Raw genomic sequence first — 144,179 nt, 5'->3', positions numbered from 1 at the left:
ATATGAAGATTCAGTAGGCAGAATAACTTTGTGCTGAGCTAGGTTTAACATTAGATGATTCTGTGCTGAATAAGTGGCAGTTCACTGAAATTTTCAAATGACTGTGTGGAGTTTGCTTCCAGTTAATGCTGCCCTCTCTATATTACATCAAATTACTTTAGGTGTTTTTTAGTTTTCCTTTCTGCTTGAGCACAGTCCAATTATATTCAGCACTTAGTAGAAGATGTTTTCTACACACACCACATTAGGAATTCCATCTTGGATTACTGACAGTGGATTTCCTGATCCTTTTTGAAAGCTCTCACCTATTCTGTGTTAGTTTGCTACTAGCAACGTAAGAAATACTACTGCAGTTGTTAGCATATGCATTTTCAGGTACCTTCTTTATAATTGGCAATGATATAATGATTAGGCATCTGCCCAGATGGTGACTGTAATTTCTTTACTCATATCAATGGGCTGTTATTCACACGAGTAATCTCACTGACTTGAGGTGTATTGCTTTTGTAGCTAACTGTTCCCTCATGGAAAGCCTGACAATATGTTCTGTAGCAGAGGACACTTAAAAGGCAGCATCATAATGCACACCTGCAAATTGCCATTCTCCCACATGAGCATCTAGGTAGGAGGCCTAAGAGTGCTGAATACCAAATGGTAAAACCTACTTAGCTAAATCACATTGTCCTGAAGTTATGCGGGATCTGCCTCACAGTAGACTAACATCACTAGTAATTTATTTGCATTGAGGTGATACAAGGTACAAAAAATTATGTATTTTTACATTCTGATTAACAGCAATATCATTTCTTCAGATGTTAATTAATGCCTTTCTTGTTCTAAGCAGGGCTGTAAAATGGATTTAGGATTCAAAGACCGTAACAACAGGACGCATACCAAAAACACCTCTGCTGCAACAAAGAATTTTTCTGCCTGGGAAGACTATAAGAGTAGTGTTGATGACATGCAATACTTTCTTATTGGGCTGTACACGCTTATAAGTCTGGCTGGCTTTGTGGGAAATCTGCTTATACTAACGGCCCTACTAAAGTGCAAGCAGAAGACAGTAATAAACATTCTCATTGGAAACTTGGCCTTTTCTGACATCTTGGTTGTGCTGTTTTGTTCACCTTTCACGCTGACATCCGTCCTGCTTGACCAATGGATGTTTGGCACTGTCATGTGCCACGTAATGCCCTTCCTCCAGTGTGCATCAGTCCTAGTCTCAACTTTGATGTTAATATCTATTGCTGCAGTCAGGTACCGTATGATAAAGTATCCCCTCTCTAGCAATCTCACAGCAAAACAAGGCTATTTCTTAATAGTGATGATTTGGGCCTTTGGCTTCACCATTTGCTCCCCTCTGCCAGTTTTCCATAAAACTGTGGACCTCAGCAAAACTTTGAATTTAGAAGGACTGGAGAACAGGCTGCTGTGCATTGAGTCATGGCCTTCTGACTCCTACAGGATCGCCTTCACGATAGCCTTGCTGTTCATGCAGTACATCCTGCCGCTGGCGTGCCTGACTGCCAGCCACACCAGTGTCTGCAGGAGCATAGGGGCTAGGCTCTCAATCAAGGAAAACAAGTTTGAAGAAAAGGAGATGATAAACCTAACTCTTCATCCCTCTAAGAGCACTGGCACGCAGGTTCAACCCTCTAGATATTCCAGGTGGAGGTGTGCCTTTGGCAGAAGGCACCACAGAAGATACAGTAGAAAGACTTCAAGTGTGGTGCCAGCTGTTTCAAGGCATCATCAGGACACTCATTCCAGAGATCTCCCAGACACCTCTGACACAGAAAAAAGCCAGCTCTTTTCCTCCAGTAAATTCATCCCTGGTATCCCTATCTGTTTTGAAGTGAAACCAGAAGAAAATACAGAGATCCAGAACATGATTACAATATCCCAGTCCATCATCAGAATTAAGACAAGATCGAGAAGGGTTTTTTGCAGACTGACAGTGCTAATACTAGTTTTCGGCTTCAGTTGGATGCCTCTTCACCTTTTCCACATTGTGACAGATTTTAATGCTACTCTCATTTCCAACAGGCACTTTAAATTAGTATATTGCATATGCCATTTGTTGGGTATGATGTCCTGCTGCTTGAATCCCATCCTCTATGGGTTTCTTAACAACAGCATAAAAGCTGATTTAATGTCCCTCATTCCGTGCTGCCAAATACCATGATTTTATGTGCCCCAAGATAAAGTAAAACAAACAAGTATGGCTTTCAAGCCTAGTGGTGTTTATAGCTGTAAAAGCTAAATTAGTTTCGTTTAGTTCAGTTAGTCTGACTTGGTTGTGATTAGTAGCATTTTTTTGTGGATGGATAGTTCTATGACTGCATGTATTTCTTGCATTGGGCAGACATATATGCATATGTTATAATATTCTTTTACCTGTTATATGTAGGAAATCATGCCCAGTGTACAAAACCAGAAGACCATTTTCATTACCCAAATTGTTGGCAACCTGTACTTTGGAATTATACAGAATATATAATGAGTAATATATGTGAGACAGACTACTTAGACATATCAGTATTAACTGTCATAAAACTATAATAAAATACATATCATTTACTAAATAACCATTGTTGAGACTATTTCAGTGCCAACTTTGACTGTTTTCTAATATAATTAAATCTCTCTTTCTGGATGTGATTAGGAAAATATTTTTCCTTAGGTCTGTGACTCATAGTTTGCAATATCTTTACAAGATGCTTTGCTGCTGATTCCTAGGTTGCCTCATTCCCTGTAACAGGTTTGAGAGTCATTGTTCTTGTCTTGATTGTTTCCATCTCACTGATTTATCCAGTAAAGCCTTTCTCTGATGTCCTCAGCCAATTTTTACTTTGGCTTGTCATTTAATGTAATTTTCATCCAGCCTGAATTTATCTCTAGTTATGTCTTTATTCTCACAGTGATGACACCCCTGAACATACAACACATTTCTGATCAGAGTAAGCCTTCATTATCTAAGCAAATAATAGTGGAAAGAAAATGGAAAGACATCAGGAATTTTTCTCTTCCTTTACCAAAATGCAAAAGCTTATTGCACTTCATTATAGCTGACCCACTTGCTTTGGAAAGGTATAACAGCTTTCAAATAAACATGTGCATGTGTGCCTTGACAGATGGGAAGAAGGGGCAGAGTGGGTTATTTTTAAATTCAACAAAGGCAAGTGTAGGGTCCTGCCTCTGGGGACGAATAACCCCCTGCACCAGGACAGGCTGGGGGCTGAGCTGCTGGAAAGCAGCTCTGCAGAGAAGGACCTGGGAATCCTGGTGGACACCAAGCTGTCCATGAGCCAGCAGCGTCCTTGTGGCCAAGAGGCCAGTGGTGCCTGGGGTGCATTAGGAAGAGCATTCCAGCAGGGCAAGGGAGGTGATCCTGCCCCTCTGCTCAGCTCTGGTGAGGCCTCACCTGGAGTGCAGTGTCCAGTTCTGGGCTCCTCAGGACAAAACAGACATGGAGCTTGTGGAATTGATCCAGTGGAGGGCAACAAAAATGATGAATGGACTGGAGTATTTCTCTTACGAGAATGGGCTGAGGGAGCTGGGCCTGTTCAGCCTCAAGAAGAGACAACTGAGAGAGGAACTAACCAATGTCTGTCAGTGTCTGAAGGGAGGGTGCCACAAGGATGTTTCCAAGCTCTGGTTGGTGCAGGACAAGGCAGTAACTGATACACAGAAAGCTGTACCTGAATATGAAGAAGAACTTCTTTACTCTGCTGGTGAACACTGGAACAGTTTGCCCAGAGAGGGTGTGGAGCCTCCCTCACTGGATATATTTCAAGAACTGTCTGGATGCAATTCTGTGCCATGTGCTCTGGGATGACCCTGCTCAAGCAGGGAGGTTGAATCAGATGTGACCCACTGTGATCCCTTCCAACCTGACCCATTCTGTCATTCTATGTGTGTGAACACGTGTGCAAACACACAAATACACACACACACACACACATTTTCTGCATCTCCCCTCTCTCCTTTTCTCCTTTTTAACCAGATCAGTACTTTGCCTTCCAAATTTAAATCACAGGTATCTTCCACAAGTCATGTTATATTTCATAGCACAAATGTAAAGTGTATATTATATACATTTATACTTACCTGCCCCAGATTACTCTAATAATCCATCTCTGCCCTCAGGATTCAGTAGATATACAAAGCCTTTGCTTTGAGTTTTAAGCTGTAACACCTCTCCCCAGTTATAGCTGGTGATTACTTATTTTTTTCCACTAAGATTTTTTATCCAATAGGCTTTTTATATAGCTTCTACAGACTGAGAAATAAAGTTATTTTTTTTTTATAAAAGGGTGGTTGGAAACAGTCATTGTGCATTTTTTCCCCTCAAGATACATCCTTTCCAGATAGTATTTAAAGTGAAAGCAGTTCTTTTATTTTGAAGAATCATCAACTTATTTTTTTATCCCACTGTTATAAGTCTGAGACCCTTCCTCAGCAAGCCATTATCTGCTAAGGAGTTTATTACATGCCAGTGGGTAATAGCTTCTCTCCTTAAAGAATTTTTCTAACATCTAGCTCCCAGTAACCCGTTGTTCTTTGTTTTCAGTAGTGATATAATTTTATAGTTTCTTCCTGGACATTGACTATTGTGTTTTGCAGATTATTATCTTCTAAAACCCTATAATACGTCACTTGATAGAGTACAAATGGTACAGAATAGATACTGCTGGAACAATAGATATTAAAATAGCTTTTAAAATGTTTTAAATACTTAAAAAATACTTATGACTAATCTTAGTATATAAACTTAGGAAAAAGTTAACTAAATCTACAGTCAGAACATAATTATGTAGTCCTACAGAAGTTACTGTAGCTTTTGCCTTCTTTCTGTCCACAAATTTTTGCATTATTGTAATATGTAATCTTATTTATACCATGTGATATAGCCAAATAGTATAAAAAGGTAAGAAAGCAGTCACATTGTTGCAGCTTGAAATATTCCTTCTGACTTAATTTTTTTTTCAATTTACTGTCACTTTTCTTCCTACTTGCTGTTTACTTTCTATTCCTTCCATTCTTTCAGAATTTTACCTATTTGTAACTCCTACATTGTCAATTATTATTTATATATAAATTAAATGTTTATTTAGTAATTGCTCTTTCTAGATCAAATTCTACTCACTCTGTATGGCAAAGAGAAGCATACTAGGACTTTAATATGGCCTTCCTCTAGTTTCTGAGTAGATTACAAAGATTAGTCTACACAATGGAGATTTTATATTTATATCTGTTTGCCTGGATGAAGTCAATAGCTGTGCTCCCTGCTCTTTACACTGATCAAAGCACAACAAATTGTAATTTGGCAATAGAGAATTAAATCAAGACAGCTATTGAACTTCTTTAGTCCTGTGCCATATAAATATGTCATCTTTTTTTAAGTCAATCAATAGTGGGAGAATGCGTATTTTCTTTTTATTTATAAACCAATCGCTAGCATTCTATTTGGAAATTTTCAAAATACCCCCATCTTTCCTTTGAAATGCGAAATAAAAATAAAATAACTTTTCTACCTGCCACTTTACTTCAACAGCCAGTGTAGCGTGGTCCCAGTATCAGCAGGGAATACATATGAAGCAGACAGGAGCAGTAGCAAGTGAAATCAGGCATTACACAATTCCCAAAGGAGTGATTTCTATGAAAAGGATAAGAAACAACTGAACCATCCATTTAACAATTTCCCCATCTTGAACATTAAAAAAAAAAGTTCTAAACACAAGGATATTTCCTCCCTGCTTCCTTAGTAGGTTTCATCTGGTCTGAGCTGCAGTAGATGCTCCTGTGGCTTCATGTCCAACAGTGACTGGCAGTGTTTTTTTCCAATATGTGTTGGGAAAATGTTATCTCACCACAATATCCAGTGACATTTTATCATTCTTATATGTAGACAGGTATATGTGCAGGTACAGATATAGTTAATGCACACTTCCTAGAAAACAAAGCACATTAAAATGGATTTTAGAGTAGCACATATAACTAGGTCCTTCAGCCACCTAGTGTCCACCCATTCTGTAACTAAAAATCTAAATAAATGGGAAGATAGGAGTTTTGTTTTGATAGCATCCACTAAATGCAATCAGGAAACAGCAGATCTAGAGCCATGTATCCACTGGAATTAGAAGAATGGATTGTAATGGTAAAGTAATTCCTCTCTATTAATTAAAAAAAAAAAAAAAACACAACTCTCAAACAGCTGGTCTTTGTGTATGATTAATGTTAAAATTCTGAGGAAGACTCACAGAACATAAATTGGTTTTTCTAGTTCTACAAAATATTATTGACAAAGCTGACTTTTTGCAAATGTCAAAGATTAAAATTGACCTTTGCCCTTTCTCCTTCAGTGGAGAAGCAACAGATGCCCTGGCATGCCCAGGTCACTCCTGAGCCAGCCAGGCCAGTGGCCATGGCTGACAGGAGGTCTGCACAGGCTGACAATGGAGTGTATTCACATAGGATGTGGTGAAGGGGTTGGAGCCTCTGTGGTTCCCCACAGTGCCATGGCAGCAGAGTCAGGGAGAGCTGGGCATAACTGCCATGGGTCCAGAGCAGCTGCAGCCTCAGCAGGCAGCACAGAATCCTTGTGGGAAAACTGCATCCCAGGCAGGTGCCTGGTGGGGTACAGCCAGCTCTGGCAGGGCTGTGGGGACTGGGGAGCTGGAAGGGATGCAGTGGGACAAGAAAAGCACTTTGCTGCTGTACTGGCAGTTGGTTGCCTAGTTCCTGGAGCCTGAAGCTCTCATGACCAAATGTTTCCTTCTCAGAAGTATGAGCACCCGAGAAAAGGGAAAAAAAAAATCCATTGATCTGCAGATGTGTAAGAACCAAGAAGAGGAGCAGAGTCAGGAAGAAAAGAGTTCACTTCCAATCATGTCGACATAGGACCCAGTTCTGTTGTGCAGAAGCATTAGCAAATTAAAAAAACCTTCTCTCATCCATAGGGGTCTTTCAGCTATTATTTCACTTTTGAAAAAAAAAGAAAAAAAAGACATTGATAGATTTTCACAGTAGTCCCAATATCTCTCTTCAGCATACATATTAAACATCACAGTCTCCAGAAAGATTGCTTTCATAAAATACTGTTGGGTCCAGGAATTTAGCCTTTTATTTTGTTGAAAGCTAAATTATGCCTATACTATTTGCATTTAAAAGTCTTTGCCAGAAAATACATTAGTACAACCTGGCACTGTCTTAGGGCAGTGTCCTAGACATGTCACTTCCTTTTTTCCCCACATGACTGAAATAATGGTATAAAATCATGATCCTCATGATTTTAAAAACAATTAAGTAAATTTTTGAACTGTTTTTGACCATAGGTAGGCTCTGAGGTCAGGGTTCTTGTTTTTTTATTTTGTGAGGGGTTTTTTCATATACAGTTAAATACAAACCCCTCTCATATTCTTTTTTTTCCTAGAGCCTTTTACATGCAATACATAATGAAGACTCCTGCAGTTGCTTGGTTCTGATCCAAAAATATATACACCTTTCTTAAAGATATATTGCTTGAAAGCTGCCCTTACACTGAGCGTAGGTAGAAGAACTGTTGTTAATGTTCATATTCAGTTGAAGTAACTTTTCACAGGAAGAGAAACAAAAGAGACAAAGAACTAAAGCGGATCCACACTAATGCTACTTACCCACATCCTGCCAGTGACAAAGGAATGCATCAAAGCCAGGCCCTTCTCAAGCACCTGCCATGAACAGTGAGTGTGTGACAGTACCTCTGAAGATTACTAATCCTACAGATGACCCAGAAGCCTATTGTAAATTTTTGAGTTTCAGGAAGTAATAGCTAATAAGTGAGTATGGGCTCCAGTGTCTTCAAAATTACCCCTCTCAAAATTTTCCTTTAACGCAAAAGCATTTTCTTCCCAACCATTTGATGGAGATAGGTTTGCTGAGATCACTCAGAGTACTGAGTCATTATGCTCTGCCATTAAGACAATCTGTGTCATCATACTAGAGCATACACTTGGGCCAGTGAATCTTACCACAGCATCTATTTTTAAATCTCTCAAGCCCAGAGATACTAGAAATATGTGCTCTACCAAGTTACAATGATCTCCTGGCCCCCTTATTAAACTTCATCTCAGTTGGGGGAAAAAGGAAAAAAACAGCCTGACACAGGTTGTCCTTGGTAAAAAGTCTTAAATCCTGATTTCTTCAGAAAGACTATAACTCCAGGCAGGAATATGTGGTCACAGTGTGTTTCTAAAAGCATTAAGATCACAACTGGCACCATTGTTATGAATCTGATATAACTATACAAGTGATACTTTTATTTTTCTTTTTTAAGAGAAAATATTGTAAGCATTTTAAAAGTTATTAAATTCCTTCATTACATGCTAATCTTAGGAAATATCATAAAATATTGCTACAATCCAAATTAAGTTCATTTGAACGAGCATGAATGCTTCATTTTGCCCTTGTAGTCACATTAAGATGATCCTTTTAATAATAATGCTTAAAAATAATCCTCTGGGAAGTTATTAGAATAGTGATTTGACATTTGAGACTGAAGTAGGTTGGCCCTGCTCTTACATCCACTTCATCAAATACTTGCTCTGTCTCTGCAGGAGAAAGCTCATATATGTATCACTTGGAGATTAATTGGACATTTTTTGAACAGGAAACATTTATTACTGTCCCTGTGACAAGATTATTTTAAAGACACTTCTGGTGCAAAATTTCTCTGGAGGAGTAACTTTGTGATGCTCAAGCAATTGTTCCTCTCTTCAGAATAAGTTGGAACCAAAGACACAAAACCCATTTGATGATAGACCACAAGACTGCTAATTATAATTTTAACTATAAATCTACTAGGATTTTTTTGTTGCTGTTGAAAGAAAAATAGATAAACAAGGAGATAAATACATCCCTACTACAAGTAATTTTAGTGCCTCTTTCTACCAGATTTTCATCCAGATTTTCTTATGTTGAACAAGGTGGTAATATTACTCTGTTTTAATTCCTAGTAATTCTCTTGGATGTGTGAGGCCTTCCACCAAGTTAGGGGTTCGCTTACCATTCATGAAGATTTTGACCTCATGGCCAAAGGATTAAGAAGCTGCACAAGAGGTCAGAATATAAGCTAAATTTTTACTTTCTGCTGGCTTTGTGTTGGTTTTCGTTTCTTTTTTCTTTTCTTCTTGTGATGTTAGCACAACTGGGAAAAGTGCAAGCTGTTTACTGCAGGAAAATTAACTTATTTTTATGTAACTATTGGGACCAAAACCAGGCAAAACAATTACGTATTCCTTAAGTCTCCATCCGTTCCAAGCCACATCTCATAAAGGTAATTGTCTGAAGCCTCGATGATACATTCTCTTAATTAATATCCTGGAGTATGAGAACACATTTCAGATAGCATAGCCTCATCTGATCCTCACTGCAAACCATAATGGGTGAAATTCAGAATCTCATTCCTTCTGCAGAACTAAATTGCAATATGCTCTGCTTGAGATTGCTCCTTAAGACCATTCAGGGACTGAAGCTTATTCAGGGCACAGTTTGTATCATACTGGTTTTGTGGGATTCTGTTCCTCAGAAAAGCTGCTGCAAAGCCCTTTATGTCAGAAAAATTAGTTAATTCCCAGGAGCTCTCAGGAGCTCATAACACCAATCCCCCCCTTGCACATCATCACACCTGTAGTCAGCAGGGGCCCTCAAGTGTTGTTCCTTTCACAGAAGAGATGGATGAAAAAAGCAGTGAATGAGACTGAAAACTCTGTGGTACTTGTTTTTCCTCTTGATCTGAAATAGTCTAAAATTGGAGACCTTCCAGAAAGTTGTGGAAGACACCTGTGTGAGACTGCTAGAGAGGGAACAAGGAATCACTTCACAGAGATGAAGTGCAATGAAGAAATCTGTCCATGCAGGACTAGATAATTATTTCAACACATCCAGGATCCTAGAATCTTACTAATTGTATAGGAAAATAATAATAATAAGTAGATATTTGGATATGTAGTTCTGATTATTTTAAGATAAATTTATTGTAAGTCCTTGGAGTCTAATGTGTCATATATACATATCCAATCTGTGCTCTGACCAAAGCAACTTCACCTTGTAACACAGCTTCAGCACCAAACTACCCTTTGCTTTTAAGCTATTTGCTCCATTTTTATTATTCCACATAGAGGTTTAACACCAGCCAGCAGCCCAGTACCACACAGCTGCCGCTCACTCCCACACCAGCGGAACTGGGGAGAGAATCAGAAGGGTAAAAGGTAGAAAACTCATGGGCAGAGATGAAGACCTTTTAATAGGGAAAGCAAAAGCCACACACACAAGCAAAGCAAAAAAAGGAATGAATTCACTGCTTCCCATGGGCAGGCAGGTGTCATCTCCAGGAGAGCAAGGCCCCATCACATGTGAAGATGATTTGGAAAGACAAGCCCCATCACTCCATGTATCCTCCCCTTTCCCCTCCTTCTCCCCACTTTACATATTAAGACACCTCCGCCCCCAAAAAAACCAAACAAACAAACCCCAAACAACTAAAAAACCCCACCCAAACAGGCTGGAAAAAGCTTTCATGTCAAGAACATGAAATAAATTGATAATGGTTTGTTTTCTTTGGTTATAGTACTTACTGCAAGCACTGTAGCAAACTGATTTCTACTTTCCATGTATGGATTTCATGAGATAATGCTTACAGTAAACCCATAATTTACAATGGTAAACAAGAACTAAAAAGCAGAGTTCATTCAGCTATTGCTAGAAATGCAAATAACCTTGCTGTTGATTGTTTACAGCAAAAATGAAGACAGCATCTGTTACTCTGTTTATGCAATAGCATTCGTATAAAGATTTTATACATTCATTTTTAACAAATAAGAGGTATAGTAAGAGGAGACACAGACAGACCGATTCAATATTTGCATCACTTCATAAATTCATTCTTCATGATACATAATGTTATTTGAAGGATAGCAAAAAAGTAATAAACAATATTAAAAAAAATCCTGTTTCCTCTCTGAAACATTAACTTCTATTTTCTTAATAGTGTTCAAACCACACCAAGCACCCCAAAAAAAAGGGTCTTCATATGTCTCTGGGATTTCCTTGGCAAAGTCAATGGTAGTGTAAATCTGCATGTTCATGGTTCTGTTCAGAAAGTTGATTTCTATAATATTTTAGTGCTGTTTAACAACAGCCTTTCTAAGGAAGAAATAGAGCCAAGCTGCAACAGCATCCTTATTTTCACTTTTTTTTTTTTTTTAAAGCATTTAAGTATAAGTGGTCTTATTTATTTAAGATTAACATTTATATCTATATATAAATGTATAGCACACTGGTGGACATAACCTGATTTGAGCAGGTCTTGCATGACTTTTTCTGTAGCTTCACCTTCTGGTCCTTCTGCTCCCAAGTTCAGTAATAACAGAAGACTGTGAGAGCCCTCTCCTGGTGAACAAAATTTATCTTCCTCCAGCTGCTGCTTGCCAACCAGAGATTCTGAGACAGATACTCCAGCTGTAAAAGAAGATAGTGCTTGTAATGTACCCTTAACGTTTTTTATTTATTAATACTTTCCTTAAGTTAAAAAAAGTCACTAAACAAAGGTTTTCTTTTCCAAAGACCACCTGATAAAGTGAAGCAGAAAGTCAAGGAAAATGCTTGTCAAAAAACTGGTATCTGCAAAGAAATACTACCTTCAATATACTTTCACACCAGTACAAATTCTGCATGGCTAAGGCTAACACCCATCTGGAATGTTTTATTTAAAACTTCTTTAAAGATTTGTTCATTAGCGATAGGTATTGAGAAGGCTGTGTGCACAGTCACTCCCCAGACACGGAATGAATGAGTCAGCAAAGTCTGAAAACCCCGAGGCATCTAAAGGGAGCCCTGGGCTCCTCTGGGATGGGCAATGGAAAGGAAGGCTCTTAGCAGGAGCACTTTTTTTTCTTCCTGCAAAACCAACCAGAAAGTCTGTGCTGGGTGCACAAGTTATTCTTTCATGCTACCAAAACTGAATTTTTTTCTAGGCATTCCCCTTCACTCCTAGTGCATGTATGAGACAGCCTGCCCACATTATTCAGAAAGGGAAGGAGCATATATTAAACAAAATATCCTTTCCCTGTCTATAGTTGCTGTTCTTAAATTTTGCACTTTCCTTAATATCTATACTTGTAACATGAATTTGGCTGCTGTGTCCTCCTCTTTCCCTGTATCAAGCACTCAATTTAGGTTGAAACACTGTCTCTTCACTTGCACTTCTTCTGCTTATCTTCTTAGTCTGATCTACTGTATTAATTTTAAGGATACTCTGTTTCTCTATTCAATCCCTTTTGAGGCCTGAAAGGAATTTTAAGTTCAAACAATTTTAAATTCAAATTGGACTAAGTCAGGGAACTACCAGACATGCTTGGGTCCAGCTTATTGTCTAGATAGCATCTCAGTTCAGAGGCAAAGGCAGTAATGTTGACACAGTAAGAATGCATACATGCTTAAAGCAAAGTTCCTAGTTGGAGAGCTTCAGAATATACAGAGGCAGTAAACTCCCTTCCATTGCTGTGGGAGTGAAGCATTAGAGCAGTGATCACACCCCCATGTCTTAGGGAGCAGAGGACTCCACAGAGAAGTTTCACAAGGGCTTTTCTGGGGAGCAGTGATGGCCCAGACAGCCTAAAATGAACTCTCTGATCATTTGCATCAGTCATCTCAGCTGAAAGCTGAGCTTTATCCAGAATGAAAGCAATCCAGAGAGGTTTATGGGCCTGTTTTTCTGTGCACTAGCATAAATTATGTTGCCTTATCGGAAGAGTTTGCATGGAGATGGCAGAGGTTGGCTGTGTAGCAACTGCTAGTGGAAGAAATGTTCAGAAAACAAGTAGTTTAATATATGTACTTTGCTCTTAATGTTGACACATTAAGGTTAAGGTGTGGTGTGTAGTCAGTGTAGCAAGACAGAAAAGCTGTATATACCGAAACTACTACACTGGATAACCTTTATGATAGGCCATTTTCAATCAGTTATAAAAACAAGTGTTTCACAATGTACATTTTTCTGCTTGCAAAGGGAAGTCCTAATTTTAAGCTAGCACGCAGTTGTTTTCCTCAGCAAGAAAGAAGTTATTATGTGGAAGAGCCTTCCATGATTTCAGAGACAAGCAGTCCCAGTTCAGCTTTCACTAACACTGCTATCTCTTATAGAGCTCAAAGAAGCTGAAATACAGTAAAGCCTCCTTATTAAAAAGGAAATGCTTTTATATAAACGAGTAGCTTAGATTCCCATTTCAGATGATCCAATACAAGATTTCATCTCCTCTGTTTCCTTTAGAGCAGCAAAGGACATTAACACTGCTATTTCTAGGTTCAGCTAGAATCCTGTTCTCTAACAAAAAGACATGTATCAGCTGCGAGAAGTAATGTTTGGAGGCAGAATAGTACTGGCCAATTTGATCCCTATGCTGCTATGGCTGAAATGTGCTGTAAAGATTCAAACTGACAGCTAGGAAAACACTTTTGTATGAAGCAGACTTCAAGAAGACTTTTTTTTGTTTAATTTTTCACTGCCCTTTTTCTTTCTTCTACCTTAGTCTTTTCCTTAAATAAACAAATATAATTTTGTCTTTGAAATTTTGTGTTATTAAGGGTAAGCTCAAATGACACCAGTAGGAAGAGGGCTCATTGCTTGACTGGAACTGAATAATTGCAGTGAAATGCTGTACAAAGCAAACCACCACAGAGCATTTTTACTCTAAGATGGAAATTGGAACATGTATTGTGCAAAGCTAAAAAGATCAGTCAGAGGACTTATATCACTAAGTGAGAAAACACAACAACCTGCTCTCAGCCATTGACCAGCTTTGCTATATCAAAAAAGTAACAGACAGATCACTGATAATACTGAATAATTCCCAAATTATTATAGGAGCCCTGAAGACCCTAAATTAATAGACCTAAGCTGGGGCAAGTTTTCAGGAGTGGCAAATGCTCTGCAGACACCCTGTGACTTAATAATCAGTGGCAAAAGAAACCATAGAAAAACCTCAAAGAGTGTACATGTTTCTTGTTGACCTCCATTCAGGAGTTGAGAAGAAAGAAGAGGGCTCTGCTGGCTGCCACTTGCATTTTTGGAGCTGTGCTTACAGTCTCGACTCATGCTTCACAGGCAGCTAAAGCAGAGTGCACATGTCAACTTCCATTTTTCCACTTTTTTGAGGCCCTGGAGAAATGAAATACAGAAGTTTGGTCCCTCTTTGTCTCTGTTGCTGTACTACATGTAAGTGGAAATACCTGGGAGCACTTCCCAGGTCTGAGCTCGCCTTCTTGTCATGTCCCCACAGCAGACTGCAAGAGCAAGGCATGGAAATCTGATCCAGAATAAGAGGAGTACAAGGTGCAAAATATGAATCCTCAGATACCTAATGTACCATTTCTAGTACAGCCAAGAAACCTAGTTCCAATCCAGTTTATATAATCTAGTAAAATTATTTTGGGTGAATCAGTGGGAGCAGCAGCTCACCTAGGTAGCAGGTAAAAAAAAAAAAAAAAAAAAAAAAAAGAAAGAAAGAAAGGACTTAGTTCCTTCTCTAATTCAGTAAACTCATCAGTCTCATTCAGTAAACTAATGAGTTGTGTTATTTTAGAAGGTGTTATATGAGATGATTATTTTTAATCAATTAAGGTGTGGCAAATATCGTGCCATGCAGTCCTTTAAATTAATGGTATGCTTTCATCTACAGTCACATGGATCACGCTGATCATCTGTATTTATACAGAGCAGAAGAGAAGACAATCTCTAGTTAATTAATACATTACTAGCAAAAAAGGTAAGTTGGTGAACTGCATAAAAGGCAGTTATGAAAAGTTAGTAGAAACCCTTAATTATCACTTTGATACCTACAGAAATGGGCTCTCACATAAACAGAAACTGCAGACTATAAAGGGACACTATTAATACAACACATAATTAATCTGTAAATTTATTGTCAAAAGTATTGTAAAGGTGAAAATCTTTGTGAACTACATCACTTAATGACAACACAAAACCACTTTTACACAAACCCCTTTTTACACCTGCTAAGTGGTAAAAGTACTTAATCATGAGATCACAGGCTCAGTTGTAAATTGGTTTTAAAAAAATGTATGAATAAAATATTTTCTGACTGCCACTTGGAGGTTCTAAGCCACACCAGTCCCTGATCTGATCCATTTATAAGTTACTACAAAATTCCATCTGAAAGAGTTGCAGTTTTAAGAAAACATGTTTAACCCCCCTGCCCCCATCTAATACTTTCTGACACAATGTTTACAGAAAGCTAATGACAAATGATCAAAATAAACCATAATGGTGATAATTAATTCTTTTTGTGTGCATTTACCAGTTCAGTTCCTCTGAACCAATTAACTTAAGATAACAATTAGGCAGATACTGTCATAAACAAACAGCTATGCTGCTCATGACCTGCCTAACAAGGTCTGTCCAAGGAATTAAAATTTAACTCACTAAAATAATTCTTGTTCTAGAGTAAAATAAGACACAAAAGTATATAATTAAAAGCATTTTTCTTTTAGAAACTAGTATAACTGGATGCCACTTCAAGAGCTGGTTAAAGGAAATTATAAAACATTCTCATTTCTATCCATCTATTTCTGAATTAGATTGAGATATTGCCCTTCTAATATAAAACATTTGAAGTTTAATGTCCAGTAATTCTATTTTAAGAAGCATTAGGCACTGTAACCAAGACTTTCAAACAGGAATAACATGAATAGATCCCTTGGATATTTTTGAAGTAGTTTTAGATCTGTCACTAACCATTAAAATCTTAAATAACTTAAAGCTACATGGAAGTGGAGAGGAAAAAAAATCCTTACCAAAGATCCTTTTAAAACAAAGTTTTGAAAGTTCACACAACAACAATCAAGTGTGTATGAGACAAGACAGCTCAATGTTTCTACAAAATTGCTTCATTACGGAAGAAAAACAGCACAAACAAAAAGAAAACAGTTTTTAAAAGAGTGAGCCTCTTGCAGTAAATGTTTTTTTTTTAATACCAAGACCTTCACTTCTTAGTGGACAGGCATTTCAAACTGGTTCTTCTAATAACAGTACCTCAGTGAGAAGGATCAAGTAACATTAGTGAGAGGTTCAGTTTGTCTTCCTATTTCCCTCAGCAAAATGTACCCACCTGGTTAGCAATGCCTCTGTCTAACTGACTTGCCCAACAGAGCATCAAGAACCAAGCTGAGGCAAGTCATAGTGGGCATGGAAATGCCTTGTCATTTAAAATTTATTGTGACAGGTATTCCTTGGTGATTCATGGAGGTATAAAGTTCTCCTGCCTCCTTGCACTCACCAGTATGCTGCAACACCAACCTTGGCCCAGCCACCCAGCTTGATCTCTCCTTCTCACACTTCTGTGACCATTCAGGTTACATATGGCAATGCTATCTCCCTCTCATGGTCCTAGTTAGGCTAGTAGTCATTCTAAAAATCCACTTTATTATGGACTTGCAGACTACCCCTCTACCACTTCTGAAAAGGATTTTTGCCATATTCCAATTGTTCAAAATCTGTTTGTTATTAAGTTCACAAAAATTGCAACCCTAAAATGTGGCTCATAGCATTCATTAGAGCTTTTCTTTTAAAGTGTTTACTTTTGCCCTGTCCTTAGGTAACCCTTCTTAAATTTTTCTGTTGCAATAGTGGATGGCAATAGCTGTGGATAAATGAGTTATTATTTGAAGTGTCAGATGAATGGAAAGAAAAATTTTGTAATGAAAGCAGCAAATACCCGCAAAGTAGAAAACTGCTTTTCAATACATCAGACTTTCACAAACTAAACCAATTCTTCTTGATAGAAATTGTCACATTCAGGAATAGACTTTCTTTGTAAAGTCTGAAAATGAAAACACTGTGATCTATCAAAGATAATAGAACCAACACTTTCCCAAATATCCATTTTTTTCACGATAAATTTTTGAAAGAAGGCAAAATATGAAAAACCAAAAAATGATTTGGCAATTACTGAACTTGCATAACATTGTGTGAAACATTAGGGAAATTCTTTTCTAAGATGATAAAGTTTGTTTTCTCTCTATTTAGAGTAAAACACCTGAAATACTTTTATGGTCATTATTATCATCAGAAAGTCCTGAAATTATGCTGGTAAGTTGTTTCAACAGGATTTTATTTAACAGATGCTACAAAATATGACCAACTTCCCCTGCCAAATAGAGCAAAACTTCTCTTTCAAGTTAGCTAGCCTGGGTTTTTTAAAGGGTATTCCTCTGTTATATAAAAAAGCTTTTGTCTATCTCCTTCTAAGAGCTCTGCCTGCAGAGATGTCATCTCCCTGTTTTCTAAGAAACATGGCTCTCATGACCTAAGAAAATGCTTCTCCTGACCATCTTCTATAGAAATGTAAGCACAAATACCTTTTTCAGTAATATAAATGCAAAATCACCATGGCCACAGGAGCTAAACACAGAGAAAAGCCTCTCTGCACACCTCCTCTGAGCTGTTGTGCCTCTTCAAAAGCCAGGAGTTGCACAAAGTCCACGACATTCTGCTTACATTGTACAACAAACAGCAATATCCATGCACTTCACCATGAGTCCTCTGTATTGATTATTTTTTTTTCAGCAAGTGTTAAGTTAGGAGCTTCTGAAGGTGAAAGCAGAATCAAGTTGAAAGCCTGACGAGGAGTACTATACCCTTGGTGAAGCCACGCTGGCTGCCTTCCTATCTTCCATGGGCCTAAGCAGAGCTTATAGAAGGATCTGTTCCATTACATTCTCAAGTGCAGAGAAGTGAAATGCGTGCAATAGGATATAACTCTGAAGCATCAGAAAGCAAAGAAACACTCCTTTTGAAGTCACTCAAATTCTCTTGTGTAATTTTTTTAAAAAAATCATTAGAAACAAGAGTAGCAAGTTAACTTAGCTCCTAGATTCCACATGATGCCATGCAATAAAACTGTATCTTCCTGCTTGGGCATTGTTTCACTATAAACTAATTGAGACTGCAGTATGGCACATATTATTTTGAAACACTTCCAATTATCTCTAGGAAATTTAAACAAAAAAAAAAAAATCAGATGATCTGCTTTTTCTTCTCATTTTTTGTGATACCAAATGTACAGTCTGTCTAGTTTGCTTCTTTGACTATACAAATAAAATTATTTCCAGAAGCTCATTAGGAGCAATAGCTGTTTGTAAACCAAAGGAGGGAAGGGTTAGCCAAGGTAATTGGCCTTACTAATCAGGGGGAGGGAAAAAGTGAAACTCAAATTCATCAATGTATGTCTACACTAGCCCACACAATTCATTATTTAACAATTAGTGTGACTTGAGTAGAATATGCACTTCATATACCTAAGTAGACATGGAATACTGAGTCAAACTATCAGATGTGGTTGTTTTCATGAAAAATTACCAAGAGTTATACAATGTTTCACAACAAACTCATGCTTGGAAGACATTGAGACACACAAGGCAGATTTCACAATAAATGTTTCTCTTTCCCAGGAGCTCTGAATTTTTTTCTGAATATGGTATAAACTGGTGGTGAGAATATTGAACACTACTGTCTCTGTTCATTTGTCAGTAATGCAAAGAAAATGATGCTGCCCAGCATGATGAAGTATTTCAGGATTTCTTGGGGACAAGAGTACAGCAAAGTGACTATACAACTCAGTCATTGAATGGTGGGCACTCCAAGATGGGTACGTTGTTCACAAACTTGTGATGAATTTCAAAGCTGAAAAAGTTTCAAGCCAGACTTATGCTACAGCTTTAACTTAAGTAATTGTGATGCTTAACAGTCCAGCTAGATTTATGGGAGTCAAGGTTATATTTCTTCCCTATACATGAAAAATAGAAAGCAAATACAGTTTGAAGATATGTGGTTTTCTGTTTGCTTGACACACCAGGAATCAAATAGACATTGTGGTTTCGAATAAGTGTTTGCTGTAAACAAATAAGAAATTTCAGCTACAAGTTTCTAGGCATGAATTTAATTGCAAGACTCAAACATTATTTGCAGGGAGTTACTAGATTATTTGCAGATCTCCTGGCAAATTTACTGTAGGGCCTTTCTGTGGATTGTTTTTACCTGACAGCAGCAGACCCTTGAAACCTCAGGTAAACTGCCAGCACCTCTAGATACAGTAAAGTCTCCCAGAGTTGCCTGTTGTTAGGAGACTTAGGGACAACAAAGGATGGTACCTATAGACCCTTTCCTATGGGTTACATTTCAACCTCATGGAGAACACATGGTCATATTTAAAATAGCTTACAGGTTATCACTGTGTGGGGCATTAAAATTTCTGAATGGGATGAACTTGACCCTTTCAGCTCCCCATAGCTCTCTATTTCCATATACGTTGTTACTGGACAGCGTTCTGTCAGCCACACACACCAACTCTCTGTGATACAAACACTGGGAAACACCTATGTGTCGTAGTCGAGATGGCCACTGCACTCAAAGTGCTTCATTAAAAACTTCAGAGGGCTTCAACTATCAGCACCATGTTATCTAGAAGTCTTTCATACCTTTTCTATGAAACAATCCTATGGGCAGCTCCCCACAGCTCTGGTACTTTCCTTCTTCTCTCTTCCTTCTGCAGTTCCAGCTCACCCTCCTTCTCTCTCTTCCTGTCCCTAGCACAGCCACCTGACCCTGTCTGTTTCTCATACAGTGTCTTACCTTATCTGTCCCTCACACAACCTCCTGTCCCTTCCTCCTCAGAGCAGAACCAGCAGACTCCAACTGATTCTCTACCAGCTAACTCACTCTTTATCACACCCATAGCTGAGGGCAAGGCTGTTCCCACTCTTCATAATTAGCACATCTGCAATATATTTGAGGCAGGATTCCCTTTAGCACTATCTCTACCTGTCTTCCTGCACCTATTCATGAATGGGTTTTAAATGTGGTTAGGGGCAGGATTTTTTGTATGGGAAGGATGAAGAGATCTGCTCTAGGCGGCTCCAGATTCAGCACTACACAATTGCTTGTAACCCCCACTTGTATGACACCATGACATAATGCAGCACTTGTCAGTAACATTTGCTCCAAAAGATGTCATTCAGTTTTACAAATTCACATCACAGTGACCCAGAAGAATGAATTTTTGTGCAACTGGACAAGCACAGGAGGGTTGGAACCATAACTGGCTTCAGCTTGCAACAATCCAGCATCACACACCAGCTTTTCTGCCCTGAAATACTGTTGTGGAAGACGGAATTCAAAGTCATGGGCTAAATGAAGTCAATGGACTTTTCTAGGAATGGTCCATAGACTGCATATAGATAGATATATAGATAGATATAGATGATATAGATAGAGATTAGATATCTCTCAAATGACCAGAAAGATGATGGTGGTTAACTGGGATGCATAGGGAAGTGTGGGACATGGGCATGATGTAAATGGTATGGAATAACAAGTGGATACTATCCTGGATTCATCTAGGATAGAGTTCATTTTCTTCCTAGCAGGTGCTAGTCTGTGTTTTATATTTCATATGAGAAAATATTGAGGACACACTGATGTTCTAGTTGTTGCTAAGTAGTGCTTATATTAATTCAAGGACTTTTCAGTTTCCTGTGCTCTGTCAGTGACAAAAACATGCAAAAGTGGTTCTTTACTCTTGACATATAAGCACCTATCATACTATTTCAGTTAATGTCACTTCAGTTAATGTTTAGTTGTGTCTTATCCCCAGTTTTAATTATTTTTCCCTCTCCTGTCATTCAAAAGCAAAAGACAAGGTAGAGAAACTAGCATCTTGAAGCCATAATTATATTCTCTCAGGAAATACTGTCACCAGTAGCTGCCTTTAGTTTGTTTAAAACTCAAGATATTTTAAATTACTAGAAAGTGTAGAAATTATTTGGTTATTTCTGTACAGTTTTATGCAGTGGTACTTAATTTTAAAAATAATGGGGCTTTTCATTTTGCTTTAGCCCAAGTAGCAGAATTACGTTTCTCATGCATATCACATTACAAGACAAATAATAAAGACTTGAATCCTCAGGAGTTGTAACTTGAAATACTGACTTGAATGAATGCTGTCCCTAAGGAAAAGTAATGTTAAATTTTATTCCACACACAGAAGTGCCAGCTTATAAAAGCTGAAAATCTGGCTGGAGAGCTTTTTGGAACAGACTTTCTGTTGCAATATTTTGCCTTTCTCCCACCTATGTCAAACCAAGAACTCCTGGGTTCCTGGCCTGGCCATGCAGATTACAGTTGGTACAATGTGGAATTCAATACTGATGTGAATGCTTCTGAGCTTGCAGCCTGGAAGGCCATTTAGCCAGAAAAACAACAACAACAACAACAACAAAACCACCAAAAAACAACAACAACAGCCCAACAAATCACCAAATAACTAACCTTTTACTTACCATGGCAGGAAAATATATGCTGCAGATAGGATTGCTCATGAGCAATCCTTAACAGGGACTCTGGGGCAGGGAACACAGTTTTTCCAGAGTCCCTCCAAAATAGCTTCCAAATCTCTGCAGCAGTGAGCAAGAGGACTCAGAGGCCTGACTTGTGTGACAAGCATTAGAGTCTGATTTTCCAGAATGTAATGTTATTTAATGTAAAGACTTTCTGTGGAAATGAGTTAAAATTGTTTCAAAACTGTTTTTTATAAGTAACTTACTTTATTTTGTAAAGAAATACTTTTTCCTACTGTTTATTCCAGAGACATTTTGTTTTGGTTTGATATTCATAATTTCACAGGGAAGGGCAATAATGATTAATAACACCACCAAAGGGCAGAGCCATAGCTTATTAGGCATATCCTTTAGTACAGATGTCTTGTAATACTGTGAGAGTGTTTATACTCAAATATAATTTCTTTTTATCCCGTTTTAAGTACCAGAAGCTACACAACAATTTTAAGTCCACTGATGTTTTTTTTCTAAAGTAATTCTTAATATCCAAAAGATGTCATCACATTTGCTGTGTCAGGTCATAGTTAATGGGAAAATTGCCTTTGGTGGATGGGTGCAGTTATACCACTCCAGAGCTATTCAGGAACAGCTGTGAACACAGAGGCAGAGTTTTACAGGATTTCACCACCATGATTCAGTGCCATTAAACTACACAGAGGTCACTGAAGGTCTTTGCCTAGAAACAATTTTAGTTTTGCACAACAGAACTTCATTACGCAGCAGTCACACCGTGATGGTTTTTACACTAATAACATTTAGTAATGATTGAGATAACCCTAATTGTTAAGTCTGTGCTCCTAGTGTTTCTTACAACATAATCAATAATAATATGATAATTTTTGTTTTCTAAATATTATTAATAAGGAGCTACTAGTCCCCCATTTTTGTGATCGAAGCTCTTCTGCCAAAACAAATATTACTGTTTAGTAGGGTATGATTTTTTTAAAGGAATAAACACACTATTGAGTATGGGTTGAGGTACTTCTCAGTCTAAGTGATTTTAGAGATTTTTTTACAGTTTGCAGAAGATTAAATGATCCAAACCCTTCCAATTACACACACCAAAAGCTGAAAACAATACAAGCTCTTCCTTAGTCTCCTCTTTTTCTGAAAGGTTAATTCCTTTAAATAGGCACTAATGAAATAATAGAAGAAAAACATAAAACATTAAAGGGACTAAGGAGATAACCAGAATTAGGATTGCAGAAGTTTACAAGGAGAAGTTATATTTATTTAATGAGGAAAGCTAGGCAATCAGCCAAATAAGTCAAACTGAATTTTAAAGAATGTAGTTTCTGATACAGATATGAGAAACTCTGGTTCACTGAACCTGAACACGTTTATCTAGAGTATGCCCTATGTAGACTATCTAGCTCACTCTCACAGTCTCAGTTTGAAACTCAGAAGTATGCAGAACATCTACTTAAAAAAACCCAAAAAAACAACAAAAACATTGCAGGAGAGGTGAAACGTGCCATCCTGCTACAGAATTTATGGGAATTGCATGCTTTTAAACTGAAAATATTAGATAGTTGTACACATGTGCATTTAAACTTTGCATAACTCTGTGACATGTTTTGACAGCAGTAATGAGAAAGTCTATTCCAATTTTGAAATAAAAAGGAATTGAAATTAGTATGAACAACAAAATCAGAAATTATTTGTAGCCTCACAGGCACCTGACAACACAATATACCTGCTAGAGGAGCTTAGGAAAACCTCCTGAGATCTGGTTAAATCCCACACAAGATTGAATTTCTGGAGTCAGCTCATCTAAAATATTATACAATATGTTCATATAATAGCCTCAACTGCTGCAGCTACAGGGCCTGAAGATTGAAAAGGACAAGAAGCAAAGAGACCACTCAAATGAGACAGATAGATTAAAAAATTATATGTTGTCCCTCAAATTTTAATGAAAGCATTGAGATTTCAATCTTTTCATGTTTTTCTGTTTCACACACAACAATGATTTTATTTGGGGGGGGGGGCACTAATTCAGTAACCATCTTTGTATTGGCAGAGAATTTTATCCTTATTTTTCCATTCTTAGCGTATAGTGAAAATATCCTGATATATCAAGGTCTGATAAACTTACCAAAGATTCAATTCTCTATTGAAGAAAAAAGTCATAATAAAGTCTTACTTTAAGAGACTCAAGACTAAAATCATGAATTTTGGTTGCAACTCCACAAATGGGTATATCTGAATGGTTATAAGGAGGAATTCTTCAAATGAATGCCCAGACAGGCTAAACAGAAATCTAAGCAGAGGCAGATTTTATTCTCTAAGCTTCAGGCATGTTGCCCAGATATATCTACCCCTACAATTATCATTTTATTCTGAGCATTAAGCCACTGGGCGCACCATGGGCTCCAAGGAAACTGAGATTCTGTTGAAAATCTTTGTGTATTGACACATTTGCATGCAACCCGACTGGAATAATTTGATCCAGAAAGGCATCTGCAAAACAGAGCATCAAAAAGATCTAGTACAAAAAGTTTTATTTTCTTTGCTGAAGCTGCCATGCTATACAGTGACAGCATGTTATACTGCTACTCTATAACCCTATTTCTGCTTCTTTTCCCTAGAAAGTTTTAAATGTAAATACTTCTGCAATCGGTATCTTGAAACTGGAAACTTGCAGAGGATGCTACATAGTTCCCGTGTTACCATAAACTTGCAAAAGGCCAAGCATTGTAAGGTACAGTGCACCAGAGAGTCTCTTTGAAATCTAAACAAATGAAGCAGCCAGAGCTCTCATTTTAAAAGGTTAAAGAGATGGATAAAAGGAGGCGCTGTCAAAAGGAATAAGTGGTCTTCTGATGTTCTGATTAGCAGCAGGAATCCATTAGGCAGAGCTTGAGTGTAATTAGAATGGAGAGATTAAAAGAAATAGAAGAATAGAAGCATTTAGAAAAAATAGGAAGTGGAGAAACAGGTAGTTTGCAACATAATCAAAGGAGCATGCAGTAGGTGTTTTTAGTTATTTCTTGTGCAATATAGATTAGAAATTACTATAAACCATGTAAGGCAGGACCGAGTTATATAAATACATACTTCTATCACACCTTTTCTTAGTTTGTCAGCATAAAAATTAAGATATCAGTGCAAAATGCATCAGTATCAATGGTATAAGTAAAACCAAACTTACTGAATATAAGAAATAAGATAAATGCTAGAAAAACTGGAACACATATTTTAAAACTTGGCTTTTTTAAAGTTCTTGAATCCTTTAAGTTAAATTTGTAGAAATATTACCTCAGTCATACACGTTCACAGTGTGTAAACTGTGGACATAAACAATAGCATTGAATTGACAGGAATTTAATGTCAAAGCATAAGCCTGACTAAATTAAAAGCAAACGGCATTCTATTTATGAACTCAGGATACAGCAAATATTAAGGTCTGTCTTTAAACCAATGAATGCATCCTCAGATTCACTGAAGCTCAGTCAGTCACCTAACTGTGACAACAATGAGCTCAACTGTCAGCTGATTTATTCTCCTAAAGGTTGATTTAACAATAACACAAGTTATGTTTCAGTTCCAGTACTTTATAATTCTTACTCCATTTATTTATATTTAAACAATATAGTTTCCTTCATACCACCACTTGAGATGATCTGACCTCTGCATATGTAGAAAGAGACTGGAATTCCTAGGAACCTATAATTAATGAGGAAGTTTGCAATAAATATACATTAAGTGAACCAGGGGGGCTAGATGCTTTATTCATTGAGATAACAGCACATGCAAAAATCACCAATTTAAGAGAGATCAACTTTAAAAATCCACTAAACAACTGCAAGCATAACTGCAGTTTTCTATTTCTTCTATACTGCTTGGTCGTATTGATAAGATGGAATATAGTCAAGACACTGTACATGTGTGTCACCACTAAAGCCCTGCTATATATGCCTTCAGACTATGGCAGATCGTGAGACTGACTGCCCACTGTCCCCTCACTGATATGGTTTGCTCATTACCTTTTTTTTTTCCTCGTTTCTAAATGCAGCTGTTAATTGCATTAACCTTTAGCTGATTCCCTTGAACTCAGGAAATTTGTATTTTATTACAACTAAGCTAAACACAATTTCGAATTCTATTCTTATTAATGCAGTTATAACACTGCAAAAGAGATTTTTAAGAATATTCAGAAATCAGTCAATTTTTTGCCAATTGGTCTAATTCATGACATGTAAATGTCAGAATTTCTGAAAAGCTGATACATGCTATTGTCATTATAATGGGACCTCCTTCTTAGAATTTTATGGCTACTTAATCCTAAATTCCATTCTGTAGCCACTGCTTTATAATATTTAACATAATATTTCATAGTAAAAATAATTTAATAGCAAATCAGTTCAAGGATGAAAGAATTAAACTGTACTTGGTAAACCTACTTTATGTTGCATCACTGAAACACTGTAAGAAAGATTATCATAGCCAGATATCCCTTTATTTTAATTTATGCATTTGTAATAGGATCAGTAAAATTAATGCAACAAATGCAAACTATGATCCAGTTATTTACATGTCAAATTTGGATTCTTGTGTCTGTACCTGCTGCCTCCCCCCCAGGATAAATATGACTTAGGAGAACTTACACAGCAATTACTCTACACTCCACACAGCTGTCAAGACATTTTGCAAAAGATCCTCTGTAGACAGAGACAGTGAAGTAGCAAAAAGAAAAAAAAAAAATCCATATTACAAACCATTTAAAGAAGAAGATCAGACTAGAAAGCAATGCACATTTAGACTGAATTTGTAACTAGGTCATCAGATTAAATGCATCATCACCCAGGGGTCTCATTACAGTCAGTAGCAGAAGTCCAGCTGAAAGGCCCCTTGGAACTGCCCCATTAAGTGTCTTCAGAGTCTGAGTTTCTTTCTTATAGTTCCAACTAAAAACTTACTGTAGGTACCTTTCAGCTCCAACTTCTGCCCCAACCATGTCCTGCAGCTCAGAAGTTAAGCCAGTTACACATCTGCTTCCCACCCATCATTTCTCTGTGAAACAAGAGCTAGATGGAGACCACAGCAGTTTCTCTGTGGTATTTTGATGGAAGGGCCAGACCTACTGACATTCCCAGGCACTCCTGCTCTAAAGCCTCCAAGCTGTTCACCCAAATGAAGAAAGATCTACAAATTACTTTTTTCATCTTTCATTTGTATTCATGAGTGGCCCCCATAGCCAAATACAAATACCTTATTACCTGACTTCTTTCTGCATCCCTCAGTTAAAAGTGAGTTGAACAGTATTAAAACAGAGCTATTCCCCAGTGTGCTACTATGATGCCTGTGCTGTTTGACAGCATAATTCTGGATCCATTTACTTGGATGGACTGCTTGAAATTCTATCCTCGGTTTTCTGTCTGTGACTGCTACATCCTAATTTATTGGATTAAAACCCAAAATTGCTACTGTCACTGCCTTCTGCAGCAGATCTGTAAATCTATAAAACAGCTTTATTGCAAGTGCACAAACAGGTAATGTTCCAATACAAGCTGCATGAAGACTTTGCTTTAGATCATCCCACTTTCTTTGTATATATATATTCTTAGTGAAAGATTTGGGTGATGCTGTTTAGGGATGATCTTTAATGTATTTTATTTTTTATATTTCTTTATATATTGTAAGATTTATCAGCACCTGAAGAGCAAGCAGGTACTAAGACCTAAAGACAGTGTCTCCTTTGGGGCTGTGATGCCGGGAGCTGAACAGTCACAATTCCTTTTCCACAGGCCTGCGGTGTAGGTGGTGATCAGCTCTGAGGTGTCACAGGAGCATCACTGACAGAGATCAGAGATCTGGGGTGGTGTTTGTTTTTTTTTTTTTTTTTTTTTTTTTTTTTTTTTTTTTTTTTTTTTTCCTGTTTTGGTGATGTCTGCAAGTCTTAGAGTTACACTCTCCAGTAACTTTAAGTTTTGGACTTTCCGGAGGTTGTTTCTTTCTCTTACCAAGGAAAAGGCTTGTTTTCTCACAAAGGCTGTCACTTTTTCTTGACTCTTTCATTTTCTTCAGCTCAGCAGGGTTCCTTCTTTGCACAGGCACCACTTGTATTTCTCCACCACAATGACCACCAGGATCTTTGACTACTTCTACTTTTTCTTTTCTCTCAAGCTCACGGGTAGCAGCATTCCCATTAATTTCACTGCCAAAGCGATGCCCTTAGCTGCTGCCGAGGCATTATCCAGTCCCTGACCGGGTTTCGTTCACGGTGACACCGGGGCCTGGCGCTGGGGGTTCCGCGGAACGCCCGCCGCGCCGGCCGCGCGCCCGCCCGGAGCGCTGAGGCTGCTGCACCGCGGCGCCGGAAAAGGACTCGCTCACCATGGTGCGTGTGCCGGGGATGGGGACGGGGATGGGGACAGGGATAGGGATGGAGGGATGCGCTTCCCGCAGCCTGCGCTCCTGGGGACAGGGGTGGCTGTTCACGCGGTGCTCCCGGCCCCTTCATCCCCGCCGGGAGCGGCCCCACCGGGTCGCTGGAGAGGCCTCGGGGGTCTGGGCGAGCCCGCTGGCGGCCGGCGGCGTGTGAGCTGACAGCGGCGCTGAGCCGATAGCGGCGCTGAGCCGACCTCACAGTCAAAACTGCTGCATCTCCTCCCGGGGGGGTTCACGTCCTTCTGGGCCTTCCCTGGAAGCGCGGGCCGCGTGTGGAGCAGGAGGTGCCGCCGCCTGACATTTCCCGGCGTGTTCAGAGGAGTTTTGTCTTTGACACCGTCTTTTTTTTCGCAGCCCTATGCACTGATTTTATCACAGGGAACTAAATGGATGTACTAAAGTCTCCGTTTGTTGATGGCCATTTATTTGTGATGCAGGAGAGCCCCCATGCTTTAAGGTGTTTCTTCTGGGTGCAGTTAAATAGCACGTTATTTCATAAAGCCTGTCAGTTCTGTTCAGACACTTTCTTACTGGAAAGTAGCATAACTTAGAGTAGTATTACCATGCTCTGGAAATTCCTGAGTGCTGTTTCCCCTCTGTGCAGTATGAAGGGATAGAGAAGGAAAGCCTCTGGCTGCTCCCTGGTGTGAAGCATTCCAATGATCTCTTGGGAGGAACGAGAAAATCGCTTTTAGTGCATTGTACAAATGACATGAGGCTCTTGTCAGAAACCCAGAGAGAAGCCTGAATGGGGACATTTTTCTGCAAAGGTACAGAGAGCCAATCTTAGTTTCTTAGCTGCAGTGTTCTACAAAGTAGGCATTTGGACAGTAGTCACTAGATAACATTTTCTGTGCTCCAGTGGTTTTGTTACAGCATGTACTGGCTTTAAGTAATTTTGTTATTGAAGTGGCTGAAATTGATGTTAGTGAAAGTTAGGAGCATTCTTAGATATCTGGGCATGACTTTTTAATTCTTTACCATGCTGTGTACTTCTATCTTCCCTTTCATGTTTTACTCATGCTTATTAGTGCATTATTATCTTTGATGTCTTTTCAGCCAAAATTACGAAAACCTCAAGGAGGGAAGCAAGACAAAAAGGTTATCCATCCCTACAGCAGAAAAGCTGCACAGCTGGCAAGGGAAGTACACAAACAGGAAAAGAAAGAAAAGTAAGTAGACTGCAAAACCTCTGTACAGACCAAAGAATAACATCACAAAGGATACTTTTTGTTTGTGGACATGGACTGTTAGGCTGATATAACACCAGTGCTGATGTTTCTTCTTGGAGTGCTACTTTTTGTTCCTCTTGCAACAGCAAAATGTTAGAAGGCCCTGCTGAAACAGAGATAGACAATATCCGCTGCTCTCCCCTCATCTATCCAGGCAGTTGTTTCATCATAGAAGGCAAAAGGTTGGTCAAGCATGACTTACCTGTAGTAAATCCATGCTGCCTACTCCTGATCACCTCCTTGTCCTGCATGTGGATAGAGGTGGCCTCCAGAATGAGCTACTCCATAGTTTTTGCAGTGATTTAGGTGGGGCTGACTGGCCAGTAGTTTCCTGGGTTCTCCTTCTTGCCATCTTGGAAGAGCAGGGTGACATTTGCTTTCTTCCAGTCCTCAGGCACCTCTCCTCATCTCCACAACCTGTCAGAGGTGAAGTGAGTGGTTTAGCTGTGGTGTCTGTCGGTTCATGGATGCATTCCTCAGGGCCCATGATTTTGTGGATGTCAGGTTTGCCTGGGTATTCTCTAACTCAGTCCTCCTTGGCCAAGGGAAGGTCTTCCTTCTGACATTCCGTAACCCTGCTCAGAGATTCCTGGGGGCTGCTCTTGGCAGTGAAGGTTTGTGCAAAGAACATGTTTGGTATTTCTGTCTCCTCTGTCGCCAGGGTCCCCCTCAGTTCAGTCAGAGGCCCACATTAGCCTTGGTTTTCCTGTGGTCACTGATGTATTTGAAGAAGCCCTGTCCTTGCTATTTCAATCTAGGCTGATTGTAAAGGATGTAACCTTTCATTTTGTTTAGGGAAACCAAGAATAATGTGTCAGTTTTGACCATCCACTGCATATCGTGATAGCAAAATCATCTTATATCTTTGTATCTTATAAATTTATAACATTTCTACATCTTAACACTTCTGGGGCCTGAACAGTTAACTCGCATTCTGTACTTTGTAGATCACTTTTGTTGTGCTCTAAAAATTAGTTGAATTAAAAACATCTTCCAATTGTCTATATTCTGCTTTCTGTATTGTCTTGACTTGAAGAGCAATTTAATTTGAAAGACATGAATAATGTTGATTATTCTTTTTCCCTTAGTGTTTTTAAAAGACTTGTTAAGGGTTCCAATTTCTTTTGTATCTCTATTGGAAAATTCTCAGGATTTTTTTTTAATAAATTAAATATGCATTGAACTTTTTATTGTAATTTCTTAGCTTGCAGTTTCTATAATATAATGGTGAGGCTTGGATTCGTTTTGCATAGCTCTGAAAAAAGACAAGATAAATTTCTGATGCTGTGAATGGAGGAAAGCTTTCCACTCCTGTACTCTCGGGAGAAAGAAATAGCTCACATCAGTTTTGTTCTTCCACATTGCTTCTGCAGGTCTATTAAATGTCTTTAAACAATTTTCCAAATTGCTTCTATTGAATGACAGCCCTGTTCCCTGGTGGAAGGTTAATACATCTTTTGGTGGTAAATAGGAGAGGCTGCCTTGTAATCTGTACAGAATTTTCTTCCTTAGTCCCGTCTACAAATCTGACACTTTTTTGACCATACTTGTTATTGTGTAGAAGTAAGTTGTCTGAAGTATGAATAGGACCCAAAACTAGAAAGAGAATTCTCAGTGTGATCTCACCAGGCCTGAGTAGAGGGGATCATTTTTCTGTACAGGCTAGTGCACTTCTGCAGAATGGAAAAACTGCATTAGAGCAGTCAGTGAATGTAGGCAGTCTGCACAGTTCGTCTGTACTGTTTTTATTAAGCTGTGGATTTCCTTGCCAGAGGATGCTCTAATTGTGGTTGGCTAAATTTGTGCAGTAATACTTTTTGAAGATATGTACATTTTATCTGTTGATTACTATTTAGCACAAAGGTGTAGGGTGTAGGAAGCCCTTGAATGGCATGTTACTGGAGGCTGAGAATATCTTTCCTATAAAAGTATCAGTCAGTGTTTTTGGTTTTGTGTGGTTTGTTTGTTTTGCTTGTTTTGGTTTGGTTGGGTTTTGTTATTTTTTTCCTTTGATACTTATCTGGAGACAGGATTCAGGACTGGAGACAGTTTAGGCTTCTATTTGCTTATTACCTTTCCTATAGGATGGAGATAAAGAAATAGCTATTGTGAGTGTTCCTGTTTATGTTATACAGGAAGGAAAATTGCATTAAGTTATGAGACGCATATTCCAGTATCTTTTGCCCAAACGAGATAGTAAAAAAGGGTAGACATTATCCACACAGAATTTCAATATTTAAAATGCAGCACTGGGCAAAAGGAGAGAGAAGTTCTACATTAAGTTGCAGAAGTCTTTTACAGGCTCCATTGTCCACTCTTCACCGCAAGCATTTGTAACAAAATATGACAGCAGTTATAAATTTACTTCCAGAAACTGTGACTGCACTACAAAAGACCAATCTTATAAGAGGAGACAGACCAATTGCTTTTGGAAAATTGGCTACAATCTTAAATCATCTTGTTCACTTAAATTACACCTTTTTTCTTGCCTGCCTCCCTCTCCTCGCAATTCTCTTCAAGGTCTAATGAGCAGCAACAGCTTCCAGTGTATTACTACCAATTTATTCTCTCCTAATCTACATGTGAATCTTTATTTCTTTAGGCAGCTTGTTTGCTCTGTTAAATAATTACAGGGAGGTTTTTATAAGACAGCAATAGCTGCTTCACTGGCAGTAGTAAAACACTGACTTTTTTACACTTAAGGAAACCACACCATAGTGGGAAATTCATGAAACTTCCATAGTAGTATAATGTACCAACATCAGTCATGATTTCCTGCAACTCCAGAAATACCTGCATCTCTTTTGGTAACTAAAGCTAATCTAGCTGTGCATTTTTTTCTGTCATTTATCCTCCTGAGTCAAAACAGCCCCTTTCTATTGTGCATGCACAATAAATTTCTCAGGAGTCAGTGCATTTTCGTTACAAATTAGCCAGTCTAATACTGCTATGCTTTCTGATATGAAAGCTAAGGAGTTTTTACAGAGATGGGGTGTGAAGCAGTATTTTAGTATTTGGGAGTAGTATTTGTTAGTAAATAACAAATAATAGTAAATACTTGATAGTATTTAGAGTAGAAAAGTTGAATACAGTATCTGAGATGAAGAGCTGCTGAAGAAACATGTAGAATTTACTTTTTAAGTACCTAGTAGACATCAAGAAACCCACTAATCGTTCTTACTCATAATCATTGCCTAAGCAGAGGATTTCTGGAAGGTGAGTGAAGAAGAAAATCATCATGAAACAACAGCCTACAACATGACTATATCCCTGGCATTACCCTCTCCTTCCCCTAAGCAAAAGCTATTACTCATTGTGTGGAAGGAGAGGAGAGGAAGTTTCTTTGACTCACCTGATTTGATTAGCCTCCTGCTAATGCTATTGTCTTCCAGCAGTCACTGAGGTGAGGTTTTTATGAAAAGTACAATAAGGCAACATCTGAGCCTATCATTCATTATTTCTCATACTGAAATTAGTTGCGTGCAGCAGGAGACCAAAGGCTTTTCTTCTAGAAGAAAAACGGTGGTTCTGTACTTTGCTGCTCTGATAAATAAAAGATTTAGTGCCCCTAGCAGGTGCAAATGGCAGTTTGTAGTGTTTCAGAATGTAGATATGTGACATGATCCTGTTCAGTCAGCTTTCCTAGATGCCATTGTAATTTTCTCCATGGCAAAGCTTTGCAGACAGGCTCCTCTCGCAGTGTTGCCTTGCAGGGTTCACAGCAGGGATTGCTGCTGTGGAGTTCCACTGAGTGCAGTATGTATCCTTTTCTTGGATGCTGTTACCATCCAAAGCTCCCTGCTGTAAGTCCTCTGAGGATGAAAGCCTGCCCAGCTTTTGTTGAAGACTTCTTCTACACATGCTGGGGTATCCATAGAAGTAAAAATTTCTTTAATAGTGGAATTCTTAGCAGCTCACACATGCTGTGCATTTGCTTATACATGGCTTTTCAAACAGTCTTCAGAGGATGAAATACTTCTTGAAAAATCTAATCTTGATTTAATAATGTAGGTTTGTGGACAGGTGACACAGGTATGTTTGTCTCTGGAAAGTAAGGGTTTATCTTTTGATCCCAGTTTTTGTGGTAGGTGATAGACTTCTGTGCTCTGAGTTAGTTCAGTTATCTCTAAAATGCTCATTAAATTTTACTGAGTAAATGGAATTTAATAAAGGAGCACAATAGCTTTGAACTGTGATGAATTTTAGCATTATTTATTCTTTGTCAATTATAGCCTTTATGATTTACTTAATCCATTACCAATTTTCCTATTTAATAATAATAATAATAAAAAGTCAGTTTTATCAGAGGTCCTTGAATAAATACACTGAATATGCATGGTGAGGATATTTTTTCTAAGGGCAAATTTCATCCTTACCCCAATAATGTCTTGTTTTCCTTTCTGGAAACAACAGAACATTGCACCATCCTTTGATGCAGATCAAATCTGACACCTTGAGGACAAAAGAGCATGAGACACTGTTAGAGACTTGGGTTTTTTTGAGAACTCCTAATTAGGATGAAAACTAATCCCAAATAGAACTGTGTACCCATATGCCATAGAGTACAGAAGGCTTTTGAGTGTCCTGACAGAGACAGAGTTGGGGATTTTTTCATCTTCTTTAATGAAGTTGTTAATTTTGGTTTCTTAAGTCATTAACTTACTGTTTGCTAAGCACAAACTTCAATTATTACAAGTTTTAAGGTAACAGAATGGTATTTTTCACATTGCATGCTTGATTTGCAAGAATGCAGTGCAGTGAAGTCTCCTAACTCATTAAACATACCAGAAGAATATCAGAAATACTTAAGAAAATTGTGACAGTGCAACTCTTGGGTGAAATTCCTTTTGTTGCACTCTGAGAAAAATGTTGTATCTCTTTTTCTTCCCAGAAACTGTTTAGCTTAATAGGTAAAATGGACAAATTTCAGCTAGTAGTTTTATCAGAAAGTAGATCTTTTGGATGAAACAGAAGAAGTTTTATATTGTTTGGAATTTGTCAAATATTTCTATTTGCAATTTTTCCTTGACTGTCATTGTAAGTGAAAAAAACCCAAACTTTTTGAGAATAAAATTAAGGTCATTATTTATATGGTACTCATTCCTGGCTAACATATCTTGTTTTTCTCTTCTAGGTTGAAGACTGACAAAGCTTTGCGTTTAAGTATTATTGGTAAGCAGAAACTTCTATTACTGAGGACAATATTCAGTTTCTTAGTAGAGATTGTAAGTTTTACCAGCTTTTTAGATGTCCAATTAGAGCTTCTTTTTCAATAATCTGATTCTGCAATCTTCAAACAGACTTGTTTGAAATACTGAAATACATGATATGTCCACTAATATATATAAAAGGATTGAATTTAGGGCTGAGCATAGCTAATCTTTAGTCAGTGTACAGAACAGTAGGGCAGTATAGACCAAGTCAATGTTTTGCACATCTGTACACATATTTATTGTATTTGGTTTCCAAGCTTTTTATAACTGCTTGTAAAAGAAGATGATATATGTAGGTTAAAAGACACATTGTGTTAGCAAGTAAATTCAAACCTTTGAGTCACAACCTGGAATATTTTTCATATGATTTATCCTGCACCTTTTCAATTTAATCTGTTTAAAAACAGATGTGATGATCAGAACTCTTACTCAGCCACTGAGTAAGAGTGTTACTTTTTTCCCCTAAGTTTCCTTCCTAAGCAATTGATATAGTGATATTTTAATTAATTTCCAGGAAGGTATAAAATAAATCTGAAATGATGTGGGAATGTTTCTATTACAGCTGCCTTCATACCTGGTACCCACAGTACCACAGTCTATGATGCCATTCAAAATCTTGAAAAATGGGGGGGGCATTTAAAAAACTTGGGGCAACTTTAATCTGCTGTATTGATGCTACAGTGGTGGTGTAACCATTAATGTTAAGTTTATTCTTGTAGGAGAAAAACTGCAATGGTTTCAAAGTCATCTTGACCCCAGTAAAATCGAGTACACAAAGAAGGAGGCTGGTGAACTAATTGAAAAGTAAGACTGGTGTTAAAAACAAGATTAAAATCCTTGACTTGTCTTTAAAAATAATGTGATGATGACTCAGAGGAGAACTTTTATATATTGCTATTAATAATATCAAGTAGTTGATTTTCTTGCCACTGACAAATATTGAGAGATGTATATAGTCATAGTAGAATTATGCAAATAAATCGTGTTGTAGTTTCTTTTTTTTAAATTATTGAAGTATATTCCTAGCTTTGTAGTGTGTAGAGGACTTTAAATGATTTGGACAGTAGTAATCACATATATTTACTTGTTGTGTTTTTCTGTGACACCTGAACACGTAGGTTTCATACTACTTACTCCTTGAGTGTCCAATAAATAAAGAAAATAAAGTAGAAAATAAACACATTTAGTAAAATAATATCAGAGTAATTGTTTTGCAGATTTTTTTATGAGTGCACCTAGCTTTTATGCATTTTATTTCTTTTAGTTATATGTGTCGATTCAATGCTGAATTGGAGCAGATTGAATTACAAAACAGTATTAAAGGCAGACAAGGAAGACAGCATGGATCACGGGAAACTGTCATCAAGCAGACAATAGAACGTGAAAGACAACTCTATGAGGGCTATGGAATAGGTATGGAAAAGCATTAGAAAGAATTCAGTCCTCACACCTGCTCACAAGGCCAGAATCTAAGTAAACTTTCTAGGCATTGTTCTTATTTTTCTCTTTAAAGAAATTACCTAAGTGCTAGGTGCTCGTGCCTTGCAGAGTTATCTGGGAGGAGGGCCACAGTGAGGAAAAGGAGAAAAAAGATGGTGAAGATCTGAATTCTATATTCTACTTTTGCCTTTGTGCACCTTTGAGAGTAGTGTCTTTTGAGTGCAGGCATATATAACCTATTTTTTGAGCTAAAGTGAGCTTTTAATGCACCTGCCTTGAATACAAATTGTGCTCAGCAGCTTGTTTGGACCTTCATTTGATAGCTAGAACTGGACTGAAGGAGAGCAGCAATAGTTTGGTGAAGTAAGGAAGAAAGACAAAGGGATAATGAAAGTGTAAAAAGCAGAGTTGTTTGGCCATAGTCAAGATAAGCATTGAAGTGTTTGTATTTTGCTTTAACCAATAAGGTGCATGTTGAAGCTGAGCGGTGAACTTGGCTTTAATATTAAAGTGTTACCCAGACATAATTGGTCCTTCTAATAGTAAAATATGTCATGGAAAACACGAAAAATCTACATTATTCTGTAGTTAGGATACAAAGCACAGCAAAGTTTGGGTTGCGTGTCATATTCCCCGGTCAACTGTCCCAGCTCTGTCCCCTCCCAGCTCCTTGTGCACCCTCAGCCTCCTCACTGGTGGGCTGGGGTGAGGACCAAAAAGGGCCTTGGATCTGTGCAAGCCCAGCTCAGGGATAATGAAATCCTGTTTTCCTCAGCACTGTTTTCAGCTAATCCAAAACACAGCCCTGTACTAGCTACTGTGAAGAAAACTAACTCTACCCCGGCCAAAATCAGCACACCCTGATATGTATTGTACAAATCAAGAAAATTAATGGCTTCAAAATTCTGCAAGTGCAACCTGCAGAGGCAGAGGAATTTAAGAATATCTGTATGACTTCATGTGTAATCTTTGATGTCTTAAAAGGAGGAAGAAAAAGTAATAGGAAAATAGATTCTGTGATTGTCATCAAACAGCTCAATTGTAGGAAGTATTCTTTTTAGTTTTTGCTTTTAAATTTTAGTTCTTTTTTTTTTCCTTACTGCTTTGTGGAAAGCTGACAGAAAAAGGCAGCTAGAGAAAAAGATGTCAAATGCACAAGCACAACATAAAAATAATGAAGAAGCTAGAAATATTGTAGGCAAAATTTGAGGTTATTATAGAATTAGTAAGTAAAGCATTCAGAGAGCACAGTGCAACTTCATGTATTAAATACACTTTCAAATCATTCATTATTTGTTATCACAGCTGCTGCAGGTTTTGCTCAGTGTCTAGGACAGTATTCATTCAGAGAAAATAGTGGCTGCTGAGTACTATAGCAACTAAATACTGTAATTAGAGATTGGGCATAAATGGAAATCAGCTGGAAACAGTGCTTTCATGCCTCTAGCTCATTATTAATCCTAGAAGCCTTAGCGAGTGGAGCTTTTATAACTGACTTAGATTTGCTGGGTTTTTTTCCCCCTGTTCTTGAACTCAGTTGTTTCTTGTATGCATGTGCATGTCCATGTGCTATGAAGAGACTGCATAATATGTATTCTTTTCATTTAGGGAAGACTACTAAATTTTGATGTGGTCTATTTATATCATAGAATCAATTAGGTTGGTAAAGATCCTTAAGTCCTACCTTTGACCAAACACCACCATGTCAACTAGACCACAGCACTAAGTGCCACATCTGATCATTCCTTGAACACTTCCCAGGCTGCTGATTCCTCCATCACTTCCTTGGGCAGCTCATTCCAATGCTTAAAAGTGAAAAAAAATCTATCCTCGTGTTCAACATGAATCTTCCCTAGGTGTAGCTTGGGGGAATTTCCTCTGGTCCTGTCAAGGATATATGTAAATGAAAAACTAATCCTTTACAAAATGTAAAAATTTGTTTACATAAGTAGTAGACATCCCAAAATATAGTAAATTTTAGTCTTTTTTAAACAAACTGTAGCTATACAGGGAACATTATCAGTGATGTTGTTGAGGTTTAGCACCTCCTTTTCACTTACTCCTTAAATATCTCTACAGTATTTTTACTGCAGTTTTCTTCCTCTTCACTTTTTGTCTGTTTGGGGTTTTTGTTTAATCTTGTCTTACATATTTATAGCAAAGCTATTGGAAGGCAATGCTAGATATTTATTTATTTGTAATAAATAGAGTTAGCATGCTTTCAGTGGAAAAGCATCATAATTATTTCATCTGAACATCATCCATTTTCGATAATTTGCTTCTAATTACCTTGCACGTTCTTTCAGATGCATAATATTAATCTTGTGGGAAAATGGCTTTTAAAACTAAATACAGCAGTTTTATTAATTAGTTCTGGAGGCTTCACATTGCAGGGAAATCAGTTTAATTCAGATGAAAGCAGTATCACTTCCATGTATCTGCTAATGTAACTTCTGTACTATTCATTAGCTGCTGTTTTCTGTAGTGATCATTACTGTATAAGTGAATAATTTTTTGCCTAAAGAGCATCTACAGTTTCCTTCATTTTAACAGGCTGTTCTCCCTCAAAAGAAAGAAAAGTAAAACTATCTGAAAGGGTCAGAAACATTAAAAAATCTTTACTTAAATCTTTCTTTGCTGTTTTGCTAAACACATAAATTGTTGAATACTTGATTGTCTTAGAAATCCCAGATAGTAGTTTACTCCCCAAAATACTGTCTTCATTTCTTTCCTACTAACTCCTGTTCCATATTTCTTTCTTATATTTTTTTCTATTTTTAGTTCAGAAAAACATGCTCTTGTGACTTAACATTTTAAAGCAAATGAAGGAGTTCACAAGCTGCAGCAAAAACTGACATTGGTGCATGCTAAGGAGATGCAGCTGAGTTAAACAAGTGTTAGTAATCCAGCACAATTTAGAACATCAGTTACTGTGCAGTATATAATTACTTTATCTCTACACACAGTTCTATTCTTAATTTGACGACTCAGTAGTTTTTATTGTGTAACATATTACAACACACATGTAAGTGTAGCTTAAAAATTTTGCCACTGCCAAAGCAGTAAAGATGACTACAGTGCCACATCTCAGTTTGTCACAGAATCTTCTGTCTTCAGGGTGCCTGCTTTCTCATGATGTTGGTGAGCCCTGGATAATAGGCTCAATAAAACTGTTAGAATATTCTCTTTGGAAAAGGTCTACATAACTTAAACCCATAAAATGTTAAAAAAAAAAAAAAAAAAGAGAAAAGCAAATGAAAGGGCTTCATTTGAAAGTCTTGTCATTTAGTCCTGGTTTGTCTGACAAGGACACTGAACTGTATGTTGAATCAGTGCTTTGATAAAAGCAAATACAAATCTCAGCATGGTGCCACTTCTGCCAAACTCACTGTTTCCTTCACTACATCCACTACTAGAGACAAATGGAATAGCATTGATAGCTCCTCGTAGAATACCTGGGAAAAGGGAAGAACTTTTTTCACCTGTGGGATCTGGGATGTTCCAGTGTTTGGGACTGTGCTGCCATGAGTGCAGTTCAAGGGACTGCAGAGGAAACAAGCAACCCTGGCTTTGTTTCAAGGCCAGTGTGGCATGGATATTTGGCATGGATTGTGGCATGGAACCAAGGAATCAGCAGACCAAAAAAGCATTAGGTAAATGTTTCTTTGCCTTGCCTTGCTCAGCTGTGAGCAGTGTCACCTCATCTGTTTACCGAGGAGCGGTCTGCAGAAATCACTGTAATTGTTATCAAAACATTTTGTATATATTATTGTTCTTCAGTTGGTAACTTCATAACCAAGTGTGAAAGAAAGGAATAGTTTTCTGAATTTCTGAATAGTAAGGACTGTCTGGCCACAAAGATAAATGGCACAGGTATCATAAACTTACATTTTGTAGTAGCAAAATCATCCATAATCCTGCATTGATAGCATGATCTCATTTATTACTGTGAAACTTGAGGAAATTGATAGATGAACAAAGGCAGAACTGTTTGTTCAAGGACAATATAAAAGTTGCTGAAATGTCACAATTTTAAGAGCTAAAATAAAGCGGATTTAATGTTCTAGAGGTAGAAAACATCTGTCTTGTTGAGAAACCTGCTGGCTGTGAAATCTGCACAGTTCATAAACAGTAATGAGGTGTTTTATACTGCGGGAACATGTCAAGGCTCCTAAGGTATAAGTCTCCATAAATTAGTGGTGATGTTAAATACAGGCTGCTTGCAACACTGCAGGCTGACCAAGAAAAGAATGACACTGAATCGAGGCAAAGCAGCTTTGGCATCCTATGTAAAAATCCGCCCAAGTTTATAAATTACACTCTAGTAGGAAGATTTTGGCTACTCCAGGAGGAAAAAAGCAAAATTATCTGTTCCACAGGTCTCAATACATAATATTTGCCTTCCTTTTTACTAGCAATGGTAATACAGATTTGTATTATTGTTTCATTTATCTGTATTATTATTTTTCTTTATTGTTTAATTTGTATACATGTATGGCAGGTTTCTTTTAGAGCAGTTTGGTTGTAATGGAAAGGAGGTATGTAGCCATTTTGGTTAGAGGCCATTTAGCTCAAATTTCTTCCTTTGAAATAAGACTGGCTTGAATAATCTAACACATCTAATAGAATTTAATTTCTTTCCTATTAGAAATCCCAGACATTATGAACAGAAAGCATCTTAAATTTTTCAGGTAAGTTTTTTATTATCACTAATAATGTGTTGATAAAGTGCAAAATAATGTTTCTGAAGTTCACCTGTTGTATGTCTTTTTTAATAAAAAAGAAACTTGTGCAAAACTGCCAAGGAATTTGCCATTTGAAAAAGCAGAGTAGGTATGGCACTGCTATTTTGGCATTTCTTAGCTGTTACAAGCTGAACACCTATGTCATTTATTAACTAAAACATTGGAAGATTTAGATTCAACAGTTAGAATGCCGTTTCTGTAACTTAAGTAACTTTTTTTCTCAATGTTCTTACTTAATATTTTACCTAAAATGCTGACTTCAGCTGTTGACAGTAGTGTTGGTATGTGTGTATATACTAGTTGAAAATCTTAAATGAATTTACAATTTGCATCCAGTTAGAAGATCTGGGAGCTGTGAAACTTGCTGCTGGCTCATCTGGGCCAGCATTTTGGTATGTCCTGGTAGTAGATTGAGTGAAGATTTTTGCTGACAGCTCTATCAAATGAAATATTTTAAAGGAAAAAGAAAAATAAACCAAACTCAAACAACTTAGGAATGCTTATGTTGCAAGGAATGATATATCAGTGACTCACAGGGATTGTATGTAGACAGAAGTCATACTTACAGGATGTTGGAATAAAGCCAGAAATCCCAAAGAAGAAAGTCTGCTGTATTTATAAATATGCAATTGACTCTTGAACAGGGACATCAGATAAAAGTATTGCTGTATTGCCTTGGTAAAGGAAAAACATATCTTATAATTGGCAAATACTGTCTTTGCCCTTGAGAAAAATTATCCATGAACTGCACTTACTATAATCAAGAAAGCATGCTGTTAAGTGAGTACTGGGTTTGACTTGTATTTAAAACAACCCTTTCTCCTTCATGCAGCTTTTTGAAATAAAACACTCACCATGTGAATTAATGCTTACTAACCCATAGTGTTCTCTTGAAGTCAGTGATACAACATTTACCAGAAATCACAAGGGACTTAAAAATGCAATGTTACATATGCAAATCGAGCACCCAGATGAAGAAACTCTTCTGATCTGTTTTTCTGTTGCTTACCAGACTGCAAGTTGAATGAGACAAATGTAAAAGCACATGGTCAAAAGTAACTGAGGGTACAATAAGTCTGTGGGAATAAAGGGAATAATATATTTTTGTTTCACATCTGAAATATCACATCTGAGAATCATATCTGAAAGTACTTACTTCTTCATAGAGAAATTACAGCTTCTGTAGTGAACAAAATCAGGTGAAATCTTTGGTGCTTATTCATACCACAGTGGGACAGAGGATAACTTAAAAAAGCAGTCTCACTTGAGTTAGCATCTTCTGAGGAAATGTGAATTAACTCTGCCATTCCTTCCTTTCTATTGCTAATTGTTTTTCATTACTTATTTTTTCTCTTTAAGAGAATGGGATGGTGATCTGAGGAAACTGCCAAACATCAAAATGAAAAAGCTCTCTGCTAGGGATGCTGCATGCAGTCACCCTGAGGTGACAGATGCAGAAGCAAAAGAAGACTTGAATGATGAAGAAGAGGTGGGCCCCGATGAAGAAGAGGTGGGCCCTGATGAAGAAGAGGTGGGCCCTGATGAGCACTAGCTGATTCAAGAGCTGAAAGAGTGAAAGAAATTTTAAGAAACTTACTTTAATTTTCACTAGATACAAAAATAAAATTTAACTATATTTCTAAAGGCTTTGTTAGTTGCTTCTTTGTTATCTGTGTATCCATGGTAAAGAGTAAAAAATATTACTGAGTAAAGCTGTATATAACTGGATAATTTTTTTTTAATATATATATATACTTAAAATCTCAAATGTGTAAGTTTATGTCTTGAAATCCTAGCTGAGTACATTTCTGTCTAAATTCAGACTGGAATACTTTGTGGTCAGAAATCCTTACCTTTTTGTGGTAATTGCAATAATCTGTTAAACATGGAGAACTCTTCTCTTGTACCTTCTTTGAGAATCTGTGTCAGGATCATAGAGAGCTGGAAATGCTTCAGTGAGATACTGAGTATTTTATGTTTTGTCAAAAGAATTTGAAAGAGTTACTGTCCTCAGCAATCTGTATTGCAGAATTCAGATAAAAAGCCAATCAAAGTCCCTACAGTCTGTTTTTAAATATATCTTAGTCCATATTTTTTTCTCTAACGCTTTTGTTGAGAATTGAATTGAAGCCACTCAGGACTTTTCAATAGCAGGCTTGCTTTATGAAGCAACTCTTTAGATGTTTTTAAATGTGTCTTTCAGGAAAGTTCTTAGCAGATTATCACTTTAAAAGCTGTAAAATGAGTAAAAAAAAGAAGGAAAAAGGGCAAGGGCAAAACTAGGGATAATTTCACAGCAGGCATTAAGTAGGACATCTCAGTGCATATTAGGTTGTCTAGGCACAGAAGTCACAGTTCAGCTGAACTGTCTGCACACATGGTAGTAGTCACAGCTCAGATGCCTCTTAATTATGTGGAAATAATTATTCCTGAGAGCTGATTTTTCTAGTACACTTCTGTGTGCTAAACAGTCCAGTTATTGTCATAGTAAATAGTTTGTGTTTCCCACATTTCTTTTACAGACATCCAGGTGTGTATTTTCATAGCTGCGCGGCAAGAGTTACTAATGAGTGTTAAGTCTGTTAACGTGTATATTAAATTGTTCCCTCTTTACAAATAGGCTTGTGCGATGCTTTCACATTATAGGAAACCAATCTGTTTAGGTTATATAGAACTAACAACTATCCTCCTTAAATGATGCTAAAGAAGGAACCTGAATAACTTTAACAGACCTGGAGCATGGGTGGGTAATATAATTCATCTTCAGGTGGACTGCAAGTCTTAAACCTGGCTAGAGGTCTTGGCCTCTGACACCAGCCACATCTCCAGGCATCACATCACTGCTTTGTTTGAGAGATCAGTGTGCTTAAGTTCATGGCAGGCCTTTGGTATTTTTATATCTTTGTTAAATTGAGCTGTGTGGGGTGGAAATCTTGTTTTGATTTATAAAACTTGAGGTGCTAAACCATGGTAGAACCTGAGCCAGGGTAACTGGATTGAACTAAACTTGTGTATGTGGTTGTTTCAGTGCTTTGACAGATTTTGTCTTTTGGAAGTTCATTTTTGCTTGTATACAAAGTCTGATGTTTGAAATTCCAAGTAGAAACATTGAGTCACTTTCCCATGACATTGTGTAAAATATGGAAGAAAAATGAGCAAATAACTCAATAACTGGAAGGTGTCATAGTAATTACCGTATATTAGGCTGACATTTTGGTGAGTGTTTCAAAAAGACTGTCATGCAAAGTTACGAAGAATGAGATGTTCCATATTCCTTGAAACAATACAGTAATAAGACATTATAAAAATCTGGTTAATGTCAAATATGTGAAATTATATCTTTTTAACATCTTTCAGACTACAAGAACATGTTTATAGATCAGACCTTATTGATTTTCTGAATTTTCTTCCTTGAAGTCCATACATTTATTGCTTCTTTAGCTGTCTTTTAAACTGTCTTGTTAACCTACTGCACAAGCAATGAAAAAAGAACAGTTGTCTGCATGTGAACTTAGTACACTGAATTATCAGAAAAAAATCATACTGTCAGGTATTCATATTTGAATTGAAAATAATCTAGGCTTAAACTGATGGTGTGCATGACCAATTTATCAGGATTGTTGCAGAATATTAATGTGGCAGTGGGAAAGAACAACAAAAATCCCCAAAGCCATATATTTATTTATTTATAATTTCTGTGCTGAGTTTTTTGTCTTGACAGGCCTGGAGTGGGGGGGATGTAGAGAGAGTTTTTTGCCGCACTTGTGTTACTGAGACCAGCTGGTGGAATCTCTTCAATTAATTTCATAACTCAGTCATACTTCATAACCAGCTATTAGTGTTATATGTTGGTGAGTTCCTTCCCTACAGGTGAAGAAAAGACAAATGCTCTCAAGAGTTCTGAATTGTTATTCTGTTTGTTTAAAATCTAGAAAGTAGATGCTGGTAACAGTGGGACTGGGAAATAGTTATGTGATGTTCTCTGTTCTTACAGACTTGTTGTGGGGAATACCTTGAAATTCTATTCTTTTGTAGCTAAGGATTTCAGATTTTAATGTTAAATCCTCTGATATGATTCTCTGTAATTTACAGGGGTTTATTTCTGGTGAAGGATTACTTTTAGGGAAGATTCCTTTCATTCTAACTTGTCAAGTACTGTTTTGCAATGTTTCTGTGTTTAGTTTTCAACTCAAAGCTGTAAAAGTTAAAATTACTATTTCATTAATTATCATAGCTTATATTAAAAATACAACATTTAAAACCGAAAAGTAGTATTTTTACACATAGAGCCACTTTCATATAAGAACTTTGGGGTTTTTTAGTGTAATTTTCAGTTTGTTGCGATGTTCTTACTAAGTTTTACTTCATTCAGCTTTCAGAGCTAAGGCTTCTCTAAGGAAGTGGCTGAATTACATTCAGACTTTCAGTAGCAGCTGACTTGTTAGTTGTGAAACATGCCCTATTGGTGGTCTCAGCTGGGGAAGAACCATCTGACTTTAAGTCCAGGAGAAATAATGGGGTTTTTTCTTTCATGTAAACAAACCAAATGTGATGTAAAAAAAAAAAAAAACCAAACAAAAAAAACCAAAAAAAACCCCAAAAAAACAAAAAACCAAAAAAACACACACACACACAAAAAAAAAAAAAACAAAAAAAAAAAAAACAAAAAAAAAAAAAACAAACAAAACAGAAGATCCTGACGTACTCAAAGCTGCTTGTATGCAAGCAAATGTAAATTAATTAATTTATAATTCCTTAGTATTGGAAACAAATTAAGCCATTTTTAAGGGGATATACTTATAGAGTATCACAATTTTTTGTTTGTTTGTTTGTCTTTCAATGCAATAGCATATTTACTCATCTCTGTGATGACACTGCCATATGTGAGGACAGAGTCTGGGACCAAAAATGTGTATATTGAAGACTAACTTTTAAAACTGGGGCTTGCTAGACACCTGGCAGATAGGAAAAGGGTAGTAAAAAAACCCCTTTCTTTTTCTCAGTAGAAGAAGTTCTCTACTTAAGGAACCTTCCAGGTTAGTTTTCTAATAAAGGGCAGTAAAATGCCTGCAGTACAGAATTATGTCCAATTGGCTTGTTTGGTCAGTCTCAGCATGATACAATGCACATGTTATCTTTCTATCTTCTAGCTCTTTCAAGAGCAAAAATTCATTATAGTTGATTCCCAGACTTCCCCAAAAGAAGTAAGTTTCATGAACGGTAAGGGACTTTGCTAATGAGGTGTTGTGATTTGTGCTCTGCAGTTTAAGCTGTTGTCTTAAAATCACCTGCCAAGGTCCTGTGCAGAGTTCCTCTAATGAAACTGAAAATAAGCTGATGGTGAGACACTTACCATAGTGGTAATCAAGTTCCCTAAGCCTTGACTGCTTGAGTGCAAATTCTGTCCAATTTTATTAAAATTAAGGGTTTAATATGTAACAAGTTACCTGTTACAAAGGAAAAATAAAACTAATCAAGTTACTAGACTAAAATAACAGCATTACTTAAAAAACAAAATTGCTAAATAATAAATTTAGCAATCACAATATTGCTAAATAAAAATGGAAGCATCCTATTAATGTCAGTGCTTAATCAAGCTCACACACTTAACCAAGACAGTACCATGTTGATTTGAAAACTGATAAAGTGATGATGCCCATTGCTGAGATATGAAGTGCTCAAAAAATCTTTTTCACACTTTTTAATGAAATATTCTTTTTCCCCAGCTCTCGAAATTTGGCAGCAGACTTAAAGTGGCACATGAAGGTTCATTAAAGCCTGTGCCTGAACTTACAGACTTGATTTGTTCTTTTGACTGTATCTTTTGGGCTCCTGTAAGTAGCAGTCTGTCTTCTGCGAGCCATTAACACTTGGGCTTGTCCTTTTCTGAGTTTAATATGATCCCATCTAAATCCTGCTACTTTGCTTTTCACTTCTATGCTATTTGTGAGCCATTATTAAATTTTGTTGATCATGTTGTTCACCATGTTCCCAGGAATGTGCATACACAGATGTAATGATCCATGTTTCATTACTGAAGTAGCTCCTCAAATTATTTGTGATTTACTTAACACACTTAAAAATTACTCTGACCTATCTTCTTTGGTTATTATTTTGAATAATGGTGATTACTGTATTTTCATATATATTATCTTCTGTGTTTAAAAAAAAAAAAAAAAAAAAAAAAAAAAAAAAAAAAAAAAAAAAAAAAGTCCTGTACTTCAGTTAGTTATAGGTATTTACAAGTAGCAAAAGGGCAAGTTTGTCCCAGGGTCCATGCTCTCCAGCATACTGGAATCATTCTGTTCTCAGTTAAGGTTATTTTCTGAGGTCTGTGTCATAAATAGTGGAAATGTGGTACACCTGTGTTTTTGGCAAGTTCTTTGAAAATTTCTTTGACTTTTGGGAAAGCTCATGCAGAACAGCCTTAATATTTTATGGCTGGGATGTGTGTATACAGACATCAAACTAAACAAAAATGTGTTTTATGTCCTAATGGTACCCTTCATCAAGAGATTAGAGCTCTTGTGTGCAAAGCAAAAAAGGCTTAGGGACCCATACCTCTCTTAATTATGAAACCAAATTTGGCTCCACTTTTCCATACTACTGTAACTTCTTTGGTTATGCTGTTTCTTCTGTGTCTTGCAGGGGTTTGTGAATCCATTTGGATTTACATTGTGAGCTAGTTAGGGCAGCTCTAAAAAAATTAACACGTGGCTAGCCTTGGATATACAAAATGAAATTTGTTAGAACATTACTTCTGTGTTTGGAACATATATTCTTACCAGTCATCAAGCATATGATGACTTATTCCAGCTGGAATTATGGTATTTTCAAACTTAGCCCACTCTGTCCCCAGCTGACCATCTAGGAGAAAGATACAGGGTGGGTGGATCTGTAGAAAACTAAATTTTGACCTTAGTTGGAACATTCTGTTTTAGTCAAGGTAAGATATTTTCTTTGGTTTTACACTTCACAAATGCATGGGCTTTTTTTATAATGCAAACGTGCAATCTTCTTCTTCATTAAAAAAAAATGTCTTTAGGGTTTTCAAAAAGGAGAAAACCTCACCAAATAAAGTATAAAATAATGCAAAAAGGAGCAGGACCCATGCTGAAAATCTGAGCTGGGATTAGTTTTAAAGTGTTTAATTGTCCAGTCGATATTTAAAACTTTTATGTGTTGAACATTCCAAAATCACTGTAACAGTTTTTAACAAGGCACTGCTTTCCTTAGGAAACTTTTGTCCTGTTACCTCCCTGGAGCTGAAACCCAGTAATACTTGTCCATTATTCTAAGGATGCAAAACTGGTTGCTTTCTAGGCTTCTTTATAGGGTTGAAACCTGCAAATTAAGTGCTTAACTGTAAGTCTTTTCAAGTGTTTTTTGTATTATGAGGTATATTCCTGAGCATTCTGCCAAGGTGGGGTACCCAAAAGTAGCGCCTTGCAACTTAGCAGGTTTATCAGTATGAAGTAAGCAACCAACTATATTGTTCACCTTTCCTGCAAGAGTGTGGTCTTGCCAATTCATGTTCAGCATTTGATGCTCTAGGTAACAAGCTGACAAATGTAGAATACTGCAGTACTTTGAGTAATTTGTTTAATACAAATACATTTTTTTCACAACATTAAGCAGATACATTACTTTTGTTTCCCTTACCTTCTGTCTTCCAGTACACATTCACCCACAAAAACATACACATTTTCTTTTGTAAAAGAGAGGGAGTTAAACAAATAGCACAAACTTGTAGTTCCGAATATTATACACAGTAAAATATTTTCATCAGAGTAAGTTTCATTGCATTACTGGAAATTATGAACTGTTTGTTCTTGAGATGGGGAATACTATTTTTTTCTACACAACAAAAATAAACACTACCTTCAGATAGAGCAGTGTGTGAATGGCACAGTTGGACTAGTCAAGAATCTTTGTAATGCTACTGTGATAGTCAAAAGTGGTATGTTTATGTCAGTTTGAAATAAACTTTATAATGCTTGTGTCTTAAAAACAGGAAAAGAAATGTGCATGTTCACAGGAGTGAATACAGGAGTATTTTGTTTAAACTTCCAGATCTGACCTGATACCAAATTACCTCTACCTACCTTTATTAAAACTTGGTTTAAACAAGAATGCAGATGAAGCTGTTCTTGCTAATGGCAGCTCAGAGCTAGGTTCTGCCCTTATGGGTTTAGCCAGGCCAAATTCCACTGTCAGCATATTTGCCAGAGCTGCACTGTGGCTACACGGGAGTTTGATACAGTTCTTCATTTGAGATGGCATCTTCGTTAAAAAGTCTTTAGACTTCATATTAAAACCTTCAGTGTACTGGTCTGTTTAGTTTTTGTTGTTTGGTTTTTTTAGGATAGAATACTGTGGTTAATAAATTAATACAGAAAATTGTAAGTTTTGTGGGAATGAAAAAGTATTGGTTGATAATGATCTGTCTAGTTTCTCTATCCATGTACTTTCCTTATTACTGAAGACCAGAATCCAAGGCATGGTGGTATGAATAGCTCCTTGCCCTCTTGATGAGGTTGTACCCTGCTTCAGAAACAAATTCCAATCCTGCATGAAATCCCTGAAAGCTCTATAAAATCCAGTGCATCTAAGAAGAGAAAAGAATGCACAGGCTAACACTGTAATGCTTTAAAAGGTTAAAAGGCTGCTTCAAGCCAGCTGAAATCTCTCTTGCTGGTGACTTGTCTCATTGTCCATCTCAGCAGACAGTGTCCCATTTTGCTCCTATTCCTGCTGTCCACATTCAATATTTCCAAGGGAGAGGAGGAATTTCAACTGAAGTCTTTCTGCTTTTTAATTAACTGTAAACTCAGTTGCATATATGGTTGAGTGCCAGAACAGTGTTTGAAGTTGAAGGCATTGGTATAAAAGTTTTCACACTGTTTTTTCTGTTGCTGACTCTTCAGTGTCTTTTTAAAAAAATGTAAAATCTTGTTGGATGCTACAGTTCTGCTTTCAGAATCTTCAGGTATTTTCTTCTTCAAGGTGAATTTTATACTTGTTCAAGAAAAAAACCCCAATGCAAATTCCTCTCCAGTAAACTGACAAAATAGGGGATAAAGTATTTTCAATGGGGTCATGATGCTACCACAGTCAAAGAACAAGCTGGCTAAAGAAGCAGAGTTACTTTCACTTAGTGAGAAACTATTATTCAGAAAGCTCTTAATTATCCTTCATAATAATGTTCTTTGTCAGTAAATTTTGCTGATTCTGCAGGTTTATTGTAAACATCCTTCCAAACATTCAGATGCAGTTAGTAATTTTTAGTGTCTGATGTCAGATATCATGAGATTTACCTTTGAACAAGTAGCTTTTTGAAAACCATGCCATTGCAGACTATCTTAAGCATGTGCAGTTACAAGACAAGACATTCCTTAGTTGTGTCATCATGCTGTGAAGACCTTCTGAAATCTCCTCCACAATTTTAAATGGAGAAATGATTTGGTTTCTCTTGTACGTCATTTCAAATAAGAAGCTGCTACAATTGAAAGTTGCAGTTGTATAGTTGAGAAATTATTTTATATAAAAAGTGTGTGCCATTACATGAAAAAACTTCAACATTAATCCAACTCACCCGGAGTAACTTACAGCAAATATTGACATGTATTAAGGACCCATTCAAGCACCAAGATTTTGTGTCCTGTCTAGCCAGGTTACAATCACTTAGTCACAGCCAAATTACAAGAGCAATTCCAATACAAAAGAATATAATGATCTGATTAAAGACACATTTCTTGTTAATACTGCTACTTCTAGTATTCCCTGAGCCTTAAGCCAGTAAACGTTCACAAAGGAATACCTAGTATATAAATTCCAATACATTTTAGGCCCAGCAGCCTGGATATTTGCAAGAATGGAATGATTCTGTTATTTCACGGTAAATATTTGAGTGTATAAAGAGAAAATTTACTAGTAGAAACTTCAAGGCTTCCGTAGAACTCTAGTTCACTTGTAATTGTGGCAGATATCCTTCCTTTAAGTGAAGCTCTACTCTTCTGTCCTCATTACTCTGGTTCTTTATTTGCTTTTTTGCTTTTCCTCCTTTACTAAATACAAGATTTAAAAAAGAACTTTTAATTTATTTTTAAAATACACATTATGTTCAGGCCCAGACTTGTCCACACCAGTACATAACTACTCCAAGTCAATACTTGCTCTTGTGTCCTTGTAGTAAACACCACAGTTTTGCAAAGTGAATCACAAAATTTGTTCTTTATATATTCACCCTGTTGGACACGGTATTATATCTACATTCATTTATCTATTGCACCTTGTAATGCTATTCACACTTCATTTTTATATGCCAGTGCTCAAAACACGAAATTAACAACTGAACTGTTGAATCTCTAACAACACCTTAAGTTTACCTGTACAGAAGGAAACCACTGATTTGTTTTTTAGTGAGGAAGATAAAATCTAGCTTTTTAGAACAAGGAGATAAAAACTAATGTTTCCTTTAGATATATAGGTAGGTATGTTCTCTTACATCTACCTTTCTGTATCATGAACCTTAAAAAATAAAACCAGAAGTAGCTTCCATCTTCAGTATGTGTCATCCTTTTTCACACCTTCGATAATAAACAATTTACTTCTGTGTAATTCTGCAGTAAACTGCTTTTTCTTTTTTTCATTTACAATTCTGCCTCAATACTTTGTGTATCCAATTTATGCCTAATTCACTCCTATAAAGTAAAATAAACAGCAGAGCTGCTCTTCTAACCGCATATCTACATATTCTCTCTTTCCTGTACTTACCTCCCTGACATTTAAATAAACTATCTGTAGCTTATGGAGACATGAATTTATACTGGTTGGAACTGCTTTCTTTTCAAAAATTTAACCATAGTTAAAAACAACTGGTTCAAATATCCACAGTTGACACAGCTGCCCAAACATCCAGGCTCCGCTACAGTCACATGAAGGTGTTACCGTACGAGGCTTAGAGAGGGAGTGCTGCAAATACAGCTCTCTGTACTTTGATTCTGTTAATGCATATAACTTGGATTTGGTACCCTTTGAAGTGTACCTTGAAAAGGTAAATAGCAAATACAATTTTTAGTAGTAAACAGATGAAGGGTTTTGTGTCTTCTGTAAACAAAATCATTGTGTCACTTCTGTTTTCTACTTTCCCAGCCAGCCCAGTTAGGATAAAAAGTACATTGTCACATTGGTTTGGCATTGTCTGTTAAACCTGTTCTCTATTGCACTTTCTACACTTCCACTTTCACTACACTTGCTGACTAGTTGCAAAACTACGTCACGAACGGCCACATTCCATACAGTAACAAGTTGCTTTGCTGGATCCGTTTTCCTTGTACGGTTTTGGTTTTGGTATGGGGTATTTTTTTGTTGTTTGGTTGGGGTCATTTTTAACTGAAAAAATGCACAGTCATTTCTACTTTCTTGTAGCATTCGTAGTGTAGCAAACACTACAGCTTACTCTGCAAGGAAGAAGCAATGCTGTCCATGTCAAACTGGCATGACCTCCGATGTCGCCTCTTCCGCCGTCAGCTGGGAGTTTGTACCTGTCTGTGCCACTGGCACCACCACTGCGTCCTTCACCTCTGAGGGCTGAGTGCATGGAGAGCTTTTCTCCTCCAGTTTTTTGATGGTGTCTGGGCAGTTCTGAACAAAGATCACTCTGTTGTAGGCTTTCAACCTGCGCCACAGCTGGACGTAAACCTTACACTGCACATACATGAAGACCAGGCCTCCTGTGAATCCAATGGCCACCACGACGAGTTTTGTCCAAAATGGCCATTCGAGGACACCTTTGAAATAAAAAGTTTATGTTATACATTGGATATCAAGCACTGAGTTTCAGTAATGTATATTGAAAAGAGGCCACTTGCTAAGAATACACAGGTATGTACGCACTATTGGAGCAGTTGTGGCTCTAGAAAATAGACTGGGTTTCCCTATTCCATGGGCCAGTTAAGAAACTGCCTGTGGAACAGGAAACTGCTTCCTCCTTTTAACTGATTTGACCACCATTTGGTCAAATAAAAAACACAACACCACGCTCAAAAGCTCTCTTTCAGGATTTCTTCCACCTTTTAACATTAAAGATAGGCTGCTGCTGTTTCTGTGGTAATACAGGAAGCATCTATTTTTATTAACTGGTATGGGATAGAGAGGTTTGTATCTTTCCTTTTTTCCAGGATGGCCATATTTTCAGACTTGAGCTTTATTAGGAGAAAGAAAGGTCAGCTGAACCTAGACAGAATAAATTTATGTGAAACTTGAGTCCCTACCACTGGTGCCATATCAATTCTAGAATATTTTAAACTGGCTTTTCTATAAGCCAGTGTCAGGCTTAGCAATTAAAGGGTTTGCATCATATACTTCTCTTAAGAGAAAAAAACCCCAACCCTTTAAATAATTTGAGCTATCCATTTAAAATGGGATTTTCAAACTCAGATTATTAACAAACAATACTAGTATAATTCAGGGTTTCCAATTTTTCTCCTTCTCAAAATATGTTTCTAAAGTGTTTTTTCTCCAGTGTTTGCTGTATTTGTTTTGGCAATTCCCATCAAAGAGAGATAACAGAGAAGAAAGCAAACTACATATATGCCCTTCTTACTCCCCACAAATACATGTTCACTTTTGTAAAAGTACTCTCCTCTGCAACAAGCAAATTTTGGGGCAAAATAGTGTAAAGAATCAGCCATTATATTTGGCAAATACTGAATGCTGTACAAATCATAAATACTTTTTGAGCCTACCAGGAATAATTAACATGATTCTTTTGCATTGTGTGTAACAACAAAAATCCCTGTTAGCTGTTTTGTTATGTAAATTCAGCTAATCTACAGAAATAGCTTTCCCCTTGTAATGAGTAGGGTGATGTAGTTGTACTCATTAATACAATTTCAAAGCCATTCCTAGTCCTGGCCTCTGGGCCAGATTTTTTGAGATTAAAAACAAGGTTACCTATTTCTAAAGAATGCAAAACAAGACTTTGTAGTGTTTATTCATCTGTGACTTACTGAGGTTTGTTGCTTCTTTTTCCTCTCTGAGGCAAGAAAGGCAAGCATCAGGAGTATCATCAAATATTTATCTAACTAGCAAGGCACAAAGCTCCACCTGTTGTTTTCCATGTTAACTTTGGAATATAACACAAAGCTGGAGACCTTTGTTCCTTTTAGGGTGCTTAAATTCAATTCAGATCAAAACTCAAAAGCTTTTTATCATCATGATCACATTTAAGACTAAAATTTAAGACCAAATAAACTTAGATTTGAAATGGAAAACAGTATTTAAATTTAGGATATATTTTCTGCATATGCTAAGTACGGCTCCTACTGACATTAAGCGTGCATTTTGTTACACATGTCCAGTTCAATTTTCAGAATCTCTGCAGATGGAGACTCCATGACTTCTCTGTTCCACAGTGCAACCAATAAATACAGCTGGAACATGGACATTCACACTGAAATTCTATTTGAAAGGACACAGGAATGGCTTTCCGTGCTACTCAAGTCCCACATGAAGGACTAAGACAACTGAAAAACAGTCTTTTGGAAGTTTGTATTAGGGAGGTTGTTAATGAAGAGGCGCTATCGTACTTTACTTTCTATCCAGGTTCAAGTGGTTAATATAAATAAATTGCTGCTTAAGGACCTGAACTTGCACTGAGCTGTTTGAACTTGACTCATCTTTTTTCCTGAGCTTTAGAATTACCTAGATAATGGGAGATTAACACGGGAAGAACTGGCAGGCTAGTTAAGCTGTTGTAATGATTACACTGCCTTTCCTCTGCTGGGGCATAAGGTAAGACTTTCATACTGACGCATTCAGAACTTCTGCATTAAAGCCTTTGGTGTAGCCATGTGAGCTGTTATTTAAGAACGGAATGTGATTGGTTACTGAGCTGCCTCAAAGCCAGGCACTGCATTATCAGCAGAACTGAAGAAGGTAAAAGACACTTACCGTTGTCATTGCCTTGTTTAATTTCTTCAGCGGTTCTGTCAATTAAAACATACAATGACCAAACAACACACGTAATTGCAATTACATGGAATGTGACTGAACACACAATTTTTCTCCTCTCGCTTGTTGTCATCTGTAATTTCTCCCACTGAAAAAAAAAAAAAAGTAATTAAAAAAATCTGACTTGTAAAATTTTACATTAAACTTATTAGGCCATTGTGTCTCTTTCTACCAAAAAACATGCAGTAATATAATTAACAAATCCTTTAGTTTTGGTAATATGAATTACAGGAGTAATTGCAGTAATTGTACAATGTGCATTTTCCGCGTAAAATTCACAATTATCTCATTTTCACAGATTCAGAGGAATGAAGAACATTGCTCTGTCTCTGTCTGCTTGTGAATGATATCTAAAGTAATTTCATTACAGTACAGCCATAACATGTCAATAGATAGGTAAAAAGATTAATATTTACTTTAAATTTGCATTTCTGGTGGCAAGAGAAGAAAAAGCCCAAACATTTATTTGTAATATGTATTGACACTGTAGAAATGCAGGTATGTAACAGTCTTCCCATAAAATAAAAGCATAAGAAATGCAACTGCACTGAGGATTAAACTCAATAAACTCGAAAAGATAATTACATGGAAATGATCATATATGATAGCAGCCAAATAGCCTCAGTAATGGAAGGAGGATCTTCCAGGCACGTGTTTATGAATTATGGTGCTAAATCCTGGCTTAAGTTAAGGCTATTTTAAGATGAAATAGGCTATTCTCTGCAATTGAACAATGCAGCCCTTGAGGCGATTTTATTTTTTTTTTTTTAATCTCACATGTGACATGGGTTTTTCTTCCAGCACTTCTTCAAAACAAAATCCTTCTCTCCTAAAACATTTGCCTTTGAAAACAGATGAAAGAATAGGGCACTTAAAAGCAAAATGCCTCAATTCTGATGGATAAGTACTGGCATCTGAGGAAGGAAAGCAGTACAAAGCATGAGATGCGAGTGCCATCTCTCTGTGGCCCTGTGAACATTGCACTGAGCTGCATTCAGCTGGTGCCACAGCACTGCTGCCACCTGCCACGGCTAGGACAGCAACCCTGGCCTCTGCAGAGCACTGCCATGCTGCACATTTACTGCCAAGCTGTGAGTTTGGCTTGGTTTTCTTTCTTTAGGTTTTTGGATTGTTTTGGTTTTATTAGCTGTTTTCACTGTTTGACCTGGAGACTTCCATTCTTTTTGCAGTGAAAATTCAATTCAAGTCTTGTAACAGACTTTCTTTCCAAAGAAAGAAACCTTGTCTTTGTCCAGATGGAAGAAAGGGTTTTACCTTAACCCTTCACTTACCTGTGGACATTTTGTGAGAGATCAACATAGAACATAACAAAGAATGATTTGCTCTTAAACAGATTTTGTCTGTTATCTCAATTTTCACACTATACCATTTAGTCTGCTGGAGAGAAGACTTTGCAGAATTTTCACTGTCACGTACACAGGCAGTCTCTTTATAGGCATTTTACTCTCTAACATACTCAAAAGCCTTCATGTTGATCTAAATGCCCAAAGATAAATGCTGGTCCCATTAATCTAAATGTAAACATTTTGTAGGTGGAAAAAACCCAGACAAAATCAACCAACCAACAGGCAGGATAGGTAAATACAGGTTCAAGCTCACAGAATTCTGCTGAGAGTTACAAGAAATGTCTCTCAGGAGAGGAGCCAGCAAAAATTGGCTGAAGCAGGCCTTTTTGTTAACATCCCATGATCAAATCCAGCCAGAAGGAAAGCCAAAGCCCACTGAACTCTGCTTCCTCCAGATGGCCCTTTTTCTTCTCCCACAAGACAGCCTGCCTTCCCTTGCCTCCCTGTCTCTTTTATCCATGCACGTGTTACTACACCAGAGAGAAGGGGGCTGCCAAGACACTGGGAGATGGACATAGGTGACTATGGCACTGGAAGACTGCAGAATATCTTGTACTCTCAGTTTGGGATACAGGAAAGGAATAAGGTCCGAGGTGTCTGTCACGGATACTAGGAGCATTTTACAGCTCTCAGTGTGCCCCAAAGCTGTACTTTTGTTTTGCCCTGCCCTTGCTGCAGTCAGAATTCTCTCAACTATGGTGACGATGGGCTGAACTCAGAAGGGAAAATGCAGTTAAACTTTGTGCTGTACTTCTTGTCGGAGGCCAGGGCATCCCTCTCGGCTCCCTGGAGGGTCAGGGACCTTGGCAGGGATGCCTGGGACCCGAGCAAGAGGGTTTGAGATCTGTACAGGGCGTCTGGAATCTGTACAGGGGGGTTGTAGTAGACCCTGGCTCAGAGTCCAGGAAGACACAGTCTTTGGCTCCAGTCTGTGGGAGAGGCTTCCAACACTGAGAGAGGGATTACAAACCACAAAGGTGTGAGAAACAATAGTGTAGCTAATCACAGGGTGGAAAAATTTGTAGTTTTGGGGTTCTTAGAATGGAGGTAAATGGGGAACAAGATGGAGGATTTAGGGCGGTGCCCTGGGTTGTTCTTCTCCCCTGGCCTCCATTTTTTGCAGTGATGATGGCACAAAGTAGTTCAAGGGGATTGGGTCAAAGTAGAAATGACCCTTTTAGTGTAGGTGATAGGTATTGGCACATAAATGTAAATCAGAGACACGTAACTATCTGTGTAAGAGGACAGTGATGTCCCATCAGGGAGTGGTCACCTCCTGTCTGAGCCGCTGTTCAGATCTCGGCTGGGCACGGAGACAATTCTGAGATATGAAATAATAAACAACATGAGAAACCTTGAAAAACAAGACCTTGAAGAATCTGCTGCTTTCTTGCAACTTGGCTCAGGGCTTTCAGAGGGCAAAAGACTCTAAAATCCACCTTAATCTCGGGTGAAAAACCAAACCCGAGAACTTCTGGTGATCCCAGCAGTAGCTGATGTAACTTCCCCATGCTCACATATTTTAGGTTGGCTGAATAGAAGAGAGTACTTTGTGACTACTGTCATGCTCTAACTAGATGAGTGATGTCAGTAGATGAGCCAGCAATTTATGTTGTCCTAGAGCAGAAAAGTGCAATTCCCTATTTTAGGATTTTTGCAATAGGCTAATATAAAAAAAAATTAACTGTTAGTTTTAGTACAGACTTGCTTGGACAAAAGCAGAGTTACGTGAAATAAAAATTGCTTGAAAATCCGTAACAAAGGATGAGACAACAATATACCGAACAATGAAAGCATCAGCCCCTTTTACTTGTGCTTTATAGTCCAGGACTTGATACAGCCTAAAGTTGTGTGGGGAAGGTTGGCAGGTGTTACCTTTCAAGTCACACAGCCCATTAATGCCTCCTTAACCTCTGATAAATTCATCCTTGCTGTGTTTTGAAGCTCCTGCAGTTTTCATGGTTTTTCACACTCATAATAGCAAGATAAAAATAAATTCTGTCATGTTTTATTATCTTGATCAGTGATCTCCAAGCAATCAAGTTGATGACACTGTGACATGCCATGGATAGAATATCAGATGCTACCAACAATAGAAAAACAGCACAAAATTAAGTACATAGATGTAATTTTGGAAACTTAGATGTTAACGCTTGTAAGGTGCTCTCTGTAAGGAGAGAAATAAATGGAAAACTACAGCCAGAGGAGATTTTCATAATGACTTGCAAATTATTGAGTCATTAAGTTCATAGAAAAACCTGTAGCTTCTGCCCAGCCCCCTACAAAACACCTCTTCACTGTTGTACATCCAATTGTCACACCCACAGATTCTTTAATCCTGGCAGCAATACAAACACAGACGGGAAATTGTTACAGGTGCAGGTGGTTTAATGTCCTGCAAACGCAAGCAACCACATGAATATTTTAATGCTTCAGAACCTACGTGCTAGAACACTTTGCAACGTCTAATCAGAACCAAAAGACATTTTAGACAAGTCACCAAACAAATCCCAAGTGTAACAATATGTCTCCCTAGCAGAAAGCTTGGAATATCCCTGCCCTCCTTCTTATTTTCTGAATAAGCTTTCCAAACATGTCACTTGCACTGTGCTCTGAAAACCACTGGAGGGTGGCAGGAGACTGCCTGACTCACAGGTTCCTATCAAGAATGGAAAAAAGCTGCATTGTGAATGTGATCAGAAACACTCGTCCCACCCCAACTACTACTTACAGCTGCTGCTAAGACACAACGTGCACCTCAGTTGGAATTCCTATGCTTTACTGCCAGAGAAGTTTGAAATAATCATTTAAATGGCAGCTGTAAAACTGTTCCAGGTTTCTACCTCACGTTTTGCTTTTGTTTCCTAAAGACAATTTCACTCAGAAACTTCAAGAGAATGGCTACTGATTTCAAATCCCACTCATGTAATTGCAAAAATGAGTCTTCTGGGGAAATAAAAAAAAAAAATTAAAAACCAAACAAATCCAAAAACATACAGGGAATTTTAAATCATATGTAGACAACCATTTCCCTTTCCTGTAACGTAGTTTGAGAAAATCTCTCATATTTATTTTAAAGGACAAAAATCTGCCTCCTTGCATGCCACTTGATTAATCAATATGCTACAAATAATTACGGATATTTTCTTTAGTATCTTCTGAAAACACTCCTTGTGAGTGTGGGGATGCTGCTTCATACCCTACATTCCAACACAGCCTCTTTGCTTAACAGAATCACATCTGCAATTTTAATTCCCTCCCCTACACTATGCTTTCTGCACAGTGGTTTCATGATGGCCCAGTGCAGAACTGAAAGCTTCACACTGCTCACACAAAAGCTGTCTCCACACCTCACAATGGCACCTAGCAAACTCTGCTGCTTGTGTTACTTTTCCCCACCTTCGCATTGTACATTTGCTGCCTGCCTGCTCCCATCCACCACTTTGTGTCCACCTGTTGCCTCTTGTCCATGGTGATGTTCTGTCACACCGGTTACACATTTTTGTCTACAGAGATGTCCTGAGGCAACTGCAGTTCTACTGCAGGTTTGCAGATCCACATCTCTACAGCTGAAGGCCTCTCTCCTGCAGGGCTCAGCACTGCAGAGGATGCCAAATATTGAAGGTGAAGTTAATGGGCTGCTTTGCAACATGTGAATGCTTGGACTTTTTAACTCCTAGGTATTTTCAGGAACCCTGTTTTAAAAACTGCATGTAAGGAGGTCTGACAGGGGAATCTGGTATGGGTGGGACATTGCTAACATTAAATATCTTTTGTGACATTTTTCTCCCTATCCATCATTTAGCAAAAAAAATTACTATGTATATAATGTAAACAACATGCACCGCTGGAAGAATTTCTGCTCTCGCCTAGAGCTAAATCATGATGCAGTATTTTCTGAATTCTTTCTACAGTCTGAAGAAATACTTACAGCCAACCTTTTCCTTAAAGTAATTATGTCTGCAAAATAAAGGCTAAAATTACTTACTAGAGGCTGTTGTAGAAACTGAACTCTGCACAGAGACTAAAAACACACAGAAAAAGATCTTTTTTATCTGAAACTCAACCCAAAGGATTTAGCCAGCACTTTTGAGAAAGAACTGGTGGTAAAGTGAGCTGAGCAGTAAAGATATGTCAACAGTCTGAACATGTAGCTCAGAGTTATTTATATTAGGGAGGGTTTTCTGGTCACTTGTTGCAGTACTAATTGGCTCAGGCTCCACAGTGAGCTGTTCACTGCTATCAACCTACCAGCTGGAGGAAAGCAGCTGCCGTGGTAGTTTGCAGAATGGAATTTGTGCAGTGGGTGGAAGAGGAAGAAATAATAGTAATAAAGGACAACAGGGCTCCATTCATGTTGGGAGAATAAAATAGCCTTGCAGAAATTTGAAGTGTTCATAAGAGATGAGACTTCAAACGTTGTTATTTGAGTAAAAGCATTCTAGGCCTCTCTGTGCCATCTAAATAACGTGATTACAGCCTGAACCATGGGGACTGTGTCTTAAAGGACAAGGCATGTGTTCCCCATCCTGCTCCAATTTAAGAAGTGCCCCTCAGGCAGCCCAACGGAATGAGCCAGGTCTGATGGCTGACAAGAGAAGGGTTGGGGCCATGGAAACATCAACACTGTGTTCTTTTCCCCAAACACATCCAGAGAAAAGGAAGAACTGAGCAGGTTCACAGAAAATACAGAAAACTTATTTGTCATTGCCTTTTTTCAAAAGATGTATCCCAGAGAAGAAACTCTTGTAAGGATCAAGAATAAAAGGCAATAATTAGTCCCCTGCTATGTTAATTGCTGAACAGGGAAATAAAATAAATTTTTAAAATCCTTTGTCACCTGTTGGATCATATGGCCTTATCTATGCAGAACCTTACCTCAATCTAGTTATCTCATTAGATGTTCTAGTACAGATCTTTGTCAGGTAAACCTGTCTGAAGTTTGCTCAAAATCTATTTCTGTCCCTAGGAGATACTAAACAAACCTGGCTGGAATTCAAAAGAATGTCTGTGCTGTATTTAAAACACTCATTAAAATTTTTAAAGGGAACCAGAAATGTGTGCATTTCTAAAGACAAACACTTTAATTCACTTTTCGTGTGATTTGCATACTTAGAGCAATAAAAGAAATACATAATGAAAAAACCTCACTTTGGTAAACACCTTAAGATTATCATCTGCAAAGAATTAAAAATTCAGTTTTATCATAACCAAGATGGCATGTTATTTCTTTTTTAAGGGATAATCAAAACAGGTGGACTCAATTGATATAATCAGTATGCACTCTTCACAAGCTTACGCAATTTTTAGCTGTGTATGACATCAATTAGCAAACCCTTCAAAAATGTAAAACAGAAATGTAAAAACTAAGAAGTGTAAAAATTAAGCAATTCAAGAATATAATTTCTAAAATGAAGTAGCTGTTTTTGCAATATGAAAGTGGTATTGAGAATACTTGTTCATTTACCAACTAAAAGAACTTCAGTACCTGCATCCTAATCATCCCAACACAGACTAACAAAAAAAACCCCAAAACCAACCAACCAAACAAACAAACAAAAAAACAAAACAAAACAAAACAAAACAAAAAAACAAAAACAAAAAAAAACCCCAAAAAAAACAAAAACAAAAAAAAAACCCAAAAAAAAAAAAAAAAAAAAAAAAAAAAAAAAAAAAAAAAAAACCAACCAGAAAAACAACAAACACAAACGCCCCCCTCAAGAAAACCCAAACCCAACCCACAACCACCAAAAATCACCACCACCACCACACCCCCCCTCTCCCCCCACGCCGTGCTTTGGAAATACAGGAACTCGTGTCCCTCTCGTTCAATGCTCTGTCTCAATCAAAGGCCAACACCAGCTGCTTTGGAGAGACGTGCAAGAAACCTAGTGGCAAGTAATTACAGCATAATCTCTCCATATTGGGAGCTTCTTTCTAGCTACCATCTGCTAGAAATTGCTTTTCATCAATATATAGAATGCAGAAATACTCAACAAAGTGTTTACTTTTCAAGTATCTTCTTCAAACACTGAAAAGACATTAACCAATCTTTTGTTCAATAGAGCCTTCAGTGCTATCATGAACACCTCTTTCACAATTACTTTTTCTTTTCTTGCCTTCTAAGACCTTTAAGGAAAAGATCATTATCTCCAAGCACAGTACACTTCAGCTACCTTATCTAAAAAAATAATCCTGACAGAGAAACTGCAGGTAAAACATTAAACCATTGATCAGCAGTGAACTACCACCATAATGTAAAACTATGGGGAATATGTGGTACTAAGAACAAAAGGCACACATCTAGAATTCTAGAAAATATTTACTTCAGGTACCTGGGCACATGCCTTTATTACTCAAAAATAAAATAATAATTTTTTAAAAGCTGCATGTTGGTAACCCATAAAGAAACAGGGATAAAAGGGTTAGAATCTATGTTTCCATTAACTTTTATCACAGTTAGTCAAGAACAGAAACAGATGCTACTGTTGTTTGCTCTCCCTACAGTATTTCTGTGATCATTCTATCAAAAGAATCTAGTTTGTCACTTTTGTTCTCTTTGCAGTTGTCAACCCCTGCCGGTCTACTCTGTATTTCCAAAAGAGCAGCATATCTAATTGAAGGCATGCCACTTGCTCCAGTCACTAAGTAGCAAATACCTTTAAATTACAGTCCAGTTCTCAGACAACAACTTAGACATAAAAACCCACAAAGAAAACCATTTAAAAAAATCAGTCATTCAAACTGCCATACCACAGAACGTGTTTTTGCTGCAAGACCAGTTATACTGAGATTTCCCTTTCTAACCAAAGCAGGTAGGGCTGCTGCATTTTGTGGTATGTATTCTATAGGCAACAGAAAAGCAGCCATGACATAGGCTCAGTGGGGGATTTGAGATGAATTCTGCTGGGGTCAAAGCAACCACAAGTCCTTTTTCCACTAGAGAAGCCACGACAAACCATCTTCCAACAGTCTGTGCCTGAGTCTCTGTCTTTGAAACCAAGTAGGATGGGTTCCCTTTGCACATCTGAGTGCTTATAGTGGGATGGACGTGGACAGAAGGCCCCAATACCATGGTAGAAATTGGAAAAGGAGGGAAATTAGAAAAACTGATATAGTAACATGCTGGAGACCAACATCATATTATGTAGTTTTGTACACTTCCCCCTTCTTTTAGTTCTTCAGTCATGTCCTCTTGAAGGAAATTTCTCTGAAGATCTGTTGCCTTAGGCACCTAAAACAAGTTGTAGAATATGATCACAGTTTTGTTAGTCTTTACTTCAATCACCTTCCCTCCAGTATTCATCACAGCTTAATTTCTTCTATTTTAAAATTGTCCAGCCTGCTGAGAATCAGTTCAAATTGTTACAAAGATGGTTTGCTTTAAATGTGTTTGTTTGCCAAAACCCTGGTATTTTTAAATATACTGTTGTTAAAACATACCTAGACATATCCTTTTTTTGCAGCTATATAAACAGTATCTAGACACATCTGAATTGCCACGTAACAAAGGTTTAAAAAAGAAGCTGATGCTTTTAATTATCGATAAATATGGCTTTAGGAAGAATATTGACTTTCCAATGAACAGCTACAGTTGCCTTCTCTGTCTTTTAGTTTTCCCACAAGAGAGATTCTTTTGATCCAACTAAATAAAAATAAAATAGAGGAAATTTGTGCTGAGGAAAGCTATAGTAAACAAAATAAAACTACAGCCTAGTGCTCTAGTAAAGAGCTGAGGGAAGATACTAATTCTGGGGGGAAAAAAAATTAATTTTTTCCCAATAATTTTAATAAAATGCTACAGGAATAAAATTAAAATAGCAAAACCCACCAAACCTGAGTAAAGTAAAAATTACCTCATTTGGTCATAATTTAGATCCATTACTGGAATTTCTGTGTTCAAAAGTACATCACTGTGTTAAAGAAAAGCCATTTTAAGCATGCATTCCACCAACAAGGAAACATCAGCCTGTGAACAGAACATTCTCACATCAATAGGTCCCAGGCAAAATAAATTTGAGGCAAATAACAACTGTAAAATTGTACGTGTTAATTATGTGACACATAATTACCTACATTAAGCAGATCATGAATTGCAGCCCTCTCCCACGGGAGCTGGTAAAGTTCCTAACTTCAAAATTAAATGGTAAAACCAGCATTTTTTTAAAACTCCATGAACAACAATGACTGATTTAGGTCAATGCTTGGGTTGATTATGCTCTTTTAATTTCATATTTCTAGCTATACATTTTGTGTCAGCATTCCATTTACACTTTCTTTATTTATAAAGCCAGAGATTCTCTTAATTATTTTCAATGCTTCAGCTTCCTAGTCCTTCCTTGGTTATAAGTATTGATGAGGTCAAGCTGTAAAACAAAACACTGAAAAGGCTGAAATAAAAAAATGAAGAGGAGACCCCAATCTCTTAAAAAATAAGAGAGAGACTTATGAACTGCAGGCTGGAGTAGGGCTCTCTAACTAAAATGGGAATTGAATCTTTTGATGCAAGTTGCATCTGTTAAACAGCTCAGATCAAACTATTTCAGCCTCAGAAAGCACGGAAGATTTGTACTTCCCAGAGCTCATGTTCATGGTCTGTGCAATAGTGGATAACACTACTAATACCCAGAGCTGAACAATCTCCCAAATTCCCTTTGCTTTTGTAAACGCTGCTGAGCAGCAGAAGTAGCAAATCTAGTTACTAGCATTTAATTAGAAGAGGACACAGTTTTCATTTAATTTTCTGGTATAATGTTTTTCATTTGCTTCTTAAAAGAACAAAAGTTCAAAGCAATGACCCAACACACATCTTCCCCTGCCTCCAGGACGGGTGCTGCACATGGGGGTGTCCCAGCGAAGTATCACAATAAGATGGTTTTTAGCAAGTCTAAGGGTATGTTATGATGGTTTCAAGGTAAGAGGCACAAGAATCTTTTGTCAGAAGTCCATGGGAACTGGAACAGCTTGTGTGAATAGAGCTGTGTTTTGAACAGAAGAGAAAGGCATATGGAGATGGCAAGCTAGCCGAAATTCCACCACCATAAGAGAGCTAAGTTCTAGTATTGTTCTGGTGGCAGAAAATGCAAGACAGCATTATTCTGTGAACTACAGTATGCTGTCTATATACAGATAAATTAGCAGTAATGCTCTATTATCCCCAGAAATTAAGAATACAACTGTCTGAAAAAAGTAGTCCCCTGCATCCCTGAGGCATCACAATAGGATATAAATGCCAAAGAGTCATTTTTACTTTACAAGCTTTAATATACACATTGTCCCTTGAGCCCGAAGTTATTTGCTATAATGACATGATAGCCAACGAGAAAGTAATAGCTTTGTGCCTTTGTGCATACTGGTGAAGTGTCTGACCCCACATATTGAAGGCAATTATTTGAGGCTACTGATGTTTTGAGACAGTTTACTGGAAGAAAGATAACATTGGAGGAGGTTGCCTTGACGACACTGTGTAGCTGCACCAGAAATCAAACAAAAATGCAAGAGCTCCTTCTATGTTGCAGACTGCAAAATATTCATCAAATTGGATCAAAAGGGAACTAGTCCCACAGCAAGTCCTATGCAATATTTGATACTACTTCTTATCATGAGCATTATTAGAAAACTGACAACAAGGCCAGGTGGTTCATACCTCACAGCACAGGGCAGTAAGAACTGAACAACAAGCAATATGGTAATGACTACTCAAAAGTTTGGGGTTTTCTCCTGTGAGACTCTTCTAGTCATGTCTGGATCTGAGAATTTATTCTGGCAAAAGTAGTTTCTAATGGTGAGCATGTTTGATTTCATACCACAGAAATTTCTCTGCAGGTTCTATGACTTTTGGCAGTGATTACCATACCCTTAAAAACGAAATGCAAACATGAATTACCAAGCTACCATTGAATCAAAAGGAAAAAACACCCTTAACATATTTTGCCATCACTGAATGTTTCAGGTATGCTATGAGATTTTTTTTTATATCAGCATATAAACAAATACAGAATTCAAGAGTGGTAAACACCTAGAAGATATATGTACACATTCAAAAGAAATAAGATCAAGTTTATTTCATTATCAGCATTTGCTTTGCTTCTGTTTAATTTTATAGAAACACATCGCTCTGTACTAAAAGAACATTCTCAGTCCTCTATTTTTAAAAGGCATAAATTCAGATACCCCTTCTATCAGAAAGAAAATTGACCTCAACTGGTACATAATGCTCCTGTAAACAAAAAAATTGACTTGCTTTTCCTTAATGACCAAGAGCAATCACATGGTAACAATGCACAATATTGCTTATGCCTCACATAAATAAGAATTTATTTGAAAATCATTTAAAAAAGAGAGTTGGGAAAGAAAACTCTGACACCACACAATGATCTGTTGGGATGATGCATCAAAGTAAGACATCTCATCAGATACTACACATCTTAAACAGACAGCAAAATTTAAATATGAAAAGCATTTTGAAGTATAGCAAGACACCGTTGAGAATCTCCATTTAAAGACATTTTTGTGTTTAAAGCTCCTTTTAATTTGACACTTTAATCCATTTCATACTCACTATATTTTTGTTCAATTCCTGTTTCTACTAGTCTTCAAGCATCAAATTCAAGAGATATGAAATGCAACTGTTAATATCTAGGATTGCATCTTTCCTAAAGAAGAAATGTTTTTCTCAGGTTTAAGCTCCTACCTGAGAGAGCTCAATAAGGAACTAACACAAGCTTCTTACCACTTTCTAATTCCTTCTGTGATAAAGTCACCTTTTAAATTCTGCATCATGGATTGCAGATGCTGAGAGGCAAAGCTACAAATGCAACCATATTATTTATAATGACCGACAGATGTAACAGACACCACGAGAAATAAATCAGAAACATTAGGCAATGCTTAATATTTAATCTCTATAATTATCTTGAGCTGAGTAATTAGACCTGTCCAAATACATGATATACTTGCAATGTCTGTTGACCAATGCTTAAAAGCATTACCTTGACAAAAAGACTCACTAAAATGATTAAACTGAGTTTTATTTGATGTCTTGTGCTTTCAAGGATTCTCTAATTTAATAACTGTTGCACATTGGCACAAACCTATTGCTTTAATAATGATTATCTTAATTTATGTTAACTTAATATATTCTACATTGTCACTTATGAGTGCTAATAAATCCGGCATGATATTCCAAAATTATTGTGCTATAAAACCTTAGACTTTGATTAAAAAATCTGTTATGAAACATTAAGGGTGCATGAATGGCTGAGGCATAAATAAAGGTGGCAATTCATTATTGAATTAAATAGTTTGTTTTTTATTTAATGCATGCTTTTGCGATCCTGCAAAAATGCAAAACTATAGATTCCATAAATAAGTTTGGTAGTCTGTAATTTTTTTCCTTTCAGGAGACCAGCAGTAGGAATTTACAAATACATTATGATAAAATTCACCATAATGAAACAATGCACAGTCAGGGACTAGACTTTAGAATCTCATATATCGACTGATGAGAGAGATTAAGAATCAAAAAATCAGAACTAGTTGTGAGATGTGAGCCTTCCACTTGTAGAATGTCACTTCAAAGCCAGGTCCAATGGAAATTGCATCATCTAGAGCTGGAGTGAAACTTTCACTTTAGGGGAAATATTTTCCTTTTTTTTTTTTTTTTAATAAATTAGCTTCTCATGGAATTAAATAGGTACTCCTTTCTTGAAACAAAATATGTGGTCTTCTGTATAGGAAGCATGGGAAGAAGTCTATTTTCAGAATTCCTCAAAGCTTACTAGCAAAATTAGTAACTTCTTTTGGGTCAATTTGCTGATACAGTTGGCATCCAACAAAGCTGACATGAATTGCATTTTTTTCAGATATAACTGCTCATAATGTCTCTGCTATCATGCCAAGAGAATTTCAGAAGTTTGGAAATTTTGAATCACTGCTGAAAGGCCAGACAGTGCTGGGGACTGAAGGCTCTTGATGTCTAATACGGAACCAAGCTTTAGCAAAACGCAAAGTTTTCAAGGTCTGGAAATCCCAGAGTCAGGAGTGTTTTTCCAATCCTGCATCAAGGAGACAGGATTACAGAGAGCTTTGGGGTGAGGAGCTGCCTGTCCCACAGTACTTTGTTCTCTGGTAACCACCCTTTGGGCCAGTCTTTTGAAAACAGATTCCCAATGAATGCCCCAAAACTGAGATTCTGGGCTTCATAAAAGCTGTCAAGAAATTTGACAGTTTCATTGTGACTTTCCATTTTTGCAAAATATATAAGTTTGGACAAAAAAACCCACAAACCCCACAAAAAACCCAACAAAAAACCTCCCAAACAAACAAACAAACAAACAAACACAAAACCCCCAAAACCACCAATAAAAACCCCAAACAAACAAAAAACAAACAAAAAACCAAAACAACTTCAGTGATTTTTGTAAAGGATGTACTCATATGGGAAGTCTCATGATCACTCTTTCCTCTCTTACCTTGGTTTTGCTACAGCTGTCAAAAGACTTGGTTTGCAAAAGAGCTTTTTATAAACTGTTTAGTGTTTCATAAATTTGTGAACAAAGGTGATGATAGTGCTCACACTTAGTAAGGATCACATTTAATTAAATGGAACATGTGAAGGGTGTCACAGTTGAATGCTATAAATGCCAAAGGACAACTAATTTTAACTTTGAAATCTTTGGAAGCTTTGGTTTCTGAAATGAGTGTGACTTATCAGAAAGGATTTGAAGTTAGATGTTGGGTCCATTCTACACAAACAAATATTTGTTAGCATTAGAATCATAGGGAAGAATGTTGCCAGCGTAGACTGCCAGGCAGATAAACTACTTTTGAGTGGTGCTTTGAGCACCAACAAAAATATCCTGCCTGAAAGAAGAGGTGAATCCTTTCTGTGTCCAAAATCTAAACCGTACCTGGGAACCAATGATAGGCTGAGTAAGGTGGTAATCATTCAATTAAGAAATTGCAGACTTGGAGGACTCTTACATTACCACTCTAAAAGGGGGAAGAGATGTGGCACTGACCACACAGAGAGTTAAAAGTGCCTGTTTTTGATATCAAGTTATTTACATTTTTCATTCCTTTTCTCCTTGGTTGCTATAAGTTTTGTTTCCCTTTTATAAAAGATGCTATATTAGCTGACAAAACTGGGAAAAGGCTTTTGTTAAAAATACTGATATCTGTGTATTCTCTTGAAAAAAGTAACTGTTGTGAGATACTTCTTAGATGTTATATGTTAAAGCAATTTGGTTTGAAAATAGAAACATATAAGCTGAAAAATTCCCCCTAAGATAGGCAGGGGTTTTTATACAATTATCTCATCCTGTCACATTAGTTAAAATTTATCTGCAATTACTAAAACTTAAATATAATTAAGTTCTTAGCCATTTTTTTTTTCTATTTGCATCTGTTTCAATTTCTAGCCTGCATGGCCAGATCTACCTGGCATTTGAGAACTTAATCTTTCACTACTACAAGCTTTGCTTGCCAAATTAGCCCAAGTTCTCTCTTCAGAAGTGGTTTATCACCATGGACTTATTAGAAATTCCTCTGAATGGGAAGTGTGAAGCAATTCCATTGATTCTCCTTTCTATGAACTACTGCTACCTGTATAAGGCCAACAAAAACAAAATGTCTTTTGCCATTAAAACACTACTATATAGGATTTGCCCAGTTCCAGACTGACTCAAACTTCAAAGCTTCAACAAAACTCCAGAATGATGACAGCATTTTAAAATAAAAATTCGAAGAGAAATTATCCACTCCAAAGAAAACAGAGCCCATATACGTTTAATAAACTCTTCACCTTTCCAATACGGACTGTCTGTGTAGCATTATAGTGATTTATCTTAGAAAACAGATGAGTGCAGATAACATACATTTGACATTCAGGATGCAAAGTCACCCTGTCTTTTAAATTCCATTAACTAATTTTAAAGTAGAAGTGATTAATTTGCCCATGAGTGTCACAGCTACAACAGATGCAGCTAAATTGACTGTGTTACTTCATAACTGCTGTCTCCACATGGACATAAGCATCATTCTCAACCAAAAGTTATGGGCTCCATGTAAAAATTGCTGGGTGAACTGGACTGTGTTACTCAGGAGCAAAACATGAAAAGATTTCTTTTTGGCTTAAAAATAGGCAGATGAACCCATAACAAAAAGCTGAAGATAAAAAGTCTAAACCAAAAGACTATTATCTTTGCATTTATATTATATATGTGATGAAAGAGAGTCTTTAGTCAAATTCTCTGCTGCCGAAAATTAACCAACTTAAATGCAAGAATTAAATCACCGTGACTGATTAACAACAGCAAATACAAAGCCATTCTGGACAGATGTTTCTTTAACTGTGCCTGCAATTTCCACAGCCATTCTGGAGCTCTGGCACTGGAGGACAATGAGACTCCAAGGCACCCTACCTTGCGGAGAGGCTTGAGCTTGGTCTCCATGATGAAGTCGTACTTGCAGAGCTCGCAGCAGCGCGTGTCCGAGCTCTTGATCCACTGGTGCAGGCAGGCCTGGTGGACAAAGCGCAGCGTCCCCGTGCAGCGACACGGCGTGATGAGGGGGCTCTCATCATCTCCCTCACAGTGACAGATCCTGACAGGAAGGACAGCAAAAGCGAGTGAGGCAACCTGCCAACCAGCAATGCAAAGGCACTGCCTTATTTACACTGCTTTCTCATCTCCAGGCTTGACATTCAAAAGATGCCAGGTATATGACCTTTCAGATGGAGGCCAGGGAACATACTCCTTGTTCCTTTCTGCTATTTAGCAATTTCTCTTCACTTAGTTATTTCTCTTGGAATATGCTATGTGGTCTGAAGGTGAATCAACAGAAATAACAGTTTTTCCCTTTTATGCATGGCAGAACCTTTAAGATAAATACCAGAGCAGAATAGTTCTTGGTTTGTAAGCAATGCCAATAAAACCCTCAAAGGTACAGAAATCTAACCCAAGCTAAAAATATCCAGCATGTGAAGTACAGAAGGTTCCTAGGATATCTCTTTGGAGTTACACAGTTAAAAGAATCAGAGAGCAGTTCTGAGTACTCTGGAGTGATGCATGTGGCACAGTGTGTACACATGCACACTTTTGAGGAGGCAGATATTGGAAAGTTATGGTCATTTTTTTTTTTTATTCCTCACTGTCCCTTTTAAGCAGAAAGCTGCATTATCTGGGAAAATGAAAAGTACTCAGTAAGCAGACCCTAAGACAGAGGTTGGTCCCAGAACTGTTTTACTTTATGATGGGATACAGAGCTTTTCATGTTGTGGTTTTGCATATAGTCATCACTGTTCTAACATCATCATCTAAAGGGCTTATTCTGTGACATATGTCCAAGTGTCCTGCTGATTTTCCCCTCTTCCAAACAGTCTCCTGATCACATCAGAAAAACATACATCCATCAAAAACAACGTCAGATTTATTGGAAAGCATCTCTTTGAAGGCAGAGAAAGCTCTACAGAGAGCAAAAGGCTGTACCAAACGCCTGCAGTTAAGGAGGTTCACCTCAATGAAGAGTAATTCCCTCCCACCCCCAACCTAGAAAAACAAAATAAAGCACCCAAGGTCTAATGTGTGTCTGAAGTGTCAAGTTGGCATGCAAGAGGAGGTAAAAAAAAAAAAAAAAAAAAAAAAAAAAAAAAAAAAAAAAGCTGAAGCCTGAGAAATTGTATTTCAAAATAAAGAAGAAGCAATAACAGCACAGATCCTGTTGTCACACAAAAAAAACTTGGGCCTTAGAAACTTAGTACTTAGCAATGGCACTCTCAGACAGCACAGATCCAGAAGTGTCTGGACACATCTGAGGAATAACTCACCCTTTTACAGTGAAAACTGTGACTACACTACCTCTGGGGTAGGAGAGCTTCAAGATGAGGCTGTCTTCCTACTGTAAAAGTGGATGACCTTTCTAGAGCAGGAGCTCCTGATGTATGTCAGGAGGCAACCTGACAAAGACATCCCAGGAAAGACGGGTTACTGCACAGCTGTGAGGCTGCCAAGTCAATAAGCAGGGGAGGAGGAAATTCCAATGTCTACATGAAAGATCTACAGATCAAAACTGGCAGTTCCACTATTCTTCCACAGTGTAACCCAGAGCCATGAGAAAAATCAATCTACAATAACGGGAAAGCAGGACAAAGCTGCTTTGCTGGACATACAGAATTAAAGAGACCAAAAAAAAAAAAAATCCAACTGATAAATGAAGCTCTGAATACCCGGTCTACAAAAGCCAGGTTTCAATTTCTGCAGTGGTGCTTGCACAGAGTTTCATGTCCCACAGCAGTGAAGAGGAGAACAAATTACCAACAACTTCCTTCTTGCACATGTTCACTTTTTGAGACACATTTTACAGGAACTCAATTTACACTCTTGTCTTTACTAATCCAGCTGTGTTAGGTTCATCAGTAGCTTAGTTCTTAGATAGGAATTGCCTATATGGTGATTTCTTACTGAGCCTCAAGCTTAAACAGAACTATATTTTCAAAACACTTATTTTTCTAACAAATGCATTCCCAACTGAGAGTTACATAAAAAACATAATTTTCTTTTTAAATTAAAGCTATTCCCCAAAGGAAGAACAGCATTCTTTATTCATTTAAATTCAAGCCATACATAATTTATTTTACAGCCTTAGCATTTAAACTATTTAGAAATTAGACAACTAAGCTATGTACCCAATAGCCTTTTTTTCTACTACTGCCAAGATTGTTTAAAATTGTTTTCAGAGCTAAAATGCAAGCCTAAAATTCCACTGGGATCTTCAAACAAAGTGACACTGCAAATTTGAAATGAATAGAGATAATCCTTCCTAGAAACACTTCTACAGAAAAACTCTATATGCGTTATACATTCTGTTTGGGCTTTCATTGAACATAAGTCACAAGCCAATTGTATAAACAACAGGGTGGCACTAAAAACTTACAGTATTAATAAACTCAAACTAAATATGGGCTCTTCTAGCTTTATAACCATGAAATATGTAATGAGAATTAAAACAAACTTCAGTAGGAATTCAAGTCCAGAGAAAATGACCAAAGGCATGGCTTTCATTAGCTTGAATGCTCTTTGGTCTCTTTGGTGCAATTTAATTCTTTGTTATTTGTTTAACCAGAAGAAACTAGCTTAAAATTGTGTACCTAAACTCACAGTGACAGTCTAAAGATCTTTTGATGCTGAACACCTGTAGTAACCGACTGTTGGCTAAATGCTTAAATATCTTTTAAAGCCTTGGAGCAGATAACTTGCTCTGTCTTCCTCAGCCATTAGAAGTGAATCACAATTTTGCGTGTCTTTGCTTTGATGTGTTCGTTATATTGTACATCATAATTATCACGAATTACAGAAAGTAAATTGTTAATGATGGTTTGGAGAAGTTTGTTGTGCAAACAGAATGGAGGTAGGGATACAAAGCACAGACATACCTGAACCATGTCTAAACCAAGTGGAGAGGTGGAGAACTTTCATTCTAGTTTCCTGTTGTCAAATGATCACAACTGTTTGAAACTTCCATGCATCAGATTGATTATTTAGCTGGTTGAACTTGTCCTGAGAGTAAAATTTGTTTGCATACTTTAGAAATTAACTGAATGGAAAAAAACCCAAACCCACTCTTTATGATAAAGAAAAAAAGATATAATTAGCTAAATCTATACTGATTTATTTACAAGTTGTAGTACAGCACTGATCACTGTTAATAGCTGCAGTTTTAGCTGCTCAGATACATCTACATAATTTACATACTCAGCTTTTCTCAACTTTTTAATTCTTTAGTAAATAAACAGTTTTCATTATAAAGAAATCTCTTTTTTTTTTTTTTTTTTTTTTTTTTTTTTTTTTTCTTTTTTTTTTTAAGCTTAGTGCCTTAAGGATTCTTGTCTATGAACAGGACTTTTCTTTTCCAGGGGAAAAGATGAGCACAAGAGTCCAAAGGAGCTTTTGTTCTATGAATCATGTGTAGACCACACAATACAGGATATATGAGCCATTAGATGTTCTTCTGATTCAGACATACAAAAGACCTCCAAACATATCCCTACACACTGAGATCACAGAATATCTATATTTCTTTAAATAAAACTCACTGTGAATCCTTATGAAATAATACTCTGGCAGTGCTGTCATCCCTATGCGTAAGTTTTTGTTTTATATGTCAGCATTTTAATTACCCAGCACATATTTTTCTAGCACAAAATTGTTTCAACAACTTTCAGCAAACAGATGTACCAAACACACAAATCAATGCTAATGCTGTGCATATATAAGATGAAAAAAAAAGTACAAAAAATTCTTTGAAGGATGTTCTTAAACAGCAGGTTCACATATATAATGCAACAAATTAAGAAAAAATATTTTTCAGGAAAAAATACATAATGTTAAAACTGAAAGCATCAGTATTTGTGAAAGATTTTTCATAATTCATATCAAAACTGTTGCAGAGATCTTGCATGTTCCTTACAAAACATATTGCCACCACACATATATAAGTAAAAGGAATTTCTTATCAGATCAAAATAATGAGATGCAGCAAAAGAAAGCACTCAGAAGTGAGGCATCTTCAGAATTCAGTGCTGTCATATTAAATTTCATGACTATGAATTGCTTGGTCCTGTTCATTGCAAAAGATAAAAGGCAGAAAGGGAAGCATGAAACCAGCCTACAACTTGCAGACACTCCTAAGGTCATTGGATTTTGGCTGATTTTCAGAAAAACAGCAAGAGTTATCTTGGATGACTGACCTTCACTTATCATCAAATTAAGACTTTTTTTCTTCCATACAAACAAACATTTCCATTTTCCATACAGACAAACATAATCTCACTTTAAAAGGTCTAAAATCAGTATGGAACAAGATGATCACTTGGAAAGATTTCAAGTTTTCCCTACAGTTATTTATTCTGGTAAAATCATGGCAACTGAAATTGCAATCTAGATGGTTAGCACCTAAGCTGCTTATTGCAAGAGATATGGGCAGATTCAATGGATTTGTAGCTTTTTCATGACATGCAGTTAACAGTTTTACTCTCATTAAAGAGAATAGCTGCTAATCTCCAACCTCACTGGAAACCCAGCAGTTTCCCTAACCTGTCTTTCACTAGTCCACCTGACTCTTCAGAAATTAAGAAAATAATCTCTGTGCCTCTGTAGTGAAGTGGAAAACACTCTTACTCTGCAGGAGTCGTGTGAGATTTAGTGCTGCAGTGCTACCCTGCCAGCAAGTGCTCCTCTGGGACAGAGTCTACCCAGCTGATTCCCAAGGATGACTACTCCCAAAGGAGAGTGATAAGGAATAAGAATCAACCAGGATGATGTCCCTGCTTCAGAACCTTGTCACTAGGAGCAGTGCTGGTGGAACAGTGTTTGCAGTAATTCTGTATCACCAGAACACGTTCTGTGGATCCTACATTTGCAATTGGCCTCCTATCTCAGTACCTGGTAAAACTGCCAAGTATTTTTGGCCATTACACAAAGACCAAGGATTTAGCTACAGAAGCTTTTATAGACTTCTTTGAAAATACACCAGGTCAAATTTTACTTTCATTAACAAATGTAAAATGTGGGGGAATGCCTCTTTAATGAGGCTTTAAGAAATTAAAATGTATATGGGGGCATGAGTGTACTGATAATGACGTATAATAATGCTTAAGGGATATAAACGATGTAATTATGTAAAATCTGTATTCTTTAATTTTCTGAGTGCTGTCCATGCTAACAAGCATTACAGTGAAATTGTAACAAATCTGTAAAAAAAAAATAGTTAGCGCTAAAACCTGGGGTATCTACGCTAGACCCATCTTGGTGGGTGTTTCTTTCATTTGAAACTGCTTTTAGACTGGCCCAGGAATACACTCAAAGGGAATACAGCTGAAGAACCCTGAGACAAATTCTCAGTGTGGTCTAAACCATGGCCAAAGTAACGCTGATCTGATGTGCTTCAGAAGCAGACTCCTTATCAGAACTAAAGCACTAATGGAGGCCCCTCCACTCGCCAAAAGAGGAGGAACTACAGCCTTGTGACTGTGGCATGTTTACACCAACTGTGCTGCAATTTATAGGCAAACTGAACTAAATTAACACAGATGCCTAATAACTACACTGTCAATTTCTTGAAGATGGAAGAATACAAGTACAAGAGAAATACTTTTGAACTTTTAATAGATTTCCTTAATAAAAGAGGGAAATATTTTCTCTATATAAATATGCTCAAGGAAGACAATGCCTATTCCAGAAATATTGGTTTTGGTGAGAAATTACTGAAAAGGCAGTTCAATCTTGCCCTTCACTGAAAAGCATGTATGAACTCATAATGCTTATACAGAGAAAAAATTTTACTCTGTTTGGTGGGTACATCTCATCTCTGTATCTCACTGTTGCTAAAAGGAGCTTAGTCAGGAAGAAACGGCAGAGCTGAAAAATGTTGGAGCAAGTGAATCCCTGGATTTGATTTTTGGCTGTGAGGATTATTAGCTGCCAGCATGAAATGCCACGAGCTCCTAGGTTATCTTAATTGGACCAAAAGGATCCAATTCCCCAGACTTGGAGAAAGATGCACAAAATTGCTGTCGTTACAGTTTGATTTTTTCCTTAGGAAAAACTATTCTGTCCAAAAAAGGTCATTTTCTCCTTTGCCAATTTATAAAGTGCTTACAGTGCTTTTAGATAGCTAGAACCTAAAATAAACAACTTTATGAACAACTCACAGCAAGTAATTGTCATTCACAAAAAGAACCCACGAAAATATCAAACTCATGCATAGTTTATCACTTGGAAAAAAAAAGGTTAAATTCACTGAATATGTTCACCCTGCAATAGGCTACAGAGTGCCATGTTTCTCTTGCTTTCTTTTTACAGGCTTTTCTTTTTCTTAATCTCATTTCAATTCTTTCCACTCTTAAATCACAAAGTAATCTAAATGACAAATTGGTCTTCCTCTCCATTTAAACATGGTGTGAATGAGGCACATTAATTCTCCACACCAAATGTAATCCATTTGTGTATCTCTTCCCTGTCACTCCTGCCCTTCCATTATGCTATACAGTCAGCTGTCTTTACCTGACTAGAGGAAAAACCGTTTTTGAAATGTTGCACCACGCAAGTGGAATTTCATAAGGGCCTATTCTTAAAGTTTTCTCTTCATTTCTGCAAAAGCAATCAGAATTCATAAGAGCCCCAAGAGCCAACAGCATTAGCGAAAACACGTAAGTATTTTATTTTGTCGACATTTCTTGTCTTTCTATTAATCTTCCTTTATAGGTGATAAATAGGCTATCTAAAGAGTTACAAGTAATGGCTGTCTCAGATTCACTGTTAGTGCAAGATATGTGTCTGACAAGATTTACTGCACTGAACAAGTTCACAGAACTCGGGACTGCATCTCAAAACAGGATGTAGATTTCCTCCCACCCACCTAGTGAAAGTCAAAGCTTTAAGGAACTAAACTCCATACACAAAATATGCAAGCTTAAAGTATTCAGTAACAAGACTCTTAAAAACAAGGGTAACTTTCTAACAGGAAGCTGTGCCATTTCAGTTATTTCCATTAAAAATAATAATTAGTTCTGAGAGAAACAAGCAGAAATCAGGACTCAGTTGCTGCCCAGATAAGTGAGCCTAACCACAACAAAGACATGCTTGCCTTACTTTGGCTCTCCTTGCATCCTTGTGAATCATGGAGAGCTTCCAAATGAGACTGCATAACCAGATGGCTGAAGAGGTGACAGATGGGGATTTGAACCATCAGGCAGATAATAGAATTAACCAGAATTTCATACTGCTTCAAAGATTGATGAACCACCAGACCATCAAGCAGAGGAGGAGATTCCTCAAAAAGCAGGAAGTCACTTTCCTAGCAGAAAGTCACTTCACAAAAATTAAAGCTCTGAACAGGAGAGTAAGCAGCAGTCACAGTTCTTTTCAAGGAAGAGGTGAGGAGTCAACATATGCAGGACAAGATTCAGAGGCTTAGCTCCTAACACATCATGCTGAGATCAAGGCAGACACTAACATCCCAGGGAGAAACAGGTTAAAACCCCCCCAGCTAAACACCACAGTCTGGAAACAGAACATCTTCCAATTTATGGTGATATTAGAAGGCTCTGGATGGTATTTCAAGTCTACATATTCTGCATTACAGTTTTTTCATTGGGACCACCATCAAGGTTTCAGCATAACTATTTAGAAGGAGTGTTAAAACTTAGTGGTAGAATTTGAACCTATATACCTATCTTCTGTTCAACTCTCTGTTTTTTCTTCCACAAGGATTTGTTTCCTACCAACCACCTTCCTGTCTGCTGATTTCATGAGCACTCTTCTGCCTGAATATTTCAGAATGTAAGTAATTTCATGAAAGATGTATTTTTTGCAGGTCCTGCTAAATAATATTAAGAAAAAAAACCCTGCTGAAGCACTTGATTTCACAGAGAGAAACTACATAATCATATTGCCTCTTGTCATGTGCAATATACTCTATTTCTTCCCATCTATAATTCTGCTAACACACAGAAATGCTCATATTAGTCTTTTCCTAAGTTTATAATGGCCTATTAACACACTAGATTTTGAAAACTGTTTTTTAAAAAATTGTGCTTGAAATATACTCTGTAGATCTCATGAATCAACATCATCTCCTTTACTTCTCCCCTTCCCCGCTTGTTTTCTTACATGCCCTACTCCTCAAATGAGGGCCTGCCATTACCTGACTGCAGAAAAAGTCCTTCAGAGTTCAACAAAATCAAAATTTTACTTCCAATAAGCATCTTTTCTTCAAAGTGAGAAACTCCACTTTATTTAAGTACCTGTGTTTTTACTGAATCAGCACTACGAAAAGATTTTACACCAAAAGCCTAACTAGTTAAAAAGAAAATACCTTTCAACTATATCATCAATAATAAAAAATACCACAAGATATATTCAGGATCAATACACAAAGCACTTATGATCCACTAGTGGTAATATCCACTACCCAATTTTCTTAGTGATTTCCATGTGAAAATCCATGGGACTAACTTCTCACAATCCATCCACTTTGTCATGTCCAATACACAGTCGTTCCCTTCAGGGAGATTATCCACATGTAGACCAAAGAAAGCCATTTCTGAGGCTGTGCCTCAACCCATGGCAAATTCCAGGATAAAGTATATATGAAGAAAATCTCAGGCAAAGGGTTATTTAAGAAAAGGGGGATCCAACTGCATGATTTAGAAAGCCTGTCCTGTGAATGCTAAAAAAAAAAAAAAAAAAAACCCACAAAAAAACCAAGAACAAAACAACTCAGCACAGCAAGAACTTACGTTGTATTTCAGAGGAAGAAACCTTGCCTCCTAATGGACTCCAGGAGAAAGCAGATGTTCAGGGAAGAGACTGTAAAGGTCAGAATTGATACCATGACATTTTTTCAGCATATTGGAAAGAATCAGTGACACTAGAAGGGCAAATAATTCACTGAAGTGACCAAGAGGCTCTCCTCAGACTGAAGAACATATTGCACAATGGTCCTGTACTTTATCTGACTAATGTGGTTATCCTGGAATGCACCCCATCACATTCCTGCTCATGCTGCTAAATGCAGAGTGAAGAAACTGTGAGCAATCCATGAGGAAATGAAGGAAACAAGTTGCCTACTCAGAAACTTAAAGACAAAATAACTGTCTCCACGAGATGTTTATGATCCCTGTTCCTCTGCTATTTCCACACAATACCATTTACGTGAAGGCCATTCCTCTCAGCCAGTGCTGTCATATCAACTAAAAGACATGAATAGCTAGGATGAGAAGTTTGAAGCAATACCCCAGGAAAACAAATTTTCTACATCACAACCAGCTATGCTAATCCAGTCTTAGCGTAAATATGAGAAAACTGCCCTCCTTATTCTATTTTCCATGCACAAAAATGATGTATATGTGCACAACTACACTGCAATTATTTATTTGGTTTTGTTTCAGATTGGAGGTTGTGAATTTTAAAAAGAAAATGTACCACAGATCAAATCAATGAAGTGCATGGACCTGTCCTGAGAAACAAAAACTACAGTCTGTTCTGAATTGGTAGTAAAAACACATCTTCCTTTTTCTTCAGCTGTCTGCAAACTGATTAAGACAACTTTATCAGCTATGAAAAATTAACATGCTTTTGATTTTGCTATGTTTTTCCTAGATGTATTACAGTCACTATGATACATCTGATAATGACAACAACAAAAGAATAGTATTATCCCTGGCATGTAGAAAAATGCATTTATGACTGGCTTGAGAAATTTTGCAAAACAGGTCTCATTATCAACAACATTAAGTTTAATGCTGGTTGTTCAAAGAACATCTCCACTGATAGTAAGCATAAGAGCACAACCTATCAAAATTTTTCAACTTTCCTCAACTAAATAAGAGCCTGGCTGAAAAGTTTGCATGCACATCCAAAATGTCCATTCTTGAACCAAGCTCCAAGTCTTGCAAAAAGTGCCTGAAAATTTTTAATAAAATTCAGTGGGTTGAAAAGACAAATAAGACCGGGATTCACTTTTCATCTGAAAGCAAATACTAAGTTTGGTGACCTGGGCAACACTTAGGACTAATCTACATAAGGCATTTACAGAACTTTAGAGAGAGAGAGTATGTGTGTATGTATATATACACATGCATTTTTTTTCAGGTGTCGGGTAGCTCATATTCTTAACAATTGTTAAATGACCTGTTATATATGTACTGCATGTACTACACTAGATCTTCAATACATGCAGGCAGGATAGTTCAGAAATTATCTGTGTACACCTCTACATCATGACCTGTAGATACATTTTCATAACATGGTTTACCACTGTTGCTGTTTCTTTTCATTTCTATAAGGCAGAGAGAACCCAAGCCTGGTCCTAATGTGTACACACAAACACAGCTGGACTTTGAAGAACCTTAAATTATTATGACAGACAATGATCAGACAGGGGAAATGTGTATTTTTGCTTGGTAACTATAAAAAAGAGTGCATAGCCCTAGCTGTGTTAGCAATGGCTTATATCTTCTGCTAAAAAAACCACAAAATACCTGCATATTACCTTTTTCCTTTTTAGAAATAAGATCTTTGCACTGTTTCACTAGGTTAAAGAATATTGTGAAACTGCATGATGTGGTATCATGAACTTCCTCATGCTCTGTTTACATGTCCACGCAAATTCTTCCCAGCAAAGAAAAGTGAGAAGTTATGGGTTACCATATGAAGAAACTAAGCCAGATTGACACTTTGTAGATGACAGCCAATGCTGGCTCTCAAGTTTGGTGAGGGAGAAAAAAGGAAATACTTGTTTCAGTTCTGTTAGACTTACTGGATGGTACATTTTCATTTACCACTGAACTAAGTAACCTAAGCGTTCCCAGCTGTGTGCTCCAAATTTGGATGTTAGCCCAGAACTGGCTAGCTTGATATAATTTCCAGGGTAAAATGCTCACCTTCTGGTCGCATGCTTCACACTAAAGGCATCTGACTGTCAGAGGCCTGAACTTCTGAACTAAAGAGAACTCTTGGTGTTGCTTTTTCTTTCCAAAGCTTATTTTACTGCTTTTTCTGCCCAATCATCTTTTTGTATCATTCCAGTCCTTGTAAGGGGTGACTGAACTAACAGCCCATACACATTCACAGTGTGGATGTGTTCAGCAATGCAAAATCACAGACAAATTATGCCCCACTAGAGACTATGTTCTTCAGGCACCATCCACTGGATTCCTGAGATAATGGCAACTCTAAGAGACACTGAATCAAGACCTTAAATTTATTTCATATAAGTCATTGAAAAATTACACAGAGAGACCAAAGCTGGATTTGAACTGATCATTTAAGGAGGAAAAGCTCCATATCCCATTGTAGTGAGCTACCTGGCACTCTGCTTCATTCTCTAATTCTGGCTGAAGATGTAAAAAAAAAATTCTCTGCCAGAGGACAGAGTGGGCCCATCTTCATGGAGCAAAGACAAACATTTGGTCCCTTTGTACAACTACTCTTTCTAAATAAGAGAGAAGTATCTTCTCAGATGGAGATGTGCTAACTTCTCTGTACCAAATGTTCTTGTGTTATTTCCTGTGGTAGTAGCAGTTTATTGGTGAGAAATAGTGATATAAAACAGTCAAGGGAAAGGCACCCAGAACGTGGTAGGGAGAAACTCCTCTTAAGAATGCTAAATCCTTATTAGGGACTAACCTGCATACTTCTAAATCATCAGACCAGTCATCATACAACACTGGAGGCTTCTGAACAGCATGAGGCACAGTGGGCCCTGCCCCAGCAGGTGCTCCGTGATCTGGGACTGCCAGAGCATCGCTGCCAGAGCCTGCCTCTGCAAAGGAGTCCTTCGTGTGTCTAAGGAAAGGTGCAGGCTGCCGATCTCTCTGGTAGCTTTTCCCTTTGCTTTTCCCACATTTTCTTGAGGAAATCCTTGCTTCCTGAGATGATGCTGAAGATTGTGATTCCTTGAGCCTTGGAATCCCTCGGCGGTGATTTAAAGTAGGATTCTCAGGGTCAGACACCTCTTGTTTCTCTTTTCCCATTGTCCCCAAGGTGACAAGTTCAACAGCATTATTGTTTGAGGACCCATCCTGGTTACTGCATGATCTATTGTTTCTTCTCCCTCTCCTGGCCATCCTGGCCTTTTCTCTTGCTCTCCTCCTAGCCTGAGCCCACTGACTCTCATCCGAAGATGAAGATGAATCAGATGCGTTCCAGCTGGATCTTGGAGGCTCAGGATGCAATTTACAGTTTCTCCCCTTTCCTTGCTTTTCTGTGTGCTCCCCATTGTCTCCAGTCTCTCTTTTCCGCCTAAACCTTCTTTTTATGTGTTTCTTACCACCAGGCTCCCTATTAGAAGGAGCCAGCACCACAACAGGGGTTGCATGTTCAAGCTCATCTTCTGACAAATCATGCAAGGTAGTAGATCTAGACAAAGCAGTAAGCAAAGGACAGGGATGGAAATGGCAAGGATGGGTGGAAAGAGAAATCACACAGAAAAAAAAAAAGGATGAGAATGAGAACATGAATTTTAATATAAAAACATGAGACTAAAAAGCAAAAACAAAAGCAAAACAAAGAGAGATCAAAAGAAAACTAAAGTCTACGTCAATTATGAATAAAGTTAAGCAGAAGCAAGAGCTACATAATATTTAATAAAAACAAGTGATAAGTATAAGCCAGATGAGAGTATATTTTTCTCAGCACATACCTACAAATGTCCTGAGTGGAGGGGCAGACAGACAACCGAGATTGACTCCTGGGAGCTGTTCCTGTTGTAGGACTGCTTGCCTGTTGAAATAAGTTAGACAGTTTGGAATCTTTGTCCATGAAATACATTGCAGATATTTTGCTGCTTTGCCACATGATCACAAAATTAAAATAACTGTTTCTGCTGTTCATAGTGCACTGTTGAACACAAAGGAGGTTGCAAGAAATACAGGAAGCTTGAACAAAAGTGAAACCTATTTGTGGAACTAAGTACGACTGAAGTATTTGAGCTCTCATTCGCTCACGACTACTTCTTGTCACTGTTTGAGGAAGCAATGAATTTTCATTTGGCTCTACTGTAAATGTCTGAAGGGAAAAAGTGCTGGTTTTCTTTTGTGCAGTCAAACAAACATGATGATTCCTTTCGAAATCACATGAAGTGCATTTGTTATACACTGAGTGATGAAGAACCCGAAGCTAACTAAGGTTGAGTGGATTGATGAAACAGCAGGAAGATTAGAGTGTGTTTTAAAAGGTTTTCAAGGCAATCAGATCTTCTAGAAGAGCTGAAAACATTAAACTGAGATGAGCCTGAAAAATCTAAAGTGCAGGCTGCATCTCTACAGAGCTGATCATATTCTTAAACAGCAGAAGAGATATAAAACATGTTTAGTAAGTGACATTTTGCTCATAAGGTTGTTGCTACAAATTGCAGATTCAGTTACCCAATACTTTCACTGAAAACATATTTTGATGGTGTTAACAGCAAGCCACTTCAATCTGCCTTGCTATCTACTGGCAGAAGAACTGTATGGAATCCAAATGTAAATCCAAGGCACAATTCTTCAGGATCCCTCACAAGACACAGTAATGTGAGAAGTGGGTTCAATAAAAATCATTCTTAAGGCTATGACCTTCCTGTAGCTGATCAGAGGAGTTAGCTTTTAGTATGCAGCCTCATCCATCCTATTGTGATCACCACCTCAAAATGCAGACAAAACACTACAAGCCTCAGAATTCCACAAGATCGTGCATCAGATGCAAGGAGAGGATGACTATTAAGCTAAAGTACAAATCATACAAAGGTATAAAGGCTGTTATCCAAATCTTATGTACTAGCAAATCAAATTCAGTCAGATAATTGAAATTATTCCTAGCTCAACTTTCACAGACATTTTTGTGGTGTTAAAAAGGTGTTTGAAAATTAGTAATACAAGCAAAAATAATTACAAATAGTAAGTACCTGACAACACTTCACTTTTAGCCAAGGTTCTCAATATCCATTCTATTTAATGCGTATATCTTTTGGAAACATCTGTCACCACTATGGGATTTATGCTTTCACATGGATACCAGCTGAGACTTAAGAATAGTGCTTTTGCATGAAAACAATCTTCTAGTTCCTGGAAGTCAAGTAACCATTTTTACCTGTTCATTAATATCACAGAAATACACCAAACACACCAACACTATTACTAATTCTTTACTTCTAGTTCCATGAACAAAACTCAAAGATACAACTAAGTCGAAATGAGAAATAAAATTGATAAAGCAACTGATAAATTCATTGACAGAATCCTTGTCAATGTTCTAAGTTTTTGCCATGTCTGGATTCACCAGTCAAAGGAGGAACATTAGTGTGCCTACATGCAGTGTCATGCTGGAAGAAAAGGAAAAGTATCTGTGAGAGAAATTGTATTTTATATCTCCTTTTCTACAAAAGCAATATTTCAATTATATGCATTATGACAGAGTATGAGTTTTTCTTACATACATATTAGAAACATACGTTAGATGCATGGTTGGGTATATAATCTTCTTCCATCTCAGCCTCTGAGATTAGTATTAAGTAATTAGATATATCTTGAACTACTTAATGAGGAAAGATGCAGACATCAGCACCAATAACTAATGTTATTGGGTTACATGCTGCTGCTGTGTGAAAAAACATCCCTCCAGACTAAGCCCCAGTTGAAGGGCTGGAGAAATCCAGCCAGAGTCAAGTGTGGAATCCTGAATTCATCCATCATGATGAGCTGAGTTTTCTCCCCTCACAGCTCCACGACTGTTACCATTGCTTCTTCTGGGATTTCTGTATTACAGGGGGTTGGCCTGGTCTTAAATAGTGGTCAGGTCATCTCCATGCAGTAAAAGGAATTCTTAAATCACCTTGTCACAAGCAGTACCCTTTGATGGGATAAGGAGATTGGCTAAGCTGCCCCAGCAACCATACAATAGGTCTGCACAAGCTCAAGAAACTTTCAGCAGCTATTAAAGCAGACAGCCAGCTAGACAGTTCTTAAGAGGGCTGAAATAAAGCCAAAAACTAAATAAACTCCTTGAAAAGATTTTACACCTATGATTTGGAACTGCACACCGGTGGAAATTTAATTATTTTAAGATAAAAATTACATTATCAGTTTGACTACTTAAATCTTGTATTTCACTTTCAACTGTCAAGAGGTCAGGAATGTTTCAGTCCTGCTCAGTTAAATTTACTTTCCAGCTCCCCTGTAGAGGCATGATACTATGTTTAGTTGTACATAACTCATAGAAAAGTTTATATCCTTAAAAAATAATTTACAGAAATATCTTTTACAAAATGAATAGGTTTTGCTTGTTTGCCTAAGCCCTATTGAAGTAAACATGACAACTGGCAGGCAAAAAGCCAATCTACCACTTAAGTCTTCAAAAACAAAGCATGACAAGTTATACACAAGATAATTCAGAATATTACCTGTGATCAAATATAATGAATTGGTACAACCTTGTAACATATATTTTTATCTACATTATCTAGATTTATATACATTTATCTACATTAATTTAGCTTTTCATGGTAAAATCATAGATTCATAGAATACCAGGATGGATGGGACATCAAAGAACACCTAGTCCAACCTTTCTTGGCAAAAGCACAGTGTGGACAACATGTTCCATCACCCTGTCCAGCTGAATCTTTAAAGTGTTTGATGCTGTGGGGAAAAAAATGAACTGATGGAGTGATTTCTAAAATTGAAAAGGTTAGTGTTTCTGATAATAATTTTCTGATGGCAATTTGTGGACCTCACAAGAAATGAAGGCCCTTATTTTGTAAATAGGCTCAGTCTTTATAAATTAAATAGGATTGGAAGGACCTGCTAATGTCAGGTCTGTCCTTGCTACCACATGTCATATGAATATAATAATTCACAGCTAGATGGGCTGTTTTAAGAAGCTGTAAATTTCAACTCAGATGGATGCCTATTCTAGACCTCTCTCCCCAAACCCCTTTACTTTTTTATCCAACCCTGTTCTGACAGCAGTATCTGCTTTCTGCGACCAGCACTGCCTCTAGGTTTACCCCAGTTCTTCCGGCAATATTCCCTCTTTGCCATCTCCTCTACAGGTCATACATCCCAAACTAATTTTAAAAAATTAAATAATTATATGTCTTAAATCCAGTCTAAGAGCAAAAATACCTAAAGGGCCATCTACTTGGGTAGTGTGTCTACAGAGAATTGTGTATTTTCAAGGCATATCTGAAAAACTAGAACATGATAATTTGGATATATTCTGCTCACATCTTATCAGTCCAGCTCTTTAGGGAATGTATATGCAACAGATGTTGGAAACAGTCTCAAGCAGACAGATCTTATTGCTATAATTGCTATCCCATTGCTATATTGCTATGCAGCACACCGAATATTTTGAGATACTGTATTTAGTGAATAGAGGGATCAGATTGATACTAAGGACTCCAATTCCACTTGGGAGGCTGAATAACAATTTTTTTTTTAAATAATATGTCTTCTTCAGACAGGTATATTGTACAGTTCACTGGAATGGGAAAACTAAACAAGCACTGTATTAATTTTATCATAACAAATTACATCAGTAGCAGAATTAAATGTGGTAATTCAAAATAAAGCTGTCTCACAATTAATTTATAAGCGAGGCAGCTCATTTCTCTATGCCATCAACACAAGGAAGAGGTCTAAGGGATAATGCCAACTCCAGCTGATTAGGTTTGGCATTTCAAAAAGATTGTTAGTAGAGAGAGATTCCCTAGCCACCACCTTCTGCTGTCTTGGCCAGTTGAGATGAACTCCCTTGTCAAGGATATGCAATTCAATTAACAGACATGACAGAGCACTCATCCATAATTATTTCTGGTATGGTGATAGTGTGCTTTTCAAGCAGAATTCTGGTAAATACAGAGTTTTCAGGATAAGTGAGATGATAATCACTTACCCAACACAAGGGGACTTCAGTGTCACACACATGTGTCTGTGTTAGAAAATTAGACAGAAATGGGGAACAGAAATAAGTTCAACTGGTGAAAACAGTAAGGATTTCAAATCCTGCCTTCACTTAGGTGTTCAGGATAAATAAAATAAAATAAAATATAAAATAAAACATAAGTCCTTAGAGGCCATATACTGCTTAACCTGCACATGGACACTAGTGCAAAAACATGAGTCAAGTTGTGCTCTTCTTAAGAACATAGAAGGGCTGTTTTGGCCTGACAGAAAAACCGAGTAAAAGCAGATTCCAGAAGTGCAAAGATTCACACAGGAAGGGAGTGAAGTTTTAAATTAACAAATCAGATGATGTAATGGACAGCTTATATAAAATGGCCTCACAGGTATCACCAGAAAAGCTAATGAATCCCCTCCTGTCTCTGTTCTGAATAGAGGCATTTCCAAAATGGTCAACTTACAATCCTGCTGAAGTCTAAAGCTACAGACAATTGATGGGTGATAGGGCAGACAGGAAACATGTCTAATGCTTTTATTCTCCTACTGAGTTTGCTCTAATAGCAGTGATGCATCACAGAATACTCCAGATCCCACCAGCCATTATAGTGAAAAAGCTGAAACTCTATCCTCTTTGAAAAACAGCACACAAAGGAATGGATACCTTAGAAGATCAGAGCAGTTTGCATGGCAACAAGCTCAGCAGGAGACCCAGTTTGTGTATTTTAATCTGAAAATTTCTGCTTTGTAAACAACGCAACATTCTGCAGAAAACATCCACTTTTATGAACTATTATGTAGACATTTCCTAAGGTCTAAAAAGTTCCAAAACATGGTGAAGGTAATCCAAGCTGGGTGCTATTTTATAATCTTGGTCTTGATGGTAACTGAAATTTGTGTGCATGGGTTTGGGGAGAGGGTTTCTGGGTTTTGGTTTGTTTGGCTGGATTTTTTTCATTTTTATATTTGTTTCTTTATGATAGAGTTCCTGCTTTGTGCTCAGATTTCAAAGTTGTTTTAACCTGATTGATGCCTTTACAGCTACTGTAAAGGCATTAATTGGTAACTGAATTTCTGTTAAATTATCTTTCACAGATTTTCTTTTTCCGTAAATTATTCCTTGCACAATTCTTCTCCAAACCTCTTCTTTCTCTCCTTTCCTCCTTCCTCTCCTTTCATCTGCCTCAGAAGAGAAGGAATTAAGGGAAAATAACACTCAAGGAAGGAGCAGAAAAAGCCTTAGGATTCTGCCAAACATTACCATTCAGCACCTTGAAAGTCAGTATGATCACATTATAAAGTGGTTTGAAATCTAAAATCAAAACTGCAAATGGCAAATCTATACTATCATTTAAAAAATGAAGCAAACGAGTAATTACAGCTTTAACTTGTAGATTCAATCAGCTTAAGTTGTTTTCTCCTGCCTTACTAATCTATGCTAACCTTTATTTTCAAGGTACATGTTTGACTAAAAAACCCACTTTTTTCTATAGGCATAAAAGCACTGTAGCTAAGCTTTGAATTATCAGATGGATTATAGTACGCAAAAGTCTTTGTATCGTAGCAACACAGTATTTTTCATTTATGATTCTCCTTAAGGATGCATCTTTCTAGTCATTATCACTTTCTTACTAAAAATGTTTCATACTTTTTGAAAAAATGTAGGCAATTGGAACAAAGGACGTGCAAGGTTTTATACAAAAGGTGCAGAGCCATGAGACCAGTAGCTTTTGACTGTCTGGAGGGAGCTAAATGGAAATTTAGCCTATAGGAAAGGTGAGGCACAAAACCTGTACTTTCTTTGTTACTGAATTTTGCAGCACTTTATTTCTAAAGGTAGGCAGTACTCAGAGAACCATTTAGAATTTCTATTCCAAAGAGGGCATCTGTTTTCACATATCCCTCTATCTGCAAGACTGAAACCCACAAAACACTCCCATATCCTAAACAGCTTTCACTCAGATGACATTCCTGCCATGCTCTCACAAGTGCATTTGCATGTGAGGGCACACACCCACCATGTTCTTCCTTTGGTCTGGTGGACTGTGCAGGTGACAGACTGGATAAAATCCCATCTGGGAGGATGTCAGTCTTATACTTGAACAACTCCATTCTGGTGTGTATTTGATGTCTATTTATTCCAGTCCTAAGGGAACAGAGAAGCCTAAATGTGCCAAAGCCAAGGAGTTGTAGTAAGAATATTGCAATGACTAAACTGAAAGAAGCATCATTCACTGCATCATTGTGAAAAACAAGAGATACTTTATACTTATGAAGTGCAATAAACGTTAAACTACATGACCCCCCCAATCTTTTACAACTGTAGAAACAAAGTTTGCTTAATTGGACTTGTTTTTAGGATATATATGTGAAATGTGCTTCTGAGTGCCACAATGAAAAAAAAAATGCCATGCAAAGATTTCTGGAGTATATATGTAACAGGTATATTACAGATCATAATCATTACTTAAAATTATGGAAATAATTAATTATAAGTAATAAGCATATGTAATAACTTGCATGCACCATTTACTGAAAACAAATCAAAGCTGCTTCTGTATGATATTGGCTATCACAGGATAGGACTGAATTCTGTAATAACAGAAATTAAAATTATATGCAGTCATTACACACTGAGTGAGCTTGTATAAAAACAAAAATTGTGGCACATTCCACACATATATAATTTATGTGAATGTGTCAATGTGAATAGAATGTCACTCAGAATAGCTGCTAAGAACTGCGACTGAATAAATCAGAATCTGTAAAATTGTACACATTCTTGTATACATACAGTCACACATTTTTATGTATTCCCTCTCATTAGAACACCAGTTTATAACATGTCCAAAAAAAGGTGCACCCAAGAGTAAACTGAAATTGAATTATTTTCTGATGGTTGTCCCCATGCATTTAATACCATCATATATACCATTATGCAATTTTATTCAGAAGTTCAATTTTCAGGCATACTTAGGTAAGTTCTGCTTTCATGTCTTTTGTTAAGCTTATTGTAAACAAAAGAATAATTTGCATAGACAAAGCATTCTCTATACATAGAAATCAAATATTCATGTATCTAGGAGTTTTTAGAAGTGCAGAAACATTAACAACACAATGGATCTAGTTCTAGTTTCTGCTTTTTTAGCGTTTGGAAATTCTGTTTTGATGAAGGAAATCTTTTCACTAACTTGTTTATTTTGCGCTGTTGTTTTCAGTAAATGAGAGCTAAGTCCTAGGTTAGCCTTCAGCTTTCATAATAATCATTCTGTTTATGAGCAAGAAGAATGATTTGATGACTAATGTAACATTTATACTCATATTTGAATGCCAGTTTTGTATACATGGTATTATCTACTGTAAAAGCACTTATGAAGGCTGACATTTTATGCTTTACAAGAGCAAGGACTTTTGTTTTTCTTGATTTGTTTCCTTTTTGAAAAGCCTTAAGCTTTCTCTCAGTTGCTCACTACAGTAATCTAGAAACCTACACTTGGAAGGGATGGAGCTACACAGTTCTTGGAAAAAAAGCAACCAGCAATCTGGAAGAGAATTTTCACTTGCAATTAGAGTAAAATTGGCAAAGAACAGTAAGAACTATGGATCAACTTGTAGCATTGTAGTTGCCTGTAGCAAAACACAAGGGGTCATACAACTGGTCTTTAGGATTCAGTCATGCAACAGGTTATCCTGGAAATGCTGCAATCCTGGTTCTGGCAGAGTCCATGGTAAGAACTTCTTCAAAAAGAACTCTTCAGTTCCTTTATGGTTTTTTCATGATAAAACCTATTAGGAGATATTATGTGCTCTCTGTTGGTGCCACTGCCTAAGATACAGTGATGTTTGGCCATTACAAACACTTATAGAGTGTAATAAAATTCTGCTTCAAGCTGGGTAAGCCATCCAAAATGCCATATGGGAACTCTTAATACATTCACCACGTAGGGAAAAAGGATGAAATATTCAAGACTATCAAAACCCATGTGAAAGGTTATTTAATTTTAATGGAAGAGATTAAATGGTAATTTATAATTCAAAAGGATAAATATTGTATTACTTATGATAGAATTTGATACCCACTTTGTGAAATTTATTCCAGAGTCACAAACTGAGTGGTTCGAATCAACAATCAATACATTGACAAGGATAAATTTTTCATCTAGAACTTTAGTGAGCACTACTTTGGCATCCTGGTGCCTTTTGGTTTTCACTTGTATCTTGAGAGGAGCCCCACCTGACACAAGAAATCAGAAATTGCTAACATACAGTAAAAATGATTCCTTCCTCTATTGTTATTCATATTCTAAATTAGACATGTGAATATTATCACACAGAATATTCCAAAACGAGCACCTCACTTCCTGATATAACTTGACAGAGTTTTATTAGATGGATGCTTCAGAGACTTGTAAATAAGAAGTGTTCTAACACCTGCTCCAGGCTTTTGAGAAGTAATTGAGGCAAAATAAAATTCAGGCAATTTGCTCCAAGCGTGATTTTCTCTGCGCTGAAAAATAAGCCCAAGCTTCCCATCAGAGAATTTCAGATCTTGCTAGTGAGACAGCATCCTTCTCTAATGAGCTCTTGAATCATAATTAACACAGAGAAAGATAATTACAATGTTTTAGAAACATTTCTTCCAGAAAGCATTCTAATGTAACCAGGCAGCCTCAGAAACACATATAGTGCATAAAGTCTACAGACTGTAATTCAGACATAAGATTTGTTCCATTGGTTAACCACAGCAGAAAACAACGAACCCACAGATCCTTCTCCGAATAGCTTTTCTCTTAAATTATACATATATTTTGGAAGACATAAGAATTTTAATGAAAGAAATTATAGTGCACAAAAAACTAAGCCATGGGAAATAGGTAACAAACCAGGTCAAGTTTTTAATTTACTTAGATTTTAAACACATGCAGATAGGATAATTTCAATTCTGAAATCCAGAACACAGCACAATACTATCTCTTACAAAGAATAATTAAGCTCTTTCTGCTACCAGCAACATAGGAAATAGGTAGAAAAAAAATTTAATGCTTAAAAAAAAAATTTTAATTTAAAATCATCAAGGCTGGTTCATAACTCACATTTCCAAGTACTTTATATTTTTCTTTATGTGTATAAGTTTCTTTATGTAGATAGGTTTTGAAAGCCATAACTGCTATTTAGGGGCACACTTAAGACAAGGTAATGTGAAATTCTGATCAGTCCAAAATATGACTTAATAATCTAATTATTAAATCATCAATTATACCTAAGTAAGTGCTAGCAGGGCAGAATGCAAAATGATTGTTTATTTATTTATTGATTGCACAGGAAAAATCTAGGTTATTACCAGAAATGCAGCAAAAACCGGACCCTGATACATTTTCCTAATTGTCTCTGGAAAACCAACAAGCAGTTGCTTTTGGAGTTCCAGGCAGCTTTCTTGATATAAATAAATAAAAGGCTGAGGTGAATGAATGAATTCCCAGGCTGCTGTTCACTGAAGACAGCCACAGCTGTCAGCCAAATACTTTAAGTTTTGTTCTTTCATTTGACTTAAATAGTCTGTCACTGAAATTCTTGCAATATGAAATTCATGCAATATGAAAAGTCCTTGCAACATGCTAAACTTCTACACTCTCAACAGCCAGCAAAAGTGAATGGTAAAATTGAGGTGTTGATTTCCACACACACACCCCTACCTGCCTTGGGAATGTTTGATTTTAAAATCTCTAGATTGAATAGGTATATACTAACTAGTATCTGGAAAATAACAAATCAAAACCATTCCTTCTCATTACAACTAGGTAAGACATATTCAGTGTTCAGTAATTCAATTTAATCTGAAATACCACAAAATTTAGACTTTAAATTCACGCACCTAGCATGCAAAATTGCCCAAACATACACAGCAAACCTCAGGTGTCCTCTCCAAACAAACAATTTAAGAGCATTATGAAATATTAATCTGTATTTATAGAACCTATGCTGTATTTCATTTCACAAATAGGCTGGTACAAAGTCCAGTGGTATCTACTCTGCTCTGGGACAGAAGCTCTACATCCAATCAAGGGTGGAATACACAACACATGGTAACTATTAAAATGTAATTCCATTTGACCCCTTTTTAAACTTATACATACAGGCAAATGAAAACAGTGAAAGACAATGTTTTCATCACACTAATATATAGTCTTACATAAAGACTATTTAATTTTTCTGCCCATTGAAAATTTTATTGTGTGGAAGATCTGACACCACAGAGAACACAGCTCTTGCCTTTGGCATCTAGTTTATCTGGCCTAAGAAGCTTTCAATCTTGCTTTGAGGTGGAGTATTTTTACTATCACTTCCTGCCATGCAATATTAACCTGCAAAGTCAAGTGTCTGCTTTTCTATGTATACATACATATATAAAAAGCTGTCTTATAAAAGAATCATTTTAAGTGAGACAACAAACAAAACTGGAATTCCAATCAAATGTCTTTCAGCATTTGAAAAACTTCATTGGCAGGTAGATTCATAGAGAAAAATTGATCCAAAGCAATGCATGATACTATGCATCAGAAAAAGATTAAGTGCATGACTGAAAACTTGGGGTTTTAGCTTGCAACTAAAACCAGTGCAAATATAACTTTCTAATAAGCAACTACACTGATTTCTGCAGAAATAATTTCAAAATAAATGTTAGTCACTGGCATGTTTCTCACATCAGTGAATATATTTATGCTTTATCACAGTGCAACCCATGCACTTATCTTTAAAAAAAGCAGAAAAAGTAATATCAATTCATAATACATTTACAGTAACTATGGCTAGAGACATGCATTTAAAACTCGTAATTAAATTAATACAATTCCCAGTGAAGAAGTCTCAACTATATAATTTCTAAGGATAGACAGTAAACCTAGAAAAGTTTCAGCCATCTCCTACAGCAGGCTGGATATATTCTACATCCTTTTCCCTGCCTTTCTTTTTCCCTTCTTAACGTAAGAGAGCAGAACTTAACACAGAACTAGTATGTTAACTAAAAATCACAGTTGGGGTTTGTTGTCCTGTTTTTTGTTTTCTGCTCTGAGAAGAAAAAGGTTTTACAGTGGGTACCCCAAAGATAAAAATATTTTGGGAAGAGGTTTAAGGATACCGTGCTTGCCCTAAATGCAAAATATTTAAAACTCAACATAACACATGGCAAATGTTTAGGTCTGGATTTAAAAAAAAAAAAAAAAATGGAGTTTTCATCTTTTACCTCCTGTATATCCTGGCTTTTTGGCATAAATTTCAGCCACATCTGAACCAAAAATACAGAAAAAAGGGAGTTAAAACCAAAGAACTTCAGTAAAAATCACATTTTGCCTTTCCTAAAGTTTCCCTTCTGTTTCCTAAAAACTGAAATGCACTTAAATGCAAAGTCCTGGCTTCAGTGAACCACATATCCCTGTAAAAGGAATTCAGAATTCAGTCTGAAATGAAGAGAGAGTCAGAGCTTTGCACATTACAGCTGTTATTATTTGGGTAGGGCAGGAGGAGAAAAATCAAGTAGTAATTCTACATAAAGTCAAAGTGTTAAGGTAACATTAAACACTTGGGGAAAGAAGATGAAAAAAAGTGCATGTGTTATTTGCTTATTATTATTACACATTTTACAATAATGACTACTTGTATATTTATGATGGAGTTTACAGGGTAACCATAATGTTCAGCAGCAAAACTTTTAAATCTGATTCTTATAAATAAAATATTATATAAGGAATATAATGGATAAAAGTACTGTTTTATATTTAATTATCTAATTTTTTTTAAATTCTACAAAAAGGAAATAGATTTCACATACCTTTGAAATATTACTTGATCGACTTGTGGAACGCCCTGGGGATTTGTCATTCTGGAAAACAAAATTAAAAGATGAAAAAAAGTTATGTCATTTGTATTTTACCTAATCTTTTCTGTGACTGTGATTGCACAGAGATTATCTTCCTCTATTTTTCTTCACTTTGGCTACTGACTGTACAATAGAAGACAGTTCAAGAAATAAGCCATCACAATAGTCTTGTAAATTACATGAGTAAAAGTTTTTAAATGTTCTGTAAGAAATTAATGCTAGCATTAAATTACTCTCCGTTTATTTTGCTGGTTTTTTTTAGAAAAAACATTGCAAGTCAAAGATCAAGGAATCATCAGAGCTTCTCATGAAAACTGGTACTTAGGTATGAAAACAAATGTTCAATGACAAAAACTTCCCAGTCACACTGAACATATTCCTGCTTTAAAAAAAAAGTAGAATTCATCCTCTAGGAAAATTAGCAGTACTAGATGACTTCCTGGAAAGATATCTTCTGAGAAAAATAAATTGTGACCATGCAGAGATGCAGTTCAGTTTAACATCCACTCCTCCATCCCCTCTCACACATACATAACTGCACACATACACAAACCAACACCACAGGCTGAAGTGCATTAATAAAGTTTATGTCAAGGAGCTACATTTCTGTAGCACAGGGTCACTGTGGGGCTTTTTCTAGAAATCCAAAGGAGGGAGTGGAGAAGGGGTTCAAAATTTTTTCAGTATTTACACTTCCCTAGCAATTGATTCAGCTTTCATTTACACTGAAAAGGTAAGATATTTCAGAAACACGGTTCATCCCCTTAGGGAGCATGTATCTTAAGAGAATCATGAAAATATTTTTCTCAGCAGTTGAGAACGTAGGTTCAAACACTCAAGTGAAACATTCAAGTCAACAAGACTGATTTTTACCTAGAAGGAGTTGACCTAGACATCATGTGTGTAAGTCTGTCAGATAACCTACTTGGAGGAACGGGGTGTTGAAACCCAAAGCAGAGCTTTTGCTTCTGCAGCTTTATTTGCAATCCATGCATCATGCAAACACATACATGCACACGTCCACAAGAGGCTTTCAACCTGACTATGATCCATCTCTCCTCAACCTATATTCAATAAAACTACAGAAAAATACAGAAGGTGCCAGCTACCAAAGGGTAAATTTCCTCCTCCATTAATGCTTGTCTAGTCTAGAAATTAGTATTTCCCCAGTATTTTGTGGCATAGAACAGTTTTGTGATGGCAAAAAAAGACCAAAAAGAAACCTTAGGCAATTTGACAGCAAACATTTAGGAAACAAACCTTTTATTTATCATTTTTGTATTAAGAAAGCCATTTTGATCTCAACCCCAGTAAGCACATCCATATGAAAAAATAGTTTTAAAACTACTTCTTGTTTCATATAGCTATCTTTCTTCCTCCAGAATGTATACAGGTGGCTTATTCCATCCCACAGTGCCATCATTTTTTTTTGTATTGCAAATTTAAATATCCTGAACTATCTTTCTACTCTGTCTTCACAGTAGCACAATGGAACATCTGTCATCAAAATCAAGCATCACTGAGCTCCCAGACCACACATGCACTAGAATACATTTTATTCTATCATGGAAACTAAATCTCAGGACTTAACTACATTCAGGTTTGTCACTCTTTTTAATTTTTTTTTTTATTATTTTTTTATTTTATTTTATTTTATTTTATTTTCAACAATTTAGAAAAAATGAATTCTTCAAGTCATGCATTCATTTTTACATTCTGTCCTTGAGGGTGGGCCCACTTTGAACAAGGATGTGGAGTAGATAATCCTTTCTGACCTAAAGTATGCTGTGATTCAAATATTACTTCTGTGATATATTATCCACTGTAGCTTTGGAAATAAATTCGTAATTGCTTATCCTTTCTCAACGACATTAAATATATACAGTTTTGAATGTCTGCATTTAGATCCATAGAAAATACACTTTGGATATTCTGGGTACATCATTCAGAGGAGCTCTGCTTTGACCTCAAAATAATAGAAGTTATGGACCCATGAAATTAGTTGCCATTTTGTGGTTAGAAATTATGAACAGGGATCACAGCTGAGAAACTCTCTGCTAAAAGCATGCAGCCTTTATTGTCCATCCCTTGGACTTAAAAAATACATTGTATTTTCTGACAGTGTAGTGAACCCTGGACCTCTAACTTTTCTTTCAACAATCCATCATTCAAGATTCATTTTCAAAATCTGTTTCTTGACAACATCTCTCCAGGCTTTTTACATGATTCATTCTTCTCTCTGGCACATTATCTCCTTCACTTGGGTTACAACAAGATTCTGACTCTCCAACTGAAAATTCACAGCATCCACAGTCTGTAAAGTACTGCTCATACACTGAATCGTCTAAACTGAGAGAAAGAGCGCTGTCTCAACAGTTTTTTGGAAAACACAAAGAAATAAATTTAATCATCATTACTGGGTTCAGGTATTTCATGGTGATTTATCCTGAAAACAATATAGAACAAAAAGTGTTGCACTAAATTACAGTACATAAATCAAATACAGAATTCTTCACTGAAGTTCCTATTCAAGTTGCCTGACTATTCATACAACAAAAGAACAGAATAGAAAAGTTATCTCCAATAAAATTCTTAAACTGTTTCATCTGGTCAACAAAACAGCAAACAGCTGCTCCTCCCTAGACTCCTCCTGGATGGGCATTAGCTTTTTGGATTGTCTTACAAAGACCACATTGAAATTCCTCTCCTTGTTACCAGATGTCCTGCACCACCTGTACTCATCTCTTCTATCCTACGCTACATCCTGCAAACACTCATCAGGTATCTTTTCTAAAATGCAACAGCAGAAAAGTAAGTTCCTCAAACTATTCTAATATCAAGAAAAATCAGTCTGTGTTTGTAAATTTCCTAAGAATTAGGTTTTACCAAGATCATTGTTCTGGTTTAGGGCAAATTTGGGAGGAAACCTCTGAATGGGGTTCCTCTGGAGGGCAAACCCAAATGGCCCCTCCCCCACCAGCCAGTCTGGGGAAAGAATTTCCTCGGAGAAAACTGGAAAAAACTATTTATTTAACAAACAAACTGCCCACAAGCATAAGGAATGAATAATATGAAACAATAAAACTCTCGCTGCTCCGAAGGGAGATGGCAGAACTGAGAGAAGTCCTTGCCCTGAGTTAACTCAGCTCTCTCAGCTCTATCAGTACCAGTCCCTTCAGCACTGGAAAATGCCGAGATCCAGCCCTGGGGGGCCACAGGTGCAGCTCCTGGGGCTCCTCTGGGTTTTTCAGTCCAGAGCAGATTTAAACAGTCCCAAGAAAAAGGGGAAAAAAAACCCCACAAAAACAAACAAACAACAACAACAACAACAACAACAACAACAACAACAACAACAGTCCAGGAAGCTTCTTTGCCTCAGCTAGCTAGACTAACCCAAAGAGGAAAAAAACTCTCTGGCCACTGTCTGTGCATCCAATGAACACACAGTCCCAAGGATGAAGAAAAAAAGATGCAGAGGAGTGAACAGTATTTTCCAAAACAAACTGCACATTTCTTCTTTCCCTGCTCACTCTCAGAACCAGTCTTAAAGGTACAGAACACACAGCACACACAGAACAGATGACTGGGGATACAGGCATCATAGTCACCCTAGGACAATCACTTACAAGGATATAATTGAAAATGTAAATCAGCCTCCAATATAAATTCTGTGAGGAAGACAAGGAAGAATACCATAAAATTCCAAATTAGACTAGGTTTTTGAAGTGGCATTATTTTCAGGGACCATCTTACATCTAAATTCATTCAACTTTCTAATACTTAGATAAAGCTTTTATTTTTTCTTTCTTTCAATTTGGAAATGTGGCTTGCACTGCTTACAAACAGATTTTTGTTTTTAAAGCAAGATAATAAAACTGACTGGGCAGAGGAAGAGGTTAGTAATAACAAATTTCTAAAATACTGCTGTGAACAGTTCAGTCTCTCATTATAAAGAGGAAAGTAGGAAATTAGCTAGTTGCTTTCTGGCTCATATATAAATATTCATATGCACGGTTAACGATTTAAAGTCTTGCTGGGCAGCACAGCACATTTTAAACTAATCCATTTGTCTGGTTTCTTTCCCTAGCTGCTCCTTGTTTTGCCTTTGAGGATCACTGGGGCCGACCCAAGTACCTTGCTAATGGGTTGCACTTCATGTCTCTGAAGTGAGCACAAAAGCATCAAGAATTAATCAGAATATCTCAGTTCACAGGAGAATCTTAAGCAACAGCTTCTGTCATACAAATACAACCAACTCACCCCACTAAAAAAAAAAAGGTTACGAAATATTTTGTCTAAGATTTCTTTTTTGTGGACTCTAATCTTTGCACCGCAGTGGTGCCATGTGCAGCTTCACACATCTGCTCACAGTCCTCAGCCTTGGAGTTCCACTCATGACTGTAATTACAGATATTCATCTGTAAGTCATGTCACAAAAATAAATGCCTCCTAAAGGTAAGCACAACACAGGCCAAACAAACACAGTTCTGCTGCCTGAAGTGCCTTTCTACACAGTACCCTCTCACTGGATCTGCACAGGAGCCTCCTCTCAGCACTTTTTCATTTCTAGAATTCTGAATAGGAGCAGAAACTGCTTTCCCTTTATGGCCTGAGCTATTGCATACATAGATGATATCGAGTAGGAATACCGACTGCTGAAAGAGCAGGAACTGACATTATTAAAACTGATGTACGGACTGCATACACTTATTTCAATATCTCAACATGAAAGAAAAAAATCACAAACCAGGTAACATTTGCTTTAACTTTTAAACAAAAACTCCAATGTCCATAATTATCTAAGACATAAACACACTGTAATTACTGGGCATCATGCATAATTTTACTGGAACCCAGAATTTTTTCAATATGACAGAACTGCTAGATTCAAAGTGCCAAGTGACAGCAAAAAAAGTTCACTGCAAATATTAAAGACTGTGATACAGATGCAACCTTTAATTAAAAGAACAAAGTACAGACAACATCAACTATTAATAAAATTAAATATCAACAAAATACACAGAATATTACCATTTGCATTATTCATATATACTGTATCACATATATAAATAAAACACTTAAAAATACATAACTATCTCTTGATCTAGTTGTACGAATAGATCTGTAAATGTATTTACTGTCTACTAGTTCTCTGCTACAGCAAGTAGCCAGAGCCAGGATAATGCTGTCTCCCATGGTGTGGCTATTGCTACATTACTCAAAAACTGTTTCAGTTTCTTGTGTTGGGGTCTACATTTTTAAAACAAATACAAGCATAGTACTGCTTATTTAAAATTATTTATGCCAAGAAGATAATGACAATGTTACTCCTGACAGAGCATACCCCCTGCCTCTTGGCCAGTTTGGACTTGGACAGCCTTTTCTCCAAGGGAAAGGAGAGGGGGGAAATCAGTTGCTTGTGATAATATCCTAACAAACTCAGAGTAACTGGCAATTCCTAAACAGGTTTGATGTGGGGAATTTATGTTCTGAAAGGAAGTCAAAGCAGATTTAAGCTCTAAAATAATACTGAGAAAAAAGCCTACCATCAGCTGACAGTTGTGTTTTATTTTTCATGCAATTATTGTCTGTGCATATTTTATCTATTCTTTTCCATGCTTTCAAATATTCAACAGGCAGACATATAATTCCTCTTATAAATTAATCATACTACTAAATTGCCAAATAAAATAATATTGGTCAAATCTATATTTGAAAATGTAAGAAAATTTATCTCCCTTTGTAAACAAATAATTTGCTTATTCTAAGGCATTTTTACTTCATTATGAAGTTCAATATTAATGTCAAATAACCTACAAGGTGACTAGAGGAAAGGCAGAAGGAGAAGATAAATCTAGACTGGAGGTCTCTTGTAAAGCACAACTGTGCAAAAGCAGCTAATTATCACAAAAAGGGTTCTGAGGATGCTGAAGCATTTCAAATGCCATTCTGACTGTTATCTGTGGAAACAGACTACATATTCCAGTGTGACATTAAAAAAAATAGTTTAATTACCTTAGAAGTTGTATATTTGCTACATTTATAGATGGGTAGGAGAGTACATAGTAATGATCAAGGAACCTACCTGTTCATGGCCTATTGGGTAACTTTACTTACGAATAATGCGCAGGAGCTTTACTTGTCGTCACTTATTGTGCAACAAAGAAATCCCTATTGCCAGATTTGCAGCACGTAAAAGTGTAAAAATTTTATATTGGTACTTCCATAGTAATAAGGTTCCGAGTTAAACATTTTAGTAAGTTATATTCTTTTTCATTATTTTATCCTCTAAACAAAAATACACAATGCCACCAACTGCATGGCACAGACATATTGCTGTAACTTATGGCTGCTTCTTGCCCTGGTGCCTCTAATGTGCTAGATTCCTATCTCCATATCAGTCTCAGTGTGTTAGGCTTTTTTTCAGGGTAAGCTGTTAATAAGCATGATAAATACATCAGAATCTGATCCACCATCCTTTTGAGTTGAAAATGCTAATTACACTTTAATGAGCCTCAGGGCACTTTCCATCACAGGCCAAGATGAGTCAATAGCATGCTTCCTGTTAAGGCTTTCACAGTGATGCTTTTACCTGCAATTACATGCATATCTTCCATGACACAACATTCAGTTACTTTCCTGATGTTGCACAGATATCCAAGGTCAAAGCTGTCTTCAAATGGGAACAAATGCACCATTACAAAATAAAAGGATAAACACAGCACTGAATCAGTCTTGAAACAAAGTACAGGCATGCACAGAATACAGTCAGAAAACCCTATACTGAACACACTAAACACTCACCTGATGTGAAATCCACTTCTCAGATCACAAAAAGGGGCAGATTTTAATTTGTTCTACCATATGTAGCAAAAATGAAAAGTTCCTAGAAATCCTCGCCAAAATTACAAATTAAATAACCACGAAACTGGGAATTTGTTCAACACAAATCAGTTAACAGACAATGTGTGTCACGTAGCTGCCCTTGACTGATCGTGAGGTAAGAATCTAGTCAGAGGCTTTTATTGGAAAATTATTTTTGCCAGTGCCTGTTACAAATGAGAATGACGTTTGTGCTGGTTTTGGCAGGGATCATTTTCTTCACAGTAGCTGGCATGGGACTGAGTTTTGGACTGTTCTGGAAAGAGTATTGATAATTCAGGTACATTTTGGTTGTTCATGGAAACAAGTGCCAGTAAGAAGTAGCAGTATTTGCATTATTCAACACAATGCATCTCAATCTGACAAATGTCTCCATTTAGCTCTACTATGAGGTGAAACTCTGTGTTGCTAAGGACAGACTTGGGCAATAAGCAGGACACTGCTGAGTGGCAGCAGCCTGGTCACAGTGGATCTTTCCACTTCCTTGGTCTAGGGCTGAACAACATCAACAACACATCACACTGAACCTACTGACACAGAAGTTTGTGGCACTCCTCTTGTTTTAAAAAAAAATCCTATAGCACCCAGCTCGCTTCCAAATGACACAATCTATCAGAGACTACAGACAACAATAACCCAACTAGTTTCTAGGTTAGCATACTCTAAACCCCCCATAGCTGCATGTGATTGTTTTCATTCTTTAAATAGATGTCAATTTTTCATACACCACTAGTTTCACTCACTGAATCCAACAGCTGGCTGACAATACTTTAACCTTAAGTAAAATCACAAGCATCTAACCCAAGGTTGTTTATGATTAGGCATTCTAAAATATTTAGTATGCAAAAAAGACACATCTAAAATAGTATCTGCCTTTGTTGACTCAGGAACTGTGTGGTGAACACCATGCATTAAGCATAACACTGCATAAAAAAATCTAGTAAAAATAGATGCCCACGGTCTTCAGATTATAGCTTGAACACCTGTTTTATCCAAAACTGACCACATAGCTAAAAATAAAAGTGTGCAAAGACAGATACTGGACAAGTGAAACTTTCCATTACTTTTTTGATTAAAAAGTCACAGGGAAAAAGCAAGGAAGACTCTAACTTAAAAATCAATAAACTGCTAGTTAGTACTCTAATGATAAACCCTAATCTAATGATTACCAAGATGTATGGAATACTGTTCACAAACGGTACTACTAAATAAAAATGCAGAGGTATAATATTAAATACAACTGATGAAAATATTATGAAAATAAATTAATATTTTTTAAAAGACAAATATAAGGGAAAATAAATGGAATGAAAAATAAACATGGGAAAATGTTTCCCCTGTTTTGTCAAAATATGGAACCATATAGAGTTTTCTCTACTCCTCTTACAAACGTTTTCTCTATGCATATAGGGCATTTTAAAAAGCTTGCTTTTAAACACAAAACAGAAACCTACAGGGAAGGTGAGCAATTGCATGAATTCATCACCGTTAAGTTTTTCACCAAGGAACTGTGCACTTACTGGCACTCAATACAAGGCTCCAACTTCTCTGACACATCTTGTAGATTTACTTGTCACATTTAGAAACACAGCTTGGCCTCCAAACATCTGATAAATGTTCTTCTTTTCCACTGCTATTTGCCAAGTTACTTCTCTTCAGCAAAACCACAGAGTTTTTAGTTATTATTGTACCAATGTCTAACTGCACCCAGTTTAATTTCCACCATCTCACTATGTTAATCAGAGCACTTCAGCTAAAACAGGTAAGCCATTGATTTTAAGATAGATTCCCACATGTCAAAACCACCTTCTGCTACTTGTTTGCTCATTTTTAAATTACTTTGCAATTATAAGCAACCTACATGATTGCAGAAACACTTATTTTACATTTACTTAATACTGGAAACATGCTACAGAGATTTTGTGATTGGTTGTGGCTGATAAAGATACTTTACCCTGAAAAACTGAAAATGCTTTATACTTCTTTTTCTTGACATTTCTCAGCTACAGAAAATGAAGAAAAAACACAACTTCCTTTTTTTTTTTTTTTCTCCTCTAAAATACAAAAGCAATTAACAGCCTGCAGGCTTTAATTTGTCAATCAGTTTTTTTAATATAAGACTAGCAGTCCATCTTCAATTTTATTACTTCTGGACAGATGCAAATTGTCACTGTATGTCAACCAAGACATGTCCCTGTACATAACTTGGTTTCAGATATGAAATAAAGCAACTCTTTAATTACCACTTATTTTCACACCATATTACTCTTCTTAAATGGGTTTGACATATTGAACAAGAAAGTGAAGTAGAATCCTCCTCACTTTGACATCAAACTATCATTTTGTCTCTCTCTGAGATGAACAGAAATGCAACACAGTAAATTTCACTGTAGCACACTAAAATCAAATGGGTCTATTATTTACACATTACTACCTTTTACAGATGATGTATTTAGGCGTTTCCATCCTTAATCAATAAAGATCTGTCTTTTCATTCTGTCTTGTACAACATGACAGTACTTCAGTACACTGTAACCATCAGTCTACTCTGTGGATTTAGTGGGAATTAGTTGGATTTACTGTGGGAATTGCGCAGGAGAAACAAAAACATTCTCAGGAGGTTCAAAACAACTTTTTGTTGCCAAATTTAGACCATTCTGATGGAAAAAGGCACTTCCACCTAGTTGTTTTGAGCCAATCAACTGTTCCTCCAGTTTCCTACATACACTAGGCACTGTATTTATTTTCCTAACCTCCCAGTACAAGACACAACTTTGCTTTTCCATAAGATTCAGTCAATCTGAAGTGAAGGCTTCTAATTGCCATGCTGAAGTGATAATGTTTGTTCCATTTTCAGTCTGAATGCTCTCAAACATGTAGTCTCTGCAGTTCTCTACTGTAAGAATACTCTTGGTGGTCAGTAAAAATTTCAGCAAAGAGTTTTAAACCCTTTACAAGAAAGTAGACATGGTATGTGGCCCATGTAATCTGATTTTATTTCACAGTATGGTATGAATTCCAATTTATCTTTGTTAAGCATGAAAAATGCAGATTTTTAAATTGAAAAGATCAACTAACACATTTCAGAAGCTGGGATTCAGGGATCACTTTGATGTCTGTGTTTTTGTGACCTCCTGGATTCCAATCAATTAGTACCAGGGATGAAAGCCTCTGGGTGGTCAAGTATTTTCTAACAGCCAAGTGTTTATCAAAAGATAAAAGTTTAATTAAATACACAAAGGCAAAGTGCCTTAAATACAATAGAGCTATAAAAAAATTACTTGATTATGTTCTGTATGTTCAATATCAGCCCTTTCATACCTGTGATCTAATAAAGTTTTATGCCTTTATGTTGTGCATTGGTGGCCAGGATTTCCACTTCTGAATGTGGACAAAAAATCATAAATGTTACCAGCTGAGTAATTTATTTTGTACCAGCAGGCCCTGTAAATCTTGGTGCTATGAGCTTGGCATGTCTGAAACCTTAAAAACATAATCTGAAAATAAAAAAAAAATAAGAACATGAGGAAATTTTATGCCAGTTGAATCCAAGATGTACATAGATTGCACAGATATAATCATTAGCAACTTTCCTATTTCTTCTGGAAATCCCTAAATTCATCTTCATGTGAGATCAGGTCAATAAATAATTAAGCAGATTTTGGTTTGTCATTTAATATAATTAATTTAGTTATTATCTACTTTGTAATTTTCAACATAAATGTGAACATTGCAACTCACGTCTCTTTATCCATCAAAGCAAAATATAAACTTTAGGGCCTGAATGACAAAATTTCCATACTATTATTTTCAGCAAAGCTCTATATAGAGGCTCCTGGAGTAATACATGTATTCACAGTAAAAGGTGGAGAAAACTTGAAAAAAAAAAAATCTTCAATTTAAAATGTCTCTCTACAGTCACTTCTCTGCTTTAAAACTAACACTGAAGTTAACTCAAATCTTCTTTCTATGTGCTTCAATCCATCCTTCATGAAAGGCAGAATCATGGAATTGTTTAGGTTTGAAGAGACCTCTAAATTCATCAAGTCAATTGTTAAACCAGCAGTGCCAGATCTCCCACTAAACCACAAGCACCACACCCACATCCCTTTTAAATTACTCCAGGGATGGTAACTCAAACACTTCCCCAGACAGCCTGTTCTAATGCTTGACCCTTGTTTCAGTTACCTCTAGTATATTTTAGGACAGCATTTTTTCCCCCTCTGCTTTCTGAAATATTTATTATATTCATTAATGAAAGTGTGCTGTGGAAATTACAAATAAGTTTGGCTTATTCTTAGAACTCACAAGCCCTAACTAATACTATATATTCATTTATTGAGTCAGGGGATGGAAGAAAATGATTATACAAAAGATTTGTTTGGTTCTTCTCCTTTATAGCTACCTTAATGTTTAATTAAAAGGCTGAAAGTTGGTTCTATTTTCCACATAAAATAATGCAAGTAAAAAGAAGTGAGGAACACAGAAAACACCTGTTGTTAGCAAACTTGTCAAGCAAGTTATACATATTCATGAGAGATTTCTACAGACAGATATGACCTACATTTAGATTCAAATATGTGCTGAGAGATGGGCACGTACAGCACAGCATTTACTGATTACTTCTTCTCAGCAGATTTTGTGTTATAAACAGAAATCTCTTAGATGTAAAGAGGAACACCAAGGGGCTAAGGAGGAGGAAGGTTGGGGAAAACAGATAATAATGATACTGCCCTGGTGTAGAAAAAAGAGAAGATTTTACTGGTAAGAGCACAGTTTCTGATTCTAGATGTGACAAATGAATGGACAGAAAAGTAAGATGAAAATATAAGAAGTGGCTGTGCCAAGAAATCCGATTAACTTTAATGCAGAGACTTTGCAGACAGTTATTAATTCCTCCCAGTCAGACCTCCATGCCTAATAAAAAAGTCCCTGGCACAATTAGGACAGACAATAATTCAAACTCTCCCAAGGTGCCTATAAATAACTACTTAACAGAATATGGAATAGACTACATTTGTTTTATTAATATCTGTTAATTACTGCACAGAATTTAGACTAATGTGTTGGGAGTAACATTCTGACACTGTAATTGACTTGAGTATTTGCCCACAATATTCTATGTATTTATGTGTGTTTGTCTTCAGGACTGAAGCTGCTAAAAATGTCACTGAAATTATCCAGTCTCTTATTCATGAAACATTTTAATTACTACCTTACACTCTTCATTTTTTCCATTACTGCAGGCAATAATGAAGCATGTGTGATTTCATTCTATTCTTTTCTGTGCTTTCTCACCGAAGAATCCTGCCTTGCTTAGTCACTACACAAAGTAAAATAACATTACACCCAAATCTCTAGTGTCATTTTCTAAATATAATACTTCCTCACATTTCAATAGATCTCACTGTAATAAATGCTGTAGATTTTCAATCTTCAGCACATTTCCAGATTTCCAGCAGTCTATGTTCAAGCACAGTTTTACCATTTTAAGAAAATATACAGTATTTTGCCACTTGTATCTGAAGCAGGTATTTAACTGGTGACTAACTTAGAGTCAAATGGAGCCTTTTCCACTGAAGATGTGGCTCATTCATCTAAGGTAGTGGTGCATAATTTGCAATCTGATACCTTTTATCTGATATCTGATACTCAGCACCATGATACCTTTTGGATATTTGGAAACCTCACCTCCCAACACTGGCAAACATTGGCTTATACAAATATAAACATGCAGATGGTATTCAGGTGATTCTCTTTTAGGGCTAAAAAAACACTTTTAGCTCCAAATGAACTTTTTTCCCTTGCACATAAAGAATAATCTTGCCAATTATTACTCCAAACAAGCAAAACAAAGCTTTCACAATGTGAGATTCTAGAGAAGAAATTACTATAGAGAAGGGCCTCAGAGGAAGGATTAAGGATTCAGTTTTAGGTCCTGAAATTTTTATTAAGCATTTAACTGATTAGAAATTAGGAGTGATCAAGCAGAAAACAAAGTAAAGAGATTAAGTCTATATTTGTTTTTCTTTACTTGCTTCCAGAGTTGAGTTTCTTTAAAAATAGCAACAAAATCTAATTCCAAAACAAACAAGTTTTAACTTAGAAAGGCCATGGAAAACTACAACAATGAGCTAGAAAAGAGGACAGGTTAGAGAAAATGTCAATAGAGAATCAGACAGTTTCAGTATCTTCTTTGCTGTTCCTATTTCACAATTCAGACAAAGTATGAAAATATAACTTCGATATTCTGCTTTCAATTTACCTTAGCCCTTTCCAAGCTCAGCTTGTGCTTCACCACTTCAGTAACACACTTCTCCTTTTGTGTGATTCAGAACAGTGATAATGTTTCTGGATGCCAATGATCCGCTACTCCAATGTGACTCCCAGTAGTATTTAAAACATACGGCTTCTTGAGTATACTTCAAATATGTGTCCTGGTTGGAAGGTTAATTAAACTATGATTCTATCTGTTTTTTCCAGTTGTAAAGGTCAGTATCCAGATTGAACCTACACTGAAATGAAATTAACCTTTTGCATTCAAAGAAAATAAATGTGCTAAAACCACTGAACTGTGATACACCCAAGCACTACAGGACATAACTCAGCTTACTCATCCATATTAGAGACAAACTAAGGAGGAAAGATAAGGACAAACTGACAGAACTTCTTAAAATCATGCCAATTAGCAGGATGATGACTATAACCTCATACTGTGATTACATGGAGAAACTCTACTAGTGATAAAAGACAAAAATACAATCCCAAATAACAGCTCCAATACGATTTTGCTTTTAAAATTAATGCACACATGGTCTAGTTGGACAGGACAGTGGAAGCCCCTTCCCATTATTTGCAAAAAGACAGTCACAACTACAATCCCTGTGAATATGAACGTCTCAGCCATTAAATTCTGTCAGCCTGCACTACTCACAGCGAGTATGAAGTGAGATCACTTCCCTCCCTGCATTATGCTTCAGGGAAATTGGATTAAAATATGCTCAGAAGGCTCAGATAAAAGCAGAAGATTAAATGCTACACAGGTAAAATACGTTAAGCCTCTGTGATGTAAAGGATCTATATTGTGTAAGGAGATCCATGTGGGAGAGAAGTCATGTAATGTCCCAGCTCTCCTCATACAACAGATAAGACCATCTCCCTGGGGTCACTCTCTGACTATGATATGTTCCTATGGTGCAACTGGCCTCTGCAAGTAACTGGAAAGAAGAAATAGTGCAGCTGGATTTTCTTCCCTTCTCAAGTCTGCATTTGAGCAGCTCAGTAAGAATCTCTACACTGTAAGGAGAGAACAAGTGAGTTTCGCTCCTAATTGCAGAAATGTTAGGGAATACTTCCAGTAAAGAACACTTCACATGGCTTTGTTGTCAGTCCCTCCGTTGTGTCATAGCAAAAACTAGTACCAGGGGCCTGTATCAGCTATAGGATGTGAAAGATCCAAGGAAGAAATCCCCATCCTACCTCTGAGATGCTAAGAATCTATTGTTCCACTTTAAACATAAAAAGAAAAGATACTTTTACACCACTCCAAATCACTTCTGCAATGCACTCCTGCTCTTTGAGTGCCCTCGTGGATGCAGCTTTGAGTTCACATTTACATCAGCTTCTCAGTTCACTTTTACAGTGCAATTCTCCAAGGGCTACAGTTGGTACAAGTTCTTTTGTGGTGCTAAGAATCTGTGACATGGAATTGGGGCAGTGAATGCAAAGCTGTGTTTTTACAAGTACTTACTGGAATCTGAGAATAGCTACTGGGATATTAATAACTTCCCCTGCATCCTAAAATATGTTCTAACACCTGTAGTTTATTTACCTATTTAACAGAGTCAAACACTTACCTGATAATCCACTAAGGTGCTCCCTTTACTGGCACCAAATCAGGCATCTGAGTTGCGCACTTATCTCCGTGATAAGAAGCTTGAATATTTGGCAATTAAAAACACTCTGGTAAATTAAGGTCAATTTACTCTCCTCTTTTACTCTTACTTTAAAAGCATAAAGCATACTTTAAAAAGCATAAAGACTAAATAATGACAAATACAATAAATGGTTCACGATATTTTTAACAATGAAAATAACACCAAAAAAATTTCAGTTATTTCAATGAATTATGACAAGACTCATATTTATTAAAATATACACTTAAAATCTGTCAGCCCTGATGTAACAACTGCTGTACAGAAATTCCAATATACAATACAGTGTATGTCTACTTAGGGTAGACAAAAAAAAAATAAACAAAAAAGGTGGCTTCCTCTCCAAGGTTCTTTGCCTTTCCCTTAGTCTTGCCTTCACCAATTCATCTTGGCCACCATGAAAAACTATTTTCTTGCTACCATAAACCATCTGTTGCCTTTTCCTCTATTATGCTCTAAGCTTCCTATGAAACAGTTTATCAATTAAGCTAATCAAGAAAATCCTAGTTTCATCCTATTCTGAACAGATTTATCTTTGTTGTTGGAGGTGAGCAAGGTTTTTTCACCATAGTATGCTTTGAAAAACTTTATTGAATACATCAGTATAGTTCTGAACTAACCTAAATTTAGACATCACTTCTGAAATAAATGAGAATCATCATCAGAAACTATATCCATTTAGTAAATTCCTTGTCAATGAGCAGGATAATCAAGAATAGTAGTTCTCATTCTAATTTAAGGTCATAGAGAAAACTACTGTATAGCATACTAGTAACTCCTTCCTTTCTTAATCGCCTTAACTCATCTAACAAAAGTTTCAGAAAAGTTTATTTAAATACTTCAGCTTCATTTTTAAAATGATCTTTGGTGAACTTAGTAAAGATTTCCAGATACACTTTGATAAATGAAACCAGATGCTACACAGCAATGTGGGAATATAATTTTATAAGATGCCACCAAAGAGAGAGGGAGGGCAGTGTGGGGAGAAGAGTTATGCTAGGCATGCTTCATGTATTCTGGAGAATAATTATTCTGAAAACCCTGATGAGTAGATTAGTGCTATAAAATTTCACTAGACAGTACACTCAGTATTGTACAGAAAACTGGAAGGAACTGAATGAACAAGCAAGAGAGAAGAATAAGATAAAATACAAATAGAAGAAAAAGCTGATCTTTATTACTCCTAAAGGCCTCTACTGGTCCTAGAGACTTAATTCATAGTCCCAGAAGCCCTTAAGATGGAAAGAGATTTCAGAGGAAACATTTAAGGAAGGATATGTAGTCTCAGGGGCTTTGGGAAAATAAAGGAAACTATCAACTATATGGACAAATATTAACTGTCTTTTCAGCCTCTTGCCCCGTTTTAACTTTGTTTGTGGGAAAGAAATAAAATATTAACTCCACATAAGGCAAGGAAAGACCTTCACATTTTGGTCCTGACAAAACGATAGTTCAGCCCAACCATTAAATTAAATCATGCACTCCATACAGTACCTCACAACTTGTTCCTCTGGGAACTGTATTATAGCTCATTAGTCAACGTGCCCTTTCTGGAACTCCAAGTTTTTTAATCCTTATCCCAGCTGAGTAGCATCTTGACATTGTTAACCAGATCATAACAGAAAATCCTGCATTATGAGAAAATCATAATACTCCTAAACCAGTTTGCTATGATATTCATGTCCATGGTCTTCCCTTGCTGCTCAAGTAATCTTTCCTTATCTTTCATTGAGCTGAATGCTATTTCCAATTTTGCTACTTTTTCTTTTTTTTTGTTTTCCACCATGGCTTGAAGATTAGGCTCAAGCCTCAAGATATAATCTAAATCTTTTTGAGTCAGAATTTCTGAAATCTGGTGAAATGTATAGTATTCTAGAATTTTTGCCTAGGCTTTAATACTGATTTACATGCTCTCATTCCTTATTCATTCATATTTATCAGTTCTCACACTTACAGTTTTGAAGAAAGATTTTAATCCTGGGGAAGATTCTCCTGAGAATGCATAACAGCACACCAACCATTTTTCTGAAAGTGTTAATTTTGGATGCTATAAAACCTATTTTAAATTGCCATATCAAACTTTTTATATTTGCAGTGGTAAAACAAAATAAACAAACAAACAAACACCTAACTAGTTTTGTACTATTTTTTTTTTTTAACTTTTTATATCATGTAAAGTTTTTTATATCATGCAAAGCTCCTGGAAACTCCTTCCTGAACTTTCAGCTTCAGTATCTTCAAAAGCAACTGATTTCTAGCTGAGAACTTTATTTCTTTACTTGCCTGAACAACTCATTCTTTTCAAAATTAAAATGATAATTGCTTATTCTTATTACATAACACATTTGGTTTAGCACAGTATTTCATATATAACAATTTTTAATCCAAATTCTTCAATAACAGATTTCTTTATAAGCCTTTTATTAACTGACAATAAAAGAAATATGAATCCTTTCTGAAAATTATCAGGGAAATGTCATCATTGTGCTATAAGATTACATCTATAATAGCACGTGCAAGGACAAAAACCTAAAAAAGATTAACTGAAACTGAACTGGGGGTACAAAGGCAGTATAATCACTAGAGAAAGCCATCAGTCCTAGAAAGGTTTAAAGAGTTTGGTTTAGATTACCAAAATTAGGGCCAAAATGGGAACAGCTGATATGTATAAAGGTATAGCTGCAATAGGGCTAGGACAATTTAAGATAAGCCACAGTATGCACAAAATAAATGGGTTTAAAATATCCACAGAGTAAATTTAGGCAGGACACAGAATATTCTTAATTCCTAAAAGAAAAATTTCCCAGTAAAAGGAGAAAAAAATGTAACTGTTGACAAGAAATCAAAGAATAACATTAATATTGTAACAGCACATGACTGGAATTCATGATGGAGTAAGTCACCTCTAAACACACATTTTATTTTGGAAAGAATGTTTTGTAGCTTTCATTAGAGAGAGTGATTCATTTTCACCAAAATTGCTACTTACTAGGAATTTTTTCTTTCTAGTCTGCTTTCCACTATAAATACAATTACTTTAAAACTTTAAATTATTAATATCAACAAACCAAAAATTTTTGTTTCAAACTTGACCAATACATAGAATAATGAATGGCCTGAGCAATGCTCCCCATGCAAAAATTATCCAAGTTTTGGGTTTGAAATTCCCATGAAGCACAAAATGGCACAAGCACTTTACTGCCTTCTGCTCTCAAGCAACTGTATAAGTAAGACCTCTCAGACCTCAAACTACATGTTTTAATAAGACAACTCATTAAAGATTTTGTGGATTTAACATGCAAAATACAGTATAGGTAAGGCAGTTGCAGCAACTAACGTGAATATCTAAAACCTAGCTCTACACTCCCCTATTTCAAACACAGAAGCTCAATTTTCAACTGAAAGCTTAGGTACATGTTTTTGTTTAACTGGGCAGAAGAGCTCGATTTTCAGCAAGAAACGCAGTTTTTAACACTAGGTATTTTGCTAAGAGCATTCTTCAGGAACATGATACAAAATTACATACTGTATTCAAGATGGAAATCTAGTAATAATCTAACCTGAGATTAATAGTTAATTCTTTTATAATTTATTATTTCTTGTACACTGAATAATCCTTCAGTATCAACTGAACTTATCCCTCTTTTTAGTTAGCCAGTTTCAAAATAATGAACAAACACATAATCCTTGACTCTCTATCTCCTCAGTTTTTTCAAAACCGCTCAAGGACCTTATTAGCCACAGAAAGGATTTGGTTTCTCTAAGCTGGCATTTCTCTTTATTCATCCAAAGGGTATTTCCATTAATTGTTACCCTCTCTTTCTCAAATATATTTGTGACTTTTTATTCTGCCTTTCATACACTAAACAATCCAACAGAACTGTGTTTATAAATATTCAGTCAAATGAACCTTGATTAGCTAGCTAAATATTTATTGCCTTGTACAGCAATTTACTGTTAAATTTTAGAATTGCTAATATTGTAACAAATATGCATTTTGTCAAGTTTTCCTGAGAATAGTTGCCAACAAAACTATTCTTATACAGATAAACATTTTTATTCAAAATATTCTCTCTGCCAACCAACTATTATCCCCAGCTATGACACAACATTTGCATCTCGCATGATGTATCCATTAAAATTTTGTAACTATATGAATCCTTGATTCCCTCTTCTTTTGAAAGTGGAAGTTAATTCCATTATTTAAATCTTACTCTAAGGACCTATTATTAAAAGCTATAAAATAAACTAAATTCTGGCCTGCTCTTTTTAAAGTACCACCATTTGAGTAAATATGACCAACTGGACTGACTCCCAAATTTTTGTAGTGAATTTTGCATCTTACTATTACTTCAATACTTTGAAGGAGCACAATTTTCAATTCAACATATAGGAGAAATTAGGCAGCAAAAACCCTGTAAAGGAGACTTCACTAGAGCACATTCATTCATTCATTAATAAAAAAAATGTATTTTATTTATAGGAAAAGTTTCTTCATCCCCTGCAGCATTTCTATACTTCACAGATGATTCCACAACTGTCAGCTCAGTTGACATGAAATTATAAACACAAGCTGTTCCAAAACCTGTACCACTTTATATTCAAATTTCATAAACAATGCAAACACCAAAATACATCTGTTTTGACTTTGTAACACCATGCATTTCACAAGTATATTGATATGAAACATACTAAGCTGCAAGCTATACCATAAACCCTGTACCTTCAGATACTGGTGAATATCTAAACTGTCACCTTTGTTTATTCTACTCGGCTCTGATAACAGGATATAACATTGGATTTCCTCATTTGATTTGGGTTCAATGATAAGCACTCAATTAAAAAAATTGCAATCTGCCATGCTGTTAGAACTCTGCCCCCAACCTAAACTAGAAATGAAATAAGAAACACACTTAACTTGTGACACCAGAGCAATGTTATAATCATCAAAGTTAATTTTACTTTCCAAATCAAACCATGTCCAGTGGCCAATGTGTCAGAGCATTCCTTTGACCCAGCAGAATTCCAAAATTACAGTCTCTGACTGTAAATAAACAAGTTTAGCTAATGTCATGTGTTTCAATACCCACAGCTGATGTGAGATTGCCATGACTCTGCAGGATATGATGAGGTAAGAAATTGAAAAAAAGCCCAACCATTTTATTCTTCCCTAAATGAATGAGATCCAGAAAGGCTGATATGTTTTTTCTTTTTTAAGAGAATCTTGGTTACAGATCTGCAGCACTGGCACTGGCTCTGCTGATACATACTGCCTTGTTATGGTGCACATTGCAATGCAGGACACATCAAGACACATGTCCATTAGTGCATTATCTCTTCTCTATGCTCAGCATTCTGCTTATCTTATCAGCTAAATGCAATGGTGCCACCGGTGATTCATTCAGGCTTGATTTACAATACAGAAAATAGCATCTAAAATTCCCATTCAGTTTGTAACGACATCAAAAGCTTTAATGCAAATCTTCACGTTCAGTGTAAAGCCTCAGCTTAAACTATGTGAATTGCTTATGGTTGGTTTCTTTTATTTCATTAGTAAACTGAACCCTGCAATGTGGCCATGGCTAGACAGCCACAAAATTGGAACAAAGCCATTGGAATACTAGAAACACACAAAATAACAGAAGATTAGATACACTCATGGTCCTGGTGAATGTTGTGTTCATACCAGTGAACCAGAGCTCATTATGAATCCTGTGTCAGCCCACTGTCAGAAGGCTGGAACATCACCTGAAAACTCTGAGGTATATTTTCAATTTCTGCTTAAGGAAATAAAACAGCAACCTTGAACATACTCTAACAGTCTAAGCATGCTTAGAGCTAATAAAGTACGAATATTAATTTTAAAAGTTAATTTTTATTTCTCCAGTAAATCAAATTTTTATCTTTTTCTAGCTTTTTTTTTTTTTGTAAAGGGTTTTGTTTGCCTTTATGCAAAACTGTAATTTTTCTTTTTCAGAACTGCCTTTTTTTCCCAAAAATGTACTTAAATCACTCTGTACGTAAATTCTTGTGCCGACTGAGCTTTAAAAAGCGGGATATAATATGGCAAAATTATTTCTTATTTTCATAGATAAATTTGGGAATTTGGGATAGATGATCTTGCTGGTGCCATGGGGGAATAGCAAATTTCCCACTACACGTAAGCAATGTGAAAATTGTATCTTAGCTTATTTTCAACTGCTTGAGTAGTGGAAAAGAGAAGCAATGTATACCCAAATAGTTTACGTAGGGTGTTATTTTTAAACCATTAAAGTATTACACTAACTTCAAGTATTTGATCTTCTGGCTGGATGTAGCATTACTTATAATTCAGTGTTGACATTTTAACATATACAAACAACACAGCATATGTTCATGTTTAGCAATCTATCAGGAATTTAAGGCCTTTTTTTTAGCTCACTAAACTACTGCAATTAATAGGTTTTTTATAATCTAATATATTATTGCATACCTGAAAGAAGCAGTATTATGGTTAACAAGAACCCCGACATCTTAACTTGGAAGTTATGAAGCCTAGCACACTTCAGCACAGTAAATACACAACAGAACAAGAAATTATTACATAAGTATAAAATTATTGAAAAATAAATTTTTTTTAATTAAGTACTTGCATTTCTACATCCTAGTGCCTGTGTGACAGAGAACAGCAAAAAGCACATTTAAATTCTTTCTAATCTATCAAGTTTCAAGCTATTTCAAAAACAGGATGAATGTTTCAAAAGTGCTTGAACACTCAGTGACAAAACTCAAGCATATTCTCATTGCTATTATCCCACTTAAAACTCTTAGTTTTAAAATATTCTGAGGCTGCTGTTAAAAGACATCAAAAATATTCACAAAACTCATGGAAGGCCTCAATAAAAAATACACTTTTAACTGCAAGTATACTAACTAAGAGTCCACAAGCAAGAAGAGGCAGAAAAAAACTCCGTAAGACATGGAATCACAGAAAAAATCTTCCCTGCAATACTATTTTGATTGCCTATGCAAGTTTAGCAAACAAGAAAAAAAAGAATCATGCTTCTCTCTTTACATAAGGAATAATTAAGTTGAAAAGAACATGAACTAAACAGGTCACCTGCAGCCCTGGATTCAGCAGTCTGACAATACTGTGCTGCTTTCACATCCAGCCTGCATTCAGCCCTTTCTCCCTGCACAGCTGCATATCATGATCTCCCCCCTTTTAGCTTTTCATCATATTAAAATCACATCAAATATGTTAATTATCGTTTTCCAGTGAGAAAGCTTTCAATGACAGCACATGACTCCAGTAAAGCCTTTGAATATAAAGCCTTTTCCATGTTTGTATGGTAAATCACCTGTTTGCCTAAATCATAAAGACAAATAAAAGACTACAGTCCATATAAATATGTAAGGTATAAAAATAACTACTTTGAAATGAAACTAAGATTTAGATCAGACTTTGAGAGGTTAAATTCCCAGCAAGTGCTACAGTGCATAGGTATCGCAGTGGGTTTGCATAAATTATTCTGTCCTATTCCAAAAAAAAAATTTTACTTTTAGCTAAGTGTACCACGCAATGCTGAAGAATCTAGTCCTCTATAAGTAATATACAATGCTGAGGCATCTCAAAATCAGGTTATGTGAGGCACATCAATTACTTTTGAAACACACATGACTATTCTGCCCTGCTGAATTTACAGATACAAGAATACAGGATCAGTCTTTTAGTGATGCTTTTTGTACAGACATATCATAGAAGATGTGTCTTCAAATAGAATCATGAACCTTTTAGTTTCACCTTTGATTACACCTGATGTGAGAAACTCTGCTTGCTTAAGTACCAAGAACTAGCCAGGGAACAAAATTATTAATTTAACTTCTTCCTTCATGTGTTCAGAAAAAAGTTTACAAGAAGTGACAATCAAGGACAAACTACTCCTCCAGAGATTCTGCTCTGATTCCAAGAACTTTTCTGTCTAAGCATTTTCAAAAACCAAAAAGTCTTAAAGTCTTGTGTTGTAATTCTCTGGGGAATTACTGGGTTTCTCCCTCCTGACCCCCTGGAGTCCCTTACTACATAGAGTGACCCTTCCTTCCTTCCTTCCCTGACCCCATTGGCTGTGGTCTGGTTATTTTTCCCCGAGCAGGGGGCCATATAAGCCTCGCGCTTCTTTGTTCTCTCTCTTTTCCCCCTGGAATCTCAAAGAATAAACACCTGGGACAAAGGTCCTGGGGAAGGAGCCTCTTGTGATATCTTTTATCTTGTTCCTGGTATAATTCCCTCCAAAGCCACCTAAAGACTGAACTAGCTAATGCCCCCTGAGGCAGGTGGAGGGGTTATTATTCAGTCTTGGTTAAATTTTAATCCAAAATCATCCCCCAAACACATTCAGTACTTTCATACTAACATATATATATATATAACCCACCAAAAAAAAAAAAAAAAAAAAAAAAAAAAAAAGAAGCCAGCTCTTTTTCTTGACACTTAAGTTCCACCTCCTTCCTCAAATCCCTCAACCATCCATCAAGACAGCAGCCCTGCAAAAGCTTCTGCTCTTTTCCCCCTTGCAGAGAAGGGTGGAAGTGACACAAGGACAGCCTCTATGAAGGCTGCATGGCAGCAAGGCTGCAGGGAACAGTGGAATCTGCCAGAATGGAGCAGTTTAATGCCACCTCTACTCTTCCATTCAAATGGATATTCAGCACACGTGAATTTGCTGACAGATTTCATCCTGCTCTCATTATTTGGGAAACCACTGCAGGGAAACCTGAAATTAGGAGTAGCATTCTGCTTGAAATTCTTTTGAAGGTATTCCACATTCTTTCCAAAAAAACAGGTGTTTCAAAGACTCTTGAGTTTAATTTCTTTAATTTTGACTGTCAAAGGAGTAGAAGGCATAATTTTGGAGATAGTATAAACAAGTAACAATGATTTTTTTCCTTTGAAAAATTTACACAGTAGCCTCAAAATTGTACAGAAACAGCAAATTACATGGTAGGCCTCAGGGACTCATGCAATTTTTTAATATGGCCTATGAAAGAGGCATAAAGGGAACTCTTTCTAAATCCATGTAAGATTTGACAATTTATTTCAATATGCACCTCAGCAAGAGCCCAGGGATTTCATTGACAATAACAAGCAGCAATTCTTCACACAATCCAGTAATTACATCTGGAATTCTGCCAGAGAAATTGGTAAATCTTAAAATTTAATGTTCTATAGATATTTAAAGGAATGCAACTGATGAAGTTGATGAAAACAAATACTTTTATCATGGGCTGTTAAATGCCCTATGGTATCCCCTCTTCAGTTTTGGGAAGCATGTCACAGAAATATTGAGACCTGTATTCTTCTAAAGATATCAGTTGCATTTGAAGGAGACATGACTATTTTTATGTCCATCTTTTTTAGGTGGAGAGAAATGTAAAGCTCTCACTTTTAAATTTCATTATCGCTTTGAATTGAATTAAATTTCATTCATTGTTCAACATTTGGACAAAACAGAACAACACACAACAATTCCGACAGCAGCACAATATTTCATTTTTAGGAGCACACTGAATAATATCAACTTCTGCCATACTAAAGCATCATTTCATACCAAAACACAATGTTTGCCTTTTTTGTATCATACTCTGCCTCATATAAAGATATTACACTTACAGCTATAGCAAGAAGTAAAGTTATTATGAATTACAAAGATATTTGTATGCTACTTCATATTTTATACTCTGACATGTTTATTTGAAAGCTCTATTCACTTCTCAGTATAACAACAGGTAATGTCATTGCTGTCCAGGAATTGAGGGATGAATAGTGAAGTTTCAAAATTTGCATTTTCAAAACAAAGCACCTAAAAAAGATAAATTAAAAACTACAACGAATAAAATCTTCTAGAAGAAAAAGAAATCTTAACAACAGAGGAGCAATCCGTTTTGCAGACCTGCATTTTTGCACCTTGAAGATCTCTAAAATACTGATTAGGCCCAGGTTGGTTTATTCCACAAGATCTGACAAGATCACAGCTCATGGCAGTATGAAAGGTTAATTCTGTTTGTTAATGTGCTCATTGCTACTGCATGGAGTGAGATAAATGGAATAGGGAAAAGGAATTTAAAAAATAAATTAAAAAGCAAGTCCAGCAAATCCAAATATATTTAGCTTTTCTTATCCCTCAGTTCACATGCACATGTGTATTTTAGAGACACACTTTAAACCAAACATGGCTAAGGAGTATTGTTATGAACATGTTTACGTACCTTATCCATTGAAAAAGATGCCCTCCTACAGCATTAAAATGAACATTTGGTTAGATTTCTCATCTTAGCTCACCAAGTATTAATATAATTACCATCTTGCAAACAAGAGGACTACTCAGGTAAGAAAGAGTTGGGTACTGTATCAAAATCATTCATGTATCTTTAATTACTGAACCTTCTACAGTGCATTTTCAGGCATACTGGGTTTGCCCAAATCTATTTTAATCTCAAAATTAGACAAGATTTTTCAAATCAGAACAAAAATATTTCTAATATTTAGTATTTAAGCTTTGATTGAAAGTGAGACTCATTTAAAAGTGTATTCATCTTAAAAACATCATATCTGAGACTTGAAATATATTGAAAAATTATATACAGTTGATAAAATGATAAAAATGTGTTCTAAATCTTCCCCTCTTTGCCCTCCCCCCAAAGATATCAGTGCTGTCCATTTACTGAGGCTTTGAAATTTGAAAATGAAATCCTACAATAATTCCCTCCTAAGGCCTTTAGATCTGGGGAAGACAGATGTGCACACTCGAGACCAGGAGGGAAAAGATGGGATGGGGAACAGTGGGAAATCAGGAGGGGCAATGTAGCATATTCTGATCATGACTTTCAAGTTCCAAATGTTCGAAAGGTTTTAGTTTTTACTATTTTTAAGAAGAACTTAGAACAATTCTGAAAACAAACCTGGACTTCAAATAGTTTTTTTAAACTTTTCTAAGCAAAGGAACTCAACAATTACTCGACTTCTATTAAAAATAGATTTACTTCTTACAAGACAAAACAAAATTCATGGTTTTGTTCAAAAGGTGAGCTTTGCAGAACACAATATAAAAATATATGTTTCCAAGAAAAAAGCACTTCCTTGAATGTCAAAAACAGCTTCATGATTGTGGAAAGTTTCATCACAGATCTCTCTTGACAGCACAGGTTTCAGCGAGGATTACCAAGCAGTTTCAACTACACTGTTTCCATTAATATAACAATCTCAGGACATCCAAATCCAGAGGCAGTGACTGGAAGGCTATTAGAGAAAACTAATAAGCTTTCTTGAGCAGACATGTTATTCACAGACATCCTGCTGAATCTAATTATTTTTATATTGTTTTAAAGATAACCTACAGGTCAAATGCATGGGAATACTTTAAATTTTCACTCTCAGCTTTCTAAATAATGTATTTAAAAAGCTGACATTTCTTAGTCTTGCATCTTGGGCTTCATTTAGTATTGGGTCTGAAGGGGAAAGAAGTGAACATGTAAATCCCTTGGTTTTCAGTATCTCATATATAATTCTCCTCACACACTCCATTCAGAAAAAAAACAGTACAATGTATTTTCTCTTCTTATTCTTTCTGATGGCACAGAAAACTTAGCAGTAACTTAATTCTCATGTCTGATATGGAAATATTAATCCTTTCCCAAAGTATTTATAAATCTAAAATTACTGAAAAAATAATGCAAACATTCTGATTTCCTCTTTTATGTAAATAATTATAACAGTAATAACAACAGTAATACTAGCAGTACTAATGTCCTTGAAGCAGCTTGAGATGGCTAATGGAATAATGTAAACACTCAGCCAATAAATCTTGAAGCAGTTACATTTCTTGGTGTCTGCAATCAGTTCAAGGCAAATGAAAGATTTATGAAATAACTAAAACAGAAACTGCAAAACTCTGCATCATTTCTGGGTGCCACAATTTACTGATCCTCTATTTTATTACGTCATTTTTTTTAGATTCCAACCTGAGACTGTGGTAGTGTGCAGAAAGCTCTAAAAGAAGTGCTCAGCTTGTTTGAAGAGGGATATCTACACCACCACTGACAATTCTCTGGTAACACAGATGTTGTTTTGTAGGTAAGCTGAGTTATTTGGAAAAAAAAGATAAAATGCTGTGAATCAAAGTAGACACTCTACTACCTGCAGGGAAAACCAGAAGCAACTAAGCTGCACTGGAACTGTCTTGGTTTGTTTTTAGCAGTATGGAATTAAAAGAAATACATTTTGCTTATTATTTTACATAGAGCCACAACAGGAGCTTATCCCACGGAGTCTACCTAATTTATCTTTGATTTTAAACTGTATCTAATAAAATAACGCAGGAAAATGCTCAGAGGTGCATTACTCCATTTAATTCAAGTAAATACATGAGGTTTTTAACAGAAGTTCCAACAGATTAAGTCAGAAATTATATTTACTTTACCAGAGAGCTATTGCTGCAAGTCTGCAAACATGTCAAAACACTTTTTAGCTTATTTCTCTGCAGGAGGCAATCTGTATTAAACCAAAATAAAAGCCTGTCATCAGAAAAATTCATATACTGTGTTAGTAACCTCTCAACATAGAACAAAAAGCATACAGGTCAGGTCTCGTCCAATGCATTACATTGTTTCAAATATGAAAAAACAAAATTCTCAGATATTCTTCCACCTTTATACATATTTTGGTAAAAAAGGAGTTTACCTGTACCATCCAATTAAAAAAAAAACCCAAGAAAAATAGAACAGAAAACCTTCAGATAATGGCCCAGAAACAAAATTCCTAATCATGCAATCTCTAGATGACAAAAAATAATAGATTCAAAAAACAAATGAGGCTCTTTCCTTGTAGTGAATTTTTTTTTGGTTGTTGTTTAATTAAAGCACATGCTGGGCTCTGGTTTTAATGCAGACAATTTGCTAGTCACTGCAGAATGCCTGAATGAAGGTATGCACAGATCCCATTCTGACTGGCCTGTATGTGCTTAATTGCCTCCCAAAACTAAATACATAAATAACCAAACTATATTGAATTTTCTCACATACAAAACTAAGTTGGTTTCAATTATTTATTCTTACCTGCAAGAAACCAACTGCTTTACCAACCACTTTGAATTGAAACTAAACACACAGAATTGCCACAGTAATTGCACATCTTTTGCATCTGAGAAGCTGATAAAGCAGTGCATTTTCCACATCAGGCACCAACTGACCAACACATTAACTCGTGTTACCGTAACCCACATTGTTAAAAACCTACCTCTTTGCAAATGGTTCTTCAAACTCGAAACACTGAGTTGAAAAATCTTGCATATCTGAACCCACTAAGGAAACTCATGTAAAAAGATGAGGTTTTTTTTCTTTTAAAGAAGAAGAGAACCGTACTTTCAAGACGATACTGTAGTTAGCATTTCTTGATTCAAGCCTATAAATAGAGATGTATGACTGACCTAAAAGCTTTTTGTCACACAGACAGAAAGTTTTCAGGTCACTAACAACATTAAAGCAAAGTTTTAATGTTGCACTTTGCAGAATTCTTTGTATTTTTAATTGCTTTTTGGATCCATCGGCAAAAGGTTTCCAAAAAGCACATTTGCATTAATTATGTCATACTGTATGTTCTCTATGTCTATTTTGAGAAAGAAACATGATCAACAATGTGCATTCAAGAAACATATCAACAGCAAGCAGGAAAAATGAATGTTCCAATGACTAAAGTACAGCAAGATGACTGTTTGTGATTCCTGTCAATGATAGTGCACATAAAAACTCAGTTTCCTTAGAACAGACCTTTAAAAACAACAGATCAGTGATAGATATCTCAAAAAATTTTACACTGTATTTTAAACGTACTTGCATGCCAAAAGGGTAGGCACCCACAGAACATTAAAACTGCACTCAGCTGGAAGTGTCAACACAGTGAATATTCAGCTAATTATTGCTTACTACAGAAGCCAAGGTGAACTGCAAATATGGTGCGATAAAGCATTTGGAAGAAAAGAAATTTTTTTTGAGAACAAGTGAAGTCAGAGTCATAGTTGACATCTGTATTTATACAGTATTCGCTGTCTTCCCTTTTTTCCTCCATTATCTTCCTCATTCCATTTTCTCTCTCCATACATAAAAAAGTAACAAGAATTAAAAATTCTTGTCTGAATAACTCTATCATTATTTTAAAAAAATTCCATTGTAGGACCTTGATATCAGTAACATCAACTCTGAGATGCATCACTTCAGATATTCTAAACATATAACTTCTGTTGGTTCCCTGAAAATCAGACCATTTTTACTGAAATCCCAAAACAATGACATAAACTCAAAATTTATCTTCATGCGTTTTAAAATACCCCTTTTGATTACAGACCAGGATTTTCAGATAGGGAGAACCTTTAGACACTTAAAGTACTAGGACATTAGCACTTCTTTAAAAATGATGTGAGTGCCTTGAACTGGCTATTCAACAAGATGAGACCTTCAGCATTTTATAATCTCAGCTCTAAATAAAATGGCCTTAAACCACAACAGCAACAAAACTGAAGGGAAATCATACTTAGTCTACATATACTCAACCTATCCCATACTACTGTAGTTCAACACACATAATTATTGATGTTTTGACAATTTAGTAATTATTCATGCAATTATAATTTAAATTGATTAATTGAATAGCTCATTTTTCTGCATTTTGTTTTATCAGCTGTAATTACCATTTCATAATCATTAATATTTATAGATTACAAAAATTACATGAAGCAATTAACACATTCTGGAATATTATTACCCAGAGAAAACAAACATCAAACACAATTCAATACACACAAGTTTCCATAATACAAAAATTAATTCAATTTTTTTTTGGGGCATCAAATAGGTAAAGTAATATATATACAGTTTTGATGCACCCCACTACCAACAGAGCACCTTGGGAGCTCTTAGAAGCACCTGCACTGCTGCTGTTGTCTTCCTCTTCTGTAAGTTTGTAATTAGATGGAGCAGCAGCAATGCACCTCTGCTCAGTGACCTCACTATCTTAAATTTCACTACACATAAGTTTATTCTGCCTGCCTTCAAACTTACACAAGTTAGAGCCTGTACTCAAGAGCTTCTCTATGAAACACAAAAATTAACAAGTCCGCAGATATTTTAGGTTTAGGGGTTTCTCTTCTGGTTGCTTGTTTTGGGGGTTCTCTGTCTAAGGAGAACACAAGTTCAAACTAATGACCGGTACAACAAATCAGCTTTATCTACAACCACTTTTTTCCCCACAATATACCTTTACCCCTTATTTACATATTTCCTTTACATATTTCTTCCAATGGTTATACTAAAAACACCAATTATTGACTGACTTACAGTAAAGACAGCTCTACAACAGATTCTTCTCTGGGACTCAAGACAACATGAGGAGCCAAATCATATCCAGGATGAGTGAAATGGGATTGCATAGAATTAATGCAATCTTCTATGTCCTTCAATTTATTTTTTTTTCTCAGTAATTGTTCCTTCACATTTTTGACCTTTTTTTTTTCCCTTTCTTTAACACAGGAAACAAAGGGAGGCAAAATTTCTATAACCTACCAAATAAATTTCTATGGGAGGAACAAAAATTCATAGAAAAATGACAATCTGTCATTTTCAATTCAAATACTTTATATACAACTACATTTTCAAAAAAGAAATTTTAATGTGGTTTTTTTCATACACAGTTTAGAATCCTAATCTTAAAACAAACAAAACTAAAGTCTTTCCAGGACTACTATTTAGTATCCTAGTAAATACCAAGGAAGAAGAATAGATGAAACTGACAGGAAAGTTAGTTGTTTTGGGAAGCTTTCCATTCTGTCAATGTTAGACTTATGGTTGGATTTGATGACCTTATAGGTCTTCTCCAACCTAAATGAAAAAAAAAAAAAAATCCAACGTATGTGTAGGATGAAAATTTTTCTTCTCTCTCACGGCAGAGTAAAAAGGTGCAGTATTCCAATTTAGCAATAAAACTCAAAATACATTTATTAGCACATCTACATACTGCTGGAATGAGGCATTTACTGCCTGAATAGTAAAAGTGCAGAATACACATCTGAACATATCCCACTGCAATTTGAAATGTGATTCTTTTACATGAAATGAATACTATATTAAAGTTAAGAACAACAAACACTTCTCAAAATTTAACTGCATCATTTATTCGTAAGTAGAAAATAAATGGAAAACAAGACATTCTCTTTGTAATATCAATATATCTATGAACTCAATTTTTGTCATGCTTTTCATCTTCTTCAGTCAGGCAATGATTACGCTGTACGTCATAAATTTTTCTCTCCAAAACAGCAGAAAAAACTATCACAAGAAAGAAAAAAAAAATCACGGTTTGCTTCCCCACCCATCATGAAAGAGAAGTAGTGTTTAAGATTTGGGCATAAGAATGCTGAAAGCTACAGTTGGTGTAGCTCTCTCTTCTTACTGTAATGTGTGCTATTTAAAACACCTTACAAAACCCAATACCTCACTAACAGAATTTGAAGCCTACAGGGTTAAGAAGTAAATATTGTCAGTATCAATAGAGACTGAAAAAGAGAAAAAAATAAATTGAAATATCAAGCACAGAAATAGAAAATTGACACTTTATCAGAAAAAAAATAGATATTCACAAAGGATGAAATCCAAAGACTTCTATTTAAACAATGCTTAGTTATTAGAGAAATCATAGTCAACTGATCTAGTACAGAAGTTGTATCTTTCATACCACTGACTTTTTTCTAAAGAATCATCAAGGCAAGAAAAGCTAGGGTACACTTCCTTTAGAAAGAGAAAAAAAAACCCTACATGCACAGAAAATCAGAGTCAGAAAAAAAGCTAACAAAAATATCATAGCAAATATTTCTATTTCCATTCCAAATTTCAAGGATCATAGACATGGTATTTCTGTAACCCCCAACACAAAATCAAACAGCAGCCTAAGGCATGTTATTGGCACGATTATGCTCTTCTCCTTCAGTTTAAATTTCCCCTTCTTAACCTTATCCTATTACTCCCATCTCATACTTTATGAAAGGACCAGGGGGAGGGAATAACAGATTAACCCCAGAAGTAATTAGCCTAACAAGGTCACAAGCAGTTTTCTTTGTCAGTCAGCAGAGTCAAAGCAAGTGATTATGGACAGCATCCACATAGGGCCATCTTTGACCACATACCCATTTTAATGAAATTGATAGGACTGGCATTTCTAAAACAAATATTTGAACAGCTCTGAAATTGCAGGAGGGTGCCTGGTTCAACCAGTTATCTCCATCTCCTGTGGAACAAACACTGAACTGCAGCCTCTGTTGATTCATCTTAAAAAAAAAAAAAATAGGTCCTCTGCTATATTTTTCTCCTCTTTCCTTGTATTAATTATCCAAAGTTATTAAATCCTTCCACTGCCAACCAGGATAATTCTAACATAGTTGTCTCTAGAGGATTGAAGCACCTTACTATTTTGAGTGAAATTTCATCTCAAGTGTTGATTAGTTCATATTAATGAGGCTGAAATAATACAGCAGAAATTAGTTTCACGAAGTTACATGGAAGTTGCATACAACACAAGTCAGTGCTTTAACCTACACAATAACTACGATTCTTTTTCTGCTCCTGCACTTTCTGTTGCCATTTTTTGTTTAAAGAGAACACCACGATTCCAGCTGCAATGGCAAGTATTCAGTGACAATGACAATACAGAACAGAGACATTAGATTTCAGAGACTCCCCAGACCACATTTGTGGTAGAATCTCTTTATAAAGGTTATCTTTTATTTGAAGGTCTGATATCTCTCTCCAGACCCTATTCCACCTCAGTTCTCCATCAGAATCAAATAAAAAGGGAAATCATACATGCTACAGATTTCAAGAGGCCCTACTTTATCTTCTATGCCACATACACCTCAGATAAAAAGGAAGAACGACAGAGAGCTGCAATGAGGACTCAAGCTGTCTCTACCCAGGCTATGTGCTCACATGACAGCCCTGATATGTGCAGGCTCGTCATTATCTTCAGGAAAGCCAGCCCAGAGTCTAGGTGGAACACAGTGCTGAACGTGTGCTGAAATGGATCCACGACACTTTGGCACTGCATTGCAGTGGAAGTGCAGCTGCAGAGATGTGCTGCCCTGCGGAGCCTCCCAGGACACAAAACCAACACCAAATCCATTGTAGGGCTGGGAAAACTTTAAGTGAGGATAACAAAGCAGAAGAATACATTAGGGATGCATCTAGGGAGATACACAGCTCCCTGTAGCTCTGCTACTTTCTTCTGCTTCCACCTGTCTGTAACAAAACTTATGTACTTATATGAATGCACAAAATGGCTTCTAGGTGTGCATGTTCAACCCTATTTTTCTCTTAAGAATATATTTTGCAGTAATCATTACTTTGCAAACCACTTCAGAGTGAGAATGAATCCTGTTGCAGAAACTGCACAAACTTACATGATTAAGTAAAATGTAAACTAGCAGGGTTGAAATATATATAGATATATATACATACACACACTACACAAACTTACATGCTACATTTGCATATTTGCAAGCATGCAAATGGTATCAGTATAGACTATTTAAACAAATTATGCATACATATTTCTGTTTACAGGACTGAATTATACAAACTGCAGTAGTCAGCACAGTAGAGAGCTTATCCTTGAACTGTTTCTGAATCTTGGAATTCAAGTAGTATTAGGCAGCAAAATACCATACAAATTATTAGGGAAGAACCTCAGGAACAGGAACATTAAACATTTAATATTACCTTGAGATTTTTAACAAGATAAAGTTGCATTATCAGCTTCTACCACTACCTTTTTTTTTTTTTTTCCCTAACATGATATGCTTTCATAGCTTTCCTTGCTGGTGTTACTCTGGCAATAAATGAATGAGCAGAGACATTTCTTTGATGCTTCTTATCATCTTGACTTCCTCAGTACGGTGTATGTGTTCAGTTAATGATGGAACTGAAGGTTTCACTGAGCTAGAATGAGAATAATTCATTTCACCTTATAAAAATCTCAGGTTAATTATTTGGCCCTGTCTGATTTTCTCATTTTCAGGAACTCATTTGCCTGATAGAAACGAAATGAAGATCTGGCAATTCCCTCTTGTTTCAGTATCTGTAACCCTACATCACATAACCTGGAGTTTTACATACTTTAAGCTAAATATAAGATTTTTATGACCATATGAAAAATTTCTAGAAAAATAACTTATTGCACTTTCAGTCAAAAATTATGTGAACAAGTATAATGTAGTCAGACACAGCTCTCGTCTTCAAAACTAAAAATAATTAATAGGTGTTAAATTCTACATTGAAATTATGCTCCTTTTCCCTAAGTGAAGGATTAATGAGAGATTCAATTATACAAAAAGGAAACAAATTATGAATAATTTATATGAAATAGATTTGAACCAGTCTTGTGAACACATGTTGCTTTGAGACACAAGATACATTAAATGTTCTGGGGAAAATAAAGGGTTGAATACAACCTATTCAAACAGTTACACAGACATTTAACACATATTTTATGTCAATGTCTTCTTATAGTAATTTTATCTAGAGAAAAACATTTTATTGTGGATTTCATTGATACTAAATGCAGAAGCCTAACAGCTAAAAAACTGAAATATAATTTGAGTTATAAAGCTAAATAAAACATGACAGTATAATAATAACAAGATTAATATTAATAATGATAATGACAATATTAAAACCTTACTGCCTTATTGAATCCAGAATTCAGATAAGGTTTTCTCTTTTTCTGCTGTACTTAAGTTATTTTTTTGCATACAAATTCAAAGTACTATTATTTTCTATCTAGCCTCCATTTTTTGTTAGAAAAAGCAAAATGAAAATTCTTTAAGTGAGGACTGTCATTTTAAGCCTGCCATAGGGGAAGTCTAACTGAAATCACTGGTCAAATATGTAAAAACTTGACCAGATCTTTCTTGCTCTTAAATAATTAAATGACACTGGGGGAGACTTACCCAAAAGCTTTGGCCTAAATCTATCCTGGTCTCCTTGTTTATGTATGCATAGAAAAGGAACACAAATTAACTCCTTAACAACTTTTTGTCCTTATTTTTTGTCCTTATTAACACATTCATGGTGAGAATGCAAAGGCGATGGTAACCAAGGTTACAACTGCTAATTGGCTTTAAATATAAGGAAAATCAACAAGATTGGCCTGGGGTGGCATGGCTCCTGAGGTCACTGACAGCTTAGGCTGATCCTGTAAAGTGTAAAGCAATACACTGTTAAAACAGTTGCTCTGTTGGGCAGCATGCTGCATTGTGCCGAAGGATGTGGAACACCTACAGTACGAGGAGCAGTTCTCGTAACTTTAACGTGAACAGATACTTAGGGAAATCATGTAATTTATTATACTGGTGAACATTTCTGCATTTTTTAAAATGACATTTCTCTGTATAATCTCCCTCTTCCATAGTTTTACTCGCAGACACACTATTGTTTGACTATTATATTAATGTTAACTACTCTATTTTTAAAACCAGTGTCTATAGAGACTTTTGTAGGTATGGTATTGTCGATTTCCTAGCTAGTTCTGCAGTCTCATTCATGAAATCTACTTAATAGTTATACAAATAAGATGATAATTCAGAAGAAATCAACTCCATATTCTTAGATAATTGCTCTTTTCTCACATCTAGTTTTTGAGTTTTAAATTACATGGTTTTCTTACAACAAATTAAAATACATATTCTAAACATCCCATCACTCCCTGTCAGATTAACAGTTCAAAGCTTGCAGTACAAAAGGAAACCTAGATGTACCCTATTTCACAGGATTTTCATCAAGGAATTACATTATCTTGATGAAAATCAGGTAGCCAAACACTTCAAACTCAGATGAAGAAATCTTTCTTGTTCTGAAATTAATTTTAGGTGTTTAGATGAAGCTCCCAGATTTAAAGAATGGTTAGGGTTAGATGGGACCTTTAATGACTATCTAGTGATTAATCATTCTTACACTATTAGAACTCTCACACAGTTAGCATAAGTTACAGTTAAATCCCAGCTTATCATCACACACTTTATCATCACTGGAAGAAAACCTGTCCTGGTTTTGGCTGGAATAGAGTTAAATTTCATCATGTACCCCACATGGGACTATGTTTCAATTTTTGCTGGAAACAGTGTTAATAATTCAGGGTTGTTTTGGTTTTGGCTAAGCAAGGCTTACATCAAGAACTTTTCTGCTCCTCACCCCACCAGCAAAGACACTGGGGGTGCACAAGGAGTTAGGAGGCGACATACCCAGGAGGGCTGATCCCAACTGACCAAAGGGATAAATCACATTCTATGGTGTCATGCTCAGCCTATAAACCTGAAAGGAGGGGGAGGAGGAAGCAGAAACATTGAGAGTGGCATTTTTTTTCCCAAGTAATGGTTACACATGATGGAGCCCAGCTTTCCTGGAGATGGCTGAACACCTGACTGCCCACGAGAAGCAACAGATAAATTCATTACTTTTTCATTACTTAACAGACAAATTCATTACTGTGGCTTTTGCCTTGCCTATTAAACTGTCTTTATATCAACCCATGATTTTTCTCACCTTTCCCCTCTGCTCCTCTTCCCCATCCCACCGGTTGAGTGAGAAAGCAGGTGTTGACTTAGGGGGGGCTGAGCTGTCTGTCAGGGTGAACAGCAAAAAAACCCCAAAACCTCCACTTTTACTTGTTTGTTTAATTATATTTCAGAATGACCATTGACTACTATTAGCTTGCTCAGTCAAAAATCAGATGTGGCAACATGGGATCTATCTATGTCAAACAGATCATTCGTAATCGTATCTTACTTTATCTTGGAGAAGCAGATGACATCATTTGCTTGCATAAAAAGAAATCCTTCCTTAGAGTTAAACTGATCATTTGCCATGCCTTTTACATTTCATTTGTCTATAGAAACACAATTATCTAGTTACTCACCTGACTATACTTCCACATATATTCACCTATAATTCTGGTTGGGAAAACAACAGGGAAAAGTATTTCTTTCAAAAGTATAAACTAATGACTACAATTCAGCACTAAGTACGTGCTCTTCTGCCATTAGCTTCATGTGCTTCACATGATGTACTGAATTAAGGACCAGTCCATGCCCTATGCAGAAGAGGCTGCAAATAACAATTGGGAACATAGATTATAATAATGCTCAAGTCTTGAATTGGGACTCAGAGGAACAGCAGACACTTTGCAAAAACAGTCAGACACAGAACTGCTTCTAAGAAAATTGCTTTATCAACGTTAATATATATTTAACATTGATATTCCCATCAAAATAATTTGAACTCACCACATATACATATGCTTATAGAATCACAGTATAAATAGATACAGTCAGCACAGACTGATTAATAAAGAAATAATTTTAAATTTCTTATTTTCAGTTATATCTATAATCTTTTCAGAAGACAAAAACCCTGCAAATACTATTGCATACAGTTATGAGCTTTCAAGACCTAGCTAGATTCCTTTCAAGTGAAGGAAAAAAAATACTATTCTTTCCCCAATTCAAGAAAGTATCAGAGAAATAGAAATATGAAAAAGATATGGATCTGCATATTGCCTGGTGAATAGAAAAGGATAGAAGAGCATTAATAATTTGAATTGATACAATCTACATGTAATAAAAGTCAACATAGTCTAGAGGTTTTGTCTCAAAACTAAAATAGCAGTTACAAAAAAGTATCAATAAAGTGATTCTAAATCTATGCAGTATGATAAATGTGCTACTGGACAGGCAGTAGTGATACAATTGTTAGGAACAGAAAGCTTGATCTGGAATACTGTACAAAACTTGTCATTCCTGTTCAAACTGGTGCAGGAATAGACAAGACCTTTTAAGATACTCATGGGAACATGGAAACTATGACAAGAAGGGAAAGTTGTATTACAAGTCTCTCAAATATGAAAATTACAAAGGATGACTTTTCAAAGTTTAGAAACAATGTACACAGAAACAATCTGATAATAAATTTAGCTTGATAAAGAGATGATTTCTAGCTACCAGAGAAGCAAAGTCAATTCCAGGTTTATGTTCCACTACACCAACTTAATTGACTATATGAAATTGTTTTGAGCATTAAAAAAAAGCCTTACTCACTATGAATCTAAAACTAACAATACAAACCCCCAAATCGAATAAGCTGCAATATTAAACGATATTTTTAAGAACTTATGCCTCCGCTGATGACAGAATGATTCAAAACTTTCAAGGTATGCTCAGAATAAAGAAGCAAGAGTGTCACCTAAAACTGAACACAGCGGTTTTAATCTTCAAATGAAGTAGGATAAGGTGATAAAGTTTGGGGATATTATTATAATTAAGTTGACAAAAATAACAGAAAAATGTTTCCAAGAATCCTTAGTTGAGTTCTACTAAAATATTTCAGAATTTATTTAATTTCAATGAAGCTAGAACACCTTAACATCAAATAAAATTAAATGGTGCAACTGGTTTTATTAAACTCTATAAATACATTCTAATGTTTTCATGAGCTTAATTCTTCTGTATTTTTTCCTCCACTGCTGTTCAGTATTCCATTTACTTGCTTAATGAAAAAAGCACTTTCTTAATGATCATAACCTGCTTCCCACTCTGAAAGCTTCCTTCTGTTTTTCACATAGAGAAAAATATTTCTTTCCACAAAAATGGACTGGGAAGCCTGCCACATGAGGATAGGCTGAGACAACTGGGTTTGTTCAGCCTTGAGAAAGGAAAGCCTAGGGGATACATTATCATCATGTTCCAGTATTTCAAGGGCGGCTATAAAGAAGATGAAGACTCCCTTTTATAAGGATTTACAAGGAAAAGACAAGAAGTAATGGGGACAAATTGGGCACACTCTGCACACAGTCTGATTAGACACAAGAGGAAAATGATTTGCAATGAGAACAATGAGCCATTGAAATAATCTCTGAAGGAAAGGTGCTGGATTCCCCAACACTGGATATTTTTAAGACTGAGCAGGACAGGGCACTGTGCCATCTTGTCTATATTGGTGCTTATGCCAAGAAAGGCTGGACCAGTTAATTCTTGAGATTCCTTCCATCCTGGTATTCAACGATTCTGTGAAAAATCAATGAGAGTTGCCTGCAATTTTCAGATCCTTTTCCTTCGGAAAAGTGGCATTGCAAAATGCCCATTTTGGGGTTTAGTTTTAAATGGAAAGTATTTTTTAATGCCTTAGCTGAAGTTCTGAGATAAAGAAGACATTCTGCTGAATCAGAAGTGTACATGGCAGAAGTCAAAAAAAGAAGCAATCTACATTCTACTTTGCTTCCTTCCAAACCCAGACTTGTCACCTACAGGATAAGGAAGCAAAGAGCTGTGTCCTCATGACACAGATTCACATGGGCACAAGACTCACCAAATAAACCATACTAAGGGAATCAGATCCACAGAGGAGCTGCAGTGCACTGAAAAATAAAGTTTAATTCAGAAGGAAGGGGCTTGAATAGCTCATCAGAAGTGGCTTTGTACACTTAGAACAAATAATTTGCTATATTCTTTATTTTCTGCTGTTTCATTATTTTTCAGTTTCCAGTGCTAAACTCTGTATCTTCACTCAAGAGCAGCCTGAATTTTTTTTTAATATTGAAAAGGCAACAACTACTAAGCAAAATCAAAATTGATTTCAAACAAAATTTCAGATTAAAAATGTTCACAAGTGAAATACAGATATTCAGTCAACATCGTGCAAATTGGAAAGACATCAGCAAAACCTTATACTGAATAATTTTCTTCAGATGTGAGGGATAGAAAAAGTCATGGCTGAGAGACTGGGAAGCAAAGAAAATGAAAAGGAAAGCTTGGCAGGCCTCAAGAGATATTACTGTTTTATTTCCTGTTGTGAAGATTATTGCTCTACAGCCAACCACAATATTAAAGGACACACAGTATCTTCCCCAGTAGTTTATTTCTCTGGCTTTCTTACACACTTCATCAACTAAGCAGCAGTTTACATGCAAAGTTATTTTTGAACAAGTTTTAATACTAATAGGGTTAAAAGATTCTAAGTCTATGGACTCACCAGTTCTGAACTGTATTTCCAGTTCATAATTTCTAAATCCCATCTGGTAGATTGGAATGCTTATCTCATGAATATCAAACCAAATTAAATGTTGAATAGCAGTCAAGCAGAAATCAAAATATGCAAATTTCCACATATACCAATTCCTTAATAGCTACCTCCTATTACTATTAATAGCTAAATAGTAAAAGCCGTTAAATAAAATTTAAAAATAAAATAGCAATAATAATTAAATGTCGGGATAATATACTTAGCATCTTTTTTCATCGAATCATTGATTTTTAATTTCCTTTTATTTCTCTGAAAGTAAAGTATTCTAGAGGAAAGCAAGCTATAACAATATTCTAGGATACAATAAACTATAAAATTTGGAGCTTTTAAGGCTGCCTTTTTGTGTTCCCTTTTGTAGCAGAAACTTACATTCTATATAATTTACCTCTGAACACAATAATTTTGCCACATTAAGTAGGGGCTTGTCACCAAAACGTCAACAGCTTTCAAGCAGACCACTGTCTCTTCACTTGGACTACCACATTTCCTCAGTGGTTAGGAGCAATTATTCACCTTTTAGCTTAGATGTTATCCTATCCACGTTTCAACAACTGCAGGGCAGTATTTCCTGTTAAGAAACAGGAAACTCATGTTTCTTAGGACAGGAAATACAGTGCCTATTTAACACTCATTAATGAAATTGGAGCAGGTATATTGAACTGGATATGTTTCAAATATTCAGTCTTGCTGTAGCCTGAAAATGTCAATGAATTAAAACAAGCAGATAAGTAGACAGTTTTAGCTCTTAGAGATGGGGCAGTTGGAAGCCTTTACATACAATTACCAGTTCTTACTCACCTGGCCAGGTCTACTGATATAAGTGGCTTCATTTCAATGAACAAAAACTGTGGGATCAAAATTCTTATCAATGAGTAACTTTATCCAGTTTCATATGATACATTTTAACTCCACCATGTAAACTGTCAACTTTATATTGCCTGAATATCTACTATCAACAGCTTTGCATGCAGAAACTCTACCATCTCTTGCAGGAGCATGTTTAATATATGAAGATAATTTTAAAATCCAGCTGTCTAACACAAGTTTAGACACATGATACTTTGTTCCTGTTACAAGCAGGAACAAAGAGCAAATGAGGTGTCTTTAGACAATGTCCAGTTGTATTCATCATTGCACTAATTAAGATCACAAAGATTGTAAGTGATCCATATTCAGTCATCTCCTGCCTAAAGACTCAACCATTCACAAAACATCAATACTGATTTATAGACACAGCATGCAAGTCAGAGTGAACCATGCATAACATAAAACATAAAAAAAAGCAAATGGAAAGAGTAAGTAGATGTTGTATGTATCAAAGGGTTTCACACAAGGAGGAAATGCAAGCAATGGCAAACAGTACCATTTAAAAAGTAAATTTAACACCTTTCAAGTTCATCTGAGCATGCCACCGTCACGAAATGCAACTTTTCACTCACCAAAGTAGAGTTATGTGAAGCATCACCTGAGACCTCGGGTGTTCTTGTGCTGTTTGGAAGTCTGTGAGGGTTACGAGCTATCGCTTGGCACCAGCCCAACATTTTCTCCTTCCACTTATCCCTTCTCAATTTCTGAAATTCTGAAAATAATTTAGATTCCCTGAAACATTGACACTTTGAATTCATTGTGTGCATGTCTCTGGATGCATGCCTTTAAAAACAGATTTAACGTTATATCTGAACAAGCTAACAAACATATTTTTAAAAGAACATATTTTTCTAAAGTATTCCAAAGTGCTAAACCGTAAAGGTTAGAAAGGAGTCGTGCACTTTCAGCACACCTTACATGCATTAATACTATTTTAGTGTCAGCAAATACAGTGCCTTCTCTCCATGTTAAATCTTCACATTGTAACCTTAATTTAAAAAGTTTTATTTTAAAGGGACTTTATTCCAGAATACTCCCGAGACTAGCACCATCCCAGAAACAATATAACATTTGGATAGAAACCCCCACATTCACTGAAAAAAGTAGAAATAGCCTTAAAGCAGTTGGAGATACTAGATACAAATAAATACTTTGAAAACAGACAAACCTGTATGTATCCATGCCCAGAGACTCCAGAATACCTGTCTTGTCCTGAAGTGCTACACTAAGATGTATTGTAAATAACAAAAACAAATTAGGCACACCAGAAATAAATGCTAGGTGCCAACTGCAAATTACCTCTGAATTTGCTTTTAGTTTGTAACAAAATATCTTTTAAGTAACAGTAACATTCTGGAAATGCAGAACTAGTAAAGCATGCTATTAAGCATAAGAAACCTTCATAAGTATGTTTCAAATTTCACAATCTGTTTTTTTTCCCAACCAAAGTTGGCAATGGAGGTATTCAGTGCAAAACTTTGCTAATTAATTACAAAAAACAGCTTTGAACAATTTTATTCTAAACATCTGAAGCAATTTCTAAACCAATTATAACATGTTGTAATTGAAAGCATGTTATTCTGTAGAATCATGAAACATAATAAACAGAAAGATTAACCTACCAGATTGAGTGCCTAGTACTCCAAATAAGGCACTAGACTGAATAGAACTGGAATGTAAATACAATAATGCCAAAGGCCTCCCATGGCACTATGCAGAATCATTGAATATTACGCACTTGGAACTTAAGTTTATTTTTTCTGCAATACAATCTGCAATACAATCTGCAGCACAAAAATTATGCATATATTTACAGCAGATTTCATCTTTCCAGGTTCTGAATCTGACAAACTACCTTCTTGCAAAATGACAGCTCTACCATTTCCACACTTGACTATTAATATATAGTTTTCAAACTATGAAATGTACAAAGCTGTATTCCTCACACAACCTCATGGAACTGACAGGAATAAGTGGAAATCAGCCTTAGCTTTATTGCACTGGAGATGATTAGGTGAGTGAGAAAACAGATTAACTGACTTGTACAATTTTTTGTTCTCTTGAAATCTTAACATGAGATACAAAGTCATGCTCACTAAGTGATCAATCAATCCTTTCTATACCTCTGAAGACAAAATATCATCTGAATATAGGTTCAGTCCTATTCTGGCCTTCTTGGTGTGCAGAACCATTTGGAAGATTTGCAACTCTTCTTTTTTTGCCCTGAGCAATCAAAACGACTGCCACTGCCCAGATTAAAACAGAAAAAAGCATTCTGCTCTTACTCATACACCTGAAGAATAATCATAAATAAATTTCTTGAAAACAATCTTAATTAATTATCTTTAGATTTGTTAAAAAATAGAAGAATTACTTTATTAATATTTTTAAGGCGAGATAATTTTTACTTATAATTTAGCCAAGCAAAGAGACACAATTATTGTTCATCTTGTACAATATCAATGCTAAAAAAAGGGGGTTAGGGAGTTATTGATGAGGCACTAAAAATTAGCCAGTTGTATGAAATAAAAGCATAATATCTCTTAAAGAAATTCACAAATCTAGCAAAAGAAAAGAATTTATATGCTTAATTCAGGAGCATAATCAGATTCAGGTAACAAAGGCTATGCTTTTTCAGTCCTTACCAGAATCTAACTGCTATCACAGAACAGCAGGAAATTGAACACAAAACACACTGTCCTTTATCTAAGCTAAGTTTTTTTTCTCTGTATTCAAAGATTCCCAACAGCAATCAAAGTGATGGTATTTGTCCAGCTGCATGATTTGGCAGACCATCAAAATATTCCAGGAGCAGAGCTACAGGAATAGTGAAATACAAATAGTCTTCAATGCTGAGCTCTGCTAAGATAAATACAGTTGCTGTTATTCATTATGTATCTCTTGTCTGAGTCTTACCAAGCTGTGACTTCTAATCAATTAATCTAATTTGAATAAAACCACGAATTGATGGGCTGGATGCAGTAGAAATCTCTGACAGCTTCTGCTATTTTCTGTGTCACAAGTAAGCCACTGGCTTTTCTTAGCCAGCCTGCTGTGTTTCACAGGGACAATTCAGCGTAGCCACAGCATAATAACATGATGACACTAAAATGTTCTACAAATAAGAAGCTCAGTCTCAGGTTTTAAAATTACTTCTATATTAAAAAATAAAGAAATTTGTATTAGAATATATGTGATTGTTGTCAACAGCTGTAAAAGTACAGTAATATCTTACTGCTGTGGTGGTTCACTACTGGTTCTTTCAAGTCGGGGGGAAAAATTACTTTTCACATACAAATGTGATAATTACCTGTAAAATTTTATATCATCAGAAGTGCTGAGTACCTTCTGCCCCTCCAAACAGAGGACTAATTTTTTTTAGTCTAGCTTTGAATTAAAATAGCATGAAAGGTCATCAAGCTAGAGAAGTCTTATCTACCTGACTGATACCTGCAGCAACCAACTAAAGTACCTGTATGATACCTAATAAAATGCCTCATGTTCTAGCCTCATTAAAAACAATGCAGAGACCAACAGAAAGCAAACACATATGCCCAAAAATTATTAAGTTGACACCTAGAATAATGACACCAATCAAGACTATAATGGTACCAGCTTTCTTGTATAGCTACTGGATATACACAATCAAACACCTTGGCATTAAGTGTATGTAAGACTGAATTCAAACATGTCATGTGTATTAATGACTGATTTCAGAAGTGCTTTTAGGGCACTACTGGAAGAGTAAACCCAATTATGCACATCTAAATGCCTTTCTCTACCTGTAAAGAAAAAATAGAGTTGTCATTTAACTTAGCTATACAGCTCTTTCAAAACACCATTGCAGAATCAGCATCCCTCTCTAGAGTATCAGACATTATGTTATAACCAAGTTTTCTAGAACTTATAGTTTGTTTAAGTTCACAAACTTTCAACTATGGCATATTCTTAAATTGATACCTGTATTATCTAATCAATTTTCAGAAATTACTTTGATGGTCCTTTACCATAATTAACCATATAATTATTTCCAACTAAATCCAGTCTTTGTTGATTTGTTCTTTTCTCTTTTACTGCTAATATGTATTTTAAGTTGCTCTTAGTCCTTTAAGACTTTGACTCTTTTGTTGCAACTAAGGATGCAAATTTCACTTATTAATTCAAACAATTCAATCAATGTAAATAAATACATTTAAGATGAATGGTGCAAAAACTATTGCATTTAATATTTTTTAACCACTCCATAACTACTATGCCCAAAGCACAACAAGAAAGCTCTAAAAGTCTTCAAGGAAAAGAGTCTTTTGGGCTACTAATGATTTAAAATCTGTGGGTATGTTTGCTTTCATAGTCATATTTGGTTTTTCCCCCACAAGGAAGAGTATCTCTTTTGTAAAGCAGAAAGCAATTGTAAATCACTCAAGGCTCTTTAGAAAAACAGCAACAGAGGTTTATTTTCCCTATGGTAAATTTTTAGCATTGTAATTATGCCATTTATGCCATTTTGCAGATGTGAAGACTTCAAGAACAAAATGTTGAGAAATGTATATTTACGGCAACTGATTTAATGTTTAGATCCCGTATAAATGTCTGTATTTGCTAACACAGTTTTTGAACTACTTTCTTAAGCAACCTCTCTTCCATCCTCAAATATGACTTTGCTTTCTAAAAGGTTCTTGCTGTTAATACCACAGCTACTCTTCAAAGGAATGCTTTGCTCATCCAAGGATAAACACCTCTGTTGAATTTTCTTCAGCCCTTCAAAAAGCAATGCAATTGTATGTGCTACTGCTGAAGGTGAGCAACGAAAGGGTGTCTAACGCCTCCCTCAGGACCTCTCCATGTAAATTCCAGATGCATCAGACTCCCAAGCAGAAAGGACAACAGCCTTGGTAAGAACATGGAGCTGAGAACAAGAACAAAGTACATTTTGCTTTGTGAGTTTGCATATATTTAACCATACATGACTGCCAAGCAGCTTAAATCAAAGCTTCAATCAACAATAAAAGACATGACTGGTAAATGCACCTGATAAACCATACCCAGCACTAGGCAGATGAAAACTCTTCATGGAAGATACAGAAATAGCAGAAAATGTTCAAATGCAAAAATCCACGAAGCTAAAGCATTAACTACCTCATGAAGTTATGCATACAATTATCCAAATGTACAGGGCATAACAAGTCACAGTAAGTCTTTAAGGGACTTTGTTCTGCTTATGCAAAACTAAAAGATATTTCTTAATGTTTCTTCCCATTCTTATGTGGTTTATTTACAGAAGAAAGAGAGTATATTTATGCTGTAAAATCAAATCCACTTTGAAGATGTGGCAGAGCTCAGTATTGAAATACAGTAAGACAAAGACAGAAGTATTTTTTTTTTTTAAAAGCTCAATAAAGGTTAAATTCCCCAAAGACATAATTTAACCACTAAACACCGCTGTATCAGAGAATAGATAACCAATACTGAACTAAGTTAACTTTTAAGAACAAAGAGAAAATTAGATTTCATTGAAATACCAGAATTATACACAAATTATACACAAATATATACACAAAATATGCCTAAGACCTTGCTTAGTCCCACAGAAGAAGTGTCTCCCCTTTGTCAGAGAAGCATTTTTTAACAGAAGTTGTTCTGTCAAATACAAAGTTCTGGGCAGTGATAAACCATCTTCTGCTGACAACCCTAAACATAGAAAGCTCTTGGTTGTGAGCAATTCAGATATGGCTCTTGTGAGAGGTCAGTCATATAGAACCCACACTAGACAGTGGTAATCACTGCTGGAAAGAAGGGCTTATCCTCTTGCTTAGACATCATTGCTCTTTTTAACACAATCTATAACAATTCCAGGGCAGGACAGGCCACTCACTGCTAATTGATCTTTGCTAGTCTCTTCAATTTTTCTTAGCACACTTCAGACAGTTTTCAGAATCTCTTTTAGGGTGAGTAGACATCATTAGCATTAGTCATTTGCCCTCATATTCTAGTATATAATTGTATAAAACATAACTGTTGAATTGGTTTCTGGGTGCAAGTAGCTAGTGCTTATTTTTAACAATCAGTGTTTGCAAGAAATTTACTCCTGGTTAGGGTGACCTAACTGCAGCCTTCCAGTAGCTGAAGGGAGCCTACAAGAAAAACGGAGAGGGCTTTTTTTATAAGTACATGTAGTTACAGGACAAGAAAGAATAGCTTCATACAGAACAAGAGTAAACCAGACATTAAGAGGAATTCTGTACTGTGAGGGTGGTGAGGCACTGGAACAGGTTTCCCAGATAAGCTGCAGATGCCCCATTCCTGGAAGTGTTCAAGGCCAGGTTGGATGGGGCTCTGAGCAATCAGGTCTAATAGAAAATGTTGCTGCCCATGGCAGTTGGGTTGGGTCTAGAAGATCTTTAAGGTCCCTTCCAACCCCAACCATTCAGTGATTAGTGAGAATTATAGCTATATCCACCAATACAAATCTCTGCATATTCTGTGACCCATCAATATCATTAAATATTAATGATATTAAGTATCATTGAATGCTAGTTGGTAGAAAATTCAGGGCCACCCCTGGAAACTGAGGTGCAGCTATTTTCTTCTAAAAACTAAAGACTTGAATTCAAATTATTTAGAAGGTGAAATCTGATATTCTGTTGGAAGGTATTTAGAACACTTACTGAAGTTGCATGCATTATAATAAAGAAAATTCTGCTAACCATTTTGAAGAAGTCTTTCGTTGTCATCAAGGGTACACATCTAGTGAGTTGACAGGAGAGTCAAATGTGTAATGAAAACTTGTGGCAAATTTACTGAAGGAGAAGATCTGGAATCTTTTTTAATAAAGATTAAATAAGCTGACTAAACAGCTGTTCCCCACTAAACTAACTGAAATACACTATTGCAAGTACTTCTTTTTCATACCGCCCCCTTCTAGTGGAAATTGTGATCATGACTTATGATCTGACTTAAAATCTGACCTCTGCTAGTAGAAAACCATGACAGATGGTCTATTCAGGGTTTTTCAGGATAAACGGATTTAAGTTATAAATAATTACTGGCCTACTGGCCTAATGCTGCAGTTACTGGTAACAGCTTAAATAGCTAGTTCTCTTACATAAGTAAAGATTACGTTAACCTAAAAGCTAATAATTACGTGAATAAGCATTTAAATAATATTACTCTGATAATTTTTGACCAATATTTCCAGAAAACAATACAAAAGTAGGACTTAGAGGTGAACAGGAACAAAAGTATGACTCAAATATCTGAAATTATGGGTTTTTTTAAATGGGGTTCTCCTTAGACAATAATAATGGTAGCATAATTATTATAAGCAACTGTTCTTGTTGCTCTGGTTTCTGTCAAAAATATCTTGGAGAAATTGAGTAGGGAATAAAAGTTGAAGGATTATGTAGTCCTTCTAGTTTTCATCATTGTAGTTGGGAAATAAACAAAAAAGTTTTGCTGAATAGATAATAAATCGGGAGAGGTGCAAGAAGACTGGATGAGCATCAGTATGGCCTTCTAACTTAAATTAGCAGGATTCTTAAAAGTGACTTCCAATAGCTTCAAATTAAGCCTGAACCTAATTTATTACAATGCCAGACCATAATGGTTTACTAATTATTTTCCATAGAGAAAATTGGGGGTTGCTTTTTTGTGAGATGAAAGCAATGCAGTACATGCAGTTAAAACCACAACTCACACAGCTGTCAGTGAGCTAAGATTCACACAGACCATATGCACATCACAGTTATATTATGCCATTCTTCACAAAGCATTTTTAAAAAATTAAAGATGTAGTATTTGTTGCATTTTCTAATTAAAGTTTAAAACTAGACACAGCATCAGTTTCTCTCTTTTATTTAAAAATAACACTAAGCACGTTATAAGTATCCACCCTCTTACAAGTCTTTCCAAAGAACCTCGAAGGAAGACAACATTGGCAAGGATACTGACAAAAAATAGTTATAAAACTGAAATCTTGAGCGTACAGCAGAAAACAAACACAGTGCTTGATGGCACAGCATTGCTCCCTGGCTCCCTTTAGTGACTGGGTGAACACAAAGGTTTCTAACTCTGCAGTGGCTGCGGTGCAGTAGCTCAGGCAGCTGAGTCTCATCCTGAAGGTTTGACCTCTACCTGTGACAACCCTGCTCTGACTTTGCTACCACTCATACTGCTTTCTACTAGGCTCT

General features: G+C 36.4%; 3 protein-coding genes across 3 annotated transcripts; 2 read left to right on the top strand and 1 right to left on the bottom strand.

Annotated features, from left to right (window-relative positions):
- Nucleotides 1-853: 853 nt before the first annotated feature.
- NPY5R (neuropeptide Y receptor Y5) lies at nt 854-2,185 on the top strand (the record flags this gene model as incomplete). Its single annotated transcript, XM_083860817.1, has 1 exon — nt 854-2,185. The coding sequence occupies one exon, from the start codon at nt 854-856 to the stop codon at nt 2,183-2,185; it is 1,332 nt and encodes a 443-aa protein (XP_083716943.1).
- A 25,555-nt stretch (nt 2,186-27,740) lies between these two features.
- Nucleotides 27,741-42,203, top strand: TMA16 (translation machinery associated 16 homolog). The gene is made up of 7 exons (XM_083860888.1): nt 27,741-27,793; nt 28,903-29,015; nt 34,210-34,247; nt 35,008-35,092; nt 35,553-35,701; nt 40,377-40,419; nt 41,833-42,203. Exons 1-7 carry the CDS (start codon nt 27,791-27,793, stop codon nt 42,023-42,025), a joined length of 624 nt encoding a protein of 207 aa, XP_083717014.1. The 5' UTR covers nt 27,741-27,790; the 3' UTR covers nt 42,026-42,203.
- A 5,909-nt stretch (nt 42,204-48,112) lies between these two features.
- MARCHF1 (membrane associated ring-CH-type finger 1) lies at nt 48,113-136,673 on the bottom strand. The gene is made up of 6 exons (XM_083861849.1): nt 136,566-136,673; nt 95,120-95,170; nt 83,058-83,137; nt 70,280-70,460; nt 54,430-54,577; nt 48,113-52,265 (listed from the first exon to the last, which is right to left on the bottom strand). The coding sequence occupies exons 1-6, from the start codon at nt 136,665-136,667 to the stop codon at nt 51,964-51,966; spliced, it is 864 nt and encodes a 287-aa protein (XP_083717975.1). The 5' UTR covers nt 136,668-136,673; the 3' UTR covers nt 48,113-51,963.
- Between the last annotated feature and the right edge of the window lie 7,506 nt (nt 136,674-144,179).

The sequence above is a fragment of the Zosterops lateralis genome, assembly GCF_965231275.1.
Source record: "Zosterops lateralis genome assembly, chromosome: 5".
Lineage (NCBI taxonomy): Eukaryota > Metazoa > Chordata > Aves > Passeriformes > Zosteropidae > Zosterops > Zosterops lateralis.
The sequence above is the reverse complement of the archived record's forward strand: the minus strand, read 5'-3'. Positions and strand labels throughout refer to the sequence as shown.

What these genes read in the sequence shown, in the direction of transcription:
- TMA16 (XM_083860888.1), top strand. An exon ending in GCTGGTGAACTAATTGAAAA is followed by an intron (nt 35,093 to 35,552) that starts GTAAGACTGGTG and finishes TATTTCTTTTAG; the next exon opens with TTATATGTGTCGATTCAATG. An exon ending in CTATGAGGGCTATGGAATAG is followed by an intron (nt 35,702 to 40,376) that starts GTATGGAAAAGC and finishes CTTTCCTATTAG; the next exon opens with AAATCCCAGACATTATGAAC.
- MARCHF1 (XM_083861849.1), bottom strand. Translation starts at nt 136,667, where the DNA reads ATGTTGGGCTGGTGCCAAGCGATAGCTCGTAACCCTCACAGACTTCCA. An exon ending in CTTCACATAACTCTACTTTG is followed by an intron (nt 95,171 to 136,565) that starts GTGAGTGAAAAG and finishes TTTGTTTTCCAG; the next exon opens with AATGACAAATCCCCAGGGCG. An exon ending in GATCAAGTAATATTTCAAAG is followed by an intron (nt 83,138 to 95,119) that starts GTATGTGAAATC and finishes TTATTTCAACAG; the next exon opens with GCAAGCAGTCCTACAACAGG.